The sequence below is a fragment of the Lygodium microphyllum genome, chromosome 6, assembly GCF_053477565.2.
Source record: "Lygodium microphyllum isolate KBCC chromosome 6, Lygodium_microphyllum_v1.1.10, whole genome shotgun sequence".
NCBI lineage: Eukaryota > Viridiplantae > Streptophyta > Polypodiopsida > Schizaeales > Lygodiaceae > Lygodium > Lygodium microphyllum.
Window position 1 is genome coordinate 135,075,638 of NC_141140.1, and position 144,179 is coordinate 135,219,816.

General features: G+C 41.4%; 1 protein-coding gene across 8 annotated transcripts; it reads left to right on the top strand.

The window, feature by feature from the left end:
- The first annotated feature begins 6,221 nt into the window (after positions 1–6,221).
- On the top strand, positions 6,222–90,669 carry LOC148035168 (aspartic proteinase 36-like). 8 transcript variants are annotated; one of them, XM_087680139.1, is made up of 14 exons: positions 6,227–6,584; positions 6,744–7,023; positions 7,140–7,258; positions 7,343–7,430; positions 7,565–7,918; positions 19,159–19,288; positions 19,411–19,658; positions 75,802–76,029; positions 76,139–76,301; positions 76,421–76,494; positions 79,547–79,640; positions 79,793–79,877; positions 80,147–80,218; positions 90,157–90,669. In XM_087680139.1, the coding sequence occupies exons 4-14, from the start codon at positions 7,423–7,425 to the stop codon at positions 90,303–90,305; spliced, it is 1,605 nt and encodes a 534-aa protein (XP_087536265.1). In that variant the 5' UTR covers positions 6,227–6,584; positions 6,744–7,023; positions 7,140–7,258; positions 7,343–7,422; the 3' UTR covers positions 90,306–90,669. The 8 variants fall into 8 exon arrangements, 7 of the variants coding, with proteins under 7 accessions (XP_087536267.1, XP_087536270.1, XP_087536265.1 ...); XM_087680138.1 differs by having other exon boundaries at positions 6,744–6,981; positions 7,086–7,258; XR_015691162.1 differs by having other exon boundaries at positions 6,222–6,584; positions 6,744–7,258; positions 79,793–80,004; positions 90,157–90,222.
- The last annotated feature ends 53,510 nt before the right edge of the window (positions 90,670–144,179 follow it).

Genomic DNA, 144,179 nt, shown 5'->3' on the forward strand with positions numbered 1-144,179 from the left:
AAATGATGTTTTCCAATGTGTTTTTTTTCTTAGTCAATAAAGTTTTGAGCTTGATGTTACTTAAATTATGGCTAATGAATGTGCATGATTGGTAAATGTTGCCTTATATTGACAACTTTGGAGAAAAGTATAGTATGTGGCTTACATTGCAAGATCAATTAAGCTTTAGAATTATCATTCAAACATGTGTATCTAAGAGGCTCCTAACCATGAGTGACCAACACACTGCATGGTTCAAGTGGGCTTTAGAATTATCACTCAAACATGTGCAACTAAGAGGCTCCTAAGCATGAGTGACAAACACACTACATGTGCATGCATACACATGCATGTGTGTGTGTGTGTGTACACACACACACGCACGCATGCACGCACACGCTCGCGTGCGCGTGCACACACACACACACACACACACACACACACACACACACACACACACACACACACACACACACACACACACACACACACACACACACACACACACACACACACACACACACACACACACACACACACACACACACACACACACACACACACACACACACACACACACACACACACACACACACACACACACACACACACACACACACACACACACACACACACACACACACACACACACACATGCAGACATGGGCACACTATCTAGATGTACATGTGACATGCATATATGCAACACTTTATTCCATAAAGCAACTCCACTTGCCATGATCTCACCTAGAAATAAAATAATCAAACACACTAGAATTTTGTATTATGCATCTAGGTGTTACCATCAAGTACTATATTTTATTTCCATCTTATATAAAGTCTTATATAACAACTAGAAGACTTATATGGATTAAGTTGTATGACATTGTTGTAATAGTAGAAACCCTTATTTCTCAAGACTATTACCTTCTTGTTTGGTAACTTAACTTGTATGTGTTGAGACTTTACAATACTAATGGATTTATAGTTATATGATTTGGTCACTTGCAAAGTCAACTATTTTGACTTGTGTGTTTTTTGAGAAACCTTGGAAAGGGAAACATCATCTCATCTTTGAGCATTTCATTAGAAGGTAAAGGAAATAACATCCCATTTTGGTGTTTCTCTCAAAAGAAAGGCAACATCATTATCTTTGTTATTAGTTATGGATCACTTCATTATTTACTTTTTAATGCCTTTTCTATTTTGATTTTATTTGGCTTTTGAAGTGAATGATGAGAGGATAGAGAGGAATAAATGTGGATTTATCACACAAAATTTCTTTAAGGAATTATAGGCAATACCAGTGGAGGACAAGTTCACCAAATGGTTCATTGGCACACGTAATGCAGCTAGTGTTTTAGCAACACATATTTGTTGGGAAGGGATTCTCCTTTGCTTTTGTGGGTTCTCAAAAAGAGAAAGATCGGATCATAATGTTGGTTGTGGGATATAGATCTAACTTTATATATATGTTACCATGGTTGCTTTAGTTCTCTCTTCAAGAAACAATGTCGCGTGAGTTTGTAGTATGGAGCTTGTTCCTTGGACTCTGTTGAAGAAACAATGCTGCATAAGTTTGTAGTATGGATCTTATTCCTTGGACTCTTGGACTAAATGATGGGTAGGTCATAGCTTTGGGTGAAACACCTGGTAAAGTGTTGTACATACTAGTTGCCTCAAATGAGATCAGTGGAGGTTAAGTTTTTTGAGGTGTTTGATGCTCATGGGTTGGAGGTGTTGGTGGTGGAGGTTGAGTTTTCTTACTTTCTTGCTATACATGTCATGAAGCAAGTCAATATGCAAAGGATTGCCCTAGAAGATTTGAGGGTTTGGTGAAGAAAACAAAGCCTTAGATTCCAATAAAAAGGCCAAAGAGGCTCAAATTCAATTAAAGCACCAATGGAGAAGCAATTCCATATGAAGCTATAGGTATAATTTTTCCCCAAGTTATTTTAGCCCAAGGTTGATTTTATTTTAATATATTAATTATGTAAATATTTGAGGATCAATCCCTACATGTATATTTTCAAAGAAATCATTTATGTTACACACTTTGAGAGAGAGATATATATATATGTGTGTGTGTGTAGGAAGCAAGAGATATGTCTAATAAAGAACCTTGAAGAGAGGAGAGAAGGTCTTAACACTTACAGTTCTTAATTAGGGAATGTAAGAAGTGTAAGAAAGCAAACCAAACAACTATTGGTCCTACCATTTCCACTTTATAGCAATGTATTTGAGTGTTTTAACTTGTGTTCTAAAGGAAAACTGTTTCCCCCTAATTATCAAGCTCATCATAAAGGGGTACTCTAGCAGGTTCATTGAGTGCTCGCTAAATGTGAGGGAAGGGACCCATGCTAATGCGTCCGCTAAATGTGAGGGAAGGGACCCATGCTAATGGTTTAGCGAATGTTGGCATCTCCTTCATTCTCACACGCACAATATATTTTCCTATCCTTCAACTTATTTATAGGATCACATTGTCTGATACTCAAAAGATTCAATTTTTGTGTGGCCAATTGCCTTCCAACTCAATGGTCCCTCCACTCCAAGTCATTTGACTTATGTGTTGGCTCTAAGGCCTTGCATGGGGAGGCCAATAAAATGATAGATAACAAAAGTAGCAACGTTTGAGAAAATGATTAATAACAACAAATAGAGTATAAGGAAGCCAAATACAAGTTTAAATGTGAAGAAAGTATTAATAATAAATTTATAAATACATCTTCATCATGTAGATGCATTGGGAAAAAAAGTCCTAGACCAATCACCTACAATGCAAAAACTCCCCATATCACCTTTTAGCCTTCTCTAAAAGCACCTTATTTCTATTTTTCTATAAGTTTGTATTAATGACTACCCTAATTGATTTTCATATCAAAGAGCTCCTATCTACAAATGGAGTAGTCTTGAAACTAATACTAGCATTGGACCCACATCATAGACACACTCATTGATCATTTTCCAAATTTCAAGCTAAGGAGCAAAACCAAAATTACACCTTCATAAACTTTCCCAATATCTTTACTATCCAAATTCTTAGAATAAATCTTCCAAAGCAACAGATTGAGCTTTGCCCATAGGAGTGCTCTTCCATACCCATGTGATTCTAGTAGCCCTCCAAACTTTCTTGTTTAATCTTGGAAAGTGACACGTCTATTCTTCTCACTAGTTGTGATAAACAAAGTATTATTTTTCTTTTCAAAATGTTTCCTTCCTTTAATTGCAAAGGCCAATTTATCTTTAGAATTGACTAAAGATTTGAGTAAGGTGGAGTGGGCGAGGCCCACCTACAAACTTTATGACATAGGCCAATGGTCCACCTTAGCCTATAACATTAAGCATAGCCAACTAAGCTCCTCATAATTCAAGCCTAAATTGCTCACCAAGATGTGTTAGTTCATAAAATTTCTAACTTATTGGAATCCTAGATAACATACATGTTATGATGCCTTTATTAGCCAATTTCTTTAAAACCTTCCAATTCTTTGTTGCAAGCATAATGCCACCATGTTTAGCATAGGGAATTAATCAAATAACTTGTGATAGAGAGGAATCTCCATCTCTACCAATTGGCTTAGCCCAAGAAAAGTCTTTTAATGTTATCTTCCAAGCTTCCAATAAATCCCATGCAATTTTTGAGGTTGTGATTTTAAATTTCAATTCCACTAACAATAATCCATTTCCCCAATGATGCCCAACCCACTTGCCATTAGTTAATTTAGCCTCAACCATCTAATATCTCATTATCAATACCCAAGGAAGTTCAATATGTAATCTTTTCAAATTAATAAATAGAAGCCTATCAGGTTTGCCTTTCATGGATTCCAACCCAAGCCTACTATTAGACTTACTCACATTTAGAACCTCATGTGCAATTGCATGCTACTTGGTGAAGTGCAATAACTCCAAAAAAAAATAAAATCTAATTAGACCTATAGAATGCACACACTAAAACAATAAAGGCTAAAGAGGGAATGGCAATAGTGTTCAAGATTATTATTTTTTGAGCTAGGCTAATCAACAATGTACCAAAATTCTTTATCTTTCCCTCCACTTCAAAAGCATCCATTGGAATCTCTTCTTCACTATTAAGGCAATATCTACTAGAGATCCAAGATTGAGAAAATTTGCCCTAGCTTAATCACTGTTAAGCCATCATCATCAATCCATTGTGCCTCTTCTCCATATGTCAATTGCAAAATTTCATTTTTCCTTTACCAAACTTGGAACTTGAGACCATACCAAATTGCTTACACTTTGATGATATTAGAATTGTCATATTCAAAAATCTAAGAGTAGAAAGGGGTGCCATCTAATAGAGGTAAACCTCTCAAAAAACCTTGATGGACCCTAAAATGATTTTTAGTAGAGAATTAGTGACAATTGTAAATAAGAGAGGGGCCAAAGAACATACTTATCTCACTAACTTCCTCAAGTCAAATTTATTAGAGACCAATCCACTAGCATTGATTGAGGCCAATGCATTTGAACAGAAGGTTGAGGTTATACCACAAATCTCAGACCTAAATCCTATTGCTTTCATAGTAGCAATAATAAAATCCCACCTAATATGACCATAAGTCTTGTCCATATCCATGTTGACAAGCACAAACTCACCTACTCTTCCTAAGGCTAAATCCATTGAAAAATAGTGATTTAGAATAGCATCATGATTATGTCTTCCACATATGAATCCATGTTTATTGCTACGTAAAATCCTAAGCAACCAAAATTTGATTAAAGTGTCAACATCTTAGCCACAATTTTATAATAAGCATTTCGTATAATCAAAGGCCTCCCCTAATTGATTCTAATTATATCAGTGGAACAAGTTTGATGAGCCCATGATTAGCATAATCATGCAAATATCTACTTCCATGAAGATATTAGCACGTGAACATTAATTTGAACCATAAGCTTTCCATATTGGGGTGTAAAATTCAAAAGTTAATCCATTGAGACGACCAAGAGACTTCCTCTTATGCACCTTGCATACCACATTCTCAAGTTCTTTCATAAAGAATAGCCTAGCTAGTTGACAACTAGCATTAGCCAAAAACTTCTCTAGCTAAGAAGAAAGACATTCCTTAAATGTCTTGTGATACCCCTATTCAAATGTTGGAGCTCCCCAACAATGGAGGATTATTGTTAAATAAATACTTCTACAATAAAGCCTTTGCATGCAATCTACGTCTTTTGTTCCACCCATGCTTAATTATACTTTGATAGCTCTGGTCCTTTAAAAAGGATGCATTGATGAGTCTAAACATTTTTAAAAGCTACTTCTAAAGTTCTCTACAATATGATCATCCTCCCTTGCAACATTTCCCTTCTCATTCTCCATTAGGGGAATGATATCTTACTTGTGTTTAAGTCTCAAAAATTTAGAAGTATTTCTTAGGAGTATACCCAACCATTTCCCATTTGTCTCTTCTTTGAACCTTAGTAGTTGCAACTCGATAACTATAGAATAAATTTCAATATTCCACTAGAGGTACAACTAAGTATCATCTCAAGAGTCAAGATAAATAGCAAAAGTTAGCAACCAGTACTCACAGAAAACTGTCATTTAGTGTATTTTTTCCAGGCAAGATTCTCATAAAACCAGTTGAAATTGAAGATCGTCTTGACGAAAACCAACTATTTTTTTAGCATTTTAGTTATAAAACCGACTATTTCCCTCCCAAAATGGACTTGCTCCTTTTTTCGATTGGATGGGAAAAAGCTTTTTCGTGAGCACTGTTGGCAACCTTTTTTGCCTTGATGACCTTGGCACCTCTCGGTCAAATCAAGAGTCTAGATGGGTGGTCTTCCAAAGACAAAGTCTTGACTCTTGAGCTTGGAAGTCGACCCATCCCCTTACCAAAAAAAAAAAAAAAAAAAAAAACCAAACGTGGGTTAACAAAAGGGATTTTCAAAAATTCTATTTCAAACATTTTTCACAAAAGGGTAATGCTTTAATAATGAAAGTTCACACATTAAGAGGCTTTTAAATGATGCCGTGAATGCGTGTGTTACTAAGGGTTTATGTATACTATATACTAAAGCCCCCAACGTTAAACCAAATAGAAAATACTCTAAAATATAAAAAAGATAAATAAAAACATGAAAACCAAATGGCAAACCTTTAATTACTAGACGCTTGAAAGTCTCTGGCCGGGACGTAGGCATGCTAGCACTCTTTGAACGGGCCAGCCTTCTAAAGTTCTACCGTCCTACCGCTAAAATATGTGTGGGATTTGTGGAAACAAGAGCTGTCTAAGAAAGACACACGACACGATCCGGTTATCGATTATTGAATCGTTAGTCTCCTTTCGCTCGTCTGTAGTTGTTGGACGTCGGCATGTCTCTCACAAACCAGGGACCCATCGGTGTGCTTGTGTTTGACCCGGCAGTCTTTCCTTTCTTGCCTTTCTGGCCGCCATCGCTCTTGCTATTCAGCATTTCGTTCTGATCTTTCGTCCCTCCCATTCACAAACGTCCAAACTAGCGGCTTGCCATTTCGTTCCCTTCCATCGCTCCCATTCACAAACCGAACGGCTCGCAAGGATAGTATTTGCAACCAATTTGTGAGCGCAAGCATCAATTCTCGACTTAAGGTATTGTTTTGGCGCAATTGTCAGCATCCACTCTCCCATATGCCGCTCACAAGATGATCTGTGTCCCCTAAATTTTCTAGCACAATGAGTAATTGTCAGCATTTGCTCTTATAAAACAAGATGATACGTGCTGACAGATTTTCTCGTGTGCTTGTGCAGCGAATTTTTTCTTGTCAGGTGACACATTTGGAGAATTGCTGCTAGCAGCTTCTTGTATATAATTGTGTGTTATTCAGATAAGCAGCTCTCAGGCGAAAAAGACAAGCCGTTTCTGCAAAACTTTGTCAACAGTAACGTCTCCAGAGGCTTGCTATATATTCTGTGCATATTGCTTGTTTTTCTCTGAGGGAAGATTGTCGATATAACGCAGCACGTCGGCAACACAAGACACTTGCAAGTAGGACGCTTGTTGCTCGATCCTCAGTAGAAGAATTCTCGGGTAAACTGGTTCTTCATTTTAAGAATTTGTATAGCACTACTACTACGATGCATGGCTTGCAGTTACGTTCTTAGCAACAAAACTTGCGGTCGAGATCTCTAACAATCAAGAAACAGCGTAAAGGCAACTCTTCTCAATCTTACGGACTGCCATTTAAGGAATTGGCCATGATCGAAGGCTTCCGTTCAGAACGGAAGTTGAAGAACTTGGCTACAACTTGCAAGTGAACAATTTTGTAAGGGCTGATTGGAGAATCGTCTTCTGCAAATTTTACGGATCGTTGAAGAGATTCTAATTCGTAACCTTGTTTTGCTCGCAGTCCATATCGGAACGAACCATTGCGTAGTGGATGCGCCTTTTCGACATTAACCCGGAGTATTCTCTGGGATTGAAGAATTCATGACCATGTAAGGAGCAAAACGATGGCTAGGCGAAGTGTTAAAAAAAAAAACAAACCCATGGAGGAGTCAGAAAATTGTACAAATTGTTTCGATTTTTCTGTCTCCGTATGCCATTTTTCTGACTAGAGTATCTTCTAAAGGGCTCCCTTTACAGACTTAAAGGTGATGGCCTTTGCGCCACCAGCGATGAAATCGAGGTCTACTCTGCTTCGCATGACATCAAGCTGGCATAGCAGACGATTCTTTTTTCTTGGAATCTCGTACTTCTTTGTGCTATACTTAGCAAGCGTGTATGCGGACAAACAAATAGGAATGATAAGGCTTGAGCATGCGTATGCAGACCTCGTAGCCTCGTTCAAGAGAAATTCAGGAAAAGGATTGAGCACGGAGCTTGTCGAGCTTTTCAGGAGACACGACAGGGCGAGGCACAGCCGAATTCTTGCAGAGGTTGTGCAGTTTCCGGTGGATGGAAGTGCAAATCCTTATGTGGCAGGGTTCTCTCTCTCTCTCTCTCTCTCTCTCTCTCTCTCTCTCTCGCGACTTCAAAGGAACCTGGTTTTGAGTTTTCATAACGCTGCCTTGCCCTATCCCTTTTCTTGGCTTCAATGGACGGATGAGGCAAATCAAATTTTCTGGTTGTTGTTTTCTGTTGCTGAATCCTCTATTATACTAATGCCATCATATGCCTCGAAGACGACGCACTATGCACATTGACATAAATTAAAGAAACGCACACACTCTTACTGCTGATGTTTGCATTTAATGCAGTCAGTAAAAGTTTTGAAATGAAGCTGACTGCAAAATGACCTGGTAGTGGTTCACCGTCCAACTAATCCTATATGCAACCCCGATTCTCTGTTTCAGAGCCTTAAGTGCTATGCATGGGAAATGATTAAACCGTTGGCATGTTTCCTCCCGCAAGAACGGTCACTCTTTTATCTCACTTTATTGATGATGCACATGGTGTTGTGCAAGGACCCTTCCGCAAACATCTCTTTAGCAGGCAAAATGGATTAGAAGTGAGTTGTATTGGATGCTGTTGTATCAGTGCCTGCAGTCAAAAAGGGTGGGTCCTTGGATAGATTTATCACAAGCTTATCCAAATATGCTACTGAATATCTCCTTTTTGTGAAAGATAATGGGTGGTGCCCAATCAGTCTGGATTTAGGAATATATATGTGAAGTTGATATTGTTTGATTGCTCTTGGGATGCCATCATTGGACCTCTTCATCAAGCTTGGTCTTTTCTGATGCATTTTGGTACTGGCATCTGACGAGATTGGTTGCATCCCAACAAGAAAGGTCACGCTCATTGTGTAGGTCATAATCAGGAGCAAGGTTACACTATGGAGCAAGATAATGCAAAAACTAAGGCATTGGCTTGTAGACAGACATCAATGACAATGTTAACATCATGGAAACGTCTGAAGGCAGCTGATGCTGCATTCCATTGAGCAGGAGCCTGGTGGTTTGATTTTGGTGGAAATTGGATATAGAATACCACTATCAGAATAGTTTGAGAGAGTATTGTAGATGCTGATTGTCTTTGAAGGAGTGAGGGGCTTATTTTTATTAAACAGCTGGAGCCAAGAAACTTATGCGAGGCATCTTGTTATGCTTGTAATGCTTGTGCTGCAGATTATAAAGTTTCTAGGCTCTCTAAGAGAACAGGAACCCACACATTGCACAGAATATCAAGCATTGTGATGAAAGGTGAAACTTGTGTATTTCATAATGTCAAGGCCATAAGCATTTGTTCCATGATAGTATTTTGAGGCAAGGTGTCTCTAATTTTTTAAACAAACATTTCTGTCCTTTCAGCTGATATAATTAACATGGTGGCAAATGCTGGCGGAAGGGTAGTAAGCAAATGTACAATCATTGTTGAATGCTCTTAATTGACTTAAAGCTTAACAAATCATTGCCCTTTCTAGAATTATGAGTCATCACAGATTTCACAGGTTAAAATATAAAGGAGAAAAAAAAGCATTGGGTTAGAACAAAGATAGTGCACATTTTCAGCTATATGATACTATTGGATGCTTGTGATTGAAACTCAAGCATATCAGGGGTCGATTTGTCCAAGAGAGAAGATGATGCCTTCGAGTGTGGGCTCCACCAAACCAAATAATGACAGTCAATATGATGACATGATCATTAAGATCTGTTCAATAGGCTGAAATTTTAGAATGCCCTGTCTTTTTATGGAAATCTCCATTGAGATTGCGAAATATTTTGCATTGTGTCTATATTCTAGAGAGAGCCCTTAAATTTTAGGAGGTCCATGAAGTTTAGATGTGTCAATTCGTCTACAAATGCTAACTTAAACAACATGGATGATGTTTTCAAAATAGTAAGTTTGTGTCCTAATTATTTTTACAATGTTTGTTTATTTCTAGTTTTCAGCCCTTAAATTTGTTTGGTTCTATTCTTGATAGTTTTCTTCCTGTGAAAGATCTCTTTGCCTCACACTCTACATCAAGTTTTTTCTGTAAACTTGTGTACAGCAGTTGAAGATAGCCCCAAAGCAGGTTATAGTCTTGTCCACCATCACCTCTACCCCTTCATCAAGTCTCTTGGTGGCTGTTTTTAAACATATAAGATCATTTTCATGTTCTCCCTTGAAAAATTTCCACACTCTTTTTCTATTAGGCATTGCGAACCCATGCCATGTGCTACTGTTTAACCATGAAGAAAGGCTGAATTTCCTTGTCTCTACTCTTCTAATTGTAAAGATTCTGTCGGTTTCTTTCGCAGTAATCGTATGCATGTGTTCATGTGTATGTTTGTTCATCTTTACATGATTTATAAGAGTGAATACTACTATTTCTCACTTTTAGGTAGATTATAACTGATCTCTGGCCCTTTAGCTCAAAGGGACTTGTATTGAGTAGAAAAACATTCCTTCAAGGAGTGGACCTGGGGGGTTTGTCTCTAACTATTTCATGTATCTATGGCTGTAATCATTTATTCTCTTAAGCCTCAAGATCTTGTTATTTTAACTTGCAACATTTTGTACAAAAATAAGCAAATGCTTTAATTGTTGTTAAGAATTATATGTGACGAGTCACTTGAGTTAGGGTTGTGGCTTGCTCCAAGGTGACTCCTCGTTGTGAAGATGATTTGCCTAGATTGGAAGTGCATCTATTCTCATCCCATGGAGGCTAAGCCAAGCTCACATCTAAGCACACTAGCAGTGGGTATCTCCCATAGTGACAGGGAACGGTCGGAATGGCTCCCTGGGATGCTGAAATGCCATTTCGGACTGAAATCCGTCTGAATCGCATGCTTGTTGGGGCTGGGACGTTCCTTACAGGGAATGCAACAAGGACCGCTTCTTGACAGGGAACACCATGTGGCACAGAACTTACCTATAGAGTGACTAGTTGATTGCCCCAGTTACCACGAAACATGCGCTTGTCTCCCGCCAATGTCGCATGTGGCTTGCTTGTCTTTCTCTCGTGTGCTTGTCTTGGCTCTGCCCATGGCACCACATGAACTGATTGAAATATTAATTTGTCATTGTGGATTATATACCTTGGCTTTGGTACTCCAAATGAAATATTATTATTTTTAAATTAATTTTAAAATTTTAATGCCATTTCCATTCCCACGTCCCCGTTCCCTAGGTTTGGCATCCCCGTTCCCACCCCTCTGTTCCGTGTTTCATGTTTCTATGGTGTCTCCCTCGTTGCTAACCATCTGGAGGACATGAGTGCCATGTGGGTATCTCCATTGTGGGGGATCCCTTTGTCCCTAAAGGTGTGTGACTTGCTTGACAAAGAGCCCCTATAACAATAATCATTGTGCCATCCTGTGTTTTTCTCAAATAGTCTTATAGATAAGACTTGCTTTTGAATTATATGTGCTATCATCATTACTGCTGGTCTCTCCAAGGGCTGCTAGCCGTTATTAAATCCCTATTTGGTCCATCTTGTTGTGCAAGTGTCTTATCTCCTTTTGTATAAGGCTAGGCTCCCAGATCTTGACTTCATAGAGAATTATTGGTATGACCAATCTATCAAAGAGCCATATTTGGTATGTGGCTCTTTTAACTTTGCATTGGTGCACTGTCTCTCAAGTGCACTGAGTGCTGCAAAGCCTCATCCTAGTCTAGCTTTTACAGCCTCCCCCATGGAGAACTATGGCCCTTTGAAGGTCATTCCCACATATATTTATGATATAACAATCTCAATTCGCCAAAGGTAAGTTAAACACCATGATATTTGTCTTCCCAAGATTCATTGGAAGGCCTATATTTGTGCAAAAGGTTTGTAGGGTATCCAACTACCATAAACCCTTAGATAGCTGTTTGAACATAGCAATGTTGGTCACGTTAACAGCCCTCTTGATGTGTATTGTTGTCTTGATACATTGCATATAGAGCTTTGGAAATAGTCTTGCCATGTTTAAGATATCATGATTGGGATTGATGGTCCTTTTTCTTGAAACCTTCTCCAAGCCCTTTTGTTGTGCTATACCAAAAGTAGCGGGTAGATCTCTATCTCAAGCTTTGTCAAATAGTCATACTTCTTCCTCCATGCTACGCATTAAAAGAGTATCTTTACTCATGTGTGCCTACAAGTAACAAGTGAAATATACTATTGTAAATAGGCTTATGTGTCTTGATACTCATTACACTAGCTGTCGCTAGAATGAGAAATGGGCTTAATGATTTGAGTAACGTGAACTCTAATTCCAGTGGCCTAGCTCTCGGCACAGTGATCATTGCACTAGTAACGAAAGATTTGACACTGAGACATGCGGTGGAGAAGTGTGTAGGCTATGTGGTACAAGGCTAGGACAAAAGGAGCAAGGTGCAACGTGAAACTTTCATTAAATTGAAAGTTTGCACCTTAAGAGTTGAGTTACATTAAAAGTTTTCCTCGGGGATTACCTCACTTAGGCCACTTAAGTTATTAAGTAGGCCCTGAGTTAAAGTTTCGTCTAGTGAGTAGCTCACTTATGATTAATGATGAAGTCATTAATTAGCTTTTAATAAAAAAAAGCGATCTGATTAAGAAGTCAATTTCACGATGAACAGCAAGAAGAGTGTTTTGCAGCCATCTTGAGGTGTTGGACGGTTACGTTAATTTGACAATGGATTTGACAATGCATACCAAAGATTAGGCTTAATGGATAGCAGGTCTACAGGTTTGAATTACATCAATTTGATTATGAATTGAAGGTGCATTGGTTAGGGCAAAGATCTAAGATTGTAATCAGGGTTGAGGTCTCATTCGATGAATTGGATTAGTTTGAGATTGAGATTCATGTGAATTCCTCATTGATTGTCATGTGGCAATAGTAAGAGACCATGGATGCATTTCTCAACGGTCATGTTGGTCAACATTGGAGTATTACAGCTTTGTATGCTTGAAGACACACTAGTTTGAGTGTGTAATTGAGACAGATTCAAAGCTTGTTGGTCAAGGTTGTGAGAGCAACTGAGGACATAGTAGTTAGTCCATTGAAGAGCTAGGCACGTAAGTAATCATCAACAAAAAGAGTGCTAGTTTTTGATAGCCATGTTGATCACACGGGTGGGTCACAAGTGGTTTGTGTAAAGGCTCATTTGCAATTAAAGAAATACTATAAGGGACACTCATCTTGAAAGCCAATTTGGTGTTGTCTATTGTGCAAGAGTACTCTAGCTCTGAGGTTTTTTGTGTCATTTATTTTCTTTGGTGAATTGAATAATGTGTGCATTGTAAGTTTATGTTCACTACCTTATAGATCAGATCTATAGGCTAGTTTCACTAGTTACTTGAGCAATTGTACTACATAGAGATAAGCCTTGGGAGGCATTGTAGCGTGGGAATGCATATGCTAGAGAAGGGAGTAATGTATCTCCAAGTCTTTTGTAAGCTCTTCTAGAGAGGTGTGTGGGTCCGTATTGTCAAAAGATGACGTACCAGAGCGAGATAGCAGGGTTTGTGGAGAGGAACATAGAGTGAACTTGAAAAACACTGAGAAGAGAAGAGAAGAGAGAAGAAACTCTGATGAATGGAATGATGAAGATTTGAATCATGGAGTGAATGTGATACAAGGGAACGAGGGTGTTGTAGCACAAGGAAGACAATGAAGATAGCCATGAACCACAAACCGCAATGTCCTCCTAAAGCGGTGTGAGGGCAGTGGAGAGGCTGGAGAGAAGAGGTGACAGACTGAATGAATTAGCCGTGTCAAATGAGTGACAAAGGCATCCTATAAATAGGCAAGAGACTGTCTAGGGTGGCGCCTGGAGGGAGGGCACCGATTGTCTAGGGTGGCGCCCCATTGTGGGCGCCCAGCCTCTTCTTGAGGTTGTTCACTGTGAAACCCTAAACGCAAAATGCAGAATGCAAAACTGCGGGTGAAGGGTTTCTCAACACCCCCTCTCGGGCTCGAAAAGGGGAACAAGAGAAGAGTGAGGTGGAGATGGAATGCTACATGTTGAAGAATGCTCACGCAGCAGGTGGCACTTGGACAATGTCCCTTGTGGGAAAATTATTCACTTGCCTAAGTGCCCTAGTACAAAGATGATGAAAACATGCAATGCATAGGAGGAATGTCGGACTTTGTGTGGTGCCGAGAACCATAAGGATATGCCCGTACTCGATCTTGGGAGTTGACTCCATGCTGACCAAGTGAACAAGGCAAGAAGAAGAGGAGGAAGAAGATGTAGAGGATCCCTAAGATCCAAGATTCCCACTTGAAAGGGAACCTACGCTATAGAATAGTAGACAGAGTGAATTGGAGAACCCAAAACTCAACCTCAGGAGAGAAGCCACTAGCTCCATGCATCCATGCGGAAAGGAATACGAAGGCCTCATCACCAAGTCGTGGATGAACATCCAAGGCCCGATCTAGGTAGATCCTCGAGATCCTGGGAATCAATAGGTGAGATGACAGCTGGAAGGAAGCCACCCCATCCAAGGGTAGAAGAAGAAGGTAAAAGGCCTCCGCCAAGGTGTGCGAAGGACTGAGTGGTGGGTGGGGACCCCCTGTGAAATTGGAGAAATAGGAGCCCCCTCTGAAGTCGCAATAGATGTAGATGCCCCCTCGGAGGGCAAAGAAAGATCAGCCCCCTCTGAATCCCCCTCTAAGGTAGATAGGGAATCCAAAAACTCATGGATCACGGACTTTGAAATGTTTGAGGACAAAGGAAGTGCTGCTGATCGTGCCGAAGAAGGTATTTGGGGTGGTGAAGAACTCCCAAAGGTGGCCTCTCGAACCTGAGTAGGCGAGGGTGGAGAAGGGTGGGGCTCAGACTGAGCAATGAGTGGGCAACAATCGTTGCTTCTCAATGGAGCGGACCGAGAAGCCGAAGAAGAGGAAGGAGTCGAGCAACCACTGTCTCTTAAAGGAGTGGACTAACGAGGAGATAGTATCAAACAATCATTGTCTCTTGATGGAGCGGACTGCAGAACTGCAGGCCGTGGTAGCCAGTGTACCCAAAAATAGGTGGGAGAAGACTGTTGCTGGCATTGCGACGATCTCAAGGAGGTCATAGTGCCAATCAATCCTCCATGTGCTTGAAAGGACTGAGTGTGCGTTGGATGTGTCTTATTGCCTTGAGCATAGTACACTGATAGCCGATGCAGAACGATCTCTATGGCCTAGAAAGGAGAGGTGGCAAAGGTAGTGCCGGGTGGGAGACGCATATACTCCACGGGAGCAGGGAGCAAAGGCCGAAGTTGATAAGCATCGGTGGTGTGTCCGGTGATGCCACAATAGGAGCACCCAGTAGATTGGTCATTTTTTGTTAAAGAAGCTATGGGTATGTGTCCCTTGCTGAAGAAGGAAGAGGTCAGCCACGAACCATGAACTGCTATGTCCGCCTCAAGGGTTGGGAAGGAGGGCAGTGGAAGGGCTGTAAGTGAGCTGCCAATTGCAGGGAGGAGATGCCAGCTGCCAAGGAGGAGCCACCAGTTGCAAACGCAGCTTGCAGTAGTGAGGGAGGAGCCGCCGGCTGCAAAATATCACCTCTAGCAGTCTGGCTGAGCTGCTAGCAGCAGGGAGGAGCCACCAGTAGCAGAGAACAACCGCCAGCAGACTGGTTGAGCTGCTAGCAGCAGGGAGGAGCCGCCAATAGACTGGTTGAGCCGCTAGCAGCAGGGAACAAGCGCCAGCTGACTGGCTGAGTCGCCAGCACAGCAGGGAAGAGCCGCCAACAATCTGGTTGAGCTGTCAGCACAGAGAATAGCCGCTAGTAGTCCGGATGAGCAGAGAATAGCTGCCAACAGACTGGCTAAGCCGCTAGGTTGCAGAGAATAGCCCGCCAGCAGTAGGGAGGAGCCGCCAGCAGTCTGGATGAGCCGCTGGCAGCAGAGAATAGGTACGGGAATACCGCCAGGTGCAGCAGAATAGTTGCCAGCAGTAAACGCAGCAAAGGGGAAGTGGAGGCGGCAGTAACAACCTTGAACAGAGGCTGGAAAACAGCAAACGCAGGAGGGAGTAGCTGCTAGTTAGGGTGTTGATGCAGTGGAAGAAGAAGAGAAGTGGATGCCGAACCCGCCACCGGTCTTTGCCTTCACTGGAGTGGAGAATCTTTGCTACTGTTTGAGCAGATCCAGTTCTGATACCATGTCAAAAGATGACGTATCAGCGAGACAGTAGGGTTTGTGGGGAGGAACACATAGTGAACTTGGAAAACATTGAGAAGAGAAGAGAAGAGAGAAGAAACTATGATGAATGGAATGATGAAGATCTGAATCATGGAGTGAATGTGATATAAGGGAACAAGGGTGCCGTAGCACAAGGAAGAAGATGATGAAGACAGCCACGAACCATGAATTGCAATGTCCTCCTGAAGGGGTGTGAGGGCAGTGGAGAGGTTGGAGAGAAGAGGTGGCGGACTGAATGAATCAGCTGTGTCAAATGAGTGACAGAGGCAGCCTATAAATAGGCAAGAGACTGTCTAGGGTGGCGCCTGGAGGGAGTGCGCCGGATGTCTAGGGTGGCACCCCACTGTGGGTGCCCAACCCCTTCTTGGGGTTGTCCACTATGAAACCCTAAACGCAAAACGCAAAACCCTAGACGCAAAATGCAAAACGCAAAACTGCGGGTGAAGGGTTTCTCAACACATTCCATAGCCCCTCGCAAACTATACAATTGTACTTACTAGTTGTATCTTATGTGAAATGGTTTGTTGGATACTTGTATGCATGTTGTGCCAATGCTAGGTATGCTACTGAGAAAGAGAGCACAGCCCGCTACTACTCCCACCGGTTTGTCAAATATTGTAAAACTCTTGAAACTAGTAATCAAGCTGGGACATCTCGTTGGTAGTCTACAATGCTAGCACTTCCTTGTGTGTTCTAGTGAGGGCAAGTGATCCTAGCCAATGTGAACACTCCCTAGTGTTAAGAAATGTGTCCCATACTATGTTACTTGTCTTTATCTTATGAGGTTCTCTACATATCCACCTTTGTTGTTTAGAACTCTCGATATATAGGCTCTCTTGTCTCATATAAGGTGGTCTGTAGGTTATTAGTGTGTGCATTGAAGCCCCCTACCAGTAAGATTTCTCCCATGCTAGTGATATATATACATAAGATTTTGATGACTCAATTGTAAAGAAATACTCCAGCGCCAAAAACACAAATATATGACAAAACATAGAGAAATAATGGAAGAACACAGAGGTGAAGAGTAATTTAGAGGCAATGAATACCGAAGAATGAATAATCAAGAATATGATGCTCAAATGCAGTAAACACACTATGCAGAGTGAATGCAAAACCTCAAATTGCCGGTGTCTTTAATTAAAAAGGACGGGGGTAGAGATGAGCTAGAGAGTGTTGCACTATGAATGGATCCCGAATTGTAGTAGTCAGCTCTAGAAGATAGACAACAAACAGAAGATGGGCACATGCAAGTGGCAGCAGTAGCTGAAAATGCAGCTTGCTGCACACTCTGTAGATGTTGGTGACTGATGGAGTGAAATTGCCTAGGGATGACCTACACTACAAAACGCAGCCTGTAGAGGTTGGCGACTGATGCAATCTGCTCTTGATGGGCCGAAAATAGGTCACCTGCTGTAAATGCAGCAAACACAAACACAATTGTTTCAGCTGGTAGATAAGAGTTGGGTGATGGCTGACTGCACCATGAACTGAGGTATTTGCTAATGGAGGGTATAGATAGTAGTGGATGATGGCACTAGCTGACGGAGAAGTATGCAAAACAAGGATTGCGACTGAGTGGTGGGCAGCCTTTTGTTTATAGATATGGATCCTCCCAAAATTAGGGTTTTGGCTTATGGGACATAGATACTCTCTAGGAAAGTTTGGTAATTGAATGTAAAGTTTGGTAATTTATTGTTTTGGGGCTGTTTTAAAGAGCTAACTGAATGTTCTAAGTTCATAGTATGTTACTTTGCTCAATACCCCCTCTCAGGTCCAAAACTAGAACCTAAGATGGACTCCAAAGCATAGCTCAACCCATAATACCTTGAGGCATGTAAACAAATACTTGAACATAGAATACAAACACAAGTGTACAGCAAAGCACAAACTAATAATAGAACTCAGAGGATGAGGGTAACTCAGAGACAATGAACATAGACCATGAATGAATAATGAATAGATTCAATGCTCAATGCAGTAAATACACTATGTAGAGTGAATACAAAACCTCGAGCTCTGGTGTTCCTGAAGGACTAGGGTAGAGATTATGCATTGGAGAGATTGTTGTACTATGTATGGATCCCGAAACACAGCAGGCAGCACGAAACAGTGGGCACCAATTTGAGAAGTGCCAGGAAGGTGTAGGTGACAGCTGGAAACTGCAAACATAGGAGTTTGCTGCCCCTGGAGATGATGGCACCAGCTGTATGCTGCAAATGCAGTCAGTAGATGACTTGGAAGAAGACGCAAAGTCCTGGAGTCTCTTTAATAGTAGGTGATCAATGGGAATAGGTGTCTGCAGGCTGGAAACTGCAGCCAACAACGAACACAGGGTCTGAAGGGCTGCAGACCCCGATCACTAGAGGTGCTGATGGAAGGTTGGTCACTACCATGAACAAAAGTATCTATCACAGAGGGGTGTAGATAGTAGTGGTGAAGCGGACACCAACTGATGGAGGACCTGAAAATATGAGTTATATCCTTGGATATTCGTGTGGGCACTAGTAGCATTGGTCATAGTGGTCATGAAATAACTTAGTGCAAATGTACTAAAGGCAATTCGGGTTCAGGATAGTCGAGTCCTATTTATAGGACTCAAGGGACAATTGTGCAATTGATTGTGTGATCACCACTCTTGGCCTCTTGGCCCAATGGTTGACACATTCATACATTGAGATGGTGTGGATTGGTGGTGTGGGACACCAACCCTTGGGATGCAGTCGTTACCTGGAGTGCTACTAGCTCTCAGGCTTGGGGGTCACAACAATGAGAAAGTTGATGATGCACTATGTCTTTGAGACTTAGTTGGGTCTAGACCACCTTGTGAATGTGAAGCTATGCATTGTATGAGATGAATATTATGCCGCAATCAAATTTCGGTTTTCATATGATGCCTTCAAATGCCTTATCCTGTGTTTGCATTTAAGAAAAAATATTCTAAAGAAAATGCAAAGATATAAACAATGTGATGCATTATTTTGTTCCTTGAGTTAGACTTTGAATTGAGTCCCTTGTATGCATGACGAAATCATATAGCAATCTGATTATGTATGCCATGTTTAATGAATTGAAGATTTGGCTGTTTCAAGTGACTTGATGCAGTCTGCTATTCTTCACTTTAGGATCTACTTCACTCGGGTCACTTTGGGTAACCCACCAAGGGAATATTACGTGCAAGTGGATACTGGAAGTGACTTACTGTGGCTAAACTGTAATCCATGTACAGCATGTCCAAGGACAAATGAACTTGGGGTATCTCCTTCTTTGATCTTTGTATAATCTTGTAATATAATTGTTGATTATTTGATTAAAATTTGGTTGTTCTTTGGTTTTGGGAACTTATGATACTAGGTTGTTTTCTTGTACAAGTGCAGATGACATTGGTGCCATATGATCCAGCCACATCATTATCAAGTTCTCCAATAAGTTGCGAGAGTCCCATCTGTAATTACGCACTTAAGGTTGCAAATACTCGATGTGTTTTGGGAGAAAAATGCGGTTACAATTTTCTTTATGGTGATGGGAGTACCACTACTGGGTACTTAGTTTCAGATACATTAGTCTATACTACAGTGCAGCCAAACAATACAGTGGCACATGCAGCAACAAAGATTGTCTTCGGGTTAGTCTTTTGGTTGAGAATTGTATCTCGTATGCTGCCTATGAGATGATGCCCTTACATGTGCAATAGAATCTGGTATTTATTGATGAACCATTCCTAGGTTATGATGCTCTATATTTTCCACCCACTTTCCATAGGGCAAGAGTTGTAAATCCTCCACATCTTTGCATATATCCACATTTTCTCTCAATTTTGAATTTTTACAAGATTTTCAATAGCATACTTCAATAGGTTGGTCAAAGGCCGAGACTATTCCACACTTGGGGATGGCACTGCCATCACCATCTCCTTTCCAGGCCTCGACAAGCACTTCATTCCTACCTGTCTTAGATTGGCAGCGTGTTTGACCATGTCATACAAAGAAATAGGACTTTTGCCTATGTGGTCTCAAAAGGTTCCATCGCTGCTCGTCAGTCAGGTTATTGTCCCTGCAGGATCCATCGATCCCCACAAAGGATTCCTAGTTCATCCAGTTTCATACTCAGGTCTCTATAGCCAGTCTTTCACTTGCAGAATGAAGGGCCATCTAGTAGCACACTATCCTAGGACATGCTAGTGACAGGCTTCCTTTCAAGGGAGGTAGGTGGTATGCCTCAGTTTTGTAGAGGATTGAGCCAGAGAGCCACTAGATAGAGGAGTTATGCCAACGACAGAGAGAGCAGACAAATGCTTATAAAAACAGGGGTAGAGAGGCCGAGAGCAGCAGAGATAGGTTGAGGGAATATGGAGAGTAGTCAGAGACCTTAGACTGGATGCCAGAATAGTGCCATGTCAGTCACTTGTGGCTTTTGCAAACACTGCTCTGGCCTGCCATTAGCCGGAGATGCCACAATTGCATAGTAATAGTAGCCCCTTACAAGCTAGAGATGGCACAACCCATTGTTAGCCTTGGTACTAGTTTATAACAACTCTTACTAATATTCCCAATCCTACCTTGGCAAGTACCATCCAATCCTGTTTGGATGAAGAAAAAAGGAATCACAAAGAAGGAAGCACCAATCAGGCATCTACTTCAACATCTTGTGACCAAGTTTTTGTGCATACAATTGTCAATAAGTCTAATTTTTGTAAGACGAAAGGGCATATCGTAAAAAACTATTGGAAAAAAATACCCAGAAAAGATGAAATGTAATAAATGTAAGAAGACAGGACATATTACTAGTAAATGCCCTAACCATCTTAAAGTACCTAAGGAATTGGAGGCCAAATTTTCTCCCCAATCCACCGATGATCGACTCTTCTGAGTCCTGTATCCTTTCTGCCTATAACCATCCTTGTAGCGTGATCTATAAAGGCATCCCATTTTGGGTTAAGAGGGGGCATTCTCTTATGCTTTGTATTCCAATGCCACTTGACATTGAGGGGGGGTGTTGAGAGTATAGGCATATGAACTCTCCTTATGCAGAAGTGGATAAGGGTAGGCAGGTTTGAATGGTCCTGAGGGGAAGGGGAAACCCTAACCCTAGCCAGTTGGGGCTATATAAACAGTCCATGGATCTACATCAACTGATTGAGTGAGGTGACCCTAGTTGTACTCATAAGCAACATTATAAGCAAGACATGCTCTTGTACTTTGTCCCTCCTCTCCCTCTTGTGCACACACTTCAATGTTGGCTTGCACTCTGATTTTTTCACAAATTTATGGAAATAGAGTTGGAACCTTGGAATCTCTGTTACGGACATGTTACGGACCATACATCCCAAAAAGAAGCAGAGGAAGACCAAGGAAGCCTAAGTCAAAAAGTGAATAGAGAAGCTCATTCTGCCTAGGTGAGAAAAGCAGAAGAGAAGGCAAGCTCAGAAAAAACGTAGGAGAGCACCGAAGATTCTAGCAAGGTGCACCAAATATTCTAGCAAGGGAAGCATAGGGTGCAATGTAATTCATTTTAGAAAAAGAGCGCCAGGCTCCCTCTTGTGCAAATTGTAAATGTAGAAGTGCAAGAGCAAAAGAACCGTGGAAAGAGGAAAGACATGAGGAAACAAGACCTTGGCTAAGACGGCTGGTCATGTAAAAAAGAAGATGGGTTCCCAAAGGGATGAGGGCATGTATAAAAGTCAAAAAGTGAATGGAGAAGCTCATTCTTGGTGTGCGGCTAAAGTGGCTCTCTTCTTCTCTTCTCTTCTCCTTGCTCGTGCTTGTGCTTGAGTCTGAGAGAGGGAGCGTGAGGGAGTGAGTGAGTGAGGGTGAGGGACTGTGGTGGAGAAGCTCTCCATTTTCTCCTCTTCTCTTCTCTTGTCTCGCGTGCGCGGCTATGGAGGATGGAGCTCAAACCTCTGCAACTTGGACCACTTGGAACAAATGTGAAATTAAGCAAAATTGACATCCCTAGATCCTGACAGACTTAGACCCAAGCTCGATGAACTTCCAGAAGCCTTACAGACAAGTTGAATGGCTCTAGACACAAGAAACGGAAGAAATAGTGACCTAATGACCCAGAAGCAACCGCTAGCTAGCCCGTTAGCTGTCTGCCCCTGCTTAGTGCCCCAAATTGACCCGCAGACCCTTATCACACCTTGACCAAGCTGGGAGAGGCAGTAGAGATCCTAATCAGCCCTTGAGAGCGGCCAACAATCGCGCTTAGAGCCATGTTTGGCCGAAACCGGAATGAGGGGAGAGCAAGAGCTACATTGTTTATCTAGCATTCACACCTCACACCGTTTTGACACTTGAAGTGTACTTGAAAGTTGAAAGCTTGATTTTGCATGGCACATGAAAAAGAGCACCACGCACACATAAGTTGAGGGCTGTTTGCAATAAGAAGAAACACACCAAGACGTAATAAGCGAATCGAACCCATTAGTAGGACACGACCCTGAGACTTAGACGGATGACTAAGAACCCTGACCAGTAGGACCAAAGAGAGAGTCAAGTCACTGAAGGCTTAGAAGTATAGGCGGATCAACATCATTGGAGATGCATTGCTGCTGGACTTAATCAGCCTGATCGATAGCCTAGTGGAGCAAGAAGCCGTCGACATGTCAGGATCAAGCTCCAGTTGAGAGAATGATTAGCTCGATTGGGAAGAGTTTTCGGTCGATATCTAGCAACAGATGGTCAATAAATATGACTTGCAAACCAGGATGGAGCACCATGGTAGGCCGGCTGAGGACATCATAGCAGACCTAGAGGAGGAGAGGAGATTCGCACAGCAAGCACTACAGTGTATAGGAGCGTACAACCATGAGCAGTGGGCTAGGAAGTTGCAGCAAGACATAGAGATGCGGGAATTCCAACGGGTGCTAGCTCTAGCAAATAGGAATCAGACTGGACCTAACGCAAAAAGAGAGAGAGCGCTAGAAGCAGAATTGACGCTGAGTGAGCTTCTCACGAAGCAACTCATAGATTATATGGCCTTAGAGCAGAGCATGGCAGCCCTAGCAACCTCGTTGCTCACAGGATTAGGAATCAACCAGGGATTCAAGAGTCAGTTGAAGATCGTTGTAGTCGCAAAGCAGTTAGAAAAATACCAACCGGGTAACGACCCGTACAACTTTGTAGAGCAGTTCGAGCAAGTCTGTCAGGTCAACAGCCTCACGGATCTTGTCCAATGCTCGCAAGCCTTCGGCTTTTGCCTAGGCGACATGGGTAGGAGATGGCACATCAACTTAGACATGGCGGAACGGAATAACTTCAACGACCTTAAGGATCTCTTCATCAAGAGGTTCTCCAAGGTTGGGTATTCTGACAACCTCATAGTACGACTAATGAGCATCAAGCCAAAAGGACAAGGAGGACATTAGGGATTATATTACCCATGTGCGGAGTCTCTTTAAGAGAATCCTATCTAATGAATGACCCAACGAAAGAGCGGTCTCCACAGTGTTTATAAACAGAATTTATAGCAAGGAACTCTACAAGGCCTTAGTAAGCAACTCGAGCTTGCAGAGATTCGTACTAGCTAGGGTCTTCGAAGAGGCCATATGAGTGGATGACCAGCTCAAGGAGAGAAGTTCCAGGAGCTCAACCTGAGATAATACTAATTCTAGATCCTCAAAGAAGGCCATGACACCTAGCAAATGAGCACTCCCAAGTGACCAAGACAAAGGGAAAAGCGTTGACCAGAGCCAAGAGCTAGTAGAGATGAAGTTGGAGCTAGCTAGGCTGCAAGAGATGGTGAGGAGACCTACACGCCCATATATCCAATGCGTGCATTGTGGTGGAAACCACCTTTCAGTAGAATGTCATGACCCTCGGTTCTGACTGTTGAGAAACCCTTCACCCTTCACCCGCAGTTTGCGTTTTTGCGTTTCTATGTTTTGTGTTTAGGGTTCACATCCCCAAAAAGGGGCGCCATCCTAGACTGACTGTGCCTATTTATAGGCCACTCTCTCATTCATTCCTTACGGCTGATTCATTCAGTCCGTCACCTCTTCTCTCCAGCCTCTCCACTACCCTCACACCCCTTCAGGAGGACATTGCGGTTCGTGGTTCGTGGCTGTCTTCATCATCTTCCTTGTGCTACAATACCCTTGTTCCCTTGTATTACATTCACTCCATGATTCAAAACTTCATCATTCCATTCATCAGAGTTTCTTCTCTCTTCTCTTTTCTTCTCCATGTTTGCCGAGTTCACTCCGTGTTCCTCCCCGCAAACCCTACTGTCTCACTGGTACGCCATCTTTTGACATGGTATCAGAGCCGGATCAACTCACCTAGCAGAGAAGATCCTCCACTCCAGTGAAGGCAAAGACCGGTGGCGGGTTCGGCATCCACTTCTCTTCTTCTTCCGCTGCATCAACATCTTGTTTTTGCAGATTTCAGGTGTTTCACCTTGCTGCCCATACCCCGTTCACGGAGAAAATCTCAGTCGAAGCTGTCCATTGTTGTCTCTATCAGTTGGCGCCTTATTTCCAACCCTCTTCACGCAGTTTGGAGCTGATTTCAGTCAGGTGACTGTTGTTCCTGTGCAGATGTGCTGTTGTATAGCTTGCCATGTCATCACACTCTTGCTGCTTGTGTTTTTAGTCTTTCTCTCTCCTATAGGCTATCCTGCCTACATTTTTAGTCTTTCTCTCTCCTCACCTGTGTTTTTCTACTGGTTGCAACCTCTTACTGTTGGTTGCATCCTCCTCCCACTGGCAACTCACTTCTAGCCCTTCCACTACCCTTCCACCGCTTGAGGCGGACATTGCGGTTCGTGCTTCACTCTGCCCTCACACCCCTTGAGTTGGACATTGCGGTTCGTGGTTTATGGTGGCTAACCTCTTCCTTCTTCAGCAAGGCACATTGGTATCCATGGCTTCTTTACCAATAGATGACCAGACTACTGGGTGCTCCTATTGTGGCATCACCGGACACACCACCGATGCTTGCCAACTTCGATCTTTGCTCCCCATCCCTCTAGAATATATGCGTCTTCCACCAGGCACTCCTTGTGCGACCTTTCCTTTCTGGGCCACAAAGATCATTCTGCATCGGTATCAAAGTACTATCCTCAAGGCAATAAGACACATCCGATGCGCACTAAGTCCTTTCGAGCACATGGAGGATCAATTGGCGCTATGACCTCCTGGAGATCGTCGCAATGCCAGCGGCAGTCTTCTCCCACTTATTTTCAGGTATAGTGGTTTCCACGACCTACGGCTTTGCAGTCCGCTCCATCGAGAGACAGTGATTGTTTGATACCATCTCCTCATCAGTCTGCTCCTTCGAGAGAGAGTGGCTGCTCGACTCCATCCTCTTCTTCGGCTACCCAGTCCTCTTCACTGCGAGACAACGATTGTTGCCCACCTTTTGCTCATTCTGAGCCCCACCCTTCCCTACCCTTGACTACTCAGGTTCGAGAGGCCATCTTTGGGAGCTCTTCGGTACCCCAGATACCTTCTTTGGCACGACCGGCGGTACTTCCTTCATCATCAGACATTTCGGAGTCCGTGATCCATGAGTTTTTGGATTCCCTATCTACTTCAGAGGGGGATTCAAAGAGGGATGCTATTTCTTTGCCCTCAGAGGGGGCATCTACTTCTTCTTCGACTTCAGCGGGGGCCCCTCCACCTCCCACCTCAGAGGGGGAACTTACTCCACATGAAGTTCTTCACCCATCCTCTACTTTCTTGGGGTGGTCTTCGACTAGTCATCTCTTCTACTGATACCCAAGATCTTCAGGTACCACCTCGATCGGGACCTCAGAGGTTCAACTGCGACTTGGTGACGAGGCCTTCGTATTCCTTCCAGCATGGATGCATGGAGCTAGTGGCTTCTCTCCCGAGGTTGTGTTTCGAACTCTCTAGTTTACTCTGTCTAGTGGTCTTTACTGCAGGTTCCCTTTCCGGTGGAAATCTTGGATCTTAGGGATCCTTTACATCTTCTTCCTCCTCTTCTCTTCTTGCCTTGGTCACTTGGTTAGCATGGAGCCACCTCCCGAGATCGAGTATGGGCATATCCTTATGATTCTTGGCACCACACAAAGTCTGACATTCCTCCTATGCATTGCATGTGTTCATCATCTTTGTACTAGGGTGCTTGGGGAAGTGAATAATTTTCTCACGAGGGACACTGTCCAAGTGGCACCTGCTGCATGAGCATTCTTCAGCATGTAGCATTGCATCTCCACCTCACTCTTCTCTTGTTTCCCTTTTGGGGCCTGAGAAGGGGTGTTGAGAAACCCTTCACCCTTCACCCGCAGTTTGCGTTTTTGCGTTTTTGCGTTTTGCGTTTAGGGTTTGCATTCAGGGTTTGCAGCCCCAAAAAGGGGCGCTATCCTAGACTGACTGTGCCTATTTATAGGCCACTCTCTCATTCATTCCTTACGGCTGATTCATTCATTCCATCACCTCTTCTCTCTAGTCTCTCCACTACCCTCACACCCCTTCAGGAGGACATTGTGGTTCGTGGTTCATGGTGGCTGTCTTCATTATCTTCCTTGTGCTACGGCACCCTTGTTCCCTTGTATCACATTCACTCCATGATTCATAACTTCATCATTCCATTCATCACAGTTTCTTCTTTCTTCTCTTCTCTTCTCCATGTTTGCTGAGTTCACTCCGTGTTCGTCCCTGCAAACCCTATTGTCTCGCTCGTACGTCATCTTTTGACACTGACCTTGTGCCAGTTGTGGTAGGTTTGGCCATGATGCTATGCAGTGCAAAATACCAAGGAAACTTCCATACAACCAGCCATACTTAGGGAATAGGCCACCAAACTTTTTCGAAAGGTGAGCCTTGTTGGCTTTTCCAACACCTAACGATATGAAACTAGCCATCCCTAGAATGGACATTAATCCCACAAGCACACCTAGGTCACTTAGACCTTTCATAACCCACCCACCAAGCGATGCCCCAGTCCACTACGTGGAGGAGCCAAATGATGAGGAAGCGTACGCAGACCCTTATGTCTTGTATGATGAAGAGGGCAGCCCTATTCTCATGGACTATTGACCAGTGCCAGTGAAGGCGTTAGGCAGAGGTAGGGATAGAGGCCCAGGAGGACAGACCCAAGAGCCGATTGCATGTTCCCTCTCCCTCTCACTCTTGATAGGAAAGTAGCAACAACTGGCACAAGGTAAAAGAACTAATGGTCACTTTTCCGGTCGAAGGAAATGCCGAATAACCTTTTTAATGCCTTATCTAAGGCTTATGCTTAGTATATATGGCCGTCGAGTTGTCTCGCAGTTCATTGTGCGGTGCATGATAGTTCATCGATGTAATTGAGTGCAGTGTAGTGGTGATTACAAGGTTCATTGTGAACAACGTGATTGAGAGGAGGTGGGGACGACAGTCAGTTCGATGGCGTAGAGACCGAGAAGGTGGCAGTATTTGTGGTTCGTCGACCATTCAGAATTTTCTTTTCTTTTTCATTTAAAAAGCTTCCTTAAGGTCATAAAACCTTTGTTAGTCCCCCTTCACACGTAGTTCTCGGTTCATGGGCCTTGGTTCATTACACCAATGTTTGGCATGCTTCTTGAGGTAGCTGCCAAACCCTAATTTCTGTTGTAAATTAGGGTTTTCAGCAAAATTGAAATTCCTTAACCTCCAAGGGTCGAAATGCTGAGATCTTTGCAACAAGGCTGTGAAATGGTTGGGGAATGAGAAAGAATATTTAGAGTTTTGTTGCGAGAAACGACAAAAAAATCAGTCAAATGTACTTGCTGCCTTGTCACAATAGAATAAATGCTGTCGCTTGCACCTGGAGACCCAAAATTTGTTGATACCTTCAGCTAGAGCTTTCACCCAACTGTTGAGGGGCAGTTGTCAGTTGCTTCAAATTTGCAAATGCCTATTGGTAATGGCTGAAACTCAGCTCATGATGGCTGCTCCAGCTCCCCATGATGTGTTTTTAGTAAGAATGAACGATTCTCTCCCTCTCTAAGCCTTCGTTTTTACTCTTCTAGCCTTCCCCACCTTTTTCCCAGTCTCCCTTTGGAAAATTTAACAAGTGGCAACCTTTTCAAATGAATTTCTAGCATTGTCCACATTATTATATTAAATTTCAGTCTTAAATTACTGAAAATTAATATAATAATTATTTTGGTGCCTAGAAAAATAGTTTTACCAGTCAACAATTAAATTGGCTAGGCCACTTCATCTCTCAAGTGTCCCTGTACCATTTTTGATTACTAGATCAACATTAAGTACTATCAAACATCACATTTCTAGTGTCGTCAACTGACACTTATGGGCAAATAAATGACTTAGTCTAACAATTGGTACTAGATATCACCTAGTATCAGTGTGACATAACTAACTGCAACTTTTGCCTTTGACATCCGCTAATTCCCTTGGGTTCCAAGCTTTGCACTAACCTCGGTTGCACCTTACATGTGCAACAGTTACTTAAACATGTGATTAAAAATTAATCCACATGTTAAGTGAGCCTTGCAAAAATACATGTCCTCATGGCAGCTCTCCCCTTTAAAATCCTTGCAATTGTCCATGATTGCACTGCCAAATGCATCAAAAGCAAAGTACTGTATGAAATGTGAGAAGGATCGAAGCTTGCTAAGAAGAGCTATGGTGGGAGAGCAAGAGCAAGAAAGAGAGAGAGACCAAATGGAAACTCCAACAATCACAATGTGTGACCGGGCCTTCCTTTATTCAAATTGTCACTAAAAGAATAAAGAATATAAGTGACAGTGACGGGTGCTTGCCACCTGGAGTATGTAGTAGCGGGTACTGTCAGTGTAGTAATACATGGGCGGCTAGGCAGAGGCGCCTTTATCCCCAACAACCTCCTACTTAAAGAGGAATTTGCCCCAGTGAGGAGTGAAAAGAAAAAAGAAAAGACAGTACAATGTACACATGTACAACAGGATGAGGAAAAATGTTATCTCATCCAATGCCCATCAATCTCTTGAGAAAGGCAAAGCGCTCAGTAGCGAGGCTTTTCGTGAGCAGATCGGCAGGATTTTCGTCAGTAGAGATCTTGACAAGGTCAACAGACTTGTCCTCCATGACCCCACATATGAAGTGATACCTCAGGTACCTCGAAAATGGCATTTGAATTGAGGCAATTGAAGTTGTGGGATTGCCCATCACATGTATTGTGTTGGAGCAAAAGAGTCGTGGTGGCATTGCACCGACAAAACTTGCATGGACATCGAAGATCCATGGTGATGTGGATAGGGGAATGGAACCCGAACAATCCCTGAATGTAATTGGTCATGTTGTCTAGAGGTGGGAGAGACACCATGGAGGAAATTATATGAGAGGACAGGGAATGTGGAGCTGCATAGTCCTCTCCATGGACGTAGTGAGTCGTAAGCAGAGCCTAGCTCCCAAAGGCCCTCCTAAAAGGCCATAGCCTGAGTGTTGAGAGGAGATATTCATAGAGTGTGAAGGTACTGGATGCAGAGTGCTATGTGCCCAGCAAGGGTGTGTGAAGAGGTGTGCCTATCATTCTCCAATTGAGAGGAAGGGATAAAGGAGTCATCCAAGCCGTCCACCTCATCTCACTGTGACCAGTCTTGTGAAGACATCCTCTCTTATTTTGCAACATAATAGTAGAAAACACAAAAATTATAATGAGATATGAAATTGTCACTAAGATCATATACATACTTGAGCATTCCATAATCTATGGAACCCAGTGACAAAACATGGTCAACAGAGGATCCATCAACTACAAGAGGATAGAGGTTGCCAGCCTTGGCACCTCTAGCAAGCACAAGTCTGCCACGTGTGATCTTTCAGGCAGAATCCCAAATGATACATGAAACCCAGCATCATCAAGCTGCCCTACAGACATAAACTGCGTGTAAGTGCAGGTACATGACGTACATCTTGTAATAGAAAAGTACTGCCAGTAGAGAACTACAGCCGTACATCCCCAGTGCGAACAATAGCAAGTGACCTATCATCAGCCAAGTGAACTGAACTAGAGACAGTGCGGTAGGAATGGAACCACTCACGGTATGGTGTAACATGAAATGAAGCACCAGAATCCAAAAGCCAGCACCATGCATACATAGAGTGAACCTTGGTCAACGATGTAGCATCACAAGAACTAGCTGCAAGTATGTACTCCCCATCGGAGTCATCAGTCTACATGATATTTATCTCCTCGATTTTCACACTGGATTTTGCAAGCATAATGTTGCAATCAGAGGACTTTGTTTATACTTTGTCTTTCCCCTTCTCTTTGCGCTTCTTATTGCACAACTCATGACATTGTGGGCGTATATAACCCTTCCTGCCGCAATGATGACACATTAGCATTTCTCCCACGAGACTTGCTACGCGACTTACCACGCAACTTAGACCTAGACTTCTGCGAGTCTCTGTCACGTCCATACCCACAGTCATTCTTTCCATTACCATCTCTGCCTCTAACAATCAAAGCATGTAACACACGAGAGGCATCCAAGTTCTTACGGTTGATCTCTTCCTGTAGAAGAGCACTCTCTACAACAGGCAAGTTCAAAATAGTAGCAGGAGCACATAAGGCAGTGCGGAATACATCCCATGACTCACTCAGAGTCCCAAGCAAAAACAATGGAGTAACCTCATCATTAAAGGTAATGCCCTGCGAAGTCAAGTTCTTGAGAATAGCATGGAATTGGCTCAAATGAGCAGACATTGTCATATTCTCCTTCATGCGCAGGTCCATAAGTTGCTTCAACCAATACATCTGACTTGTTGGACTTTTCTTGTCATAGAGGTTCTTGATCTTATCCCAAAGCTACTAGGAAATCTATGCTTCCTCAACCACATTGTAATGCACCTGCTCAATGAGAGACAAGATGAGGGTGGACTTGCATAACTCATCAAGCTCATCCCATTCGTCATCAGTCATAGTTTCCGGCTGCTCAGCATGCATCCTTAGTGGCTTTATCTGCGATTTCTGCACCAATACCTACCAAACTTGGCTCTTCCAGTAGGCATAATTCGTACCATCATGCTTAGTGATGTTGAAGATAGCACTGCCAGTGGAAGAAGATGCCATACTGCAGTCCAAAACGGTGCAAATAGTGCAAAACTGCTTGCTGTTTTTTGTTGTAAACAGCCAAAAAACCACCAGAACTAAGGCAAAATGACCACGAACTAATAGCTAATGATGTTGCCCACCAAGTACCATAAAAAATACATAAAATCAGGATGATTTAACATGAAAATTCCACATCATTCCATGCATAACTGCTTGGTGTAATAAATTACAGCCAGGTAAACTGTAGGCAAAATGAATGCACCAAGTCAACCACTGACTGTCAAAGTATAACCAGTATCAAGCGGGCATAAATTAGCATGTGTCAGTTATACGGACATCGAGCAAACATCCAAGCATGTCAAATGAATCCATCAATAAGTCGGCACACCCCCTGTGTAATAGGGCAAAGTGTACACAACACTGGCAAGACCTGACACAAAGAGGTGTATGCTCAAGGAGTGCAAAGCCCAAATCAGCCCAAGTATATCTTTGAGGACCACCACATATCAACCATGCAACATCCAAGTGAAGATCCCAGTCTCAAGTATCCGAACGCTCAATTAGCATAAACCGCTTGCTCAATGTCTGTCAAGTGTATCAAGACGCTCCCACTGGCACAAAAGCTGTAAATATCAAGTAGAGAAGCTCAACAAGGACATATGATAGCACCAGTGCCAGAAGATCCAAGATCAAGCATCAATAAGACCTCATGAGCGTATAGGCTGTGTAGCATCCGTACATAGCATCCATAGACATCAAGTACATCCAAACTATAACTATGGCAAGCTGAGAAATAACCAAAGTAAGCTTTGGGCAATCAAATGTCAAGCCAAAGCAAGGTTCAATAGCCATGTAGTAGTGGTATAGGCCAAGCATGTCAAGACTTGTCAGACATAAGCAAAGTATATGCCATAAGTACATCAGAGATGAAGATCCCAATGCTATGCGAAGCGAGCTCAAGCTCAACCAATGATTCGAGAGCAAATCCAAGCTCTATGTTGATCCTTGAGAGTCACTACAACAATGTATACATCCAAGACATAGCTCGAATGCAATAGGCATATCCAAACATAAGCAAAAGAGCTTCAGCCCTGAATATTCCTGTAGCAAATAAACGTCCAAAACTGAGCAAAGAGTGGCTCAATCCAAGATCAAAACCATAGACAAACCATAGGTATACTTCCCTATATGTATATTTACCAATGGGCATAATTGGGCATCAAATGACCATGTAGCATAAGCATAAAATCTAATGACAGGGGGCTGCCCTATTTTGGGCTGCGTGTGGACTATGTAAAACAGTCAATGGCTTAGCAAATTCAGCCCCAAAAGCATCTCATATCATAGGTAGACATTCCCCTAGCATTCGAGGAGCATTCGCGACCAACCGAGCAACCAATGTCAATGTCAACCAAGCATAAACATTAAGTGCTGATATAACAGTGTTTGTGGCTGTCTGTGGATTGTGGAAAACAGTCTTGGACTGAGGTAAATCAGTCCACAAATCAATACCAATGATAACCACTAATGTCGAGCATCAAGGGGGTGTTCCCAAGTGCCAAATGAAGTGTTTTCAAGCTGCCAATGAGTGCCAAGGGAGAGCTGAGGTAAAAAACGAATTTTTTGCAGGTCTTCAAGCTGGCCCAAACTGATCTGGGGCGTGTGGAAGGGCTTGGCAAGGTCAAGGCAAGGTCAAGGCAAGGTTGGGGGAATAATCAAGGACCCCCAGGTGCTCCCTCTTGAAGGGCAAAGTCACCGGTAGAGAGTAAGCATCACAAGAAGCAAGAGGACATGTTTGCCTTGCTTCATAAAACCTATGGACTGAAGTAAAATAACAAAAGAGAGCTCCAATATCTCTGAAGGAATGCCTTGAGGGTGCTGAAATGGGCCGGGTAGGTGCTAGGAAGCCAGGGAGTGATGCGAGCTTAGGATAGTCGGCTATGGCTGCCGAGAAGGAGACCCAATGAGTGTAGGTAATCAATAGGAAGCTGAAGGAGTCACGAACCAAGTCGAAATGCTCGAGCAACCATGCTTTGATACTAGTTGAAAGGTGAGAAGGATCGAAGCTTGCTTGGAAGAGCTATGGCGGGAGAGCAAGAGCAAGAAAGAGAGAGACCAAATGGGAACTCCAACAGTCACAATGTGTGATTGGGCCTTCCTTTATTCAAACTGTCACTAAAAGAATAAATAATAAAGTGATGATGACGGGCGTCCATCACCTGGAGTGTGCAGTGGCGGGTACTGTCAGTGTAGTAATACACGGGCGACTAGGCAGAGGTGCCTTTACCCCCAACATTGCATTGGAATTTCCACAAGGCATCATAGTCAACACAACATTTCGTTTGTTGTCCAACCATTCTATATGCCCAACACGTGCTGCTTACCAGCCAATATAACATAATATAAGACTCATAAAGAATCTCAAAAACATTGCTAGATTATCATGGGACGAATCCATTAATCATGAGGTCAATTAATCTGACAAAATTAAACCATAGTATAGCATAAAATAAGTATAAACCATGGATGAAACATCAATGGCATCTCGTAAGTATGTTGTTGTCCATAAAATCAGCTGAAAACCACTAAAAATTAATGACCATACACTGAAAACCAGCATTCGATAATGAGTCCTTGATGATCATTAACTGATGCAAATGTATAGTTTTAGAGTTGTAGATAATAAATCATACCATATGAATACCACATAGTGTCTAGGACCCTGAATAGTGATCTCCTGGCAAACACAGTGTCAGCTACAGTACCCTGAATGTATGCTGAATATATACAAGATCCACTATATCTAGAGCTGTCTATCATTGAGGAATGGAATTGCTAGCTCCCTCACAAGCATCAGGTAATACTCTAGGCCATGGCTCTGCTAAACCTGACTAAGCCCGATCTAAAGTCAGCTCTAATTGGAAAGCATCAAGGTAAAGCTACAATAATCGAGAATGGTCTGCCAAGTCATCCTCGTCCATCCATTTGGCATCTATTAGCTGAAATTTTACCAAGTACCGTTTGGAAACCTTACCCTTGATCTTGTGCTCTTTTTTTTCCAAGATTCTCTCTGGTACAAGTATCTCATTGAGCTCTTCAAACTCAGACTGAATTTCACTAGATACATCCTCTGGTACATCACCATGAAAAGGCCTATGCAAGCTCACACGAAAAGTATTGCGTGTCCACCAGTGTGGAGGCAATTTCAGCCTATACCATGCATCACTGATCCTCTCCAACACTTGAAATTGCCCATAGTATTGCATACTCAGCTTTGGATATAATCTCTCTTTGCCCTTAATCTTTGTCAGCCATGCTTTTTCAAAATGCGACAACACATAATTGCCCTCTGCAAAGTGCAAAACACACCTATGACGATTAGCTACTCTCTTTTGCTTATCATGTGATCTTTGAAGCGCATACTTAACCTTTTGATAAGCTACGTCCATGCTCTCCACATAGCAATCAGTCTCAAAGATCTTATCTTTTGTGTGCAAAATAGGGGGTACTTTCTTACCACCCTCTACCACCTCAAAAGGAGCCTTAGTAGTGGAACTATGCACCATATTGTTATATGCGAACTCAACCAATGGCAAATATTGTTCCCTCTGTGCTTTGTAGTCTGATACATAGCACTTCAAAAGATCTAAAAATATGGAGTTAGCCTCCTTCAACCGATCATCAGTTTGTGGATGGAAGGATGAAGAGAATTTCAACGTTGTGTCCATATTCTCAAACAACTCTTTCCAAAACAAACTTGCCATTTGTGGGTCATGATTACTAATGATTGACTCTAACATAACATGGTACTTAAAACACATGCTGCATAAAAAGACATGCCATATGATCAGCCTTTATCTTTTTCCTCACTGTGATGAAGTGGGCTTGCTTGCTGAACCAGCTTTTTTTTTTTGCAAGTAAAATGTGGCTGATTATATTACTAAAAAAAAACTGCTTACAATTGAGTGCTCATGCTCAACAGACTAGTTGGAGCTGATGAAAGTCACAAGTATATCATGTATACAAGCCTCTCAAGGCGGTCTGGGGGGGATGGGGGCAAGAAGCCATGGAGGGGGGGGGGGGGAGGGAGGGGATGTATTGCTATCTGGGGCTTCTTGCCTGCATCACGAAAAACAAGTCCTGGCTGCCCCGAGTGCGCATGAAATGACATTGGAGCTCCTGACGAGTCCTAGACTCGCTCTGCACCTGATCCCATCGGCCACGGAAGGAGTGGATGATGGAGGTCTAGAGCTCTGCTAAGGTCGCCTGTACTGAAAGTCTCTCTCTGCTGAAAGCCTCTTGACACCACGCCTTCTAGATATGCCAACCAGTAAGACTCCCTATGATCTCCCATACCTTAGAGCGGTCTGTTGTGGGCTCCTTTACCTGGCAGATGGGTAGAGCCTCTAAACCGACCATTGTGCACGACCTTGCCTCGATAATGAATATTGTGTCCTGCATCCCGGTCTCATACAGAAGGTGTTGCCCTGGATGACCACCTGGCCAGCAGAAAGCTCCCCATGAGATATATCCAAGGTTGGGTGCTATACGGGGAATACTTCTCTCCACACGAGTTTCGCCGCCTCACATGCCCAAGGGCAGTGCTTTGGGGTTTCCAGAAGCTGTTGTGTGCAACACTTACAACCTCCCTCCTTTTGCATTTGGGCAAGCCAACTTCCCACCGCTAAGCCTCCGTGTGCCACTATCCATAGAAAATTTGATACCCTCCTCGGCCTCCAGCTATCCCATAGGCGGCACCAGAAAGTCTGTTGGAAAGGCTTCGTGATGCTGTGCTCTGCCCAGTGTATGCTACGTGACGGCACCCAATTCATATCCTCCTGCATCAGTACGTGTTTGTTAATCTTGGCGGTGTACTCCAGGAACCTCGGTGGCTTCTTGGCGACCGCAGTGGCCGGCCATAGCCACTCTCCCCAGCTCATCAAGTGGCATGTCCTCCCAGATCCAGAGGCGCCACTCCCTGAGCTCCTGCCAAAAGACAAAAGGGTCCAACCGCCATGTCTTCCCCTGAAGGCCAATTACCCGGATCCTCTTCCGTGAAAGGGCAACTATCCCCTCACCCTGCTGCCCTCTGTCAAGAGCCAGACGCCCCTCCTCCTGTACGATGAAGAAGGTCCCAGGTGGAGCACCGCCCACTCTACCTGCTACGTGTAGGGGGATGTCTGCTGGTGAGAACCTAGCGGCCCATACCTCCCCGGGCTCTATTGGCTCTCGTATTGGGGGAGCAAGCCATACCTGAGGTATTGCTGCGTCTATCTTCCTTATCCTCAACTCCACTCCTCTCTGGTAGCCTGATAGTCGCTGCAGTACCTCCTCGTCCACCATCTAGTACAGCTCCCACCATGTCTTGATGATACGAGCTGAGCCAACCTCTCAACCAGCCCACTGGATGTGGGGGTGCTCGCCAATCTTTGCCCCTTCCCTCTGACCTGGGGGTTTCAGATCATCGGCTGACGGTCTATCTCCTCCTGGCAGCCTGGGGGGCTTTGGATTAGGGCCTTATGGAGGCCCTGCCACACGCAGAGCAAGCTGGATAGGAAAGATGATCTGGGGGGGGTGATCTGAGCTGACGTGAAGATTCATCTTAGGGACGGCCTCCACTCACCGCCAAGCCACGGTCTACAATCTTGAAGACCCTCTTGCAATAGGACCTTCCAGGTTTGCCCTCCCGGTATGAGGCTGCGGACAACTAGCTTGCCTAGAAGGGCCATACTCTGATACTCTCGGTCTATGATCCTAAGCCCTCCCTCTGACCAATGCCGTATGATGGTCACCCACGCCACCTTGGCTCTGGAATCCTTGGAGCCATTTGACCCCAACCAAAGGAAGTTCCGCACTAGGGGGCAAAGCTGCACTATGCAGGATGAGAGGCACCAACACGAGGCAATGTACCAGGCCGTCGCTAGGAGAACCTGGTTAACCACCAGGGCTCGGCCGGCTAGTGAGAGGCCAGTTGTGCTCCAGTAGGTCAGCTTCCTCCGAATAGAATCGAGGACTGGAAGAAACTGCTATGGGCGGGAGTGATGTCAAGTTTCACCTGGAACCGCAGGTACCGGACGGTCTCCCCTCTGCTCACCCATCTAAATCCCAGGTGGACGCCCCACTCCGTGCTAGATTTTGGGTTTGTGAGGAAACCAACCGACTTTCACCAGTTGATTTTGGCTCCCGCTGCAGAACAAAACATCTCAAGAGCCAGCCTCACTCTCTCAGCATAAACTCATCATCCTCTATGCAGAGTGCTGTATCATCTACATACTTTGAGTCTAACAACTCAGTTGTAAACGCCCCGAACAACGTAGTATGCTTAACAATTATGATATTCGCTTGTTTTCGAGATTTAATATAAAAGAGAATGAACACTTAAAGCTGAAAATGAAAATTACTCACAAAATTACAGCCATGAAAATATAAAAGTAATGGAGACAAGATTGAGGGTTGAAGATGGGCAATCCCCCCCCCCCCTAAGGAATGTATTTTTGCTCAACCCAAGTCCCTTAGGGAAGAGCTCAGTTACAATCAACTTGAGAGTGAGGAGAAGTAATTCTCACTCTCACAAGATCATGCAAAGATGTACAAACACACATGCATTATCTATTATACTTATGATGAATTTACTGATTTTGCAGCAATTTGGTCAAATTTACAGCAAGGAGGTTCTCATCCAGATTATTCCATCAAAGACGGTTACCTTCTCATGAACAATCGTCTTTCTGTCACTCTTCCTGTTCGAGAAAAGGTGCTTAAAGAAAGTCATGAACCCCCTTATGCAGGGCATAGAGGGAGGGCAGCCACTCTAAGTGCAATTGAGCGCTACTTTTATTGGCCAACATTACGAAGAGATACACATAACTTCATTGAGGTTTGTCTAGTATGCCAAAAATCCAAGTATGATAGGCAGAAGACTCCAGGATTGTTGCAACCTCTTCCAGTGCCCAAAGATCCATGGGAATCTATCACAATGGATTTCATCTCAGATATTCCAAGAACACCTCAAGGTCATGATATGATTTGGATCATAATTGATCGATTCAGCAAGCAATCACATTTTATTCCATGCCATAAAACATTGAAATCCACACAAGCTGTAAGACTTTTCATTCAACATATCTTCAGATTACATGGTATGCCTTCTGAGATCATTTCAGATAGAGACTCCAAATTCACAAGTAACTTTTGGCGTGCTTTATTTGAGAATTTGGGAACCACTTTAAAGTTCTCCTCAGCTTTTCATCCTCAAATTGACGGCCAAACAGAGGTGATGAATCTCACTCTTTTGGATATGTTGAGCTTATGTTAGTGAACATAAGTCACAATGGGAGAAATATCTTCCATTATTGGAGTTTGCTTACAACAATACAGTGCACTCATCCACAAAGAAAGCTCCAAATGAAATAGTACAGGGTAAAGTGATTCCTCCTCCAATTATTCGTACTAAAGATAAGATTTTTGCTGCTGATGAGTTTGCTTCAGATTTAAAAACAGTAATGGATCAAGTTCGAGTCACTATTAAAGTTGCCCAAGAGCGACAAAAGAAGCAACCAGATAAACGAAGAAGACCTTTGGCTTTTGAAAAAGGTCAATATGTCTTGCTAAAGTTTGATAAAAGCAGGCTTAAACAAGGTTCTGTTCAAAATTCATCTTTTCCAAAGCTCTCCAGTAGATACTTTGGACTCTTCAAAGTGATTGAGAAAATAAATGAAGTTTCTTATCGACTTGAGCTTCTTGCTCATTGGAAAATACACAATGCTTTTCATGTAAGTTTGCTAAAACCTTACATAGGACTAGAACCAAAGGAACCCATTACTTGTTGCTAAAATGGAAGAAAGAGCTCGAGAAGGAGGTACTGTAATGAATTTACAGGCTTGCTGTCCTGTAAAATAGCAGTGATAGAAGAGGGAATATGGAGGAATTTGATAATGGAGAAGTGGGGGATGATGATGGGGATGGATGGGGCCAGTTTCTGGCTATCTGTGGGTGCTGTACATGAGTTTACAGCAAAGAAAAATGATGCTGAATGAAGAAAAACGAGCTTTTATTTATAGGAGAGGAAAGAGCTAGTACAAAAGGGGAAAGTGGAGTAGCACAAGACAAGTGTCCAGCCACATGTCATGAGATGTGACAAGTGGTGGGACACTTGGAAACTTGTGTGACAAGTGTCTTGACACTTGTCTCTTCTCTATGGCCTTCCTTATTGGGCTGAATACTGTCAAGAATAGAAACAACCAAATTTAGTAAGCACAGTTAGAGTACAGAATTCACTATTTTTAGAATGACATCCCTATTTTTTAGGACTAGCATTTTTAGGCTAATTCGAGGCTCCTAAAATTTAGGGACCTCCTAAAATTTAGGGACCCCCCAAATATGGGTGTCATATAAAAGCTTTTTCTGTGTATATCGCAAAAACGGTATCAGAATCTTCATGTGACTTTCGTATGCAAAGAAATGTGCATTCAAGCTTTCAGTCCACACATGCACATTGTATAAGCATTTCATGATCATGCCATCTTGTTGATTGTAACTGTTTGTTCTGGCAGATCTAGCCCACACTTCAAGGCATCAATCCTTTCTGTGTGCGAGTCTAACCCTGATATGCGTGAGTTCTGGTCACAGGCGCCCAATCGGGCCATATAGGTGGAAGTGTGAACTATCTTTTCTCTAACCCACCGCGTGGGTCCACCATAACCTGTGACCACTCATCAGTGGCCAGCTCCAATGCACTTTTCTTTATATCTAATTAGTGCAAAGGAAACAAATTTAATAAATCATTATATAGACAAATTAATGAAAAAGGATACAAATTCTATTTCTATAGAGTTGTGACATCAGTCTCCTCTCTCACTGGAAGTCGGAGGCCGCGTAATCGGCTCACACGTGACCTGAGGAAGTGAGACATCGCCTTTGCAAATAGTAGAAACAGGTACGAGGCCAAGGGGCAGCCTTGCTGGACCAATCTCTCCAGCCGAAACTCCTTCCCTTGCCTACCATCTATGAGGACCCTACTGGTGGCCAATCTGTAAAGTGCGGAGACCCCGCGAATCCAAACCTGGGGGAAACCCAACCTCACCATGGTGCCCTCTAGGAAATCCTAGTCCACCCTGTCATAAGCTTTCTCGAAATCCAAGAGTAGTGCGGCTAGTCTCTGCCACTGTGCTGAGCCCACTTTGTCGTCTCAAAGAAGGTGAATACATTGTCTAGGATGCTCCTATCCTGGACAAAGCTTGTCTGTGTGTCGTGGATGATGTCTGGAAGCATGGGGCATAGTCTCCTACCAATCATCTTTGCCAGTGCCTTATAGGCCATTGGCAATAAGGTGATTAGTCTCCACTAAGAAAGCTCCAACCGGTCTCCCGCTTTGTGGAGAAGGCTGATAAGGCCTGTTGAAAGGCTCCCTGGCATCTGTCATGAAGTGAAAATCTTTTGGAAGGCCATCAGTAGGGGGTCCTTCACCACTTCCTAGTAGGTAGTGAAGAAGGCCTTAGAGAGGCCATCCTCTCCCGGGCATTTCTGTTGGTCTTGTTTATGGAAAGCCTCCTCTAGTTCCTTCTCTGTGAAGGGGCTAGGAGAGAGCATCCCATCTCCTCTGTGATGAGGGACATGATGTGATCCCAGACCTGTTGCCTACATCGCTGTCCTCTAGTTGAGGCTGTCTCTTGCTGGAAAAGGTGTTTGTAGTAGTCGGTGGTAATCTCCATCACCTCGTCTGGGCTAGAATGAGTCCTTCCGTACTGATCTCGAAGGCTGCGTATCTGCTCTCGTGAGGTGCAAGGCTGGTGCGCTAAAAACTCCTTGCACATCGTGTCCCCCTTCCGCGCCCAGAAAGCTGCTGAGGTGCGGAAAGAGAACTCTGAGCGCCTGTCCTCTAGGCCAGCAATGGCTGCTCGCACGCGCACCTCCTGTGCATGGAGGGTGGGATCCCCTGGAGCCTCCTGTAATAATCTCGGTGTGGCTGCAAGGTTCCGCCTGAGTACTCTCTCCTTCTCCCAGCTCTGCTGCCTGGCCTGTATAACTGCCTCTTGGTAGATTCTGCTCGACTCAGCTAGGACCTCTACAACCTCCTTTGCGATCCGGTCCGTGTTGCCCCACTCCTTGGTCCAAATCTACTCTATCTGTCTCGTCACCTTCTCCCTCCTATAGATCGAGTCAGGGATCCAACAGGATCGTGTCTAGGGCAGATGCTAGGGGATTTAGTGTCAGGAGAACTGGGCAATGATCGGGACAACGTGGTGCTCTGCCCAATCTGGCCTCCTCGAGAGCCTTCCTACTCTTCCACATAAAACCTGTCCAACCGCTCCAGCAAGACCCACCTAGCCACTTGTATCCCCAAGAGAAGTCCAGCAACCTCTCCCTACTGTGGAAGGCAGGGTCTCTCTGGGCATTGCGTGCTTCTATTGCTAGTAGAAAGACCTTCCATGCCTCTTCTCCTCCTCGGCCATGCCCTGGTAGTTTCAGCCTCTGCCTTGCTGGTCCTCCAAAACCTCCAGGTTGTTGAAGTCTCCTCCAACGATCCAGGAGTCCACCTCTGGGAGTCCATCTGCGATCTCCACCTAGAACGTGCTACGTGCCCTAACCTTCGTAGGGGCATAGACATTGAGGACTCCAAGGCACAAGTCCCCAATATTCAATCAGATCCATAGAATCCTCCATGCCATTATCATCCTGTGGTCTTGTACACAGGTGGTGAGACTCGGGCCAATAGAGGTGCATACGCCTCCACTCCTGCCGTGGGCACCTATGGCGTGCTCCTAGTAAGTGTGCGAGCTGTCCGAGAGTACCTTTCCTACCTGTTGGGCCTGGGTGGGTGTGCTCCTATAGAAGTAAGATGCCGATCCATCCGACAAGGGCAAGTTGCAGCTCCTGGCAAACAATCAATTTTCTGGAATCACGTGCCCCACTGTAGTGGAGACTATTCACATTCTAGGATGCAAGGTGTAAGCTCATGGGACTGACTGAACATGCATTTGTTCGGTGTGGAGGCTACTGATAAAGAGGAAAAACTATGGGGCATGCAAGTACGCTTTTCTGTAGGTTTGGATGGCGAAATCTAGTCCCCCATGGTGATCCTCAGCTGCGGGCCATAGGGATGATAGATGCTCTAGGCGGTACTATCAATGTATCTATCAGCCATGCTGAGAGTTGTGACTTTGTACACTAGTAGAAATGGGCCGCTTGTGCCAGGGGCCACTCAGTCATATCCTTCAGAGCTCTCCACTGTGGAGGGGCTCCGAAGATAATGCTCAAGTGTGGGACCTCGGCACGAGCCCACCAGTTAATGTCCATCATGCAACCAGGCCATTGTTGTGCAAACAGTGCTAGTCCTTCTTCCATCCACTAGGAGATGTGGTCTGCTACTTGACTCTTCAACTCCTTCTCTATATGTGTCGTCGTCCAATCCCTTGAGTGAGAGGACTGAAGAAAAAAAGCGTAGTTTGGTCCATCCAGTGGTGCTAGTAGATGGACCTTGCCCCTCCCTAACTTGTGAACCATGAAGATCCCCACCTCTAGAGGTAGTGGAAATTCTTCGCGCTCCGCAACTCTCAGGTAGGACCACGGGCCACTGTGGAAGAACTCTTGTGGCAACAGCTGTGCCTGTCTCAGGAAAGTGTGACGGGTGGCAGGGGCAGATGAGCTGGTGGCTGTGTGGGAGGGGGAAAATTATTGGTGCAAGGAGAATGTAGGTGTGTGTGGCTCATTACCTCCTGTGGGAGGAGGGGGGGTGGGTTTGGGGGAGATCACTTGAACTAGGTGCGGATCGGGGGGGTGCTCGGCAAGGGAGGTGGTGGGGGGAAAGAGGATCGAGGGATGGTCGGAGGTATGTGGCGGGTGTGGGGGGGGCTGGTGGCCCTTGAAAGGGGGGGTTGTGGGCCAGGGTCAATAGGATGAGCTTGGGAGGTTTGGGATGGGTGGGTGTGGGGACTGTGGGATCTTAGGTGAGGTAGTCTGTGGCGCGGGTGGTGGCTGTGGGGAACTGCGGTCCTGCCGGGTGGGGGGTGCTGCGGAGTGCTTTGCTGAGGGGACGTCGCTCGTTGCCCTCTTGCTTGCTGCTGTCGAGGCTGCGTTTGAGGAGCTGGCTGTGGCCCCCCCTGCCGTCTTTCTCTTTGTCGTCTCTAGACTCGTGTGAAGCCGTCAACATCAACCCGCGGGCCTGTCGACGGAGCCGCCTTAGCTCCGAAATGCGTATAATTTGCTGCATGATGCCCAAAGTTGTGGCAGCACAGACACTGCCCTGGTTGCCCAATCACAATGACCTGCTGCCTAAAGGAGTGACCTCCTATCTCAATCTTCAGGAAATTTGGTATACTCTGTGTCTTTCACGGCCACTCGTATCTGTGGGACTCCTGCAACTGTCACTGCTTCCCGAAGGAGGCAGGAAGAATTGTGTCGAAGAGCTGTCCAAAGTTCTTTACTAACTGGCTGGCGGTACTCTACCGCCACTCCGGGGAATAGTAAGGTGACTGGGTGTCTGAGAAATCTATTGTGGAGTGCAAATGTCTCCACTATGAAGCCGCTATACTAGGGAACCATGTAGATGCCCCCCTTTGTGGAGGCATAGGGCGAGCTCTCCACTAACTCATGAGTTGCATCCGCAGAGGTGAGTCAAACCATGAAGATCCCTTGGCCCATGAAGACTGCCTCCTTGATCTGTGCTGTGCCAATGCGTAGCGTGGAGTGGAGCCAATCCCACAGCTGGGCCCTCGATGGGGAGTGTCCTACAACCTGACCAAAGATCACTGTTTCTTTAAACTCCAGCTCTATGGCACGGATGGCCAAGAGCTGTTCCTCAGAGAGGATGATGCGCAAGGTGTTTGATTGGGGGACACTCACAGAATGCACTGACATTTGACCAGAGGTTTCCATTGCGCGTCCCTGCTAGGAACCTGCCTATCATGCTGTTGTGCTACCGGGGGGGGGGGGGGGGGGAGGGAGTTGCTGTAGGGGGAGGGAGCAATTGGAGATGAGGGGGGGGAGGTGATGGCAAGGGGGGGGGGGGGGGGGGGGATAGGGGAAATTTGTTGTTTTCCAAACGATGGTGTGACTGCTTGGCCGGGCCTCAAGGCGGGGGAGTGTGCGGGGAAGGGGGGACCAGCGGGCAGCCAGGGGAAAAAAGGCGGGCCTAGGGTGGGCGGGTGGGTGGGGGCCCAGGGGGCAGGCACGGTTGGGGGCAGGGCGGGCAGGCAGCCGCAAGGCGGGGGGGAGGGAGGGAGGGTTGTCGAACGGGAGGGAGGAGGATTGGCGCAGGGCGGCGGGGGGGATTGGCATAGGGGGTGGTAGGGGAGGACTGGCGTGGTGGCAGTTTAGTCAGAGACGGGGGGTAGCAACGCGATGTGATGGCAGGAGTTCGTCCGTGATGCGCAAGCACCAGATTTACATATGCTATCTTAAGCGGCATTGGGTCTGACAAAATACCTTTGTTGACTACCACATGTCCTATTGCATGGTCAGCTTCTTAAAGTTGCACTAATAGATGCATTGAGTGTCTCATGCACAGCAATGTATGCAGTTGGTTCTACTCTAACCGCTGAACCTGCATATGATAGTCCATATTCCATCATTCCATGTAGGTATTCATGGAAGCTCAAAGATTAAATCCATAGGAAGCTCAAAGATAAAATCCATAGCAATGCCCTGCCAAGGCCTATCAGGAATAGGCAAGGGCTACAATAAACCCGATATCTTGTGCCTATCATACTTGACTTTTTGGCATACTATGCATATGCTGACAAATTGCTCAACATTATGCCTCAAAGTTGGTGCACCCCCAAGGACTATTGGAGCACAAGGATTTGGTGTTGGTCATGCAAGTGCATCTGATAGTGCTTGTTTTATGTAAATACATCAAATGCACCCTTTTTGCAGCAGTCTATTTATGATAATTTGACACCCATAGGACTGCCAAAGGACTACGATGAAGGTGGCAAAAGTGTGAAGTTTGAGCATTTCAGTGGTGCACAAGTTAGGTTGAAAGCACTTAACTTTTATTAAGTGGTGCACAAGTTAGGTTGAAAACACTTACTTTTATTCAGCAATTTGATGCAGCCTATTCTAGAGGCAACTTCATAGAGGCATCTAAGATACACAAGGCAACCACATTCTTAAATGGAAATGCATTGTAGTGGTGGTATACAGTTCTCATTTAGGGAAAGGCACCTATTGCTTGGATCAAGTTCAAGCAAATGTTTACTTCAAATTGGTTGACAAGTATCTTTGAAGTAGACGTTATGACAACATGGAATCTGTTGGATTCCAAGGATTGCAAGAACTTGGATCAATACAATAATAATTTTTGGGATGCTTTGCTTCCTGTTACTTCTTATTGGTCAATATACCTCCATGAGCAGTGGAGAAGTATGTTTGTGGTTTACCAAAGGGTATATAGGATTTTTTTCATAAAGTCCACTGTTTCTAGCATGTCTCAACTCGTAGAAACTGCAACTACAGTTGATGCATTGCTGCATGGAAATGATGCAAGGCTCTAGGACATTGATGCCAAGTCACATGTCAAAGAGGCTAAGATTGAGAGAAATAAAGGCTGAAAATCAGGGCAGATCTGAAAATAGGGCTGGAAAGAGAAATAGATGGCAGAGAAAGAGGGAAAAATAATGCACGACGTAAGGAATTGATAGCTGCAAATAAATGCTTTATTTTTGAGTAGGAAAGGCACATGGCAACGAGCTGTCCTAATAGGCAGCAAGTTGAGAAAGATGATAATAGGGGAAAGAAAGGCAAAACCACTGCTGGTTTAATGTTTGATATAGTGGCACATTAGCCCAATGATAATGGTACTGAACTTTGTAGGACATGGGGCAAAATTAGAGATCAACATGCATTGATTTTTCTTGATCCAAGGGCACGATCAAATTTCATCTCTCTTGATATGGCAGTGGCTGACACAAAAAGGGTGCATTTGCTGTATTTACATGAAAATCAGCACTATTAGATGCACTTGCATGACCAGCACCAAACCCTTGTGCTCCAACAGTCCCTCAGGGTGCGAATACATGTCCATATGGCCCACTTTGTGCCCCATGTATCATGCCTATGATGCCATACATGGAATTATGCATTCCTCTTGCATTACCTAGATACACTGGGTGTTGTGAGCCATGCATTGGCTGCTGCATACCCCATAGGGATTTGTGCCATACAGTCATGTATGTGGTGCTTGTCCAACCATACCATGAAAAATAGTACCTCCACCAAAGTATCCTTGCTGCCCCATATTTACATTTGCATGACTGCCTTGCTTTCCATACTCCCATGGATTGACGATAGCAAGTTGGCTATACATTTGCACTTTTGTTCCCACAGATACCAACTGTTTGTGCTTATCAAGCTTTTTGGGCTCTTCCAAAGAAAGCTTAGGCATCTCCTTCGGTTCTTCCGACTGTCCTGAAGCTTTAGAAAAGGTCTTCTTCTCTTTGCCATTGTTGTCTTTCCTTCGAGTGTTCAAGAAGCGAGTACACTGCGTATCGTTTGCCAATTCAACAAGGAGTTTTGCTGTTGTTCGCATCCGATCCTTGAAGCTATCATCCAATTCTTCAACCTCTTGATGCATAGAAGTGTCAACCATTTGGGTAATTTCCCACGTTTTCAGCTTACTGTCCATGCTGAGAGCCATGTGCAACATCAGTCATTGCAATTATCCCTCCACCACGTGAATAACCATGGAGTGATGTATCCTCTCCACTTGATCCTGTATCACCATGTGAAGACATGCTTGTTGTAACTCACTGCTGAGAACAATTTCAGCAAGATTGCAATGATTCCAAGTTGCAATCAAGTGCCACGGGGCCACCAATTCAAAGGATTTGATGGTATCCCGTCAATGGAAATGTGAAACTAGCCTTCCTTTGTTAATTCCTTAATTACAACTTAATACATCACTAAGCATTTATTGTAAAACTAAAAATATAAATTTGCTTACTAATCTTTGGAGAATGGACACGCGGTTGCCCAAAAAATGGTGCCCCTTTTGGTATTTCTTTAGCTTTATTGAAGTAGAAGTTGATTTACATGGGATTCTCCCAATCCCCCTTTGCAATCCAAACTCCCCTTGCTGCCCAAAGTGAGTAACAAGTCTTCAATCAGATTTTCCCCTTGATTTGGGCAATCAATTGGCCCGCATCCACTTCGAGAAGTTCGAGAAGAGTGGATATGCCCCAAATTTGATGGCTAGTTGGGTCTCCACTTGATTTCAGCTGAAAAATCACCTTCAGTCCTAATTAAATTAGGTCTTGGATTCTTCAATGGCATGCTTCCCAAGGCAGTTGCTAAACCCTAATTTCTATTTTAAATTAGGGTTTTCAATAGAGAAAACTGAAACTCCTCAGTTTCCAAGGGTCCAAATTCTGAGGTCTTTGCAGCAAGACTGTGAAATGGTTGGGGAATAAGAGAGAATGCTGAGAAGAGAGAAAATTCAAAGTTTTATTGTGAGAAATGATTGAAAAATCAGTCAAATGCGGCTAGTGCCTTATTGCAACAACAATAAATGCTCACTTGCACTTGGAGACCCAAAATCTATTGATGCCTTTAGCCTGGGGCTGTCGCCTAACTACCTAGGATCTTCTGTAGCTATTGGCTGCTCCAGATCTGTAAATGCATGTTGGTAATGGATAAAACTCTAGCTCACCATGGCTGCTCTAGCTCCTCACAAAGTGTTTTCAGTAAGAATGAATGATTCTCTTTTTTTTTTTCATGAAGATAATTGAATTAAGTAGTAAATATTTGCATCAGACCATCAGGTTAACATGGAAAATAACAGACATGAAGGAAAGTCTACACAGCCTCTAATACAGAAATGTCATATTGAAAGTGCAGTTGGTGTGGCGTGAACAGTATCCAGCCACAGAGCAGCAATGTCAGGAAGAACCTGTAGTGACGGGGAGCGCGAGGATTGAGACACTCAGTCCTTGCTAGTAGCAGAGAGTGTGTGAGAGAGAGCAGAGTAGTCAGGAGAGTGAACACGATTTTTGGGTACAATGACGAGTGTACCACTTTAGGTTTTAAGATAGATATAATATGAAAGTATAAGTACTAAGGGTGCGTTGACACCCGAGCACATTTAAAAGGCACGAGGGCCTTTATTCCCAACAACCTCCCACCTAAAGGCAATGTGCTTTAAGAGGAGAAAAGAATCAGCTAAGCCTAGATATGTACAAAGTTGAAATACATATATATCTATCCAACTCCCATCATCTGTCGGCAATGAGCAAACCGCTCTGCTGGAAGATCCTTTGTGAGAAGGTTTGCAGGATTATTATCTGTATGCACTTTGATAAGCTCAATGCTCTTGTTATCAAGTACATCTCTAATGAAGTGGTACTTCACCTGTATGTGCTTCGTCTTCACATGAAAGACGGGATTCTGTGCTAGCATGATAGTACTCTGACTATCACAATGGAGAATAGGTAACTCTGTAATGCCAAGCTCTCCCACCAAACGTGAAAGCCATAGAGCCTCCTTGCATGCCTTAGTGGCAGCCACATACTCTGCCTCTGTAGTAGACAATGCAACACACTTTTGTAGCCTGGAGATCCAAGAGACTGCTCCTCCTGTGAAAGTAAACGCATACCCAGAAGTGGACTTTCTGCAATCCGTATGACCAACATAGTCTGCATCCGTAAAGCCAACGACAGATGCCTTCTGCTTTTCAAAGCAGATGCACAACTCCTTTGTGCCTTTGAGGTATCTCATAATACCTTTCACTGATTCCCAATGCTTTTTACCAGGGTTTGCCATGTATTTGCTAACCACTCCCACTGCAAAGGAAATGTCAGGACGTGTAGCAACCATGGCATATATCAAACTACCAACAGTTGAAGCATATGGTATCTTGGTTATTTCAACCTTCTCATGATCAGATCCTCTGCACTAAGTTTCACATATAGAGGCAATGGAACCCCAATTCTTTTCCCCCCTGAAACGCTACAAAACCTTGGAGATATACTCCTGCTAAGATAGATAGAGCAATCCTTTCGACCTATCTTTGAGTATTTGCATGCCAAGAATGTGGTTCGCATCACCAAGATCTTTCATGTCAAAGCTGCCATGAAGACTTTGCCTCAATGAGTCCAAGGCATGAGTATCCCTATTAGCAATCAGCATGTCATCTACATACAAAACCAAGATAATCAGGCTATCATCTGCTGCCTTCTTGGTGTACAAGTAGTGATCCACTTGACTTCTATGAAAACCTCGAGATTGCATGAATTGTATTAAACTTATGATACCATTCTCTTGGTGCTTGTTTCAGCCTATACAAACTCCTTTTTGAGTTTACATACCATCTTCTCTTTCCCTTTTTTCACAAACCCTTCAAGCTGCTGCATAGATATGTCTTCATGCAGATCACATTAAGAATGCAGTCTTTACATCCATCTGTATGAGCTCCATATCTTCAGCTGCAACCAAGCCCAAAATAGTTCTCAATGTAGTTATCTTGACTATAGGAGAGAAGATCTCATCAAAGTCAATTCCGTGTTCCTGCTTGTACGCCTTCGCAACCAATCTTGCTTTCTACTTTGGTGAGGAACCAGAAGTGACCTTTGTTGGGTATTTCACTCACGTCTCACTTACGCCTATGCTCACATAGGAGTGTTGGTGATCAGTAGGACACTGGGACACTTTTTACTCTTGGTAGGAGAGGTTTTTTTTCCCCAGACTTATGGTATTATTTCGTATGTGCTTATGACACACACTTACCGGCACTTACCGTGTTCGGATGTGAACACCCCCTACAACCCTAAGGTTTAAGGGTTTTACCTTGTACTTTCAGCTTACACTCTTTCAGGCTATTTACATTGGGTGTCGTGCTTCACTCTCACACTGCCTATTGGTTTTATGTGTTGAGCTTCGATCCTGTCCCTACAACCCTAAGGTTTAAGGGTTTTACCTTGTACTTTCAGCTTACACTCTTTCAGGCTATTTACATTGGGTGTCGTGCTTCACTCTCACACTGCCTATTGGTTTTATGTGTTGAGCTTCGATCCTGTCCTCTCTCACATTTGATATCAGAGCAGCTTTGGCTTTGTTCAGCTGAGTTCAGCTCAGCTTAGCTATACTTAGGTACAACTCTACTTAGCAACCGCTAGTCAAGAAGGAGCTACCACTACCAAGCAGGTTCTTCACCTGTGGCGCCAGGAAGCACAACTGCGCTGCCGTCTTGTAGCTCGCCAATCTGCCAGGGAGCTCGCTAGCCAAGCTGCCTCTGCCCTCGTCTCCCTAATTGCGCCCCTGTTCTAACTGAAACGCCTGTGCTACACTCGCCAGCTATCTTGAGCGTCGCGTGCGTTTGACCAACCGTCAGCAGTCGCCACGCCCACCTATGCTCACCCGGGACTAGCGCCCGCCCCTGTGTGCTGCGCCGTTCTTGTTCGAAAACGTTGCTCCAGCCTCCAACGTCTAGCTCGCCCGACAGTCCCCACGTCACCTGCTTGACATGGCCGCTTGTCAGAGTGCCTCGCTACGTCAGTGCAGGCAGCCCATCTGAAGCGCAAGTCAACCTGCCTGACATTTTCCGCCAGACAACACGTGATTTTTGTGGTATACATTTTTTTAAAATTTTTTAATTTCAGTTGCAAATTCTAGAAGTAGGGGTTCCTGCGCCACAAACACAACATTCAGAAACATGTCTGAGACACATTGAATGCGATTTCTCGACACATTCATCAAATTTTTTTAGGGCTTTTATGTTTTTTGGGAACATTGGCATACGCACTACAGTTACAATCACTGAACGATTGTTTTGACAAATCTAAGGCAAGAAAATTTGGGGATTTTGTTGGTACACTGTTGCTGAATACTGATTGCACATTGGACTGCGTGCATAACAGACAATTTTGACAGAGTGCACCTCTGTACACTAATTGCAGAAAGTTATTTCCTGCAATTTCTGGAAATTTTCAGATTTTCATTGTAGTCGTGCTTCGACATTGCTCTTTTGCATCTTTATTTGGTAATTGAAAATCATGGCAAATCAGGGAGGAGATGTTTTCACCTATGTATCCAAGGAGGACATATTGGATGGAAATAACTATTCACTTTGGTTCTTCATGATGAAGAATGTACTTGTGGCAAAAAATCTTTGGGATTATGTCAGTGGAGAAGAAGCTAGACCTGGAGTTGTGGCTCTAGCTACTCCTCCTCCAGGAGGACGTGCATAGTGGGCATCTCAGCTGTTAACCCCAACACAAAGAAAGCAAAAGGAAATAAAAAAGACGCAGGGCAAAGGTGAAAAAAGAGGTAGCCCGACTGAAGAAAAAAGAGGAGAAAAGGCCAAAAGTGCAAGGACAACCTTAAAAAGTCCAAGGCAAATGCAAAAGGGGAAAGGTGCATTTTTAAATACAAAGGCGCACCCTGAAATCGTGTAAAAGAGTGCCAGGTGGTGGAAAATCGGGAAAGCTAAAATAAAAGACAAAGACAAAGGCCAAGACAAAGAGAAACTGAAGACAAAGGCGCACAAGGAAAAGCGCAAGTCAAAACTATTGTAAAAGAGCGCAAACGCATCATGGTTTAATTCAAGGAGCGCCGGGCTCTCACCCGTGCAATTTGTAAATATAGACGGGCGGTGCAAAGGAAGCTAGGAAGATAGAAGGACAATGGGAAAAAGGGCCTAGGCTACGGCCGGCCATGTAAAAAAGGGGAAAAGGGGATGACCGCCCAAAAGGGATTTAGGGTTTTGTATATAAAGTTGAAAAGTGAATGAGAAGCTCATACTTGTGTGTGGCCAAAAGTAGCTCTCCTCTTCTTCTTCTTCTTCTTGTTCTTGCTTGCTTGAGCTTGTGCTTGAGAGAGGGAGTGTGAGAGTGTGAGGGAGTGAGTGTGTGAGGGTGAGGGACCGAGGAGGAGAAGCTCTCCATCTTCTCCTCTCTTCTTCTCTTATCTTATCTTCTCTTGTCTTGCTCGCGGCAATGGAGCTTGGAGCATGGAACTTGAGGATGGAGCTTGCTTGAAGCTGGCACTTGGATCGTGGAGCTACCGAAGTGCGCGGGAGAGGAGGTAACTCGAACGGCATGGAGGTAAGCTCACTACACCCGTAGATATGGATGGCGCGTCGGCTATGTGAGAGGTAGCCATTAGTGCTCGGCTTGGAACGCTTGAAACAATAAGCGGTCCGTGGGTCTTGGCGGTTGAGTGAAAGCTCCCACATTTTGGTTCCGTTGCCGAGACCAACTGATTCAAGCCTTGAGCGCTTGCGCGCTTCGAATCGAGCATCAAAGTAAGGGTTTTCCCGAACTGGTGCTTGAGATAGGTAGGAAGTGAGGGGGTTGAAGATGGTATTCGATCTCCTTGGTAAGTAGATTTTTTGCTTTTTTGAGATTTATGTGTGAGATGGAGTAGTGTAGGTATTTACCTTGTGATTTGGATGTATTAGAGTAGGAGAAAACAAAGAAAAACAAAGAAAACAAGCACCAGGGTTTACTGTTGCAAAACAGGGCAAAAATCGTGCAAAAATTGGTAAAACGCTCGCTAGTGATGCCTAAGATCGACAAGTGAGTGATTGGGGGCACCAACACCATACCCGAGAAGGGGTATAAGAGCCAAGAGGCCAAGGGAGAGCTCATTTGTGACCATTTCAGTTTGAGAGAGTAGACAGATGTCATATGTAGCCATTGAGCATGCACAAAAATCATTAGTGCCCAAAGAGCCTTTGATTTCCCAAGGGGAGAACAAGCATCATAGGCACAACATTGCTCAAGGCAAGGCTGATCGCTCAACAAATCAAATAGCACAATCGTCTAATAGCCTTGAGCAAATCATTCAGCCACAGTGCCAAGTCCACCTAAGAGTCCTAGATCTCCTACATCCTCTTTTTCCAAACGGACACAGAAAGCACAACAGCGGTTGTCAAGGAAAACTGCTCAATTCCAATCTCTATCTCCATCTAAGCTTCCAAATGTCCAAGAGGTGGGACATGACGCCATCTATAGCTCTCGACCCAAGGATATGCATGAGCAACCTAATGTGACTAGATCAACTCATGCTCGATCTACACAAATGAGTGCTCAAAGGGCAACAAAAAACACGGTCACTTCTGATCACCCTAGGGACTTGACACCGCAATCCACCAAGGGTAGCCAGCCCACTAAACTAGCTGCTACTACTTCCAATCAGGGATCACAGCAGTCACAGCCCTTGGCTGTGACAATGCCTCTTGTGGAACGTGTCCTTAGTAGTTTACCTGTGGAGGAGGTGTCGCAACCAAATCCCTCGACAACTCCAGCACTTTCGAAGTGCCTAAAGCCTAGGCTCTCTTGTGGAACGTGTCCTTAGTAGTTTACCTGTGGAGGAGGTGTCGCAACCAAATCCCTCGACAACTCCAGCACTTTCGAAGTGCCTAAAGCCTAGGCTGGAGGAGTTAAACACAAGGGAGTTGGCTGAAGGGCTAGACTCTCTGAAAAGGGAGGTAGTTGTGCTCTCACAACCCAGCGAGGCTATTCAGCAGACCACGGCCATGTCCCATAAGGACACACTAGAGAAAGAGAATGCTGAGGCCCAACCAAGTACATCAACGGTTGACCTAGTCCAGGGTCCTGAGTCGTTGAGTGATGTACCTTCATTGACCAAGAAAAAGAGGAGAAAACATCGAAAACAATAGCAGCTACAAGTGGTTGTGGACCCCAAGAGCATTGAGACTAAGAGCGAGGGAGAGCTGGGGAATAAAGCATCAAGTCCATCCACCAATGAACCCATTGATGTCTCTCCTAATAGCGGTGAAACCTCAGTCACATCTGTGTGCTCTGAAAAATCAAAGCAGCCGTTGCCAGCAACAGTTGCTTTCAACACTCAATCCACCGACAATACAACTCACATCGACCAATCAAGAGTGGATACAACGTCGTCACAATAGGATGACAAATCTATACCAGTCACATCCGAGAAGAACCATGACAAAATAGCAGCAAAACCTCAGGAAAAACGCACAATCCCTGAGAGCATAAGCAATCCTAGCGTTGACCAATCTTGCTCATCTAGGCCTGAGCCCCCAGCTATGCTAAAGCCTAAGGAAACTCTTAGAACTTTGCATGAGATAGCAACCGAGCAAGCCTTCGTTGAACATAGAAGTGTCACAGAATGCTTAACTGAGTTGGATGCTAAGCTCAAAGTGTTCGCACGTGTCTACGTCCTTGCGGACATGGGCGCATTCCCTAAGGAGCAGCTCGAAGAATACTTACCATTCCCCTTATCTTGGGAAGAGCAAGAACATCTTGACGAGTACTATAACAAGCTCTTATATGAACGCATGCGACTCATCTCTGACGAGGAGGCTGACGAACTGCGCTTAACTGTCACGTTCAATGAAGTGCTCTGTCGACCGAATCTTGTAGACATAGAGCAACTAAAGCGATTGTCAGCAGGCCAGAGTCAATTTGAGCAGCGTTGGTGCGAATGCTGCGTTGTAATGGCCAAACTAGGGGCTCAGATCATGATAGTCTCTGAGGAGCGATTGGCCAAATGGCGGTCCCAAAGGGACCCAACCTATGTGGCACCAACTTCCCTTCAAGTGTTGACTGCCATTCGGGGTACAGACTTGGCTGAACCTAGCCAAGAAAACTCTCTGTTGGATAAGGTTCTCACTGAGGAGGAGCTACATGTTGCCAGTAGACTCGGACAAGGGTCCATGCTGCTTGATGTGGCAAAATATCTATCGGTACTAAGTAAGCTGCCACGAGTGCTGGATGCGTGTGCCACGCTCCAGTACAACCCCGAGTTCTACAATTGGTTCTTATCCTCGTGAAGTGACATGGACTCATAAATATGTATATAAATAAACACTGATTTTTGTGTCACCATGTATAAACAATATCAACACACACAAGCAATGATAGTCAAGTGTAGGGAGAAGAGTTGGGTCTGATAGGCTAAGCTTCTCAAGTCCTCCTCTCATCACGCATTTAAAAGACGTGTGACCATCCCCATCTCCAAGTGAAGGGCATGCAACCACATTACCGCCATAGGAAGCCTTGATCAACAACTCTCATGGTGTAGATAGGGTGTAGTTCCTTTCTATACACCTTCTTCCCTTTCCGGTCTATCCTTCCGAGGAGGAGCCTTGCCTAAATCCATGACCGCCAGTTGACGTAACTCGGCGTGAACCAAGATCTGCTAATGGCAGGAGGCTAAATATACATCACGGGGGCCATCCCGCTACAACAAGCACTGCATGCCCTACCCCTCCCCTTCTTGTCCTATGCGCTTGATAACCTGCACTATAATCCCTTACATTTGAATGGTCTTATCATGTGACAAATCCTAATCCTTGATTCGCATCTTCCAGGTCCCCCGCAAGGAAAACATGGACAACCAAGGGCAGCTAGCTTGCAAGGACGCTCTCCGCAGCCGACGGGAACATGCAGCACACGCCCCTCCGCCAGTGCACTACGTGCCCACTCTTAAAAGGTACGCCAAGAAACGTGGCCCCAAGCGATACCGCCCCGGACGAAGGCCAAAGAATCCGCGGGCCAGGGGAGTGGATGCTCAGGGATGTACACAAAATGTGGCAATGCCAATTGCACAGACCCCCAACGCACGCTCGGGCACCAGGTGCTCACGAAGTGAAAAGACGGCTAGGGATAGGGCAGAATTTAATGAATTGTTTAAAGAAATTCTGGAAACGGTAGCGGCCCGGGACTACACCATTCATGTCCTGGCCGACATGTTCCCTGCCCAAACCCACGGGAGCCCCGCACCAGCAGAGCCTCAGTCGCCCCCGACCATCCAGACTCGCCCCGCCTTGTACAAATAGAGTAGCCCCATGTTGTATAAAAGGCTTATCGAATGCTACCTGGCCATGACTTTTTGTCTTTAAATGGTTAAGTGTTGACATGTTCCCCAATTGTACAAACTTTTCATATCTGCGTTTAATATATTTCACGTCTTTAGCAAAAGAAAAACCTAATCAAGCGCAGGTGATAAATATCTAAGTCAACACCATGGAATTCAGATAAGTGATGTTTCCTTGCGTTGCACTGGTTTATTATAGTTGTGGCATATACCATGCATGTACTCTCATGAAGTGACAAGTGGATGCAGGATGATACAAGTCCTCGTGTGAAGGTGTTCAATGCCCGATCACCGTAAGACCATCGACCCCACAAAGAGCCGCGACAAAGCCACGCTGCCGAAAGCAAAAATCACCCTTGCCGACCGCCCACATCACATAGCCCAAAGCATATTCATGGGCTATGCTCTCTTTCTGGGTAAAGCTCTATAGTTGGCTCACGGCAGTCGTTGCCTCAATTGTACCAGCATCGCGTGTGTCGCAATGAGGTTTGCAATGTCTCAAGTGGATCTCTCCATCTCAACAACTGCTTCTCTAACAATGAGGCTAGGGCTCAATCATCACTGTAATATCCATTTCTTGAGCCTTCGAAGCTTGACATTTTCCAACCCACTGAAAGGCTGATAACCTCAACATATTGCGATGGTTGTACTCATGCAAGTTTTTTTTAAAAAAAAGAGGCAAGAAAAAAGTACAAGAAAAAGAAACAAAAAAAAAAGAGACAAAAGAAAACAAAGAAAAGAAATGAACGAAAAGAAACACCCACAATCACAGCACAGCACCTAGGGGTTCTCAAATTAGGTAAGTCCAGTGACCTTGATCGACTGGCTCCGTCTCTAGTCCCCTAGCCCTTTAGCATCACCCACAATTGTTCAGGGCACATCAAGGGCAGGACATACCTAGGGAGCTTGTCTCGTCTATGGGTGGACCTGTCACCCTGACCCACTTGCACAATTCCCTCTTGCACTTTGCCGTAATACCATTGCAATCAATTGTGGTAAACACCGCACGATTGGCCATGAAATGTATGCCGTCCCCATCAAGCAAGTCCAATAGCTTCCAGCTACCGAAAGTGCGGTGTCCCTGTATTCAATTATGCTACGTCGTGCAATCATAATGCAAAAGATGTCTCCTATACCTTCACGTGTACTTCTTCTCAACATGGACAACTTTGCTACATCAACATATTGTTACAAGAAACTAGCCCACGGTCTTCTAACTATGTAATATCTAAGTATGCACGAGCACTCACATAATATCTGCAACGAAGTATATACACAGTTTGGGTCCTCAAGTGCAGGATAATACTCTCATCTTGCTTAGAGTTCGATCTGTCTCCCACACTAATCAAACTATGACTTGTGCACGATAAAAAGACTAGCACTAACCCTTAGGGAGAGACCACATGAGAGGTTTTCAATTGCAGGTATTGAAGACTCCAACGAAGGTGTCGTTCGCTTTCCATCAACACTCAACTCTGAATTCCTATCCTTATCACTCTGTAAGCCTGCCAAGAATCAGCATATCAAAATTCCCAATAAACTGCCACTTGTACTCCATTAGTGCAACTCCCCAAAAGAATAGCCCTACCACCAACTCCAACAACCCTTCCACTAGCCACCTTGGCCACCAATAGACCCCCAGGACCTTCTTTCACACCACCACCAACACTCCTCCACGGAAACCACAGGCGTCCTTATCACCCACGTCTTCGGTGCATGCTACAGCCTGCTACCTTCGACGGTGAGTGCCATGGGACTGGTACTCGTCTAGGAGAGGGGTAATGTTAACCCCAATACGAAGAAAGCAAAAGGAAATAAAAAAGACGCAGGGAAAAGGTGAAAAAAGAGGTAGCCGGACTGAAGAAAAAAGAGGAGAAAAGGCCAATAGTGCAAGGACAACCTTAAAAAGTCCAAGGCAAATGCAAAAGGGGAAATGTGCATTTTTAAATACAAAGGCGCACCCTGAAATCGTGTAAAAGAGTGCCAGACGGTGGAAAATCCGGAAAGCTAAAACAGAAGACAAAGACAAAGGCCAAGGCAAAGAGAAACTGAAGACAAAGGCGCACAAGGAAAAGCGGAAGTCAAAACTATTGTAAAAGAGCGCAAACGCATCATGGTTTAATTCAAGGAGCGTCGGGCTCTCACCCGTGCAATTTGTAAATGTAGACGGGCGGTGGAAAGGAAGCTAGGAAGATAGAAGGACAATGGGAAAAATGGCCTTAGGCTACGGCCGGCCATGTAAAAAAGGGGAAAAGGGGATGACCGCCCAAAAGGGATTTAGGGTTTTGTATATAAAGTTGAAAAGTGAATGAGAAGCTCATACTTGTGTGTGGCCAAAAGTAGCTCTCCTCTTCTTCTTCTTCTTCTTGTTCTTGCTTGCTTGAGCTTGTGCTTGAGAGAGGGAGTGTGAGAGTGTGAGGGAGTGAGTGTGTGAGGGTGAGAGACCGAGGAGGAGAAGCTCTCTATCTTCTCCTCTCTTCTTCTCTTCTCTTCTCTTCTCTTGTCTTGCTCGCAGCAATGGAGCTTGGAGCGTGGAACTTGAGGATGGAGCTTGCTTGAAGCTGGCACTTGGATCGTGGAGCTACCGGAGTGCGCGGGAGAGGAGGTAACTCGAACGGCATGGAGGTAAGCTCACTACACCCGTAGATATGGATGGCGCGTTGGCTATGTGAGAGGTAGCCATTAGTGCTCGGCTTGGAACGCTTGAAACAATAAGCGGTCCGTGGGTCTTGGCGGTTGAGTGAAAGCTTCCACATCAGCCTGCTCCACTTTAGCCACTTCCCAAAAGAACAACAACTCAAAAAGCATGGGATACATGGGATGCACAGGCTTTGTCGCTGATTGCATTGGTAGTTCAACGATCAATCATCCCCCACATTCATTCAGTAGCTTCTTCACGAGAAGCTTGGCTAACTTTGGAGCAGATGTTTGTAGGCAAGAATGAGACTTGCATCTCTTTCTTAAAGAAAGAGCTAGAGACATTGAAAATGGATGAAGATGATTCTATTCAGGATTACTTGAACAAAATTCAAGACTTGCGAGAGCAACTCATGAATGCTGGTGAGTACTATTCGGATGCACAGATGATATCTACCACTTTGAACTCATTACCTCCTTCATACTTGGCTTTTCATACGGCCTTAAACCTCACCATGAGGATTGTCGCGCAGCCATTCACTTTTCTTAAGTTAGTCAGTTTGCTTCTAGAGGAGGAGCAAACACGGAGGAATAGTGGTGTGGATGCTATTGCCTCTGAGCAGGCATTTATGGCTAGACAAAAGGGCAAAGGTAGCCAAGTGAAAAATGCTCCGCAGAGTTCTGGGACTTCTGGCATATCACAGGCAAACAAAAAATTGCAAGAAGCCAAGCCAGTACATCACTGAGTGCAGAAAGCGTATTGCCAAAGATAAGAAAAAGGAGTCAGGAATGTCTGTTTTTTATGCTCCTTCCATTGCTACTGAATCCGCGTCCTTTGTTGCAGACAGGGACTATTGTTTTTACACATGTAGTTATGACACCTCTTGGGCAGATCGAGCATTCAGCTCTACTGAGGATTCAGACACTTGGTTTTTTGACAGTGGTGCTTCTAGGCATATTACATCTCGCAGAGATTTATTTGCTTCTGTTAGTGTTGATCCAGTTGGCAAGTCTGTACAGTGTGCCAACAATACATCATACCCTGTCAGAGGTATTGGGGAGATTGTGCTTACAGCCATTAATGGCTCTATTCTCTACCTACAGGATGCTTTATTTGTGCCAGGCATAAAGAAGAATCTACTCTCTATTTCTTCTTTGGCACGTTGTGGATTGCAGGTCACATTTGATGATGAGAGATGCATGGTGAGAGACAAAGAACACATGACTTTGGTCTTGGCAGACACTTTATGTCATGGGTTATATGAGTTGGATGCTCTTTCAGTTGATCAATCAGCGTATTTGATCTCCACTCTTACTCTGCTATGATACATGCAGAGTTATGACATGCTAGGATGGGGCATGTGAACTTTGGCAGCTTGATGCTCTTACAGCATACGCAGATGCTAGATGGATTACCTCTACTGGAGAGACCTCTTGAGCACTTGTGCGAAGGATGTATTTTGGGAAAATACATCGTTTTTCATTTTCCCGTGATGTTGCTTTTAGAGCAACAACCAGATTGCAGTTAGTGCATTCAGATGTATGTGGGCCTATGCAGACAAAGTCATTGGGAGAATGTTACTATTTTGCGACTTTTATTGATAACTTTACTTAATTTTGTTGGGTCTACTCTTTGGTCAAAAATTCAGAAGTGTATGATACATTCTTGGCTTTTATTGCACTTGTTGAAAACTAGCTTGGTTGTAAAATTAAGACTCTCCGTTCGGATTGAGGGGGGGAATACATGTCCTCTATGCTGAATTCCTTTTTGAAGCAGAAGGGCATTGTCCACAGGTGAACAACCGGGCGGGCAGTCGTGCCGCGCGACACACGCACAAATGGGATGGTGGTGGTGGTGGTGGTGGTGGTGGTGGTGGCGTGTGGTGGTGGTGGGTGGTTGGTGGTGCTGGCATGAGGTGGGTGACCGTCAGAGTTCGACAGCTCACTCGGCCATCACCAGTGTCTGTGTAAAGGCAAGGATTGAGGCTTGGAATAGCCGGAAACCTTCTGTTGGACACTTTCGTATCTTTGGGTGCCTTGCATATACACATATTCCAAAGGTACTTAGGAAAAAGTTGGATAACAAGGCTATTAAATACATTTTTGTGGGATATAGCAGTGAGAGCAAAGGCTACAGACTCTATGATCTTGTTTCTAAAAAGGTGTTTGTCAGTAGTACTGTACTATTTGATGAAAAGTCAGAATTGTTTTTGGTTGTTTTAGACACATATCAGGCTGCCCGTGATGTATTTGAAGGGTTGTTGCCCATTAAATTTGGTGATTCAGCTGGAGTTTCAGCAAGTGAACTTAATGTTCAGCCAGTTGCTCCTTTGGAAAATGCAGAAAATCAGCCATTGGCTGATCTGAATATTCAGCAAAGTGCTGAAACAGAAATTCAGCAAGAGCCTATGTACAGTCAGGAGGCAAGACGAATGCCTAGATGGTATTTACAGACTATGAAAGATAGTCATCTAGATGCACCCATGGTTGGTCGTACTAGAAGGCAAGCTCGTATGCATAATACTACACATACCATGGAGTTTGTTACGGCAGCAAGCATCCTTGATGATGAGGAGCTTGAATGTTTTGAGGATGCACAACAGAGTGTGCATTGGATGGCAGCAATGAAAGCTGAATTGGATTCTATCCTAAGAACCAAACATGGGATTTGGTGTCTTTGCCATTTGGGAAAAAAGCCATTGGAACAAAATGGGTCTACAAGCTAAAACGGAATCCAGATGGATCCATTGACAAATACAAGGCAAGGCTTGTAGCTAAAGGCTATGCACAGAAGAAAGGCATTGACTATGAGGAGACATTTGCTCCTACTTCGTGCATGACGACCATCAGGTCTATGGTTGCTTTGGCTGCTCATTATGGATGGATTGTGTATCAGTTGGATATTAAAACTGCATTTTTACATGGGGAACTTCATGAGGAAGTATATGTACAGCAGTCCATTGGTTTTGCAGTTGAGGGCTTGGAACACTTGGTCTGCAAGCTGAAAAAAACTTTATATGGTTTAAAACAAGCTCCTAGAGCTTGGTATGCCAAGATAGATGCTTTCTTGCTTAGCCAAGGGTTCATAAACAGCTCATCTGAGTCTGCCCTTTACGTATATATAGAGGGGGGATCCATGCTGATCATTTGTCTTTATGTTGATGATCTCTTGCTTACAGGGACACATGCTGATCAGATTTCAGCATTTAAACAAAATTTGCAGCAAACTTTTGACATGTCAGACTTGGGGTCTTTGCATTATTACTTGGGCATTCAGTTCATACATGATGCTAGAGGTATTGGGTTATCACAATCAAGATACATTAGTAAACTTCTTGAGAAGTTTGGCTTACAGGATTGCAAGCCAATTTGTACACCAATGGAACCTGGACTTAAAGTGTCATTACATGATGACAGTGATTTGTTTGATATACTCACATATGCTCCAGAAGTTGGATGTCTTATTTACTTATGCAACTCTAGGCCAGACATACAGTTCGCAGTTTCAGCCCTGAGCAGATATATGCATCAGCTACGCATGTCACATTGGCAAGTTGTTAAGCATGTATTCCGTTACTTGTAGGGTACTAGATCTCTTGGATTGCTTTATGCCAAGGGGGGACCACTGCAGTTACATGCTTACAATGATTCTGATTGGGCTGGTGATTATGATTCACGTCACTCCACTAGTGGCAATTGTTTCTTTATTGGTTCGTCTTGCATATCTTGGCTTAGCAAGAAACAGTCCACTATTGCCATATCGTCATGTGAAGCTGATTACAAGGCATCTTTCACTACCACAGTTGAATGCGTACAGATTAGATGCTTGCTAGCTGATCTGGATGTATCTGTTACGGAGCCTACTTTGTTCACTGACAGTCAAAGTGCCATTGCAGTGGCACAGAACCCAGTGTTTCATGCACGCACAAAACACATTGAGATACAGTGTCACTTTGTTAGAGAGAGGCTACATGCAAGTGATATCAGCCTTGTCTATTGTCCTACCACCAGTAATGTGGCAGACATCTTCACCAAAGCTCTTCCTCGTGAAAAATTTGAAGCATTTCGCCATGCTTTAAATTTGATCTCCTTTGGTGGCGGATGCTCCTTGTACTCTTGATTACTCTTCACTCTAGGGGGGTTTGTTGGGTATTTCACTCATGCCTCACTTACGCCTACGCTCACATAGGAGTGTCGGTGACCAATAGGACACTGGGGCACTTTTTACTCTCGGTAGGAGAGGTTTTTTCCCCCAAACTTATGGTATTATTTCGTATGTGCTTATGACACACACTTACGGGCACTTACCGTGTTCGGATGTGAACACGCCCTACAACCCTAAGGTTTAAGGATTGTACCTTATACTTTCATCTTACACTCTTTCAGTCTATTTGCATTGGGTGTCGTGCTTCACTCTCACACTGTCTATTGGTTTTCTGTGCTGAGCTTCGATCCTGTCCTCTCTCACAACCTTCATCTTGTAAAACCATTTGCATGGAAGTGTTTTCTACCCTTTAGGCAACTGCACCAAGTCCCAAGTGTCATTTTTCTCAAGAGATTCCATTTCTAACAACATGGCTTTATACCATTTCTTGCTGTTCTGTTTGTTCATTGCTTCCTTGAAGCAAGATGGTTTACCACAGTCTGTCAACATGACATAATCAGCCCCATTATTTGCACCAGGAATGAATCTATCAAGTTTTCTAGTAGCCCTAGACGATCTCCTAACCCAATGATCATTGTTTGCTGGCTGTTGATCATTTTCAGCTTGTTGTCCTAGCATTTCAGTCTGCAAATCAGCATTAACAATTTGTTGTCCTAGCTGTTCCTGCACATGTATGGCTCATTATCATGGGCAATAGCTGGCTGATCATTTCTAGCATTGTTTTCTGCATTTACAGATTCATTTACAGCAGGTATTTGCTGTTGTACAGCGGGCACATTTTACTGTCCAAAGGGTATTTCTTCGCGGGATACAAACCTACGGACCTTCTCAGTCCTTTTGGACTGTTTATGCATGCGATCTTCCCGGAAGATAACATCATTGCTGCGTACTACTTTCCTTTTCTCGAGATCCCATAATCTATACCCCATTTCACCCTCGTCACCATATCGTAGGAAATTGCATTTACAGGACTTTGGCTCAAGTTTGCTGCGTTTTTCTTTACGAATGTGCACAAAAGCCTTGCAGCCAAACACTTTCAGGTGAGCATATGAAGGTGGCTTGACCACGCTTCTTAGGGAACTCCGCCTCCCAAAGACTTGTTTGGTGACTGATTAATCAAGTGTACAACTGTCATAACAGCCTCTACCCAAAACCCATGGGCTAATGTAGCATGAGACAGCATTGTATGGACCTTATTGTATGGACCTTATTCTGTATGGTCTGATTCATACGCTCTGCAAAGCCATTTTGGGGTGGATTATGAGGGGCAGTGAGCCTTTGCTGTCACAAAATGCCTGAAAGGCCTTGGACACATATTTCCCACCATTGTCAGAGCAAAGATACTTAAGTGTCTTATCAGCCTAATTTTCAGCCAATGCCAAGAAATTTTTAAACTTGTCAAGCACTTCATCCTTGCTATGAATAGGATAAACCCATACCTTCCGTATAGCATCATCGACAAAGGTGACAATATACTTCTTTCCCCCTAAAGATAACCCTGGCATTTGACATACATCGGAATGTACTAACTCTAGAGGAGAAGATTTCAGCAAAAGAGACTTTTTATGAGATGTCTGTGCATGTTTACCATAAACACAATGATCACAATGCTCAAAATCAGCATAATAAAGACAAGGCAAGTAACCCAAACAAGAGAGCACTTTCATTCCAGTTTGACTCATGTGTCCCAACCAGCCATGCCACAAAGAAACACTTGGCTGCTCGGTCACGGCAACAACATGATCACTCACACTAAATACATGGAGAGGATACAAGGTATCACTTTTACAACCTCTGGCAATCACTCTAGATTTCTTACAGATCTTCCATTTCCCAGCACCAAAGGTGGTATGAAATCTATCATCATCTAGCTGTCCTGTGCTAATCAAGCTTTTCTTGAGCTGAGGTACATGTCGTACATGCTGAAGTGTGAAGACAGAACCATGCTGAAACTGCAACTGCACACTGCCAATATCTGCAATGTCACATGCATAGTTATCCCCAAGATGGACAATACCATGTCAACCTCCTGTATAGGCAGAGAACCACTCATGATGAGGGGTGACATGAAGGGAAGCACCTGAATCGAGAATCCAGGTATGCATGTCATCATCTGTATCTGCAAGTAAAGCATGTGCACCAAAGTGTGAAGAGACAAAGAATACGCCATTCCCACTATCACTGTCATGAGTGACTACACTCACCTCTTCAATTTTAACACTGCTCTTCTTAGGTTGACTCTCTTTCTTCTTTTCCTTGCTATTATCAGTCTTCTTGCCCTTTCCTTTCTCTTTCTTCCATTTGTAGCATTCACGTTTAAAAAGACCCTTAACTTGCCACAATGATGACATTCGACATCTTTGCCACGTGATTTATTACTTCCCTTGGTATCAAATTTGCCTTTCTGTTGTGATGTGCTCCTAGTATGCAAAGCACTGGAAGACTTACTGGATGCATTGTTCTACCGATTCATTTCTTCCATGAGTAGAGCACTCTATACATTAGCATACAAAAGAATCGCATTAGAATTGCTCATAGCAGTCATGAATGTATCCCAACTCTTTGGAAGAGTGCAAAGCAAGAACGTAGCCTTAAATTCTTTATCAATCAAGAACTTCAAGGCAACCAGCTGGCTGAAAATAGAGTTAAGCTCACTCAAGTGAGTAGACATTGCAGTACCCTCTTTCATACGCAAATCCATAAGCTTTTTCAGCCAATAAACTTTGCTTGCAGCACTCTTCTGTGAATACAGTTCTTCGAGTCGAGTCCAAATAGCATTTGCAGAATCCAAACCTTCAATGTTAAACAGCAAGGTATCAGAAATCAATAGCTCAAGGGCTGAGCATGCAAGCTCATTTAACTCATCCCAATCGTGCTATTCCATATCTGCGGGTTTTGCCCCTTTTGTCTTAATCGGCTTTGCCTGCTTCTTTTGCAATAGGATATTGTAGCACTGCTTTTGCCAAACTGCAAAGTTATGTACTCCTTCAAGCTTCTTTATGTGCATGAGATTATTGCTGTCACTGCTGCCAGCCATGATTTTAAGCCCAAATTTGACCAAAAAATTCAGCAAATGCAGGCCCAAATTGTCACACAAGTGACCAAGGTACAAACAAGTACCAACCAACAATAAATGACCACGTAGAAGTAGAAATTTCAGATCTGTAAGTAAATTCTTAGAAGCACCAAACCATGTGCTATAGCATTCCACAATTGATTATAGCTGTTCCAAGGGCAAATACATCACATTACATGAGAAGTCCCAAATTTTAGTTGCAATTTCTGTTGTACATGTACCCATGGGCATAAAATTTGATACGCACAGTCAAAAGGCCCAAAATTTTTGTGCTCAAAGCATTAACCATACATCTGAACTGACTCTAACATGCATAGAATAGACCAATTTTTCCAAAATAGAGAAATTTCAGCAAAACCCCAAAATTTCACTGACCAATCTGTCCCAATTGCATTAATACATGTTCGCGAAAGCATAAACTGGGCAAAATTAGCAAAATTTCACAAAATTTTGCAAAAAGCCCCAAAATTTTTGGATCCAAATGTGCACCAATGTCAGCCAATTTGACTCAGCTGAACAGAATTTCACCAATACAATAAAAGCCCAAATTTTATGGGTCCAATGTTGAGAAATTTTACTCAGATGAGCAAAATTTCAATAATTTTGGCGAAATCCCCAAATCAAATGCGCACAATGTCTACAATTTCTGACGCAGATGCCTCAATTTTGCATGAACAGTACTTAGTCTGGAGAGACCCCAAATTTCTGGGCCAAGATTGCACAAATCTGACCTTTTGTGCTTGCACACACGAACCCGGGTTAGAGGGAGAGGAATTTCAGAAAAATTGGAGGAAAAAAAATTGGATGACGGGTCCGGTGACCCATCAGTCGTGCAACTGTGAGCCCCGTTGGTCCCGTCCTGGCTGCTATTGTCGACATTCGTTATTCGTCAGTCGCCACATTGGTCAACACCCCTTTGCGCGATGTTGCACACCTGCTCCTTGCTCGACTGGTTGTTGCCTGGTTGTCAGGCCGTTGCCTGCTCGCCCAGCCCGTCGCACCACTGCCACACATGCCTGTTGGTCAGGCTGTTGCTTACTCACCCAGCCCGTTGCACCACTGCCAGTCTTTAGCACAACCTATGTTGAACGAGCCTAGTGGCTTGAGCAGCTTGTGCCGTGGTCTCCGGAAGCTCACGAAATATGCGCTCTAATACCGGTTTGTAGTGATGGGGAGTGCGAGGATCAAGACACTCAGTCCTTGCTAGCAGCAAAGAGAGTGAGAGAGCAGAGTAGTCAGGAGAGTGAACACGATTTTTAGGTACAATGATGAGTGTACCACTTTAGGTTTTAAGATAGATATATATATGAAAGTACAAGTGCTAAGGGTGTGTTCACACCTGAGAACATTTAAAAGGCATGAGGGTCTTTATTCCCAACAAAACCAAATCGGTAGACACCATAGAGGTAATCGCCACAACAGTAAATCCCGAATTCGGGCCATATGACCATAAATGCCAGATACTGAATCAAAAAATGAAGCCATTTTGAGTACGCCAAATATGCCATAAGGCTATCCATTTAAGGAAATGGAAAAGGAAAGAATAATCTGAACTCAAAGAGGTCATGGAGATCATCTTCCCCATAATCCATGAACGAGTTGATATCGGGTGCCGAATCAACGAGGACCACACATGGAAAACAAAACTCCAAATCTGTCTTGCAACAGGGCAGGAGAGAAAAAGATGAAGCACTGTCTAATCACATGTGGTACAGAATATACATTGCCCAGCAGAGATCTTATGAGCACGCAACACATTCCTAGTAGAAAGAGCCCCAATAAGTAGCCTCCACATAAACACTTTTCCCTGATATGGAATCTTAGATTTCCAGAGCTGGATGAATCTATCCTGTCACTTCTTTTTGCTATACTTTATTTTCCTTATCCATGACCTATCTCTTGGCCTCTACCATTTGATAATATATCTGATTGGTAGACCTTTTCTTGAGATCATCAGAAATCACAAACATCCAATCACACTAGGGAGACAAAAGTTGTAATGCAAGCAAAGGATAGTAGCTCACAAGTCTATCCTATGTGGCCATCCAAATATCATGATACCCTCTAGGCATCTGAAAGTGCTAACAAATACGCTGAAAGGAATAAAGACAGGCCTACCCAGGAATGACACCATCTTGTACTGTCTGTAACCCCAAACGAGCCATTCGGTTAAACTTGTCTCTTTGCAGATCTTTATCAGGCCAATCCAACAACTTGGAGGAAGCTAGAACCTCACCTACCAGGGAATTCTCCTCCTTATGAAAATCCAGGGGACGCCAAACTGTAAAATGTAACATCGCCTGTCAAGATGTGATCATATGGAAAAGGAGAAAAGATTGGGAGACCTTAATAGATCTTGTGGAGTTAAGCACATGCCACCAAGAAACATGAATAACTGTGCTACCATGAGAAATGCCAGTCTTCTCTGTAAAAGATTTTGTTATATCTGTCCAGAGATGAGTCTGTACACAAAGTTCCTGCAGAAGAGCTAACCTCAAAGTAGCCATATGAAGATTAACATCCAAAAGAGTTGCTCCTCCCATCCTTTTAGGAGTAGTGACACGTTGCAACTTGCCATGAAATCCACACTTGACCCAAGCAATTTCCTTTCTTCTTCCATAACATGAAGCGAATAGATTAAACCAATTCCAAGAGGGGCTTCTTGGTCCAAGGAAGCAATGGCAAGAAAAACGAAATCATGCTGATCATAATGCATTGAGCAATTTTAAGTCTCACATGGAGAGGCCAACCTTGAAATTTTCAATACATAAACTGATCATGAATACAGAATGCCATCCAATCCAACAAGGCACGAGGAGCTACCTCCACGAGCTACCTCCACACCGATAGGATAACCCAAGTGTCTGGTTATATTTTCCTTAGGAATCACAATACCATTCTAGCCCAAAGTCTGCACAAACAAAGGAGTGAGAGGGCAGAAGGCCAACACTAGAGCACACAAAGCTCATAGCCAAACCCCTGACTTGGGATGAGTAACAACATGTTTGCTCCCACTATGTAGTTGTCGCTCACTGAAGAAGTCATAAAGGACATCCCAAAAACCATAGTTAGAGAATTGCGCTTGATACCCTCACTTTATATTGCTCAATGTGAAAAAAATAAGGAGGAGCTCAAAGTAATCAAACAAAAAGGGAAAGGACAAGGTAACTTTGTGTAGAAATGGTACTCCAACCAAAGTTTGGCAACCAAAATTGGCCATCGACTAATGACACTTGTTGAGAAAAGGAAAGCCCTTTGGACATCAATACATGATCCCACGTACGTTAACCCGATCTCATTAAGAGTTCTTACTGGCCTTAAGCTTTTGCAAAGTCAATCCCTAGTTGAACATTCAAAATGTTATGTATTATATTCCACCCCTTAATGAAACCATATTGGCGTGGATGAACCAAATGCGGAAATACTTTCTACAATCTGTTGGCAATGATTTGTGAGAGGGTTTTGTATAAAGAGCCCATAATAAAAATGGGTCTCCATTGTTTCAAAGAAGTTGGAGAGGGAACCTTAGGCAATAACGGAATGACTGCAATCTTCCAGTCTGAAGTCATGACACCAGAATTCCAAACTTGGTGACACAAGCGAGTCAATGGATACTTAAGTTTCTTAACATTAGTTGAAAACAACTCATTAGGAAGCAAATATAAACCAAGGCTTTTCCTTTTAGGCAAATGGGACAGTACCTCTTCCACTTCATCCTCCGAAATATTAGCCTCCATTAAGGCTACCTATTTTAGCTGAATGTGATTACTAACCAGATCACAAATGTATCCGCGAGCGAAGTGTACAGCGTTAGAAAGAATCTCTTGAGGGCTCAACAATGATTTATAAAAATCTAAACACATTTGAATGATGGATGCATGTTCTGTCACCATAGCACCTTGCTCATTCTTCAAACACACAATATTTCCTCGGGCGTATTTCTGATGTAATCAAGCAAAGAATTGATGAGATTGACAGTTATTGTGTGCAAAGCTTCCACTTTGGACAGCAATTTGTATTTAGCATATTCCTCTTCATATAAAGATTGAACTTGGCCTTTCAACCATTTCATGCATGTAAGCAAGTCATCAGTGGTATCCCCCAACTGACACAGAGACAAGGAATGGGCCAACAAAGATTGTGCATACAGCAATTCAGCGCGTAAAATGGAAGCATGCTGAATACCATATTGTCGGGATAACATACGCGCATTATCCCTAAAAACGACCCATGCTTCCTTCCCTTGTGATAGGATCCTAGAACGAGAGGAATCAATTATTTATTGAATATGATTTTGCAGGAGAAAGGATTGATTGAAATGAAGAGGCAAATGAGCCAGGAGAGCCTTATAGGCATGAACAGGTCGGTGTGTCATTTCCAAGATCAAAGGATAATGATCAAACAAGACATGCTGTCGCTCTATCCACATATCAATGACTATAGGGAGAAAATAATCACTTTGACAAATATAGATCCTATCCAGTCTGGCCCATGTGTTTGGATGTTGAAGAGAACGATAAGTATATCCTGAGTGAGAGGGATGCATCCAAGACCACATGTCCTATTTCAAAGACACAGGTGCTAGAGCATCCCAAGCTTGTTGCTCAGGACCATCCATAACCATGTTGTGAAGTTGTCTGATCCAAAGATGTATAAGCATTAAAATCTCCCATTACAAAGCCTTGACGAGCCATGGCAAGGCAATACAAGTCATCCTAGAGCTGACGATGTTTACAAGCAATAGAAGGAGCATACACACCCACCAACCATAAAATCTCTCCCTCATATAGGATTTCCAAAATCATAAATCTGCCTCTATGGTCCTGAGAAATCAAAGATGGTTGCAATGAAGATCTGACGGCCAATATTACTCCAGATTTGTGTGGAACACGACCACTAAAGATGACAGAATAATCCTTATATACATAAGATGATCCTACCAAAGCTTGTTGTTTATGCTCCACAGCACAAAGGACATCCCAATTGTTGGCTAACACAACTTTCCACAACCGATATTGCTTACTGCCGGAAGAGATACCTTTAACGTTCCATAAAGCAATTCTCATGATGGATCACAGAAAAGGAAACTATTGAACCCTTCTTTCCTTTTCCCTTTAGTATCAACTGCTTTGGCTGCTTGAAATCTTTCCATCTCGCTTCAAATCACATCTACCAAATCTGCCCTTTGCAAACTAGCAATCGAAGTACGAGAAGGAAATTGCTGGTACTAGGCACGGAAAACTTCCCGAGTATGCCCCAGTCTCCCTCGCGAATCAAAGTGCACAGCAATATCAGAAACCCTTTTTTCATTTGCACCAATTGCAGGTTGAGGTTTCATATAGAACCCCCTACCTTGACGTTGAAATGTCTGAGTGATAGTCTGGGGAGTTGGGTGAACAGGAGTAGACTGAGGCTCCTCTCTAGCATTACGGCGAACCACTGTAACCCAGGAATTATCATGAGGAGACAAGTTTTGACCCACCAAAAGTGATGCACGCTGAATACGAGCTTGAGAAGCAACCTTCTTTCCATCTACTTGTCCCTGCTGGACAATCTGCTCAGGAACAACTTCAGGCTGCTGAACCATCTGCTAGGGAAGATGGTCATGCATATCCAAATCACGATCCATAGACAGCTGCATTACCTCTTGGCTTCTATCACATTCTGAAATGAAATGTCCCAATTATTCATATCTAAAAGTGTCCAGCAAATGTGCCCCATTTCAGCTCATAAACCAAAGTTTGCAACCCCACTCAAAACGAACTTTGGTTAGGCGAGGTTTCCCTGTATACCAAAGCATACATGCCCTATTCCTGTTACAGGGGGCCAATTGAGGCTCCACCAACACCTCACCAAGAGATCTCAAAACCAAGGGAAGAAGTCGCCAAAGATGGGCAAGAAAGTCAACCACCTCGACCCAAATTGGACATGCCTGCCTAAGTACCTCCTGAAACTGCGCCATAGGCCTCCAAGGAACCATGTGAAACTGATCATCCATGAACAACGGGATACGTTGCATAATATGAGCACACACTTCCGGGGAATGGAAGAGGACCTCAAAAAAGCTCCTCGTGCCATCATAAATCTCTTCCACAAGGGAAGCCTGTCCTTGCCTTGAAGCATCATCCTGACACATCTCCACATTGGCAAGCATAGATAGCAACCATGCACGGATTCTAGTGATCAATAGGATCCTTCCCGTAAAGTAAAAGATGGCTGCCCTCTCATGGAAGGAAGCAATCTGCTGGAGAACCAGATCCACACCCATAACAGCGACCACATGTTCCCCTTGTGGTAAAGAACTCGCTTTACCCTGATTAGCTTGAGCATATTCCGACATCAGATGATTGGCAGTGGCCAGCATAAACTAAAAAGACCCATTAGTCTGAGAACACGAAGCATGAACATTTTGCTGAGGCAAATTCAGGGCACACAAGTCCGGTTCTTCGACCAACATCTTGCGACGTTTACCCATCTCATCCCCTTTTATCCCCTTCCATTAACTGCCCAGAATCTTCAGCTGACGAATCACCATCTGATTCTGCCAAGTCTTTATCGTCCCCATGTTCAATATGCTCGTCTAGAAAGGCCATATCAATACCATTAGATTCCTGCCAATTCGCCATTTCTGAGGTTTATGCTAATTACACAGATTATTCCAACCCTGGCTATCTGTCACAAAATAGAACTAAATCTCTGTCCTTCTGTAGGCCATTGTACCTTAGGACCTCTGTGCCAATCTATACTCTGCTGGTCAGTTTAAACAGACCTTATACAATCTCTGTCACTCACAGTCTGGCTTACCCAGGATTAGAGCTGGTTATCAGACCCTCACTGTTAGACGTAGAGCAGGGTGCCACAAGAATGTCAGATTAGGTCAATGATGATTGACAGTCATATTGGGATAGAGCGCGAGATGGACTTAGCTCAAGCAGGGCAGAAGACGGGGCGTCTGGAAGTCAAGGGCAGGAGATGAAGTGATGGAGGTCAAAACAGGATCCTGCGCTAGACAGAGCTAGGGAAACAAGCGGCGCGCAGTGCAAAAACACGTCGTCGCAGGATAGGGGCGTCACGCCTGTTCGCTGGCAAGAAGGTGCCTCTCTCTCTCTCTCTCTCTCTCTCTCTCTCTCTCTCTCTGAGCCTTCGTTTTTGCTCTCCCAATCTTCCCCACATTTTTCCTAGCCTCCCTTATAGTAATTATTTCGGTGCCAAAAAAAAAAAAAGATTAGCCAGTAATTAAATTGGCTAGGCCACTTATCTCTTGAGTGGCCTCATGCCAGTTTTGATCAGGTTGGCGTTAAGTACCATTAAACGCCATATCTCTAGTGTCACCAACTGACACTTATGGCCAAATAAATGACTTAGGCCAATAAGTGATACTAGATACCACCTAGTATCTATGCAACATAACTAATTGCAACTTTTGCCTTAGAAATCCGTTGCTGATTCCTTGGAGTTCGAGGTTCATTAATTCACACTAACCTCAGTTGGGACCTCACATGTGCAACATTTACTTAAACATGTGATTAAAAAATTAATCTACATGTCAAGTGAGGCTTGCAAAAATATAGGTCCTCATGACATACACCATCACTTTCGAGTGCCTAGAGACTATAGTCAGATCTACTTGACCTTGCAAGACGTGCTTCTGTGGTATAATCCATTGCCTGCTTTTCAACTTGCTTGACTATGGCAGGATTGGATATTTGTGAAACTAGATGATTTTCAGAAAAGATTAGCTAATAAGATCTACCACAAGATGGTAGAGGACAAGCAATGGGTCAGTGAGAAAGCAAATAAAGTTAGGCATGCCTATGATAGCAGAGAGAAGTGGCAGGATGACTTCCAAGATTTCTTATCAGTGGTCTTCCTATTGGATATGTCGTGAGTGCATGTAAGATCTCACGGGGTGATTGTGTCTTTTGCACTACTTATGATGAAACACTGATTCACCTTTTCATCTCTTGCCCGCTGGAGAGATAGATTTGGAGCTTTGTTTCCCGTGTGTGGACTTCAGTGACTCGTCAACAGGAGCAAACGCCCATTTGTTCTTGTTTCTTGGGCAAGATGCCTTCATTGTCTTCTTTGCATTTGGATTATGCCCACCTTTTCTAGTTCCTCAAATGGACAACTCTTTGGCACATTTGGCGTACTTGTAATGCCTCTATTTTAAAATCGGCCTCAGGTATTCGTGGTCATGTGGCCTGTTTTTGAGGATTACTCTTGTGGAAGATCTCTCCCATGATCACAACAGATGTGGTCCTCCCTGATGTGGCTGCTCCTTGATTGGATATTGTTAGCTCTACTCCAATTATTCTGCAACCAGCATGATATTTATGTGTTATCTTGTAGTAGTCTTTTGGCTTTCTTGACTTGTGCTTGATGGGATTTTCTTGGCTGGCCAGAAGGCCTGAGGTAAAACTTGTATCCTTTCTGTTTGGATGTCCTGAAGGCCGGATATAAATATTCCAATATTAGTATACACTTGTTCACAAAAAAGAAGAAGATAGAGAACAGGATGACTTGGATGCATGCTTCGAGGACTTTCCTCTCTTGTTTGAGGCAATAGTACCAGTAGGGAAGATGTTTGATAGGGTGCACTCTAGGAGATAGCAGAGATAAGCTTGGGCTGGAGAGGCATGCCGGTCCCAGAGATTCAAACGCCCCCATCAGGGTCCTCACATGGAATGTACAAGGATTTTGGTGATGATTTTTCAGGAACGGCTGCCTCATGGGATGGTTGCATAGAGCACTAGTGGCAGGATCAGTGGAATAATGATTCCAGGAAGAAATGACCATTAAATTGAAAAGAAATCAAAAATGTAGGAATCAACATTCCCTAGAGCCATATAGATGGGTCCCTAAGCAAAAGGAGAACCACAAGAAGAGATTAAGGAGACTAGCTACCAAGGTTTATCTAAAGAGAGAGTGCAACAATGTTAACCCAAACGAGCTTTCAAAGGAGTTTATTTCGCATTTTTATATTAGGTTTAAGCTTGCAGAAATGGTGAATGTTTTGCATGTACATAAACATCTCAATATGAAGATTAGTCTTTAGATTGCAATGTCTAATTGGCTAGATACTTCTTTTCATTTATGGGTACTATTTTAGTATTACTTGTCTTCTGTTTAGTGTCCCATGTATATGTAGCAGCAGCTTCTTCAGACGCACCTTTAGCACAAAGAGTTTGAATCACAGCAAGTTGTCAATTCTCAAAGGGACTAATTGTGCACTTAAATTCTTGTGGTTGAGTATGTGTTCCTAACAAGGCAGTTTCGTCTTTCAAACTTAAGAAGAGCTTCATAGATTGCCAGTAGAAAGATGGCTAATTGAGGTTTACACTGTAATGTCAACCGATTAGTAAGAATATGTCTAATAATGTCTCGGGTAAGCTACTCATGAATATACGTGTGCATCACGTGGGTTCAAAATAAGGTATTTTAAAAATACAAATTTTATATATATTTTACATATAGAAGGATGTAATATAAAGGGAGTACTTATAGATTGAATAAAAAAGGGTTATGTTTTATTTAGGAAAAAATCACAGATAAGGATATTTATAAATAGGCCTTGAACGCACGTGATGTAAAGAATATACATATAGTAACTTCCCTAAGTCTAATGTTCACTCTAATGAATCCCACTTCCAAGCTGTAGGCCGAATCACTAATTGGAAAAGTTCAGCTGTGTTATAGTCCTTTGCAACATGCAGGATATTCCCAATGCATATTTTTTTAATCTACCAACCCTGTTGCACGTAAGATCTGTTATGTGTCACAATTCCTCAGTTGCTCAGTATTCATATAAAGATATCTCATTCATTTGGAGACAATTGAATACACTCAGATTTCATTTCTTGTCACATTTTTTAATATAAAATGGCTACCAAGTGTTGGCTTTCAGGATGGAAAAGATTCTTATATATGCGATATGTTTAAATGTTAGGTTTATGGCATCGGTTTCGCACCCATTTTATCCAGTCACATTTTCTAGTGGCATGTTATCCATTATTCTTTATAGAACTGCTGTAATTACGTTACAAATTTCTTGAATAATTGCATAATCTAGGTGTTATGGCTGACCCTCTGTTTTTCATATCAGGTGTGGATACAGTCAGTCTGGCAATCTATTGACAGCACAGAATGTAGTGGATGGAATCATGGGTTTTGGTCAAAGTGAGCTTTCTGTTGTTTCGCAACTTCATTCTCAAGAACTGACACCAGGAGCATTTGCACATTGTTTAGAAGGGTCCGAAAAAGGTGGTGGTGTACTTATTTTGGGCCATGTTGCAGAACCAAACATGGTTTTCACTCCATTAATTTCTTCAAAGTAGGTGATCTGGAAGTCCATGTATTAATTCGGTGTTGCAGCAGGTGACTTGCAATTCTTAATGAGCAGTCTTTTCATTAGTGAATTGAGTTCTTCTCATCTTTTGCAGGCCACATTATAATGTTAATCTTAGAGGAATATCTGTGAACGGTGTTGCATTGTCTGTGGATGCGTCAGCTTATGAAACAAATGATGTTCAGGGAACAATATTTGATAGTGGAACAACACTTGCATATCTCATGGAGCCTGCCTATGTTTTGTTTATAGATGCTGTAGGTGAATTCCTGTTGCCTACTTTGCAAACCTGTCACTTCAAATATGTTATTGGAAATGTGCATGCCACTCAATCTGTTCACTTTCTGATTACTGAACGTTTGTTATATTATTATAGATCATCAAAGGAGCTCCTAATGAAGCTCAACTTCTTTCTCAGCAAGGGACCACATGTTTTGTGTTTAGTGGCAGGTAGAGAACCTTTCTTTGAAGTGCATACCCCATTAAGACACAACCACCAGAATGTGAATACTGAAATTTTGGCTGGAACATCTAAATTTCTGTGTTCAAAGATAATTAATTGCACTGCTAGTACATGTGGCAAATATTCAGCTCAAAACCAACAGAATCGTTCAGTTGCACTCAGGACATGGTTAGACAAAGCCAGAGACGAGTTTTTAAATGTGTGTGCTGTCTTCTTTAGTTTTGCTCTCCTAGTAGTGGCATTCTTCTGTTTCCACAGCTTTGCTTAGTAGGTGATTCCATTTCCCTTAGCAAAGTCTTACAATCACAATACTTTACGTGCTAGAATCCAGTTGTGACTCTAGTGACTATTTACATATCTTAAGAGATTATCATTGGATAGAAACTCCATTCTTCAAGGCAAAACTACAAGGAGGTCCAAGCAATGTAAATGCTGATAAGAGAAAAAGTTATAACTAAATGCAACTGAGAATCTGGATTCTGAACAAGAGTAACCCTGTCATTATGGCATATTGTATGAAGCTACCATGGAGACTTGGATCCCTACCTGTATGTGACTATGAGGATAGGGAGTGGAAGATCTAGCTTAACTACTTTTTGCTATTTATGTTCTACTTTCAATGAGTCGTTTTGGTGCATTATTGCAATTGCAACCACTACTCCCACTGCTCCCACCCACTATTTCATTTTCTACACCTACCTTCTCCAACTGCCCACTTCCACCCCTTCTTTCCCTAATTTCTCCTCTATGCACTCTGGAGTGACTATCTCAACTTTGTTGTCAAGTGCATCATGGATCACCCAGATGGGATACCCCTCAATCACCTTGGTTCCCATCCATAGGTAGCCCAAATATATGGAGCCCCCTCTTAGGCATTTGGTTCACCTTCCTTATCCTAGGTGACTGTTCAATTGGCCACATGGCAATGCCAAGTTGGTTATCCCCTTCTCATTTTGCAACACTTTTCAACTGGCCTCATGTTGTTGCACGGATCCACCTCACAAGTACCATGTATGCTTGGTGGGTCTTTTGGGATACTTCCCAAGGGGTATCCTGTTTCCTATCCATTCTTGAGAACACTCTCCTGTGGCAAATTATAAAGAATGCTTTTAGTAGTTAGGTCACGTTTAATTGTTTGAACTTGATGATGTGAGCTAATTTAATCATCATAATATGTGAACATAAGCATATCGCATTAGCATCATCATGCCACGTACATGCATATATGTAAATCATGTGCGTGCCAGTCAGAAGGTGCACTGCCTCTCTTTTATTTGCCATATGGCACATGCACTTGCATCATGGAGGTTCAAAAAATAGAGGAGCATCTATATTTCTATTTTGGTGTTTCTTACTTTGTGCAACATTGTCCTCTTTGGCAAGCCAACATCAATACTAAAAAATAAGAGTGGTACTACATTTAACCGGATTCTTTAGGCTAAATAAATAACAGATACACTTGTAGTACAAATTTAAAGCAATAAAATTCATACCACTTACACATGACAGAAACTCCTTAGATGAATGTATCATGCAACTCAAGTTGTTCCTCAGAGTTAGCTCTAAGGCTGGAGTCATTAGAAATAAATTTCAAAGAAAATCAAGCAAGCATGCACAAAAAAAAAAAGAATCTCACAAATGCATATGAATGTAGAGACAAAGAACACTCCATGGGAATTGTGTTTTGCCATGCCTTTGGTGAGCTTTCTTACTTTGTCACAAGGTTGGCGTAGCCAAATCTTTAGGAACACATCCTATCATAGCTCACATGAGGAAGCTAATAGCACTCATCTCATTGGTTCTTCAATTCCTAGTAAGCTATCATGTGATGCATGTCACACCATTTCACTAACATGTGTTACCTCATTCTACTCCACATCAATTACATGTGAGTCATTATTATGGGCTCCACAAGGTGATCTATTCATATGATACATCATATGTCACATCATAGTGTATGACGTTTTGTACATCGTACCATACTCTCTATCATTACATACTGTTAGATTTTCTAATTCACAGTGAGGTTGGGGTTCTTGAGTAACACGGTATGTACAACAAATCCTAATCTAGATGTAGTAGATCGTAATGCATTCAAAGGGGTCACAAATTATACTTTAATTGCAGTGCAAAATTATTAGGTATAGTTTATTCTTCCAAAGTTTTGGAAGGTTTGTTTTCACCATTGTGGTAAGATATTTCAATGCCAAAGTGCATTCTCATGCTTATCTATGCAAGCTGGAGGCAAAATATGCTTGTAAACCTTCATGGATGTCATTTTTGGTGGGGAAAGAGTATGACACCTTGGAGTGTTACGCTTGATAGTCCAATCCAAAAGACTATCCTGCGTTAACGTCATCCAATGGAGGCACAACATGAATGAGTTCCAGACCGTCCTCTATTTTCCTCCAAATAGGCCCTATGATGCATACTGAATGCATGTGTTGGACATGCATGCAGGAAGGAAAGCACCTGACCATCATCATCTACCATGCCAAAAAGTTTCAAGCTTGTTCTTGAACTGTCAAAAGCTCTTCAAAAACTGCAATCTAATGCATGCTTCCATACAGTTACAAGATTTGACAGGTTCTTGAACTGCTAAACACTCTGAAAAAAGTGCAGTCTAATGCATGTTTTCATAGAAGCATGTGTGCATGCAGCACATTTGCACACATGCACATGAGCATGCGCTTGCACACACGCACGCGCACACATGTATGTGCATGAGCATGTGCGTAAACAAACAAAGAAAACACACACACTGTGAGCATATGCATATGCCTTGCGGAAGCACCAAAAAAGTTCAAGTGCCTTGGGAAAAACAGTCCACCATTGCACCTCCCCCCTTCAGGCAAGGAGTTTTTCCCAAGGCAATTGAACTTTTTTGGTGCTTATGCATACTCGTGCACACATGCGTGTGCTTGCAAGAATACATGCACATATTATTGGAAAAAGTATCTGATCAATTTTTGAAGTAGATGGCTTTAGTTTGTATTGACATCATTATTTCTATTGGCTGTTATTTGTGAATGTGGGCAGCGTGGATGATGCCTTTCCTATTGTGATACTCCATTTTAAGGATGCAGATATGAAGTTGACAGGAACCCATTATCTCATCCAACAAGCGGATAATGTATGCCTACCTGTGACTTTGCAAATATTTTGTACAGCTCTTTTTTCTATTCTACACAGTCTGAGGCACTCTTAACATATAGTCGTTCTTGAAATTTTCACTAGACTGCATCAAGAAAAGTATGCTTTTATCTGAGCTATGAAACTGCATAGGTAAATCTTCCAATCTGGTGTGTTGGCTGGCGTCCCATCAGTTCAAGTGCAGTGGGAAACAGCATACAGTTGACAATACTTGGAGGTAAAAAGCTTATTATGTGCATATTTATTTTATTTTCACCATTTCTCCTTTCCAGATCTAGCCATTTTTATTGAATGGACTCTAAGGCAATACATGTATTTAGCCACCAGTAGGTGCATAATTGATGGTTAGTGCCAACAACCTTTTTCAGATATAGTTATGGAGAAGTAATGCATTAGCCATTTTCTGGATCTAGTCATTTTTCAAATCATAACAGTGATGATTGGTAGGCGCATAATGGATAACAAATTCCAACCACTTTTTTGCAGATATAGTTCTGAAGGATCAGCTTGTTCTTTATGACCTGGAAAATCAGCGCATTGGATGGACTGATTTTGATTGTAAGATATTTGCTGTTGATTCTTTTGTTTGTGCAGGATTGCTTGTTCTGTTTTTAGCCTTCAATTAGTTATTACGAAACCTTATTACAGATATGAAGGCCTGTAATAAAGTTAGACAATGTACAAGGAGAAACAAGAGAGCATGCACTGTGGGTGGCCACTTTTCGGGGAGAGCAATTCACCAGATCATGTGTTGCAATTAATGAAAACAACAATAATATAGTTCCTGTCTGTGAGGTAAAAAACGTACAAGAAGAAACAAGAGAGCAGGCACTGGGTGGCCACTTTGTGGGGAGAGCAATTCACCAGGATCATGTGTTGCAATTCATGAAAATAACAATAATATAGTTCCTGTCTGTGAGGTAGAGTCACCATACAGAACACACAAAACCATGTGAATGCAAAACATATGAGAATAAGAATTTTTACGAGCTTGATGTGACTGCCCGAAGTGACTTTCAGGACCTATCTGTCTGCACTGCCACCCTGTCTGATGTGACTGGACTAGAACTGCTTCCCTGCCTCCTGCATTTGCCACTCTGTCCTGCCTGCACCGCTGCCCTGCCTGACGCAACTGGACTGGAACTGCCACCGTTCCTCCTGCATTCACTACCATCTATCCAGCAGTTCCGCCAGCATTTTCTGCCCCACCTGCCTGTTTTCACTGTTTACTGCCTCCACACTCTGGTCTGCTGCCAGCACTGTCCTGGTCTGATCTGCTGCCAGCTCTGCCATCTCTGATCTGCTGCTATTGCCATCCTGTCTGCTGCCAACTGCCAGCCACACGGCTGCCTGCTGCACTGCCAGACCTCAACAGTGGGAGGTAGGCCACTCGAGGCTAGACTCTCCATGGTGCACCGCATGTTGGGGTAAAGGCTAATGTGGCTAGCCACCCATCTCACTCACTAACCCTACATGTACACATTCATTATGTGTTAAATGTGAATGCAATAAGATGCTGCTCAAAAGAGAGCTATTGAGGCACCACATATGCAGCATCTTCTCTCTTTTTTTTCTGTAATGAGCATCCTCTCTCTCTCTCTCTCTCTCTCTCCATCCATCTTTGTGCATTCTCCACATTCCGTGCAGCTCCATCAATTGGTTTCAGAGCTGGTGAGAGTCTCCAGCCAACTTTGCCAACCAAAATCTTCACGGGTCTCCATTTTGGACAAGATTTAGTGTGCAGAAAGAGGTCGACAAATACTTGGGGACTGCTTGTGAGGGCTTCATTTGCTTTGTTTTTTCATCTGAGGCTGCTTTGGGCTCCTTTTTTCACCTATAAATGCTGCACAAGTTTTTTCATCTTTTTTAAATCTGGTCACAGGTTACAACTCCACTGCACATGTATACTCTTCAAAACTTGTAAATCAGGTCACAGGTTACAGCTCTACGGTATAGATGCTGATACCACTACTCCCGTCCATCCAACTCCCTTCTATCTCCTGCCCACTGTAATCTTCAATGGTAAGATTTAGCAGCCTCTTCTTCCAACATCACAACTTTCTTCCATTTTCTTGCCCAAGCTGCCTGCCACTCCACTTCTTCCATTTTCCCTTCCAGTCAGGTACCAGTACAAGTCCAGCAAATAGGGACGTACACAATGTTCATGATGCTTCAATACAATAGGTAGAAGGAGGGAGTGCGAATGGCGAGATAGTTGCTAATCCATTGCCTATGGAAAATCAGAGTGCAAGCCAACATTGAAGTGTGCACAAGAGGGAGAGAAGAGCTCAAAAGTACAAGAACAAGTCTTGCTTGTTGAGTTGCTCATGAAAGTACAACTTGGGTCACTCTCACTCACCAGTTGATATAGACCCATGGGCTGTTTATATAGCCCCAACTGGCTAGGGTTAGGGTTTCCCCTTCCCCTCAGGACCATTCACATGTGATTGCCCTTATCCACTCCTGCATAAGGAGAGTTCACATGCCTACACTCTCGAGTCTCAACACGCCCCCTCAATGCCAAGTGGCATTGGAATACAAAGCATAAGAGAATGCCACCTCTTAACCCAAACTAGGATGCCTTTATAGATCAGGCTACAAGGATAGTAAAGTGCCCCAATATCCTATTGAGGATCACTGACACTCCTCTGTGAGCGTAGGTGTAAGTCAAACCCAACAAACTCCCCGGGAGTAAAGAGTGATCAATATACAAGGATCATCCACCAAAGAAGATCAAATTTAAAGCATTGCAGAATGCTTCAAATTTGTCACGAGGAAGAGCTTTGGTGAAGATGTCTACCACATTACTAATGGTAGGACAATAGACAATGCTAATATCTCCTGCATGTAGCCTCTCTTTGACAAAGTGATAGTGGATCTCTATGTGTTTCATGTGTGCATGAAACACTAGGTTCCATGCCATTGCAATGGCACTCTGACAATCAATAAACAAAGGAGTAGGCTCCGTGACAAATATATCTAAATTAGCCAACAAACGTCTCAGCCATACACATTCAACTGTGGTAGTGAAAGCTGCTTTGTATTCAGCTTCACATGATGATGTGGCAATAGTGGAAGATGAGCCAAGAAAGAAACAATTACCACTAGTAGAGTAACGAGAATCAAAATCACTAGCCCAATCTAAATCACTATAAGCATGTAGTTGCAGTGGTCCTCCCTTGGCATAAAGCAATCCAAGAGTCCTAGTACCCTGCAAGTAACGAAAAACATGCTTCACAGCTTGCCAATGTGACATGTGTGGATGGTGCATATATCTGCTCAGGGCTAAAACTACAAACTGAATATCTGGCCTTGTGTTGCATAAGTAAATGAGACATCCAATTGCTAGAGCATACGTATGGATATCAAACAAATCACTTTCATCATGCAAGGATAACTTTGAGTCCAGTCTCCATGGGTGTACAAATTGGCTTGTAATTTTGTAAGCCAAACCTCTCAAGAAGTCTACCAATGTATATAGACTGTGACAATCCAATCCCTCTAGCATTATGAATGAACTGAATGCCCAAATAATAGTGCAAAGGTCCCAAATTTGACATCTCAAAAGTTTACTGTAAACTTTGTTTGAATGCTGAAATCTGATCAGCATGTGTCCCGACTCCCTGTGAGCAGAAGATCATCAACATACAAACATATGACCAGCAAGGATCCCCTCTCTTTACATACATTAGACTTTGATGAGCTGTTAATCATTGGTTGAGTAAAAGGAATCAATTTTTGCATACCAAGCTTGGGGAGCTTGCTTCAAACCATACAAAGCCTTTTTCAGCTTGCATACCAAGTGTTTCGATACCTCAACTACAAAACCAATGGGCTGCTGTACATACACTTCTTCTTGAAGTTCCTCATGTAAAAATATAGTCTTAATATCAAGGTGGTGCACAGTCCAACCATAATGGGCAACCAAAGCAACCATAGACCGAATGGTACTCATGCGGGATGTAGGAGCAAATGTCTCTTCATAGTCAATGCCTTTCTTTTGTGCGTAACCTTTGGCCACAAGCTTGGTTTTATACTTGTCAATGGATCCATCTGCATTCCTTTTCAACTTATAGACCCACTTTGTACCAATGGCTTTCTTCCCAACAGGCAAGGTCACTAAATCCCATATTTGATTCTTTATGATAGAATCAAACTCAGCTTGCATTGCTGCTATCCAATACACACTTTGTTGTGTATCCTCAAAATATTTAGGGTCCTCATCATCAAGTGTATGTGCTGCCATAACAACCTCCATTGAATTTGCACCATCATGTAAACGAGCTTGTCTTCTAGTACGACCAGCAATAAGAGCATCCAAATGACCATCTTTCATAGTTTGCAAGTACCATCTAGGCATTTGCCTAGCATCTTGACAGTATACAAGCTCTTGCTGAACTTCAAATTCAGTATCTTGCTAAATATTCAGATCAGCCATAGGCTGATTTTCTGCATTACTCAATGGAGCAATTGGCTAAGCATTAAGTTCACTTGTTGAAGCTCTAGCTATATCACTAAAAGAAATGGACATCCTTCAAATACATCATTGGCAGTTTGATATGTATCAAAACCAGTAAGGGATAATTCTGATTTTGTCATAAAAAACCACATCCCTACTGACAAATATCTTCTTAGAGACAGGATCATATAATCTATATCCTTTGCTCTCACTGGTATATCCCACAAAAATGCATTTAATAGCCTTGTTATTCAACTTATTTCTCAGTACCTTGGGAATGTGAGTATATGCAAGACACCCAAAAGTACGAAAATGTCCAATAGAAGATTTCCGGTTGTTCGAAGCCTCAAAATACATGACGTTTTTTAGTGCCTTGGTAGGGCACCTGTTCAAAACATGGCAAGCACACATAATTGCTTCCATCCAAAAACTGTGGCAAACTCTTTGCTTTCAGTATACATCTGGCCATCTCCATGAGTAATTGATTCTTCCTTTTTGCAATCCCATTCTACTGTGGAGTATAAGCAGTAGTGTACTAATGGACATGCCTTTTTGCTTCAAAAAAGTATTCAGTATGAAGGATATGTATTCCCCCCCTTGGTCCGAACAGAGAGACTTAATCCTGCAGGGAGATTGATTTTCAGCAAGTGCTACAAAAGCCAAAAATGCATCATATACCTCTGACTTTTTCACCAAAGAGTAGACCCAGTAAAAACGAGTAAAGTCATCAATGAAAGTGACAATATAATAACAGCCACCCAATGACTTTGTTTGCATAGGGCCACATACATCTGAATGCACAATTTGTAATTTGGCAATTGCTCTAAAAGCAACATCACGAGGAAATAAAAAATGATGCATTTTTTTCAAAATGCATCCCTCATATATATGCTCAGGAGGTCTTTAAAAGAAATATCATGAGGAAATGAAAAATGATGTATTTTTTCCAAAATGCATCCCTCACTTATATGCTTAGGAGGTCTCTCCAAGAGAGGTAAGCCATCAAGCATCTATGTACGCTGCATAAACATCAAGTTACCATAGTTAACATGCCCCATGCGAGCATGCTATAACTTTGCCTGTCATATAGCAAAAGTAAGAGTAGATGCTAGATAGACCGATTAATCAACCGAATAAGCATCTAACTTATATAGTCCATGACATAAAGTAGTCTAAACCAAAGTCATGAGTTCTTTATCTTTAACCATACATATGTCGTAATTTCAAATTGGGAACTTTAAAGCAGAACGTCTTGCTGAGACAAAAAACCAAATCATTAAAGATTTTCTTTGTTTTTTAAAAAAAAACTAGTTTCTAATTAGTAATAAAAATAGTAATAAAACAATAAAAAATTAACAATGAGTTTCCATCTATCTTTTCTATAGTAAACATTACGATTTTTTAATCATCAAATGTGGATTGCAGATCATATTTTGCCAAAGAAGAAACGGACAATAAATTCTTCTTTATACATGGCATAAATTATGCTATCCGTCAAACGGGGAATAGAGCCATCAATGACTGTCAATACAATCTCTCGAATACCTCTAACAGGATATGATGCATTGTTAGCACACTGCACAGACTTGCCAACAAGAGCTGCAATAACGGAGGAAAACAAATCCCTGCGAGATGTAATATGCCTAGAATCACCAATGTCAAAGAACCAAGTGCTAGCATCCTTAGTAGAGCTAAATGCTCTGTCAGCCCAAGAAGAGTCATAATTGTAAGTGGAGAAACAATAGTCACGCTTTGAAATAAAAGACGTGGACTTAGTAGCAGTAGAAGGTGCATCAAAAACAAGCATCCTTGACGACTCCTTCTTGGCAATGCGCTTTCTACATTCTGTGATGTAGTGACCTAGCTTCTTGCAATAGTGGCAGTTGCCCTTCTTGGCTTGCATGCTCCCCTTATTTCTTACTGCTTTGTGAAGTACTTGAAGTCCTCGAACTCTACAGAGCATTTTTAGCTTGGCTACCCTTGCCTTTTTGCCTTGCCATAAAAGCCTGCTGAGAGGCTATAACATTCACCCAACTGTTTTTTCTTGTTTGCTCTTCCTCTAAGAGTAAGCTAATTAACTAAAGGAAAGTAAGTGGCTGCGGGAAAATCCTCATTGTGAAATTCAAGGCCGTATGAAAGGCCAAATAAGAGGGCGGCAATGAATTCAAAGTAGTAGAGATTAACTGTGGATCTGAATAATACTCATCTATATTCATAAGTTGCTCATGCTAGTCTTGAATTTTATTGAGATGATCCTGTATAGAATCACTTTCATCCATCTTCAGAGGCTCAAGCTCTTTCTTCAAGAAAGAGATGCGTGTCTCATTTTTCTAGCAAACATCTACTCAATGGTCAGCCATGCCTCTCGTGAAGAAGCTATAGATTGTATGTGCGGGATGATGGAAATGCAATCAGCGACAATGCTTGAGCATCCCGTGTGTCTCAAGCCTTTTGTGCTGCTCATCTCTTGGGAAGTGGCTGAGCTAGAGCAAGTTGAGTAGGCATTGTAGATCTTGTTCAAAGGCTATCCATGATGCAAAGATGTATGGAGGTCTAAAAACCCCTCTACCTCCCACATCCACCTGTGAATATGGGGAAGTAGAAAGACGAATGGAAATGCAAACGGAAATGGAAATGGCAAAAATTTGCAGCTATGGGGAGTTTCCAGTATCTATCAGGATGAGAACAGTGAAATCAAAAAGGGGAACAGAAGCAGCAAGCAGCAATGCCAATGTTAAAACTGTAAAAAGTGGAGTTTTTGGGCGTTTCCAGTAGCTATGAAGTCTAGTCTCCATAATACGCAAGTCACAGAAATAATGTAGTTGTACACACAACACTCTTTGTATCCGTAGGAGAAGCCTGTGGACTTGGGCGGTAGTAGCACCGAGACTTGAACCTCCGTGATCTCGACACCTCACGCGGGTATTAGTTACTAGGAATGAGCATCTGCCAGGAAGCCAATGGAGTTTGATGATCCTTGGAACTGATACGATGTTGCCCTTAAAATAGGAACTAGTTTCGCCTCGTGTCCAACTAGTCGGACCAATTAGATTGAGGTAGTCAGCTGCCTGCACGTTGCCCACTAAGTTATTGGTCTCATTGCATATCCCTGATCCCAATTGGATGGATGATCGCTTTGACATGGGTGGTGCCCAGGTCCATTACGAACAGTCAGTGAGTGTTGGAGCTGGTTTAGCTTCTTCAAATTTGAAGTGGTCACGGGTGGGGGTAAAAATTTGCGCTCCATCTAGGGAGATGCACCACACTTGGAAGGGAAAAAACTTTTATAAAATGAACTCACTATTATGGAGAGCTATAAACTTGGGTCTTATTGCATGCATGGTTATTAATATATATTTCATACTTCCATACGTGTATGAGTATGAAAGTATGATTGAAGTATGATTCAAACCCTTGGGCTGAATCATATGTTGCCTTGGTTTTTTTTCAAAAAAACTAGAAAATATGAGTAGTAAGTTGAGCCTTGACAAGAATTATAAACATTTCAACCAAGCTTACACTTTATAAAACAAGCATAAAAGACAATGAAACTTGACAAGAGGCTAGGGTCATGGGATGATAGTTTATAGACTATAGACAATGTGTCATGAATCATGAGTCATAATTTATAATCAACTCGTTAAGATCGCAAATTGTTAGGACTCATAATACATTAGATGACGATGCAATGATGAATCATCAAACTACATAGTACTCTAGACTCTAGATAACTCAACAAGTACTAGACTCTAGACAACTCAACAGACCCAAGAGTCAAGGGCCAAGATTGTAGTGTTGTGCTATTCAAGATAGCTCATTTTCATCTCTGGGTTGAAGCTCATCCTCATCCTCATCCTCCACCTCATCTTGTGGCACACTACAACTACTAGCACTAGAGCACCCATTGTCACATATGATTAAGTCAGGGGCCAAAGCTATTTTCGCCCAAAAAAGGACAAGTATGTAATGCCCATAACACATGTTTGATTTTATATGTTTGCAAATATATGGAATGGGCAATTGTATGAGTATGAATTCAATTATGATTGCATGTGCAAATGTGAGTCCAACCAAATCTAACTAATGGACGTTTAGGGCATGGAACCTTTTATTCAATGGCCCTTTGTGTGCTTGGGTGCTTCTTTTCATACATTTCACTAGTTGTAGCTATATAAGCAGATAATCTTGTACACTCTAATAATGATACATATGTATAATAATCAAAACGACTCTTGTCTTTCTTTAGGATTGGCTCGTGCCTTCAATTTTTATGACATTCTTGTGCTTTAAGTTTCTAACGTAAATGAACACAATAACAATAGCTCTCAACCTCTTAATTGCGAGTCAAAATCCTTATTAATGACCCACCTTTTGGGGGTACATAAAGAGATGCATAGACCCAATTAAAACCCGTGCATTGAATCTTGAAGGATGTGGAGATCCTCAAATCCTATGTTCATATGAGTACTTGACTATATCGACCACATTTATCAAGAAAGATCATAAAAAAGGGGGAATTGTGCGAGTCCTCCTTTCCACATTTGTTTCTAGTTGAATCAACTTTCAAGTAAAACCTCAGGATACGTCAACTAGTAATACCTATTCCTATGTTTGCTACCAGATTTTTCATGTGTAGCCCCTATCACGAACTATGAATTAATCATTCCACAATATTGAACATTGAAAGGAGAATGCAATTCTCCAAACTCTCTTCTAGGATGACCCTTTTGATAGCAAAGTAACAAAGTAATGTATGTGCTTCTCAAGCCATTTTTAAAGGATAACATGTATTGATAGATTGTCTTTCCTTAGTTACAATTTGAAATATACTACTTTCTCTTGCCAATTTAGGCAAACATTAAGCCTGCCTTGAGAGAGATGGAATGGAGTTAGGGTGATACAAGAGCATGTACATGAGACAAAAGGCTTTTCTTAGGGATTTCTTGGCCAATTGAGATGAGACAATTTTGGTTGAGACATAACCCTTCCAAATCTATAAAAATTTATGACTAACTCAATGACTTTTACCCTCTTTTTTTCTAAGATATTTGGTGGTACTAAAGTGATTGGGATTTGGAATTGCACCATTAAGGGTTGTGGGTTAAAGGTCTATAACACCATTGATAGGAACATAGTGTGTTTCATTTAGTATGGTTTGACATGGTGTTTGTGACATTTCTATTATATGAAAGATACAAAGATATGTTAAGGGAGTTGGCCTTGTTCTCGAGTTAGGAGACATCTACATGACTATGTCAAAATCCTAGATTTCCTAGAGATTCACTCAAATGGACCGTTGGCATGAGCTCTCTCCATGATAACCCTATGATGGGTTTTGTAGATGGTACAAGAGCCAACAAGCTATTGTATATATTGATGGCATTAACTTTTCATTCTATTTTTCTTTGTTCATTGTTCATGTTGAGTTAAAACATGGATCTCACAGACCATTTTAGCCTCTAGTAGGTGCTAATATGATCCCCCCCCCCCACTCTAACACCAAAAAAAGGGAGGAAAAGAAAACACACACAGACACAAAGATAGTCATTCAAGTCTCCCTTCTTTTCCGTTTTTCACATTCTCAATGACCAACTAGATATATGGTTGTGATTTGAATTACCATGCGTCCAACTTACCAATTGAGCTACACTTGTTTGGTCCCACAAATGCATGTATCTACATGTGCATGTGCACATTTCATACATCATTAATAATTTTCAATATATGTGAACCTATGATGGAGTATTATGGTACTTGTAGTTTTGATGATGCGTTGTTACTATTTATGAATTATATTTTTGCAATAGCAACATTGTGAAACATTAGATTCGGGTGCTAGCTGAGTTGAACTAAAACAATAACAAGTGCAAAGTATTGTCATTTTGTGTGTGCTTTTATATATGCATACAATAGTGGCAAACTAGAAATATGCCATACTAGTTGTCATGCTTGCATGAATACGTGCATGGAATCTAAAAGTCTACATGATGTTTTGTAAGCATACGATGATTGTTTGACACCTTTTTATCTCTTGAAGGTTCAAAGAGCATTTCTGTCTCCACTACAAGTGGCAATAAAGAGTCGGTGAGTCCAAACTCTCTTGGAAGCAGTGCATTGGCTATGAAAGTACAGATCCTATGGTTGGTTACTTTACTACTATTGGAGATATATACACAACTCATCTAATATTACTAGTCATCGCAAAGCGATGAATACCATGAGTCATTTTTTTTCACACCATTTCTCTATTGGTTCTACTAACGACAATGGGGATGCCATTTTTATCTTGTCATGAGGCATGAATTTTCTTTTATCTCATGATAGTTTTGCAAATTGAAGTGAGGATTGAGGATGATAACCTTGATCATATTTTGCTTACCTTGTATATACATGAAACTCTGAATGTCTAAGGAGTGTGGAGCCATGAAACTTTTGTACACGAGGATTATTGAGCCTTTAAATGTTTATGTGGCTTGATGATACAAGTCGAGAAGAGAGAGGTACGATTATTATATGTTAGATTATATTATGAATATCGATGATTACCAAGATGTGCATATTTAGAAATTTGAATCTCTATGCCAAGATGTTCATGTAATAAGGGTAATATGAGCATGCATCTATAATGTAGCTCAAAGTAATAAACATGCATCTATAATGTAGCTCAATAATAAAACACCTATTGCAAGCTATACTATTTAAAGTAGATTTGTTTCTAGTAGTCTATGTCTTGAGTGGTTTGCATAGATTGTGTCTAATAATTATAAACATGCAAGTCACCTAAAGTGTCGCCTAAAAGCTTCAACTACCATTGTATAAATCATGTTTTAAATAATCAACTTGATAATAATATTAGTAATAATGCTTTGATACGTATTTGATTTGCTCATAATGGTTTGCATATACCATGGTTTGCTTTCTATCTAGTCTCAAAAGTATATACTACTAGTAAAGATTAGAAAATGAGGAGGGTTTTAGTATAAGAGGTAAAAATGGGAGAAAAAAGAGGGGAAGAGTTAGAAAGTATTAACACCTCTATTTTTCTTACAAGGAAGTGGACCCTAAACGTGGCTTGTGTAAGACAATTTGTTGGAATAGGCAAATTTGCACAATATTGTTATGCTAATAGATGCTAGATAAATGAATATCTCAATAAGGTGATTTTTCAAATTTCTCAATATGTTCATGCTTAGTTGCTTGCACACTACAATACACTTGAATGGCTATTAAAGATGGAGACTATAGAGGGTCTCATTTTAGCTTGTAAATGACAAGAGAAGAGCTAAGCTCATGTGTGATTTGGTGTTTAAAAATCTTATGTGAATTTTTAAATCTCCAAGCACAAAAGCAAATATTTAATGCCATAAAAATCCTTATAGGAATTTATCAATCATATAGTATGAAATCATTGCATCATTATGCATGCTGTTGTGATATCAATCTTACTTGAATTTGTTGCAAGTAATGTTGTTATGTACAAAAACTATTTGGATTAGATTACTCATATCAAAGAATGGGGAGAATTCATTGTATGAATATGTTGTACTATACATAACTATCATGATTAGATTACTCATGGCAAAAAATGAATAGTTGTGTATACATACGTAAGTGCAATACAATCCATGCAGTGGAGAGGGGGCACAATTCTCTTTGAATTCATAAAGACAAGGGTTGTGCCCTCCCCCATTCACTAGAGTGCACATTGAACTAATACATATGCATAAAATTTGAGTAATAGCTTACAAAACCTAGTCTTAGTCCTTTCACTTGTTGGCTTCTTCCTCTTTCTTGAAATTCATGTGTAATTGTAATATTGATGTCTCACACCTGATGAGACATTGCTATGAAAAAAAGTATGAATGGTTAGATCATTGGAAAAATTAATGAAACATGAAATCCCACTTGATGTGACAATGCTACGGGTAGATCACTCGAAAAATTAATGAAAAGGTGAAATAGTTATCTATGGAGTGTGTAGCATGCAAAACCATGTGTGTGATGTGCAACATGAATAGTAGTGAGTTGGCTTAGCTCTTTTCAAAAATTATAAAGACAGACCATGTCATCCCCCATTCAATGGGGTGCATGTTTTCCTAATATACACTCCAAATTTAATTATTGGGTCACAACTTTCATTTTGGGCTTGCATTTGGTTCTCCAAAAGCATTTGCAATTGCTACATGATCTTCTCTTGGTCAAAATTGTTGCTCTATCGACTCATCTTCTCAACATAATGTGCTTCATTGTCCTCCTTTCTTCAAGTTAGATCGTAAACAAAAAGAAAGGTTGTCATGTAATGTGGATGCAAGTAATAAAAATAGAACTATCATGTGCCTGCTAAATTTTATATTGTGTGTGGTTGCATGACTCAAAAGTATGCATGCACACACACACACATGTACATGTGTGTGTGTGTGTGTGTGTGTGTGTGTGTGTGTGTGTGTGTGTACATATATACATAGAGAGAGAGAGAGAGAGAGAGAGAGAGAGAGAGAGAGAGAGATGAATTGAAATCATTTATTAATGTATATAAAAGGCAAAAGTGAACTTGTGAGACTATAAGCTACAACCACCTCTCAATCTAGGAAATGGATGGTAAAGACAAAGAAATTTAAATCTAAGTGTTGACAATAGAAAGCCTAGTAGATATTAAGTGATGAAGTTGACCTAGGAGAGCCATGAGGATCCATATCATTTCAAGGAATTCCTCATTGGTGTTTATTCATAGCCTCGATCTCATCTTGTGTAGAGGTGAACATAAGGGGATTACGTTAGCAATGATGTGATGTATCCTCCTATGCATGTGTTGTCAACACATCTATTGAGACATAGAACACATGGATTGGTAAAGATGAATTTCTTGATCAACCAATTTACCTTGGCTAGATGTAAGCTCTCTATATAGGGATTCCTTCAAACTCCTCTTAGATGTTGATTGGTATTGGTTCATGGCTACCTAGGTTCTCCTCATGAAGTATGTGAGTTGCCTCTAGATGGGCTCACGACAAATTGCTACTCTACCTCTAAGGAAAATCTCCTAGTCCTTGTATCTCTAGGAGAAAAGACTTAAGGCATCTCTAATATGTGTAGCTTATGATTGTTGACAACAGCCAAAACCCATCTCTAAATGCACAATGGAAGTGCCCCTTGATTTGATAGTAAGTGGAGCAATTGTAGAGATATTGCTCCTCTACTTATGGCTCTCATCGATAGATCTCATGTATACATTTCTTTGGAGGTGTGGGTATGTATTAGCCAGTCTCAATCTCTAGTTTGTGTGAAGAGGTACATAATTGATCAATAGCACATCTAATTCCATTTGATAAGTGAGTCCCTATGTATCATGTGTATAATAAATCCATCCTTAGATGTGTGGAGAAATAGTCTTGGTAGAAAGCCGTGTTTGTTACCATCTCATGTACTAGTGTCACCCATGTCCTCACAATCTCACGTTGAATAAGTTCCTATCTGATGATCCTGCCAATCTCTAAATGAGTGAGAGATGGTGCATCAAGGGAGTATTGAAAAGGTGGCCACCTATCTATGTTGAGCATGTAACTCAAACCTTGATGTCATCTTAGGATACTAACATGACGGATCACCCTCTATAATGTGTTGTTATGAGGACTCAAGGGCTAGCCATGCACATAATTTTTGGTCAACTCCCATAAGCTCCATACGAATGATACTAATGTGGTAGAACCTCCACCACAATTAGAGGAACCCCCAAATTTGCTTGAACAATCTCATGATGGACCAAAGCCTTACATTTGATCATCATGTAAATCGTAGACACGAATGCCTCTCCATCAACCTTGATCCATCATTGTGAAACGTAATCTACTATTGTGATCATGGCTAGGTCCCCATATCTGTACTTCATATGTTAGTGTGGATGTGACCAAAGCATCAAATAGCCATAGTTGAGTGTGGGACTCTTGAACTATTGTGCATGTGAGTACATCATGTCCAATCCCTCACAATGTTGTATACCCCTATGCCATTCTAGTCTTTATTGCATTTCTCATAGAGAGAGATGGATTTTGTACAATAAGACACATAGATACATATCAAAATCCATATACTCCACCTTGTACTACCCATAGGTAAAGCTCAATTGATATCCTGACCTATAATGGTGTGGTGTTAAACACCATGATCTCGATTTTGCCAAGGTTAATAGAGAATCCATTGTCTTGTGCATAATGTAGCACACCCAAATGTCTCTAAAAACTTTGTGAGGAATCAACTGCTATTAACACAATATCATGTGTACAACAAGAGAGTTATCTAAGCACCTACTAGAAGAGATCCTCTATTTCCTTCCTTAGAGATGTAGTCTGAGATCTCATCAATGTATAGTCTAAAATATGTCAATGAGAGGGATGTTGAGCTAGATACACTACATTACTCCTATTGCTTCAAAATCTTCAACACTCATGGACCCAACCGCCTCTCACATGGTCAATTCACATTCCATTCTTAGCCAGGTCTACTCTCCTCTCACTCTCCCAAGCAAAGGAAGAAAACAATGAGAGTTCGTGGTAGGTTCACCCTCTTACCTCTATATGCTCTTCAAGGCTCAAAGATAGGCTTATGATCAAGGAAGCACTACCCCAATTTGATTCATTCACTCCTTCATTGTTAATCGGCTCCTCCTCAAGTGCTCTAGATAATATAAGAAGATAGAGAATGAGAAGAAAAAAAGACAAAGAAGAGATTCTCTACCTAGTCCCTCACTCTTTCACACTCTCACTTCCTCACACAATTTCTTTTAGGCTCTTGACTAGTCTTCTCTACTTTATGCATGCATTTTAAGTTAGTTGTATCAATCCATTTAGTGCCACAGCCTCTCATGGCTACAGTCTTCCTATCAACTCCACAATCTTTGACAATCTACACGGGAGTGAGTCAACTCTCATACTAATGCAATCATGACTTAATTTGGCCATGCTGCACTTGTGCTCAACTTGCATTATCCCATGGCACTCACCATCATATATAGCACACTTTAGTGGACACCATGTTGGGGTAAAGGTGAATGTGGCCGGCTACCCATCTTACTCACTAACCCTAACTATATATGTATACACTCATGATTTATTCTTAGAGTGATAAGGTAATAAGGTGTTATTGACAAGAGAACCATTAGAGGCAACACAAATGTAGGCCTCTCTCTCTCTCTCTCTCTCTCTCTCTCTCTCTCTCTCTCTCTCTCTCTCTACCCCCATCTCTGTGGAATCTCCATTTTCCTTACAGCTCCATCAATTGGTATTAGAGCGAGTGGGAGTCTCCAACTAGCATTGGCAACAAAAATCTTCACAATCTCCATTTTGGATAAGATTTGACATACGTGAAGAGGTTGAAAATTTCTCAAGAAAAGTTTCTAGGGACTTAATTTGTTTCTCTTTTCAATCTATGACTATCTTGTTTTCCATTTTTGACTTGTAAAAAGTGCAGCACATGCTATTTCATGTTTTTTTGTAATTTTGCACAAGTTGTTTAGAGCGTGCCGAATAGGTCAAGGCTTATAGTGTCCATTGTAGAGATGTTACATATAGGGTATTGGGTAGTAGTAACCAATGACAGACTATTAGAAACAAGTATTTTGGGTTGCATGTTATTTGATATAAATGGCAAATTATAGATTTCACAGTTCTAGAGTTTATTGTTTGTTGCCATTGTATGCAACAAGTGTTACTAGAGTAGAGACTTTGATGTATATGCTATAACAATTTTTAAGCTACGTATATTTTCATACTATATCCATGCATATTTTCTCGTGAATAAGTAAGAATAATATTCTTTGATACACTACAATGATTTCAGGGACATCAATCTTCTGATGCAGTTTTGATAGTTGGATACTATTATATCTATGAGAAAATTTTGATATATTAATACGATGCTTACACTATACATGAGGATTTTCACAATCATGCGATAGTAATATGTGCACTATTGTTGAGAAACGGTTCATTTCCTATCTTCTCTCAATTGTGGTTATACTAAGTAGATACTATAGAAATTTTTCCATTTTCATGGTGCAGCTTGTTTGATTTTCTAGTTGTTGCTACTTGATAGTTAGTTGCCATTTTGCACAAGTGGCTTCATCATCTATAGCGGATAGGGAATTGTATAACATTGATAAGTTTCATGGTACTAACTTCAATTTGTAGGAGTAGATCCAAGTTATCTTTATTCAAACGAAGTAGTTGAGGCCCACATAAGAGACATTTCTAAAGAGGATTGGTTAGAGCTTGGTGCATTAGCCAAATCCACTATTAGGCTACACTTGGAAAAATCTGTGTATTTTACATTTGTGAATGAGATCGCTACACATGGCTTATGGAAGAAGCTATGTGGCACTTATGAAAAGGAAGTTGCCTTGAATAAGGTGTATATTATGAAAACATTGTTTGTGTTGCATATGAAGGAGAGCTCTACTATCACCTCCCACCTGAATATATTCAACATCATATTCAATTAGATGTATGCTCACAAGTTGAAGTTTGAAGATAAAGTTAAGGTGTTATTTTTTTGTGCTCCTTGCTTGCCTCATGGGATACTTTTTAGAATAGCCATGAGTATTTCAACTCCAAATGGTGAGTTCAAGTTTAATGAAATTGTGGGTAGTTTAGTGACTAAAGAGATACCTAGGAAATCCATGGACCAAGACTAAAATGGTTAGGCATTGGTAACTCAGGAAGAAAGGGGCAGAAAAAAGTATGAAGGAAAAAATCAAGACCACGTGCAATCGCACGACAAATCTAGGTCCAAGAAAGTCATTGAATGCTTCCATTGTGATAAAATATGTCATATTAAGGACTATTACAAATGGAAGCAAGAGCAAAAAGATAAGAAGAAGGAGGATAAGGATGTTGATAAGGAAAGAAGGTAAATCAAAGGTAAAGATTGAAGAAAGAAATGAAGTGATGCATTTATATAATAATGATGGTGAAGTGAATCTTACTTCCACCCTTCCTACACATATGTTAGTTATAGTAGATCGACAATTGGCTCAAGATTGGATACTTCATTCTTGTGCATCTATCCATGTGGCTTCTCATAAGGAGTGGTTCTATTCATATCATAGTAGCATGCATGGATCAGTCCATGACTATGTATGTGATATAGTTGGTGCAGGTGATGTGCAATTTCCTTTTTAGAATGGATCTACATGTACTCTTTGAAATGCATGTCATGTACCCAAGCTTACTAAGAACTTGATATCTATTGGTCAGCTGGATGACTTGGGATCTTCTACTTCTTTTAAGCTTCAATCCTAGAAAGTCCGCAAGGGATCTTTTTTTTTTTGCTAAAGAAGTCAAATGTGGTACTTTGTATCCCCTTCATGTATCTTTTGTCAAAAATCATGTAGTTGTAGTATCTAAGTAGCTAAATGTCTCTTTGTGCCATCACTGATGGGGATGTAGGTCTAGAAAAGGAATGGAAATGCTATCTCATTTGGATTACTTGTCTTCTCTTAACTTTTTTTATCTTTTTGTTGGTGAGCATTGTATATATAGAAAGCATGCATATTCAGTCAATAAGAAAAAATTAAGCAGAAAAAGGAGTGAGCTACTTGACTTAGTATACAATTATGTATGTGGGCCTATGCCTCAATTTCTATAGGGAGGGCATCCTATTTTATTACATTCATTAACAATGCAAATATAAAAAATATGGGATTTCACCCTGTGTAGAAAAGATTTAGAAATTTATGGCACTTGCAAAAAGTTATTTTAGCAAGATAGTTACATGTCTCAAAATTGATAGTAGTGGAGAATATCTCTCATGAGTTCAGAATTTTTTGTAAAGCACATGGAAAAAAAAGGGAGCTCACTACACCTGCTAATCCCACCTAAACTAGTGTTGTGGAGCATATGAATAGGAAAATCAAGGAAATGATATTGAGTATGCTAACAGTGGTCTTACTCAAGGATTTTGCATTGAGGCTATGGCAATAGTCATAATTTGATAAAGAAGTTACCTGATACTACTTTGGATGGTGGCAATCTTGAACACATATGGTCAAGCAAGAAGCCCTCTTATGATCACTTTAAGAGTATTTGGCTATAAATATTACATGCATGTACAAATGAAAAGCACAACAACTTAGAGCCAAAATCCACTAAATGCATTTTTTCGGGCTATGGATAGAGTCGAGAGATGAATTATCACATTTGGCATCTCGAAGAAGGTAGAAAGATTATTTGTAGTAATGATGTGACCCTCAATGAAAAGAATATGCATAATCAGTCTTCAAGGAAGTGGAAACAAGAAAGGTTATTTTCCAGGATCTAGTGCCACCTATTACTTTGCCATGTAGGGCAAGTGCTCGTGCACAAAGTAATTAGAAAGAGGGCACAATCTATGCTTTAGCTAGTGAATAGGAAGTAGGGAGGTTTATTGAGCAACAAGTTGAGAGCCCCATGATGCCTTAGAAAGAAAGAGTGGAGGTTGAGATTTTCACTCCAAGTCAACCCATTGTGCTAGGCAAATCTACTATCTTTCATCTCCTTGAGAGATTTCACCCTAGGGTTGACTATGTCATGTCGACAAAGACTTGAGAAAGAGTGGTACAAGAGATATGTGCAGCTTTGGGAGGGGTAGTAGTGGTGTACTTGGGTACATAGATGTAGACTATGCACGGAATGTTGATAAAATCAATCATAGGATATGTTTTTACCCTGTATAGGTGGTGTAATCTCATGGTTGTCTCATTTGTAGAGATCCATGGCATTATTTGTCATTGAAGCCAAGTATTTCTCTTATTCTTTTATCTCCCTTAAAGGCACATTGGCTTTTAAGTAGGAGGTTGTTGGAGTAAAGGCCAATGTGGCCGATAGTCACTAACCTTAACTATATATACACTCAGTTTTTATTCTTAGAGTAATAAGATAATACGACATTGCTCATAAAAGAGCTATTGGAGCCACAAACATAGTGTCCTGTGTCTGTGTGTGTGTGTGTGTGTGTGTGTGTGTGTGTGTGTGTGTGTGTGTGTGTGTGTGTGTGTGTGTGTGTGTGTGTGTGTGTGTGTGTGTGTGTGTGTGTGTGTGTGTGTGTGTGTGTGTGTGTGTGTGTGTGTGTGTGTGTGTGTGTGTGTGTGTGTGTGTGTGTGTGTGTGTGTGTGTGTGTGTGTGTGTGTGTGTGTGTGTGTGTGTGTGTGTGTGTGTGTGTGTGTGTGTGTGTGTGACTTTGTCTCTCTCTCTTTGTGCAATCTCCATTCTTCTTACAGCTCCATTGTTACTAAATATGTGGAATGCTTGGGATGTCAATGTATAGCACTATATATACCATTAAAATATGGTATAGATGCGAGGAAAAACAAATCACTCATGGAGATAACATATTGCATGATTAAGAGTCAAGCTTTTTCACATAGTTTCAATGACTTGAAGCTTTTTAGATGTAGCATATGTACTTAGCATATATCTCATTAAGGCATTGCAATCTATCACTCCATATAAGGCTTGGCATGGTTGAAAACCATTTGTGTCTCACTCTTGTGTTTTTGGTTCCTCAACTTATGCTTTGATCCCAGTGACAATGCAAGAAATTAAATGACAAGGATATAAAATGTGTTTTTGTTGGGTAGAGTAATCGAAGAAGAGGTTATAAGTTATACCATCCAAAAAGTAACTGTATATTGATCAACCATGATGTTATCTTTGTAGAAGATGTTGTTAAAACTTTACTTTCATGTATAAAAGAGATTGATGTACACTCACATGATATCTATGACACTTTTTTGCCTCTTTTCACTGGTATACAATCATATGTAGTGCCAAATGAGATAGTTTTTCAACCTAGGCAGGTTTCTCATGATAATGCACATGAACCTACTTTTGATGCAAGTGTGAATGATGTGCACTTCTTGATGAGAGAGTAGAGATTAAGTAGTCTAGGAGTATGCCAAAATAGTTGGTGCAAATATTACATGACATTAAGTTGGATGCATCGTTGGCTAGTCATACTCACTTGTTAGGGTCTCATACTACATCTTATGCATCATATTGCTATGCATTGGTTGTTTCTAGTTTACGTGATGAGGATGAACCTATGACTTTTAAAGAGGCATAAAATTTAGAAAATTTAATTGTTGCTATGCAATTTGAGTATGATGCTATTATAAAAAATAATGCTTGGTTCTTATATGATTTGCCTTTTGTCAAGAAAGTCGTTGCTACCAAGTGTATTTCTAAGTTAAAGCACAAGCCAAATGGTAATGTTTATCACTACAACAAAGAGTTATGTAGAAGGGCATTGATTTTGATTAGACCCTTGCTTCCACTTGCCCTACGACAATGATTCATAGGATTTGCACACTAGAAACTCATAAGGGTTGGAATGTACATTAATTAGATATCAAAAAGAGATTTTGGAATGGTTGTTTACATGAGAAATTGGATGTTTTTTAGCCATGTGGTTTTGTGGGAAAGGGCCAAGAAAACAAAGTGTGCAAATTGAAAAAGGCATTGTATGATCTAAAGCAAGCACTTTGGGCTTTGTATGAGAAGACATGCATATCTGACTGCACATGGTTTTTAGAATAGTCCTAGTGAGAGCACATTATATGCTAAAGATGAGGGTGATGCGCCTCTAATCAATGTGGTCTACATTGATGACATGTTGCACACTAGTACCAATGAGACATATATTACTAACTTTAAAGCTAAGTTGAATTCAAATTTTGACATGTATCATATTTGACTTATGATAAAAATTTGACTTATGATACAAATAAGTCAAATATGATACAAATATTTGACTTATTATATCATATTTGACTTATGATACAAATTTGACTTATTGTACAAATTTGACTTATTGTATCATATTTGTGCATCCCATTTAAGTAGTGTGATGGGGATATTGCTTTGTGTTTAAAAAAAGTATATTGAGACATTATTGCAATGATTTGGTCTTGAAGACTACAAGCATCTTGTCATTCATATGGAGACAGGTTTGAAGTTGAGCCTTCATGATGCCATGATAGTTTTGATATCTTTTCTATCAATAGGCTGTTGGATGCTCGATTTATGTATGCATTACAAGGCCTAACATTCAGTTTGCAGTCTCACAGATGAAGAGGTTTACGCATAGCCCAAGCACTTGACATTCAATTTGCAATCTACTAGATAAGGAGGTTTAGGCACTACACATTGGGAGGCAATGAAGTGGATCTTTCACTACTTGAGTGACACTTGACACCTTGGGCTACTTTATCCTAAGGTGGTATCATTACCTCCAAATTTAGATGCTTTTTCAAATTCAAACTGGGTTGGTTGTTACAATACTCATGTATCCATAATTGGTTTTTGCTTCATACTTGGTAGCTCATGCATATCATGGTTGAGCAAAAAGTTACCCATTTTGGCCGCTTCTACTTGTCAAGCTGAGTACATGGCCACTTTCACAATTATGATTGAGAGTGTTTAGCTCAAATACCTCTTGGTTGATTTGGGTGTTGGACAACCATCTGCCACCACCACCTTCAATGACAGTTAGAGCACAATGGTAGTTGCATGGAATCTAGTGTTCCATACACATATTGAGCACATTGAGATTCACTATCATTATGTTAAAAAAAGACTCATTCTAGGATAAATCATCTTAGCCTATGTGCCAACACATGACAACCTTGCTAATATTTTCACGACTTTGCCTCATGAGAATTTTGAAGCTTTTTGCAAAGGTTTGGGCTTACTCCCCTTTGTGGATTAATCTAGTCCACTAGGCATGCATAACACTTCCATATTCATGAGTGCTAGCTCTTGTTTGTTGATCACTCCCAAGGGGGATTTATTACTATATTTGGTAGTAATGTGTGCGAATATGCTTTGGACCCGTTGGGGTACTTTTTTCTCTCTTTAGAAGGCTTGCTTCTCCCAAACTTATAAATATGCCTATTTACTTTTAGATATACTAAGCCTTGTAGATTTTCTCTACTAGTACCTCTCAATACACTTTGAGTTGGGCTCTCTCAAGCTTCTTCTTCTCCAAGCTATATGCTTGCATTCCTACAACCCTAAATTCAACAATTTTTGTCACTATAGTTTATACCTCTCAATACACTTTGAGTTGTGCTCTCTCAAGCTTCTTCCTCTCCAAGTTGTATGCTTGCATTCCTACAACCCTAGATTTGACAGTAAGTGGATGAGATGATTGAGCTAGGAATTGCAAAAAAAAAAAAGGATTCAGACTATCTCCTCTCAAAAAACCACGTGTGAGGACCATGAACACATCTTCTACAAAAGTACGACAATTCAGCAATAGATACTAAAAATAGTACTTCAAAAAAAGCACTAGGGTAATACAATCATCCTCGATTGGGCTTTAGTCACAAGGCTACAATATATCTCTAAGGTGGCTAAGCTCTAGTAAAAGTGTTACTCTCATTATTTGTTCTTAAAGACTTGGTATGAGAATTGTCTCAACATTGCCTATATAGTCAAATCATGACAAACATGGAGCAATGGTGTGCTATCAAAACTCTATATCATGACCCCAACCATTGCAATTGCATCATCTCACTTAAGTTTATCCTCACTGTAAGGGACTTGACCTACCCTCTAGAGCTAGAGTACCATCCTCTCTTTGACAAGGCCCTCTTGGGGAAAGGGTTACACATTGCAAGCCGACTTAAAAAACCTCAAAGTTGTTAAGCTACATATCTTTGAAGAATCTAAATTAAACCATACCCTCCACATAGGTGGAGGACAGATTCAACAAAAACATTACATCTATGACCAAGTGATTCAAGTCATTTTGGCTAAGTAGGTTGCTACTTTAGGCTGCTCTCACCACATAATTACCATAAAGAGATTATGTAGACCCTCCTTCCAAGTACAAAACCCTAGATATTATTGTTAAGCCTTCGATTCATACAATTTTTTATTTCTGGTTGTATGTATGTATGCATGCATGCATGCATGCATGGATGTATGTATGTATGTATGTATGTATGTATGTATGTATGTATGTATGTATGTATGTATGTAACGAGTATCTAAGGCATCTTTATAAATACCCTCATCTATAAATTTTCCTTGAATAAAACACATCCCTTTTCTATTGAATCTATTAATAACCCCTTTATGTTACACCCTTCTATATGTAAGAAATATGTTAAAATGGTATTTGAAAAATCCCTTATTTTGAACCTATGTGATACACACATATATTTCTAAGTGACCCCCCTTGCATGCCCCAAGCTATTGATGTATCCAATTTTCGTGGATAAGACTTGTAAACAAATGCTTACTATAAAGTAACGCCTCTTTGGATATTGGAAATATGAGTAAAAGATCTCTTTTTCTTTCACTTGTGCAAACACAAACATTTCTTTAAGTCTTACATGAAAATGTGCAAAGGTTTACATCAAATCTTAATAACTTATATTAAATTGGTTTTGCGTACTATAATTTGAGTTATCACACCCATTGTTAGCCCTACCAAAATACAATAGAAGAAATTTCTCCTTAAGCAAGTCAAGCCAACCCGAGTTTGATGGCAAGGGTAAAGATGTCAAAACTTATGCTAAGGTGTGGATTGAAGCAATAGAGGATTACTTCCTTGTAGCTAGTACTAGAGCTCCAAATCAAGTCACCATAGCCAAGCAAAAGTTAATATGAGAAGCAAAGTTACATTGGAAACAATGGTGTTGAGCTAATATATAGAACCTCAAGATTAGTCACCACTTGGAAACAACTAAAAGGAGTTGTACACGAAAGGTATCTCCCACCACCTACCATATCATGAAAATGAATGAGTTCTTCACCCTACACTAGATGGGCCTTTTTACTTAGAAAGAATGTCTAGATAATCTCTTTACCTCCTGTTAAACCAAGGCACTTTAAAAGGCAATACCAAAAGCTAGATTAACCTCTTTGCCAAGGATAGTTCCATAAGCAAATAGAGTAGCAACAACAAAAGGCAAAGGAGAGGTTGGTGCAGCAAGGGTGGAAGAAAAAGAAGAGGAAGAACCCACAATGGAAGTGGAAATGGAAAGATGGATGGTACATACCACTTTCAACAAGAAAGAATCAAATTGCCAATTTCTAATAGGTTGTTGAAGCACTCATTCCTTTAGTGTGCAAAGAAGTTAGGCTTAGATACCACACTATTATTCAATATTTTAGTAGAACTAGCAAATAGGAAAGAACTTGTATCACCACATCATGCTAGGAATGTGGACAATCTAGGTGGTGAGTCACACTAATAAACGGTTCCATGTCATCAACTTTAGTGCCTATGAGTGCATGTTATTTTTAGTAGAACTACCAAATGGGAAAGAAGTTGTAACATCGCATCATACTAGGAATGTGGACAATCTAGGTGGTGAATCCACTAATAAAAGGTTCCATGTCATCAACTTGGGTGCCTATGAGTGCATCTTAAGAATTGATAGATCAATTCCCAATGACATCCACATCCATTGTGGAAAAGGTCAACTCTCATTTAAAACTTGAAATTCATATAGCTTTGCAAATGAAGTTGCAATGCAAAAAATCCAGTTGGCCAAAGCTTCATGCATCGCATAGGGCTTAAGGAAATAATTATGTATGTATTTGATTAAGCTTAGCAAAACTATTCAGGGAAAAAAGTCAAAAGAAGAATCCTCTTGGATGAAAAAGTATGCATACATCTTTCATGCAGAGTTAACCTAACTTCCTCCCAATGGATGAAAAAGTATGCACAAATCTTTTGTGCAAAGTAAATTGAACTTCCTAGAGAGAAGTTGATCACGAAATCAAACTTGTGCCAAGAGAGGGTCCATTAGTAGCAAAAAAACCCTATCAAATGTCGATCCCTAAGGCTATTGATTTAAAAGAATAGCTCAAGCAATTATTGGATCAAGGTTACATTTGGCCAAGTAACTTGGCACATGGAAAACTTTAGTTGTATTTCAAAAGAAGAAGGATGGAACCCTTTGCCTTTGCATCGACTAAATGAACCAAGTGACAATGAAGAATAAGTAGCCAATTCTTAGGATAGATGAGCTTCTTACCATACCTCAAGGGGAAAATACATTTTTAAAAATGATCTAAAATTAGGATACTATAAAATCAATATTAGGAGAGAGGATATACCAAATACTTTCTTCAATATAAGGTACTAGCACTATGAATTTACTATAATTTCCTTTGGATTAATTAATATTCTAGCTACCTTTAATAGACTAGTACATAACATCTTTAGGCCTTGTCTTGACAAAATTTTCATCATCTTCTTTGAAAATATCCTCACCTACTCCAAGGAAGAAGAAGAGCATGAAGGATAGCTCCAAATTATGCTAGATATATTCACGATGCACAACTCTATGCTAAAATGAGCAAGTGCACATTCTTCAAGAAGTATACAATCATAATATTTGAGAAGGAAATTAAAATAGATCCAAGATCAAAGATGTGTAAGAATGTCCACCTCTGAAGTTGGTTAAGAAAGTGTGAAGTGTTCTAAGTTTGACTAGTTGTACTAAGTAAATCAAGGATTATGCCTTGATCGCTACACCCCTCACTCACTTACTAAAGAAACAAGCCTACATTGTATGGACACAATTGAGCAATCCAACTTTGAAGGGCTACAACAGGGTTTGCTAACAATTCCCATTCTAAAGCTTTCAAAATTGAATTAAGAATTTGAGGTCATGGGATTGATGCAAGCTATCTTGCATTAGGTTAGATGTTTGTGTAAGAGGGACATCTAGTGGCCTATTCCTCAAGAAAGTTGAAAACACATGAAAGAAACTATGCTACTCATCATAACTTAGAGTTATTAGTTATAATCCATTCTCTCAAGTTGTGGAGGCACTACTTTCTTGGAAAGAAAGTCACCTCGATAATAATAGATCACAAGAGCCGCAAATAGATCTTCACTCAACCTAACCTAAAAATGAGAAAATTAAGGTTTCTTAAGAGTACAAATTTGAGATCAAATATAGGCCAAGCAAGGAGAATGTGGTTGTGGATGCAATAAGCCACAAAGTATTTCTTGATGGTTTCACCTTGGAAGGACCCTGAAGGGTAGAGTCATTAGTTTCTATACTACCAATGTCAAGTATTCCCATCTTCCATTTGGCAAAGGAAGAGGAAACAAAGGATCCTAAATATCAATTGTGTATTATGACCCTTGTACTAATACTTTTTTTTATTGAGGAAGGACTTGTGTACTTGAAGAGAAGAATATGCATTCTAACACATCACAAACTAAGGAAGAAGATACTTTAGGAAGCCCATGACTCCCCATTCTCAAGGCACCCTAGCTATACCAAGATGCTCAATGCAATTAGGAAAAGCTTCTAGTAGGAGAATCTAAGAGGTGATGTACACCAATATGTTAATGCCTAAGCTATCAAAGGGTAAAAGTAGAGCATGTCATGATGCCAAGAAAACTTCAAACTCTTGATATTCCTCAAATGAAGTGGGAAAGCATTGGTACAGATTTTATGGTGAGGTTACCTTCAATTTAGGGAGGATACAACTCTATCATGGAGATTGTGGATATGCTAAGAGAGGTTGCTAATTTTCTTCCTATCAAGACAAATTACAAATCTTCAAACATTGTTGTTAGTTAAAGAGATTTTCAAGCTTCATGGGATATAAAAGGGATCATTAATGATCAAGATTTCCTATTTACTTCTCAATTTTAGAAGAGTTTTTTTAATGCTATTAGGAAGTAATTATGGTTTAGTATAGCCAATCACTTTTAAAGTGAGTCAACGAAGTCATAGAAAACATACAAAGAGCATATTGTTGCAGAGTATCTAAGTAGTGGATGCAATATCTACCCTTAGTAGAATTTTCCTACAATGCATCTTATCACCAAAGCATCAAGATGACTTCATTTTAGGCCATGTATGGACAAGATTGCCTCACGATACTCAACCTCTTTGATCCCAATCTAAAAGTGGAAGCTTCCAAAAAGATACTAGAAGAGATGGATAAATAGATTAAGGCAATACGATAGGATATTCAAGCTACTAAGAATCATCAAAAGACCTATGCTAATCTTGGAAGGCAAGAGCAAATGTGGAGGCGATCAACCGCCAAGACCCACGGACCGCTTATTGTTTCAAGTGTTCCAAGCCGAGCACTAATGGCTACCTCTCACATAGCCGATGCGCTATCCATCTCTACAAGTGTAGTGAGCTTACCTCCACACGTGATCGAGTTGCCTCCTCTCCTGAGCACTCCGGTAGCCCCACGATCCAAGTGCAAGCTTCAAGCAAGCTCCATCCTCAAGCTCCATGCTCTAAGCTCCATCGTCACGAGCAAGAGAAGAGAAGAGAAGAGAAGAGAAGAGAAGAGAAGAGAAGAGAAGAGAAGATGGAGAGCTTCTCCACCACGGCCCCTCACCCTCACACACTCACTCCCTCACACTCTCACACTCCCTCTCTCAAGCACAAGCTCAAGCAAGCAAGCAAGAAGAAGAAGAAGAAGAAGAAGAAGAAGAAGAAGAAGAAGAGATACTTTTGGCCACACACAAGAATGAGCTTCTCATTCACTTTTCAACTTTATATACAAAATCCTAAATCCCTTTTGGGTGATCATCCCCTTGTCCCCTTTTTTTACATGGTCAACCGTGGCCTAGGCTCTTTTTCCCATTGTCCTATTATCTTCCTAGCTTCCTTCCTACCGCTACCTTTACAAATTGCACGGGTGAGAGCCTGATGCTCTTAAAATAAATCATGGTGCGACTTGCGCTCTTTTACAAAAGTATTGACTTGCACTTTTTATTGTGCGGATTTCTCCTTGATTTAGGACTTTTTAGCACTTCTTGTGTTTCCATATTTTCTTGGCACGCATTCTTCTTCCATTTTACTTTGCCTTGGCCATGTCTTCCACTTTAGATTTTCTAGATTTTCCACCTTGTTCTCATCTGAGGGTTAACAACAAATCTTCAAGGAAGGGGACATGGTATTTCTCCATATTTACCCAAAGAAGAATTTTCTATCCTTGGGTGAATTCAAGAAACTAAGCCCAAGATATAGTAAACCTTACAAGATCATGAAGTGGCTAGGAACAAATTCTCGCAAGTTGCAACATTTGAGCACTTGAAAATCTATAACATCTTCCATGTTAGATCTTGAGTATGTTCTACATGATCCAACAAAGTGCAATTCCAAGGCAAAAAGTCCTTGAGCTTCAATCTGGTAAAGTATATCATGTAAAAGAAAACATCCCTAGAAATAGAACCCTTAAAGAGTACTAATCTAATGGAAAGACTAGTATATCCAATCTCTTTCAAATCTCTTTACTCTTAAATTTCTCTTAATTTTTTTTTTCCCATCAATATCTCTCTTAACTTTCTCTCATTTTTTGTTTCCTTTCCTTTTTTTTGTAGCCTCCCTTTCCTCTCTCACATCTTTTCTCTCTAGCCTCTACTCTTATATCTTTTCTCTCTCTTTTTGCCCTCTAGATCTCTCTTTCTCTCTCTCTCTCTCTCTCTCTCTCTCTCATATTTTTATATACTTTTTTTTTCTCTTCCTCTCTTATTTTTACCATCTCTTTTCTTTTTCTCTCTCTCCTCTCTCTCTCTCTCTCTCTCTCTCTCTCTCTCTCTCTTTCTCTCTCTCTCTCTCTCATATTCATATACACACTTTTTACTTGTATAGCTAATTAGGGTTTTCCTTTCATCTTTTTTTTGTGGTTTTTTGAAGCATTTTTCATTTTTTAATTTATAAAGTGAATATATAATAATTTTTCTAAACATTATATCTTTTGATGCCTTTTTCTTTACTTTTGTTCTTGATTTACCTTGCCATGGTGTCTTAGTATATTAAGATTTTGGCAAAGTCTTCCAAGGTTACCAAGTTGTTCTACCTCACATGGCTAATGTCGTTATGTGTATGTGACATAGTGATTGGTGCTAATTGACCAATTGTGTGTTAGTGTTAGGTTAGTGAATAATCAGGGATAACTTCAAGTAACCATTATAGTATTAATATTCTTGATTAGAATCATAATTGAGCTTGAGCACATGTAAAGCTTGAGCTTGTGTAATTCATAATTGAGCCTAGGTTAATCCTATAATAATTAGTTGTGCATATACTAGATCAAGCCTAACCCTGTGTCAGATATTCTAGTTTATAAAGTTGGTAGTTGTGTATACTTAATCAAGCTTACACAAATTGTTTACTACATGGGACCCAAGCTATCATGTAGCTAGTCAATATAGATGGATAGGAGTTGTAGAGCTCAAAACAATTGTGATCTTTGACACATTATGTAGCTACCAATACTATTAAAGATCCACACTAACAAAGTGCTACAAAAGCAACAGATGAAATCAAAATTTGATAATTCTACTAAGCAACACCAAGTGTAAAATTAATACCTTCTTCAGTGTCGCTTCTCTTGTTCCACCTCAAGTAATTGGTCAACTGTTCTAGCACTAAAATAAGAGCACTATATTTCCATGCATGTAATTTTAGTGAACATAATATCGCATATGGATCATGCAATGAGAGTGATGACTAGATCCAACTAGAACAAGAAGATGTGCTTCTCTCCAAGTACTAAAGACCCCTTGAGAGAACAAATGAAGTATTGTTGTCATCATGATAAACAAGTCACAACTATAGAGATTTTGGAACATGTAAATTGGGGGGACAAGAAATTCACCCACATGGTTCTCCACGAGCTTGGTAGTTAGCCACTATGCTGAAGGACACAATCACCCCCCAGAACTAGTTGAAGTTGTCCTCTTATGCTATGCCCTACATCACATTGACAAGGCCACATGTTCGTGCATGTTGGCGAGCTACAAGGACCATATGTGAAAGAAATGTAGAGAATAATTGATAAATTGCAATCTAGAGCATGTCCAACTTTTCGGAACTCTTAGTCCTTATGGGGGACACTCATAAGCACTTATAGGGAAGTGCAAAATCCTTGTAACTATTGAAATAGAAAGCTTGCCTATCCTCTTCCATGTTCCTCCAAATGGTGCTAATTGTGGAAAAGAAACCCTCCTAGGAAGACCCTTCAAAAGGGTGAAGTGTGAGGCTGATTATGTGGCACAAAGGATACACTTGACACTATCGGGTGTGAGGATAGTCACAACCTTTAGCAAGGGTGACCTCATCGAACCTCGAGGGAAAGGCAAGAAAGTTGCTGACATAATAGGAAAGCCTAGTAATGAGAGCAAGGACTTGTTGAAAGAGTTGATACAAGCACATGTTGACCAGAGAGAACCAATGAGCAAGGCCATGCTTGAAACAAGAAGGTTAGGAGACAATGCCAAGGATAGGCTTTGGACTTACAAATATTGTAGAAGACCACAAAAGAAGACTAAGCCTTACAGACGAGGTATTGATGGAGAGCCAACACAATGCCGCGATGGATATCCAAAGCGTTGCCATGTGCTCAAGGGTATTATGCAAGTAACCAATGGATTTGGGTACCAAAAATCCCTGCTAAACCACCTCTATCAGTTGAAGGCTAGATTACATCAAAAGCAAGGAAGCAAAGGAGGAAATCTAAGAGAAACTCCAGGTCTTAGGGCAAGAAACCAAACATGAGTATTCAAAGGGAAGAGCCTCAGCCTAGCATGCTTAATAAGCAGATGTTAGATGTAATCATTGAGTTTGCACAAAGATCACTAGTGCTCAAGGAGCTTTTGACTTCATAAGAGGATAATGAGCACAACAGGCCCAACGCTACTCATAAGGAGGCTGGTTGCTCAACAAAGCAAATGGCACAATCATCTAACAGCCATGAGCAAATCTTTTAGCCAGTGCCAAGTCTACCTAAGAGTCCAAGATGTCCTACACTCTCTTTCCCTAAATGGACACAGGAAGCACAACAACAGTCGTCAAGTGCAGCTGCTCAATCCCAATCTCTATCTCCATCTAAGCTTTCCAATGTCCAAGAGGTGGGACATGACACCACCCATAGTTCTCGGCCTAAGGATATACTTATGCAATCCATCGTGACTAGCTCAATTGATGCTCGATCTGCACAAGTGAATTCACAAAGGGCAAAAAAAGACATGGCCACTTCCAATCCACGCAAGGACTTGACATCGCAGTCGACTACTAAACTATCCGCTACTACTTCCAATTAGGAATCATGATAGTCCCAGCCTCGAGCCATGATGACACATGTGAAAGAGGTGTCGCAGCCAACATCTTTGACACCCTTGGCACTGCCAAAGCACCTGAAGCCTAGGCTCGAGGAGAGATCTCTTGAAGAGGTGGCCAAGGAGAGGGCGCAGCTAACCAATCAACCTAGCAAGGCTATTCAGCAGGCCACAGTCATGCCCCATAAGGACATACTAGAGAAAGAGAATGTTGAGGCCCAACCAAACACATCAACGGTTGAATTGGTTCAGGGTCCTGAGTCCTTAAAGGATGCACCGCAATTGCCCAAGAAAAAGACGAGAAAACAACGATAGTTGCTAGTGGTTTTAGACACCAAGAAGATTGAGACCAAGAGCGCTGATGAGCTGAGGAATAAAGCATCAAGTCCATCTACCAATGAGCTCATTGCCATCTCTCCTAATAGCGCTGAAACCTCAGACACATCCATGTGCTCTAAAAAATCAAAGAAACCATTACCATCAATGGTTGCTTGCAACACTCAATCCACCAGCAACAGAACTTGCATTGACCAATCAAGAGTGGATACAACACTGTCACAACAAGGTGACAAGACTATACCGGTCACATCCAAGGAGAACCATGACACAATAGCAGGAAGGCCTCAGAAGAAACATGGAAACCTCGAGAGCATAAGCAATCCTAGCATTGACCAATCTTGATCATCTAGGCCTAAGCCCCGAGCTATGCTAAAGCCTAGGGAAACTCCTAGAGCCTTGCATAAGATAGCAACTGAGCAAGCCCTTATCGAACATATAAGTGTCACAGAATGCTTAACTAAGTTGGATGCTAAGCTCAAACTGTTCGCATGTGTCTATGTCCTTGCAGACATGGGCGCATTCCCTAGGGAGCAGCTTGAAGAATACTTTCCATTTCCCCTATTCTGGGAAGAGCAAGAACATCTTAACGAGCACTATGGTAGGCTCTTGTATGAACGCATGCGACTCATCTCTGACGAGGAAGCGGATGAACTATGCTTAACTGTGACATTCAATGATGCGCTCTGTCAACCAAATCCCTTAGAGATAGAGCAACTAAAGCGACAATCAGAGGGTCAAAGTCAATTTGAAAAATGTTGGTTTGAAAACCGCATTACAATGGTTGAATTGGGAGCCCAGAGTATGACAGTCTCAGAGGAGTGATTGGCCAAATGGAGGTCTCAAAGAGACCCAACCTATGTGGTGCCAACTTTCTTTCGAGTACTGACTACCATTCGGGATATGGACTTAGCCGGAACTAGCGAAGAGAACTCTTTGGCTGATAAATTTCTCACTAAGGAGGAGCTACATGTTGCCAGTAGACTCGGACAAGGTACCATGCTACTCGATGTTGCAAAATATCTATTGCTATTGAGTAAGCTGCCACGAGTAGTGGATGTGTGTGCCACACTCTAGTACAATCCTAAGTTCTACAATTGGTTTTTATCCTCATAAAGTGACATGGATTTGTAAATATATATATAAATAAACAATGAGTTTGTGACTGTGTATAGATAATACCAACACAAACGAGCAATGATAGTCAAGTGCATGGAGAAGAGTTTGGGTTTGACAGGCTAAGCTCCTCACGTCCTCCTCTCACCACACGTCCAGAAGTCGTGTGACCATTCTTGCCTCTAGATGGAGGGCATGCAACCCTCATTACCGCCATAGGAAGCCCTGACCAACACCTCTTAGGGTGTAGATGGGGCGCCGTCCCCTTCTATACACATTTTCCCTTTTTGGTCTATCCTTTCGAGGACGAGACCTGCTCCACTCCATCATAACCAGTCCTCGCAACCTAGCATAAGCCAATATCTACTAATGACTGAAATATGCCCCGTAGTCGAAGCAGGACAAATATCAACATGGGGGCCGTCCCTCTACAACAAACATTGCATGCCTCACCTCACCGCACCCCTCGTCATATGCACTCGATGATCCATTGTTTAATCCCTTTCATGCAAATAATTCTATCCTACCTCAGGGCCTAACCCTTGGTTCACGTTTTGTAGGTTCCCCCACAGTAGCCGTCATGGAGCACCCCTAGTGCAGCTAGCTTGCAAGGAAGCTACCGTCGGAGGGAGCATATGGCACAAGCTCCTCTACCAGAGCGCTATGTGCCTACCCTTAAGAGGTACACACCGAAAAGAGGCCCTAAGAGACACCGCCTTGGACACAGGCCAAAAACTTCCCAGTCCAGGAAAACGAAGGCTCAAGGGAACGACTGGGGGGTGGCAACCCCAGTCGTGTAGGCCCCCACCAGACACTTGGGCACTAGGTGCTTGAAAGAGGAGAAGGCAGCTAGACACAAGAGGGAATTTGATGAATTATTTAAAAGCATTCTTGAAAGAGCTACAGCCAGGGACTACACCATTCAGGTCCCGATAGATATCTTCCCTGCCCAGCCTGATGGGAGCCCCTCACTGGCACAACTCTAGTCGCTCGACCACCCGAACTCACCCCGCCTCATACAAATAGAATAGCCTCTATGTTGTATAAGTTGCTTAACAAAGGCCATCTTGCCATAACTTTTTGTCCTTAAGTGGTTAAAGGGACGGGCTCTCCAATTGTACAAACCTCCCTTACCTACTACTAATACATGTCACGTCTTTAACTAGCACCGATGATATGCATCACAGTCAGTACCATAGGATTTTGATAAAGTAATATCTTTTTGTGTTGCATCTGTTCATTATAATTGATGCATGTGGCTTGCATATACTCTCACGAAGTATCAAGTGGATGCAGGATGACACCTGTCTTTGTACGAAAGTGTTCAATGCCCAAGTCACTGCAAGACCACCAACTTCACAAAGAGCCACGACAAAGCCACACCGCTGAAAGCGAAAATCACCCTTGCAGATCGCCCACATTGCATGGCTCAAAGCATGATCAGTGGCCACTCTCTCTTTCTGGATCAAACTCTACACCTGACACTCACGGCAACTGTTACCTCAATTGCACCAATAGCGCACGTTTCAAAGAGGTTTTGCAAAATCTCTAGTGTATCTCTCCATCTCAACAACTATTCCTCTAGCAACGAGGCTAGGACACAATCATCGCTGTAATATCCAATTTCACAGCCTTTGAATCTTGACATTTCCCAATCCAATTGAGAGGCTGATAGCCTCAAAGTATTACTATGGTTGTACTCATGTTATTCTTTAAAAAAAAGGGAGAAATAAAAGGAAAGAAAAGAAAGAGAAAGAAAAAGAAAAAGAAAAAGAAAAAAATAGAAAAAAGAAAGAAATAAAAAAAAGAAGCACCCATGATCACAGCATAGTACCTAGGGTCCTCAAACTAGGTACGCCGAGTGACCTTGGTCAGCTGGCTCCGTCCCTAGTCCTCTAGCCCTTTAACATCACCCACAATTGTTTAGAGCACATCAAGGGCAGGACATACCTAGGGAGCTTGTCTCGCCTACGGTTAGAACTGTCACCCTGAACCATATTTGCACAATTCTTTTTCACACTCCATCTCAATGCCATTGCAATCAACAGTGGTAAGCAAAGCATGGAAGGCCATGGAAAGTACATTGTACTCTTCAACCACTACAAGTAGCCACCAGCTACCAAAGCTAAGGCCCCAATGAGCTCAATTATACTACATCGTGTTGCCAAAATCACAAATGATGTCTCAAGAAGCCTTCAAGTGTACTTCTCCTCAGCATCGACAATTTTTTCCACCCCATCTAACCCTTACTTCATCCACCCATTGCTACGAGGAACCAAACCAGCGGCCTTCTAATTACGTAATATCTAAACATGCATGAGCACTCACATAGTATCTGCATCTAAATGTATACACAATCTAGGTCCTCAAGTGTCGGACAATACTCTCAGCTTGCTTAGAGTTCGACATATCTCCCAGACTAATCAAACTACGTCTTGTGCACAATAAGAAGACTAGTACTACCCCTAGAGAGAGACCACATATGCGAGGTTTTCAATCACAGGTACTGAAGAATCCATCAAATGCATCGTCATCTCTTCATCATCACTCAATTTTGACCTCTTGACCATTCCTATCATGCAAGCCCACCAAACAATCGACCTGTGCAGAATCCCCACAAACCACCACCAATGCCAGCCCCCATCGCAATTCCCAACAAAACGAACAGACCTACCCCCAACTCCAACCACCCTACCACCAGCCACCCACGCCAACAATGTGGCCCCAATGACCTTCATTTGCCCACCACCAGAAATCCTCCAAGGCAACCACAGACGTCCTTGCCACCCACGTCTTCGGTGCATGCTAAAACCTGCTCCCTATAACAGTGAGTGTCATGGGACTGGCACTCATCTAGGAGGGGGGTAATGTTAACTCTCAAACGAAAAAGTTGGAAAAGTCTGAAAATCTAAAGCAGGAGACAAGGCCAAGGCAAAAGTGAAATAGAAGACAAAGGCGCGCCAAGAAGAATATGGAAATACAAGAAGTGCAGAAAAGTCCTAAATCAAGGAAAAAGGCACAGGAGAAAAAGCACGAGTCTATACTGTTGTAAAAAAGCGCAAAGCGCACCATGATTTATTTTAAGAGTGCTGGGCTCTCACCCATGCAATTTGTAAAGGTAGACGGGCAGTGGAAAGGAAGCTAGAAAGATAGGAGGACAATGGGAAAAAGGGCCTAGGCCATGGCCCGCCATGTAAAATAGGGGATAAGGGGATGACCGCCCAAAAGGGATTTAGGATTTTGTATATAAAGTTGAAAAGTGAATGAGAAGCTCATTCTTGTGTGTGGCCAAAAGTGGCTCTCCTCTTCTTCTTCTTCTTCTTCTTCTTCTTCTTCTTCTTCTTCTTCTTCTTCTTCTTCTTCTTCTTCTTCTTCTTCTTACTTTCTTGAGCTTGTGCTCAGAATAGGACATATGTCATTTTGAAAGTGACAAGTATCCCTAGTCATTTTTAGTAGTCAGTTGTCTTTTTTAACCTCCACTTTTCACTTTTCAGCACCCAAGCCTCACATCACTATATTGGTGATCTCTCTCTTCACTTCCAAAAGCTCTAACATTGAATTTCATCCACATGCTTTGTAAACTTCTATTTGTACTCATCCAAGGAGCACTTTTGACTTAGCTTGATAAAATAAAAGCAAGAAAGAGCGCAATTAGCTTGTTGCTTATTGTATGCAAAAATTAGGGCTTCAAAGGCTTATTGTTTAATCTACCGTAAATCGACCCCATTGTATATGGTTTAAGAACCTTGTGCATGTGGTTTGTTCATGAAATACTATAAAGGAGGAGGGTTTGGTTTACCTCTCATCATGGTGTCATCTTTCTTACTCTCTCAATTCCCCTCTTGTTCTCTCTCTCTCTCTCTCTCTCTCTCTCTCTCTCTCTCTCTCTCTCTCTCTCTCTCTCTCTCTCTCTCTCTCTCTCTCTCTCTATGTTTGCAACTTTAAAATTCATGGTAATAATGTCATCAAGTTGGATGGTTCAAAGCATCGTCTGGATGTTCTCCCTAGCATTACATTGGAATCAGAGCAAGTAATTCTTCTTAATAGGAACTATTTTGGGTGACAAGGTCTTGATGACAAAGCAACAATTGACTACTTCTTACTATTCTAGCTGATCATACTACTAACCACTGGTTGACCTTCTGTCATACGCACAACTAGCCCAATCAACATCCGTTAACCTATCAAGTCATGACTTTCCATGCCCATTAAAAAAACACATAATCAATAGTACCCTTCATGTACGGAATAATCCTCCTGATTACATCTAGATGTGGTTTTCGAGGCTTCTGCATAAATTGGCTAATCAGCTCCATTGCATAATTGAGGCCAGGATGGGTGATACTGAGATAAATCAAGCTACCCACCGTTTGTTGATACATAGTGACATTTTGTATTTCACTCCCAACATCAATTGCAAGTTTGAAATTCTGATCCAATGGTGTTTCAGCCCATACAAGGCCTTTTTTGGTGTTGCTATAAATAAGTACTGATACAAGCATTCCATGCTCTTGGTGCCCGTTTTAGCCCATACAAGGGCTTTTTCAGCCTACATACATGTGTCGGATAATGAAGGTGTACATAGCCCTTAGGCTGTTCCATATACATCTCCTCAATCAAGTCACCATTTAAGAATGCATTTTTGACATCCATCTCCCATAACTTCCATTCCTTAGAAGGTGCTAATGCAATGATTGTTCTTATGATTTCCATCTTTGCAATCGGGATGAAAGTCTCCTCATAGTCAAAGCCATACTGCTCTGTATATCCCTGTGCAACTAGCCGATTTTATACCTTTCCAATGAACCATCTACCTTGCATTTCACTTTATAAACCCATTTACAAACAATGGGCATTTTTCCTTCAGGAAAACTAACCAAATCCCATGCTTCATTTTCAGCCAGTGTTGTGTATTCTTCATCCATGGCAGCACATCAATTTTTAGGGCCGGCTGGTCCATCAGAAAAAACCACTACATTCGGACCACCATACCATGATGCCAGCTCATCAAATACTACATTCCTACTAATCAAGCTCTCCCGATAGACAGATTATAACACTTGTAGGCCTTTCTATACTGTGCATAGCCAAGAAAAACACTTTTTATAGCTTTCGGATCTAATTTCCTCCTCTTTTCATTAGGTACATGTACGTAAGCAATGCAACCAAACACTTTAAAGTGAGTAATATTGGGCTTGTGACCACATAACTTCTCATACGGTGTCAAATCATGAATTCCAAGTGTAGGTGTTTTGTTCAGTAGATAAACATCATTGACAACTTCTTCAGCCCAATAAGCATTTGGCAAGTTCTTTTCATTAGGCATTGCCCTGGTAGCTTCCATAACTACACGATTCTTTCTCTCTGGCCACACCATTCTGCTGTGATGTGTAACTACATGTGAGCTACCTTTCTATGCCATATTTTGCCGAGAACCTGTCAAACTCTCTAGAGACATATTCTCCACCTCCATTAGATCTCAGACATGAGATATAACATCCAAACTCATTTTCAACATGTGTCTTAAAATCCTTGAATATGTCAAGTATCTCATCCTTGTTCTTCACGATATACAACCATGTATACCTACTGAAATCATCAATAAATGACACATAATACCTAGCACCATCAAAAGATGCATTATGGGCAAGACCCCATACATCCAAATGTATCAATTGCAAAGGTCTCAAACTGTTTCTAACATGTCTCATGAATGGAAACCTTGCTTGTTTCCCAAACAGACAAGCAGAGGAGACATGTCCAAGATCAATATACTTGAACTTTGGCAAGAAAAGCACAACCTCTTTTTGCTACGTGGTTTTTAGCCTTTGAATATTTACATGACCAATGCATTTCAAGAAGAAGATGACTTTGATTTTGACATAATGGATTATGACACTGATGGTGGCTGCACCATTGAGAAAATCTATATGGATCCCATGCTCTCTTAGATCGAGAGTCTACTCATTGATGCAAGCATTGTGAAACTAAATTTAGAATTAGATTAGCTTGAATACCTCAAGGTACTCAACTACAAACAAATAAGACATTAGCTCAATGTTATGTATCCAGATCTTGAGGTACTTATGGTTGAAAATGACATAGATAAAGTCTAGGAGAGCATCATAATAAGTTCTAACTCTAATATAGAAGAAATCCTGATTTTGACCTAGAAATTTTCCAATCAACCCAATCTACTAAGTCTATGGCCAACTCCTACTCCATATAAGGAGAAAGCACTTAAAGCACAATATCCACAACAATGATTTAGAAATTGGAAGTAAAAAAAAACCACACGACCTTCCCCCATGATTCACAAAGTTCAAAAAGCATGATCAAGTGGTTGTGCTACTTGGGGTGAACTGCAAAGGTACATCTAATGAACCCATTGAAGGACCATCAAAATCAAAGAACTGAGCATCGTAGCACCTAGGAAACCCCCTAAGGTTGTGTACTTTACTGAGGACCTTAGTTAAGAGGATGAGGCATGACTTATCAACTTGCTAAAAGAATATCAAGATGTGTTTTCTCGAAACTACTTTGACTTTGAGGGTATACCACCACAAGTTCCCACACACAAAATTGCTCTTAAGAGTGATGCCTAGCTTGTCAACTAGAGACCTTATTTATGAATCCTCATATGCCCCTCATGTCAAAGAGAATATTAAAAAATTACAAAAGGTAAGATTCATTTATGAAATTTTGAGTATACAATTATAAGAAGCTAAGTGTTGCGACCAAGAGAGATCACCATCCTCTACCATATAGTAATCATATGATTGAGCATGTAGCAGAAAAGTAAGCCTACAACCTTTGCCACCAAATGGGAGATATTCTTTTATATTATCATGCCATTTAGATTGACTAATTCTCTAGCAACCTTCCAGAGTCTCATGTGCATAATCTTCAAAGACATGCTATGGAAGTAGCTCAAGGTATTTGTTGATAACCTATGTATCCATTCTAGTTGGGAGGAAGACCCTAAGAAGCTCCAACTAGTCTTTGAGAGTGTTAGTAGTATAACATATCCTTGAATCCAAAAAAGTGTTGGTTTTGGGTGAAACATGGCACCATCTTATGTGATGTTGTGTCCAAAAATGATATTGAAAAACTAAGATTGCTAAAATTAAGGTCATTATGAATTTCTCTCCACCCACCAATCCAAAATGGATGCACTACTTTCTTGGTCATATCGGGTATTATCCTCACCTTATGCTAAACTATGATGCCATTTCTTGACCACTCTACAACCTATTGATTACCTAGTCTTGGATAAAATAATTCCAAGCCTTCGACGAAGCATTGAAAAATGCTCTCATGACTCCTCCCATCTTAAGAGCCTTGAATTGGACGATAACATTTCGTGTATATATCGATGCCTCCAAGACTGTAATTGAAGCAATGTTATGCTATTGGTGAACATAATATGGATTTGCCAGTGAGCTTCACCCCAAGAAACAACTCAATGACACCAAGATGAATTATTTTACTAGTGAAAGAGAGGTATTGATGATGGTTTACGCTGTGAAAAAGTTTTAACATTATCTCCTTGTTATACCTTTCACATTTTTCATTGACCCACTAGGCACTACTATATCTTCTAAACAAGCCCTATGCTATTGGATGCCTCACTTTTGATGGCTTCTACTTTTGAAGAAAATTTGATTTCTTTTTTGTTGCATGTAGAGGTAAATAGCACTTCATTGTTTATCACTTGTCACTAGTGGTGAGAAGGCCATAAGAGTTTACAATCAACTCCCTGATACTCATTTGCTTCATGTTAAACAAGAATCTCATATCTTTAAGGGAAATCTTACACCTCATTATAGGAAGATGACATTGTCCATGTTCTTGAGCAAGGCATACTAGAATGGCCAATCAAGAAATCTTGACTCACAAACCTCCTAATTAAGACCCAACCTTACTAATTAATTGTTGGTCAATTGTATCATCTATGGCAAGTTGATCTCCTTAGGAGATGTATCTATGAGTATGAAATTGAGGATCTGTTACAAGAAGCTCAAAGTGGCATTGTTGGAGGAAACTTTGATGCAACTAGCACAACGTGTAAAGTGCTTTTATCCCAATTGTGGTGGCCTATCCTCTTTAAAGATGTGGCAAGATTTTTCAAACATTGTATGAGTACGAGAGAACACTTTGCATAAGTAATCACATGCCAACTATTTGAGAAGCACGATATTGAATTCATGGGAACCATTAGCTCAGTTGCATAATACTCACAAGCTCAATACATCATCATAACCATGGACTAAAGACTAAGTGGGCCAAGGCTAGAAAAACCCATAAGAATGATGCACAATCAGTTTATTTTTGGAAGCAAGTCATTTCACACTTTGGTTGATCCATCGAGATTGTCAGTGATGATCAAGGGACATATTTTGTTAATGAAGTGATTGAGCATCTTGTATCCACATTCCTTGTCATCTATAGGAAGTCTAACCCTTACTATCGCCAAGTGAATGGCAAGGTAGGAGCCATAAAGAAGGTTCTTGCTAGCATCTTGACTAAGACTGTCTCTGCATCATTCTTATACTGGGGATCATAAGTTCATGGTAGCACTTTTGCCCTATTGTACAACCTACAAAACTAGCACAAGCAAATTCAAGCCTATGAAGAGTATGGATAATTATTCGGGTAGGCAAGAGTATAGGTAAAAAAATAGGTCACCTAATTAGATCTAATGGCATTCAAAAAAGCATACCGATTTGAGGAAGGTAAAAATCAATACTTGGACTTGAATCCAAGTGGCCAAGACAACCAAAGTAGAGGTATCCCATTCTTGAAAATGATAAGAAGGCATGGAAACCCTCATCTATTCAAGTGACGTTGAAAAATCAAACTTGCTCTTTTGTTCCTACCCCCAATGGTATGAAAAGAGTTTAAGGAAGGTAGGTATAAAGTTCCTAGGATCCCAAATATTAGAACCACAAATGTAAATAAATCCTACTTATACTACCCAATGTATTTAGTATCTTCCTTTGATCACTTTGTACAAAAATTTGCCAATTGCCTAGACCCCTCCTTTGTTATTACCTATAATTACATTAGACTCCTTATATTGTTTATGCAGTAGCCTATCATGCCATATGAAGACATAATCCTTCATTTTTATAAGATGTAAATATAGGGATTGATTGAGTGCTAATGGTTTGACTCCACTTCTAGGACATATTATTATGCACATATTCTCTAAAGTTGCCAGAAGACATGGTAGATAGCAAGTTTGCCATGTGCACACATCCATTCTACCTAAAGTCACAATTATATATGCGAAACTCTATCAAAGAGTACCTACTTATTAAGGGGAGTACATAACCACTACATGTAAGGGTTAACCCCCTAGTCCACATCTCCACATGAGAACCTTAGGGCACATCAGGGGCAAGGCAATTTGAGAAAGCTTGTTATAGACCTATCAGCTTGAGATTAGCACATCACTTTAACTGCTCACCAATTGGGCCCTCAAGTGTGGGACAATGTTCCAAGTATACTTGGAACTCAATCCACCTCCCAATTACATATCAGACATATCACTCACTCTACTAAATAGGTAGACACACCCCTTAGGGAGAGCAAAACAGTATGACACTTAGATTGGACTCGTGAAGTCCCATCAACATCGATGGCCCATGACTACCATGGCTTCATAAATCAACATCAACCATTATGCTGCTTTTCATTTCAACTTGCAAGTGCTACCCTCTTCATCTTGACCTTCACCACAAACCAATGTCCCTCCTTCACCAAGGCCTCCTCATCGACAGTCCTAGCACCTCTTGCTAGCCACAAATCATTATTTGTGGTGTGAGTGCCATGGGACTGACACTCTTCTAGAAGGGGAAAAATGTTAATAGCATATAGATAGAAGACCCATGAAAGAACCATTTAAGTTGTAAAATTTGAGAAGAAATCATTGTACAAAACATTGTAATGAGAGCGAAGCTCCCTTCCATGCAAATTGCATTGGTATTGAGTAGCACTTAAGGCTAGAAATATGCAAATGAATAAATATTAGAACAAGTCTAAGTGCATAAAGGAAGGGGAGACTAGCCATTGGTCCAAAAAGAGGGTTGGTGGGGGACAGGGAAACCCTAACCCTAGATTTCTTGCATAAAAAGGACAAAAGTGAATGGAAAATTCTATTTACGTGTGTGCGAACCTTGTGCATTTGCCTTTTTGGTTTCTATTATGAGAGTGGGAGAGAGTGAGAGTGTGTAAGTGTGAGGAACCATGTGGGAGAAGCCTCTATCTTTATCTTGAGCACTTCCCATACCTATACTCATGTCCTTTCTTTCATTCTAAGGTTGTAGAGGGTTGAGAATGAGAGGATCGCACTCTTGGATCACGGAGCATTATAAAGTGTCATGCTTGAGAAAACTCCATGCAAACTCATTACAAATGAATCTTCATATTTGTAAGGTCTATGAGAGGCTGGGTAAGAGATAGCTATCACCCTTCATGGTTGAACCTCTTGGATGAATAAACTGGTTTCCAATGTCCTATTGTTGACCTTGTGCAACACAAGATTGATCCCTCTAAGAGGGAGAGGATGTAGGTCTTGACCTCTACGTGTGAATGGGGGCCTAAAACTCTAAGATTAAAAGTAATAATACAAAGAAAACTTCTTCAAAATCTAAAACATTGAAAAGAAAACTTCTTCAAAAATTAAAACATTGATCAAAAGATCATTGTTATCATGAGCCATTCTTTTCAGATTGTCACTATCATCTTGATCATCGACAAATCAAATGTGAGCTGGATAAGGAGAAGGAAGTGATACTACACCCATAAGTTGCACCAAAATCATTCGTTGTTACGAGAGAGAGAGAGAGAGAGAGAGAGAGAGAGAGAGAGAGAGAGAGAGAGAGAGAGAGAGAGAGAGAGAGAGAGAGAGAGAGAGAGAGAGAGAGAGAGAGAGAGAGAGAGAGAGAGAGAGAGAGAGAGAGAGAGAGAGAGAGAGAGAGATAGGTATCAAAAGAGACAAGAAAAATGAGCTCGTGTATTCAAAGGGATAACTTCACCACCCTCGTTGATCTTCCTTCCTTCCCACTTGCCTCCACTTGATATATTGTCTTTTTACTCCCATACTGCCATCTAGTCTTCATTGATACAAATCCCACACTCATTTTATTTTCTACCCTTACCCACCTAAGCTATATCAAGATTTTGTCTTCCAATATCTAGGAGTATCATAGTATTCTCTTCCCTATCATTCTATCAGGATCTCTAAGAATTACTCTCCTTCCATAGCCAAGCTAATCTCTTGTCATGCCCAAACTCTACATAACCCATTTTCCAAGCCAAATTCTAAATCTCCTTTTTGCATTACCAAGCTTTGGATTCAATGATGCATATGTTTTACAAGACCAATAAATACCCAAGAAGAATTAGGACAAGGGATGCACTAGAAGAGATTGCCTACCTATGATGGCTCTAAATAGGGGCAAGACAAGAAATACCATGTAGAAACAAAGTTCTCGTTGCACCAACTCAAGTCCAGGTGCCTATCTTATACTTAGAAAGTATATTTCACATTCAATAATAGTTAGAAAATTAGTTGAAAAACTAAATTAATATATTGCACAACTACTTGAGTTTCAAGCATTCTTATGGTGTTCCAGGGCTTTAATGAATGGACAATAAGTTGATCCCTAGGAGGGAAGTTTTGAAAGGAGCATCCCCTCCCATGATGGAACTAGTCCTTGTATAATATGCTATCTTGTGATAGTTAAAGTAACTTCTTTTATTTGCAATGATAGAATGATTATTGAGTAGAGAAAGGAACCTATCCTCGAAGTTGCATTCATGAACAATAGATTGAATACTAAATTTTTCTTCTCTAAGTTATGCTCAGTAAAATGTCAGGGCAATTTAAATACTTGGCCCTTCTATAAGACAGTTATGTTCAAGGCATCGTTAGTCTAAATACTTGGACCTTGATGTTACCCTAAAAACCCAAATTCTACAAGTCCTTAAGCCTAAAAAAGAAAATTGGTTAATAAAGTATCACATCCCTAGTTAAGTTTCTCATTTAAAAGTTATATCCTTGCCACTATGAAGTTTAAAAACAAAGATAGCTAGAGATAATTCGATGTAAAAGGCATCTAGGGTCTTTATACTTTGAGGGTTTCTTTCTAAGATGCTGAGATAGCAAGCTCAACACATGTGAACATTGATGATGGATCACCTTGTTAGATGGGTCTACACGTCTACACTTAGCACGTCAATGGTCATTAAGATTCTCACATGGCCAATAACTTATTATATTTGGTTTGTTGCACCTACATATAGTTGGCATAGTTATAGTGCCAGTCGATTAGTATAGTCAATTATGTATTGTTTGACTTAGTAGGCCAATTTTCTTTGTGTCATATCTTATCTATACTTTATGTACATTGTATTGTGTGAAAGAAGAAGAAGAAACCAACAATAAACCTTTTTGGCCTCTATCTCTCTTCTTGTGTTCTTGAATGAGCTTCCTCTTGTGTATATGGTGTGTGTTTAGTACAATAACTCGAGAAAATTAATCATTTCGAGGTATTTTGTTTTAATAATTTATTTTTATTTTGATATTTCATATTTGAAATTATGACTTTTGATCAATAGTTGCAAGGGGATGGACATGTGGAGGAATTCCGTGTCATTTGGTAAGCAGTATGAATGGCCAAGCAAAACAAACGTGGCAATTCTTGTGTGAGCGAAAGGAGACCTCCTTCTTTCCACCAATACATTACTCAATGGAATTGTAGCCACTTGGTATGCCCAGTAGCCTACACATGTCGAGGAAGACTAGTCACTAGACTCTTACTATTCCAAACTTTTCTCATCAAAATATTATTCACATATAAGGAAGAATATTTCTCATATCAAGGAAGATTGGCCACTTTTCATTTTGCAAACTTTGATAATCATCACAATCTTATACATTGCTTAGTTCATAATCTATACATTGCCGGTATAGTAGATTGTTGGTTGGTTACAATATATGCAAGGTCTTTTCTTCATACTACTTGATGTATATGCAATCAATGATCCTCGCTTAGATATGAATCAACCCTCAAATGTTGTGGCAAGTATTTGAGATACATTGAGGTGTTGTTGGGCTGAGACTACTCCAGTTACTATAGATTTTTTTATTGCTAGTTATGATAGGCTTCTTGCATTTCATAAACTATGAAAGAGTTTCAATGTATGTTAGCATGAGATTGATGCATCCACCACTAATGCCTATATGAACATATTTTGATGCTAAAATGTTGTGGTGATGTTAAGTGATATTTATGAGCGAATTTGAGTGTGGTTTATGGTCAATTTGATTGTGTTTTCATTGCTATAATATAGTTTATAGCCAAGAGACATTTGGAAAGGGTTTCCATAAAGTAGTTTGCTACCAACTAAGTACTTCAACTGGATCTATTGACTCTATAGATGTCAATTACTTGTATGAGGATGTTTGTTGGATTTTTTGGACTACAGATCTGAACTGCAACTATTATTTTTTGGAGCTTCACTATATTACTATTGACTCTGGTAAATACACTTGGTTATGCCTTGAGGAGTTGATGATATTTGCAGTTGCAACTTGTAAACTATGAAGTTTTTGAAGATTTTCTGATGGCATTGTTGTTGCCTAACTGAAAAGATATTGCATTGTCATGAATTGATGAGTATTGCATTATGGCTAATGCAACAGAAACTTATAATATCACTCAAATTGTGGGGGAGAAGCTTGACAACAATAAATTTGCTCTATGGAAGTTCAGAATGCAAAACTTCTTGATTGGAAGAGGCTAGTGGGATCTTTGTATAAGAGATGAAGCTAAATCAGGACTCCCAAAAAGGAATCTGATTGCAAAGCAATTGATAGCTCATAGGCAATGGTTAGAAAGAGCTAGTAAAGTTTTGCATTGGTTCTTGTTATGCATCTCAAATGCAATGGCTATGCAAATTACTAGTTGTCAAACTCCAAGGGATACTTGGGATATTCTTATGAAAAAATATGGTAATGTTACTCATGCATGAAGGATTCAATTGAAATAGCAATTCAATAATATGAGAAGGAATGGCAGAAGCATTTAGTCTTATAGTATGGAGATTAAAACAATTGTAGATCATCTTGCATCTATTGGTTCCAAAGTTGAGGATGATGACATGATTGCAGTCACCTTGAATGGTTTGGAAAAGGAATATAAGGCCTTTGATACATTGATCTCTGTAAGAGAAAACTCCCTTGATTAAGATGAGTTACTTGCTTTGTTGTTGCATGAGGAAGTCAAGCTTGGCCTTGAATACATATTTGAGCACTTCTCAAAGTAGAGATACTATATTCCACTCTAGTTAGCGAGCTAGGGGAAGTCAAGCTTGGCCTTGAATACATGTTCGAGCACTTCTCAAAGTAGAGATACTATATTCCACTCTAGTTAGCGAGCTAGGGGTGGCAGAACTTGTGGAGCTTTTCAAGGTTGTGGTGACACTCAGAATTCCTATGGATAGTAGCAATGGAATACATGGAAAAATAAAAATGCACAAGGCCAGAGAGGGTCTGGATCCTTTAGAGGTAGGGGAGATCACCTAGAGGAAGAGGTGGTTCTTGGTAGTCTCGTGATCCATCTTACAAAACAAAGATTGTCATTACTATGAAAAATATGGACACATAGCAAAGGACTATCATAACATGTTGACATGAAGGCAAAAGGCAAACAACATGGAAACTATGCATCTTCTAGTAATACTCATGAAGATGAGATAGATAGCTTGTTTGCTACAGAACATGTATCAAAGAACATGCCCAAGTCAGGTAAGGCTAATGAAAAGTGGTATATAGACTCAGGTACACCAAATCACATGACTCCGATGGTGAGTGCTTCGATGAAATGACTACAAGCTCTCATGGATATGTATGCACTACTAATAATGACACATAGTATGGCATCAAGCATATAGGTGTTGTACCGTTAGTCATGCATGATGGCAAGAAAAAGAGTTTATATGATGTATTGCATGTACCTTCTATTACTAAGAATTGATTGTTTGTTGGATAAAATGGAGAATTTGCAAGTCAAATTCAATAGAGATGGCTATTTTATTGAAGAGTATAGAAATGGTTGCAAGCTTATTGCAAAAGGAAAAAGAGATGGCAGGATGTTTACTCTAGATGCTTCTATCCTTAAGTTAAAGGCAGCCATATTTGTCACGATACTGGAGTAGTTAGAGATGTGGAAATTTGGCATTGCATTGGACATATAAATTGTGATATCCTGACTTTGATTTAAAATCTTCCCGAATTCTTGCAAAATGGACTTGAAGAACTCTAAAATCATTGAATAGAGAAGATCTCAAGCAAAAAGACCCGAGGATTGTAACCCAACATTTTTCAGGATTGACAAGGGCTGTAGCCACCTAACCTACGGTCCACGTACTTAGTTGGTAGGTGATTTCCTCTGCAGTGCATACATTGCACGTGAGGTCATGTGGGAATTCTCATCATCTCTTGAAGCTTAGCCAACTCTAGCTTCATATTGGCCAATTCTTGGCTCTTGTAATGATGCCCTTTCCCTTGCCTTGTGTGTAGTTGGATCTCTCATTGATGGTCGTAACTCTCTCCTCTGAGAATCTAGTGGCAGTGCCATCTCGGGTTGTGGTTCTAGAGCTTCTCTCCATGAGAAAGTCATCCACATGTATGGCTTCTTCAAAGACCCTAGCTAGCCTATCCCTTTGCAGGTTAAAAGACCCTAGCTAGCATGTCCCTTTGCAGGTTAAAGTTGCTCACCAAGGCCTTGTTTTATAAATACGGTGGAGACCACTTGCTCATTAGGTTGTTCCACTACTAGGATTCTCTTAATAAAGAGACTCTGCACGTGGGTGACATAGTCTCGGATATCCTCCTTATCCTTTTGATTGACATTCATCAACCTAATGATGAGATTGTCAGAGTATCGTGCTTTTGAGAACCTTTTGATGAAGAGACTCTTGAGATTATTAAAATCATTCCATTCAGCATTGTCTAAGCTAGTGAACCATGTCTATCCTTTATCTCCTAGGCAAAGTCCGAAGTTTGCACTCCTTGAGCAAGGTCCCTGAGGCCTTTTGCCTTGTATACTTGCTCAAAATTTGCTCCACGAAGCTGTACGGGTCATTGTCGGGGCTAATACTTATTGAGTTGCTTAGCAACTGTAGATATTTCGGTCTAGCTCTTAGAGTTTGGCATGATTCCTAGTTGCTGGGACCTAAAATGGGTCTGACACTGGCTCTATGGCACTAAACTCAAGCCTCTACTACACACCCAAACCAGCCCTCAGCCTCATGGCTAAGAGTGCCTAAAGGGGTATACTACCCTAATCTCTAATGTAGAACTTCATGTTTGTATGGGTTGTAATCCAATGGATAACCCTACTCACACTCCTTAGAGGGAGTCCCTACACATATCGGTGTAATACACCACATAAGCATAGACAAATAAAGCACCCCTTGATTGATTGCGGTGGCCCCACTACAACTCTTCTACACCTTAGGAATTAGCCCCAAGATGCGCCATGAATGCATAAAGCACGCATGACACATGCTCCACTCTTTTAATCGATCGATTTAGGAGATAACAAATGGTCCTCACTAAATATTCCCCAAAGAATGAACTACTAACCCTATAGCTTAGGGTACCTCACCTCCTCCATGTAGGTCATTGTTTTCATGAAAACATTTGTTGTGCGTCCAGGATGATACCAAGTTTTGCGTGCAATGCAATTATGTATGATTTATAATGCTCAAACATTTTCCTTATTGACAATTAGCATTGTGAAGGTACAAAAACATTTCTTTTTATGCCTTTACTCTAAACGAGATTGCTACGTTGCTTAGGGCCAGCACAACGAGCATGCTCATGCTATTGGACCCTCTTAATTTTCAAAACCATGTATCCTATATGCCATTGCTTTAGAAAAAAACATCAGAATTCAATGCATTATCAGCCCTGAGCAACCCCCTTCTTCCTACCGCTTAAGGTTGTGCATTTGGTGGTAGGTTTAGGGAGCATTTTTAATGTATTTTTTCTTCATAAAAATAATAAATACCCACTTTAACATAGAGGTAGGAGTGAACTGAGGCTAAAGGGCTAAAGCTCATGCCTCAGACTTATCATACATTGACAAACATAAATATGAAATTTCCCTTATTTTTGGATGTAAAAACCTATTTTTCTCTTTTTTTAAACTATTTATTTAATTATAAATAAAACCATTTTTTGTTTACTGATTTAGACTAATCAAGCTTATTGAAAAATATTTTCTTATCGTATTTCATCCCATAGGAATACCATATACGCAACAAAATCCTAACACTGCATGATTTCCTTAAAACCGTAATGTTGCGGGTTTTGTGTGTTTATAAAGAAATTATTAAATGACTGATTTTTCTTGATTTCTTTAACATTTCTGATAGATTAGAGCATTGACAAACAAATGAAATCATTTTCAACAATTTCCAAGTAAAATTTATCATAAAACAATAAAATCTACCACTTATAGAACCACGTCTTATATTATACTTATCTCGTGATTGGAGGCCCATTGAGGCTTCCCAATAGCTGCTAACGATCCTTCCAACCTCTATCTATGTTCCTTCACGCTCTAGCCTCATCCTATGATTAAAATATCTCATTTGAGTCCACCCCCTTCTCTCATAGAATCAAGCATGGGAACACACAACAAGAGGAGAGAGGAAGACTGAAAATTAGCAATTTGATTCCTTGCACCATATTTTTCATGTCTAGAGTCAAAACGAAGTGTCCTTTGCCTAGATTAGAGATTGGCCATCATCTCTCTCTCATTCCTATTGAAGGGCCATAAAATCAGCAAATTTTGGGGAGCAAAAGAATTTGTGCCCCCTCCTCCTTATCTGATATAAATTTGCATGTTTTTTCAAAGTTTCATTTATAAAATGCCTAGTTCACACTTTGGGTTTCACATTGCAAACAAAGTGGACTTTTGCATTTTGGAGGGGCAAACGATCTTGGATTCGCGATCCAATTGGATGACTGGCTCTGCGACATCAAAATCTATAAACCTAGCCTCCATCACACTCTTTCTGGTCCCGAATCACATAGTTACTTCAGAATGTCAAACCTTGCGGAGATTAAATGGGGAGTTAAACGAACTCCGATATCAATGAACTGAGACTTGCATTACATTCTTGGCATCGAACTCTATCTAGAAAAACTCTAGCTCATCGATCCGCAACTGTTTTATTTTTCATGAAAATTTTTCCTTTTTCGTCTCTTGGGCACTTTTGTGCTTCAAAAATGGCCTCAAAAAATCTGCTCTCATTGGCCACCACGGGATAGGGCAACTTAGCCCATCGAACCCACGAACTGATCTACACAATCAACAACCATAGAAAGCATCAAGCAACCACAAAACACAATAAACAACAAAGTAGAAGAACAACTCTCATTCTACCCCTTAATATAATCAAGGCATGAAAATTTTTAAGGGATAGGCCCATCATAATTTGATAGAAATCCAAAGTGAGTGGCTAAATAACTACTACAATACAAACTGGCTAAAAATAACCATCAAAGAAGTCATCTTAGGTGGTGGCATGAACTATAGACCCAACTTATGACAATTGGACCATGGACTCCTACTAGGTGAGGACTCCTATAACTGGTCATCATATATTCCCTATTGATAATATTTTTCCTTCAAAGTTTCCATACTTGGGTGTGTAAATAGGAGGGAGCTGAGTGTAATGACCCAAAAGAGAACAGGGTATTAGCCTCAAGTCCTAACTCGACACCTAAGAACCTACCAAGCTCTCACAAGGTGACACTCCAAGATTTTTCTTGCACTTACTTTTATTTTCGCTCCAACCTTCCTTAGCATTTCTTTTCTAGCTAGATGACACCCTAGAAAGACAATGCATTGGCCCCGATCATCTCTAGGAACCTACCAAGCCTTTGCAAGAAGGCAATAATCAATTACTCTTAAGATTTTTCTTTCTTTTGTTTTCTATTTTAGGGGTTAGAACCCCTTTTTATACACCTTTGTATTTTTATATTTCAAGTATATTCATACTTGTCTCTTCTTTTTATTTCAAGTGACTTCTCTGATTGCCTCATACTAGCAAGGACTCCTAGAACAGATGCCTAGCAAGCTAGTAGAACAGAGTCACTAGGACTGCCTTCTAAAAATAGGTCTTACAATACTTGACAATGTCTTGACAGGAGGCAGACAACTATTTGAATCTCCCCCAAAATATATCCAATCTAACCCTGAGACTTCATGCCTTGATTTTCCATCCTTAACAAAAGGAAAAATTTTCCGCAAGTACATAAACACATATAACACAGAGAGAAAGTACTCGTAAAGGAAAAATATCACCTAGACTTGGCCACAAGAAGATTCTGCGCAGCAAAGGCTCCCTCTAGGTTCTATTGAATCTATATAGCACAGCACTAAAATAAAACTTGTTAACCGCACCCGCCCTAAACAAACACATGGACCTCTTGGACTAATGAAATGTGACATTTCATTACGGAATGACTAGGCCTCTTGGCCTAACAAAATATTTCACAAAACAACCATTTAGCAACATATTGTTGAAACAAAACCTTGGTTACGATATAACTCCACTGAAGCATAAGATTAACCAAGAATAAGGGCTCCTCAAGCCCTACACTAAATGCATCAGGTTATTAGCTAACCCCCTTGTATAAATAGCAAGGGAAGTCTGCAAATATGACGATAAATGATCCTATACGTCCATGACAAAATATGAAGGTGCTCAATTGCTACCTGACTCATAATCCAAACTAGCCATTGGCGGCTAAAATAGGATGTGTCAACAAGAAGACCCCAAATTAGTCTTGGGCTAATGTTAGAAGGTAATTGTAAGAGCTCTCTCGGATCACAATTGAAAAACACATCTTCAACAAAAGTATAATTAGCTAGGGAATCGGCAAATCAATTCCACTGTCAAGGAATTAGCTAACAAGTCACCGTCTAAAAAATATGCAACATATCCAAGGCTGCACGATGGTACATTCATAGGATGGGATCCCACACACACTATAGGCCCCATTCAATTGGTTGATCACTAACTGCGAGTAACCTTTCACCACGGATACCACCACATTGGGCTACATTTAGCCCCATAATCAAGGCCTTGTATTGTGCCATATTATTAGGGAAAGAGTGTCTTAAATATACTCTCATTTTCATAACAACCCTACATTAGGATCTTTAATGACCACACCAACACTCGCATGTTTAGCGAGCCCTCTAGAAGCTCCATCAAAATACAAAGTATAGACCCAATCTTCACTAATAGGCCATGCCATATTGATAAGCTCACTCGTACTTATTATAATCAAAGTTGAGCCAAGAGAGAGAATGTATAACAAGTACAATCCCTCCTTCCTTGCTAAACTTGATAGGAATACTTGTCATAATCCTTTGACAATGGTGGCACTAAACCTTAATATCCCATGTAAAAGATCCATCTTACCACTCAGTCATCTGATAACTTTAACTCCACCAAATTACTCGACCTTGGTGGTGACATTGCTCTAAATACAGATGCTCAAGATAAGGGATGATTCTTCCCATCCGGTTTTCTTAGTACCTAGTGTAAGTTAAACCTAAACCATGAAGGACCCTCACAGGCACCAAGTCTTGATGTCAGTCCTTACACGTAGTAAGGATTCAAATTATTAAAGTTAAATTTATTTTTAAACTCTACCTCTTGCAAATATACTAAAAGGGCCGTAGAGCCATTTTTCCCTATATGTACAATTTTATATGGCCCATCCCATTTGGGTTCTAGTTTACCAACAAATAGCTCGCGATGAGCATCATAGTACAACACCAATTGACCCTTCACAAATTTATATTTCTTAGCCTGAAGGTCATGAAGCGCATTCATTCTCTTCTTTCTTACCTCTTGATGTAATAAAGCCCACAATCAATTTCATCAAGATGCACAAGAGAAACAAATATTTCCTTGCTTCTGCCTCTCCCAACGAATGATTGAGAGAAAATCGCATAGTGGGTAGCTCTATTTCCAATTGTAAGACACACTCTTCCCCATATACCAACTTGAACAAGGTGTGGCTTGTAGTTCTCTTGGCCTGTAGCTCTCTTGAATGTCATATTGTAAGCACAAATCACCATATACAGTTTCTTATCCCAATCTCACTTACTTTCAGACACTATCTTGGATAAGATCCCTACAAGCTATTTATTTGTACTCTCAATTGACCATTTGCTTGCGGATTATATGGGGTGGTTTTATTGTGTTTAATCTTCAAAGCTTTCGTCAAGGCTATTATAACCTTATTCAGGAAGAGTGTCCCTCGATCAAACACTATCTCCTTAGGTGGATCAAACTAGCAAAAAATTTGCTTCATAATAAAATTGGCCATCTTCTTAGTGTTATCCTTCATCGTTGCTCGAGCTTCAGACCACTTTGTAAAATAGTCTATTGCTACAATAATATAATGCTTTTGCATAGTCGATGAAGGGTATATTGGTCCAACAAAATTGATACTCCATTTTTCAAAGGGTAATATAACTAAAATAGGATTTAGCAACCATTACGAATCTCCCTTGCATCATGTCTTTGGCAAAATTCACAACGCTTAACATAATTGAAAGCATCCTGGAAAATCAATGGCCACCAATATCTAGCACACAAAGCTTTCTAGGCGGTAAGTTGTCCATCATAATATCCCCTACATGCTGAATCATGACATTCCTCAAGAAGGAATGGTACCTCAACATGTACTATGCATCGGCGATAAATCTTGTCCACGCCTTTTCGGTATAAGACACCAACTATAATTGAAAAGTGTAGTACTTGCTGCTTAATCTTTCTCTTCTCAGACTTTGATAAAGCAATCCCAAATCCCCCTGTAGATAGATAATGCATTATAGCTGCATACCATGAAGGGATGGAAGCTCTATTGATTTTGAATAGATCTTTGATGTCACTTTCTTTAGCTAGAATTTCCTTTGGCTCCTCGAAACCCACAAGAAATTCCACAATGCCCTATAACTTCAATGGCTTATTCATAATCTCATGATCAAACTCTTGCAAAGTAATTAATCACTTTGCTAAATGGTCAGGTGGCTACAACTTGTTCATCAACAATAAAAGTCCCTCAGCCTTCGTGAAAAATACCACATTCTCATAGAGAATATTGTGCCTGAATTTCTTTGTTGCAAAAACCATTACAAGGCACAATTTCTCCATATAGGTATAGTTGACTTCAAATATCTCCAATTTATAACTAGCAAAGGCTATTAGATGATACCATTTCTCTTCTCAAATTTGGGCTAAACAATAGCTAATACTATGCATTGTTGTTGTTGAAAATATATAAAAGACCTCACCTCTTCTGGGTGCTTTTAGGATTGGTGCTTTTGCTAGTTCCTACTTCACATCCTCAAAAGATACCTGACAAACTTGCTCCAATTAAACAAACAGTTAAAAGATAACAAGTTTGTCAATGGAAACATTATGTCTACCAATGCATTGATAAATCTCCGATAGTATCCCACTGATGGTGGACAGAAAGTTGTGTACCTTTTTTGGAGTGTGTGGCAAACTCATAGTGACTATAACCTTTATCTTTTCAAGGTCAGTTTTGCCATCGCAATACCAGTTGAGCTAACCACATGGCCCAATAACAACCCATAGGGTACCCCAAAGATGCACTTTCATGGATTAAGAGCAATGAAGAAGTGTCTACAGTACTCAAAAATTTTCCTTAAAATAATTAGTCGCTTTTTCTGCGAATACTCATAGTTTGTAGCAAGAAGGATGTGCACAAGGGAGATGAGAGCTTAAAGTACAATAAAAAAATCTTGTTTACTAAGTTGCTTAGAGTACAACTTCGGTAAACTCTCTCACTCTGATAGTGACCCATAGGATGTTTATATAGCCTCTGCCAAGCTAGGATTAGGGTTTCCACTGCCCCTTAAGGCCATTCACATACATCTACCCTTATAGACCCTTGCCTAGGGTGGATTCCCATGCCTACGTTCTAACACCCCCCTCAATGTCAGGGTGGCATTGCATCACAAGACATGTTAAAGTTCCCCCCCTCGATTAAATGGGATGCCTTTATAAATCAGGCTATAAGGATATTCATAGGTAGAGGATGTTACAAGACTCAAAAGAGTCGGTCATATGTGGATTGGGAGAGGCAAAGTTGGCCTCCAATTCCTTAGTTACTTCTGGAACACTGTGACACTTACTGGTGATATGCCCGGTCTTTTTGCATTTATTGCACTTCATTTTGTCAGGGTATTTCTTCCAGCAATTGCTTACAATATGCCCTTTTTTGTGACAGAAGGAGCACTTAGTAGAAGTGGTATGGACTAACACTTGCTCACGGGAAGCGAATGCTGAAGTTCCTTCAGCATGGTTTCTCTTCTCTTCATCCAAGCAAGATTGGATGATACTTGCCAAGGTTGGGTTTGGAATGTTAGTTAGGGTAGTCACAAGGGTTGGAAAAACCTTCTTCACAGACTTCACAAGGATGGCAATGGCATCTTCATCATGAATGGGTGCTTGAATGGAGGCAAGTTGTGCCATAAGCCCCTTCATATGTGAAACAAACTTGCTTAGATCTTCTCCCTATTTGTATTCCAAGCTGAAAAACTCAATCTTTAGAAAGATTTTGGAGTTCTTTCCTGTAGCACCGTAGAGCCTTTCAAGTTCATCCCACTTCTCCTTGGTAGTGGAGAGTTGGTCAATATGATGAATTAAAGATTCATCTAAATGAAGCATGATGATGGCTTGAGCTATTTCATCATCTTCTACATCAAGGGGATTGGATGGGTCAATAACTTTGGTTCCTTTTATGAAGGGCCAGTAGCCTCTTTCCATCATTTTGTATTTTACCAGGACTTGCCAAGGATGGAAATCTTTTCCATTGAGCTTGTGAATAAACTAGTCCCTATTGACCGAGATTTGGAGACCGCCACTTATTAGTAGCTCTCGGCAAACACACCACCTGTCAGGACCTAAAACAAACCTGATGCTTGCTCTATGGTACTAGCCAGGCCTCTACTGCACACCCAAATGAGAAACTGATGATTTCTCAATGTAAAGAAGCTCGGTTCCAGTGCTCCTTCAAATGCAAACTCAAGATACCCTCGCTTGTACAAGGGCCTTTCACTGGCAGCAACAAGTGAGCCTATCCATGTTGATCTGTGCTTTGATCTTTGCTGTTCACCAAAGATTTGAAAGACTGTTAAGGAGCCGCCTCCTGCAACTCTGAAACTTCAAGGCTTGATAGAGAGGCTTTGGATGACCGTTCAAGGAAGTTAGAAGCCCCGGCCCTCCCCTCTGAATTTTGACTTGCAAAATGGTGCTCCCTTTGCTTGTTGAGATGCAAGGAATGATGCTTTGTAGGTCATAGAGAGAGATTAGGTCATGAAGAAAAGATTAGGTCAAAGAACCTCCATGGAAGCTTCAACAATGAGGAGAAAGGAAAGTGAGAAACCCTAGATCTAAAAAAAGAAGCTAATGTAGTTGTCTCGAACTCCAATCCCCTTCTCTTTTGACAAGAAAGGCTCCAAACATGGTTTTAATTAGATGTTGACTTGTTTAAAATAGAAATAATACTACCATTCTTTTGCCAAGAACCTCCATAATGTCTTCAACTAGAGCCATGGCTAATTGTGGAAGTCTTGCAGTTAGACCTGACACAGCAACCAAGATCTGTAACCAGATCTTCCATGAAAATGACCTCCCCAGCAAGATCATAATCATGAAAATGATGGAATTAAAGCCTGCCTTGGATCAAAGCAAGGCTATGATACCAATGTAATAAAGATAAATTCCACAACAAGCTTTTAAACTAAAAATACAAGAAATAGTCATAAAATGCCAAGAAGCCATAGCCAAGGTGGCTTGGCAAGAAATGGTATTACCAATGTTGGTTGAGAATCAAATGATGAGAGGCTGCAGCAAGGTATGCACCCCAAGCTATGGCGGCCAAGAGTATTCACCCTCTTAAATGGTGGCAGGTTGAGACCTCAAACAAGTAATGTTTGTAAAATGGCAAAAAGATACCTCACATGTTACATCACCTTTTATACTTAACCCTAGCCTACTCTAGACTAAAGTGACTTATGCTTTATTACAGGTTCGAATCTAAGCAATGCCACCCGGCACTCACATGAAATGTTATGGGGTTTGTCGCCGCCTAGGGTTTCTCGAGTCCACCTTGGAACGTTTGTAGTTGAACCCACTAGGATCGACCTGAAATCTGGGTTCCTAGGGATCAAGGTCTCCTAACAGAATTCTAGCCTCGGGTCCTGGACATCCCACTTTGCGCAGAGATACCCAATCCGAAGCAGATCCATGCCACACTTGGTTCAAAGAGAATGGGAAACCAGAGGGATGCGATGCTTAACCTCTCTGTCTGTAGGGCATAGTCCCATTCCGGTCCCCTAAAACGACATGAATCGGGTTCTAACCTAACAATACCTAAAGGTCGAATGACGTAAATCTTTGTGAGAAGCCTCCTAGTTTTCTGGGACCACCCCTGCTATAGGATAGACCCGTCCAGGGTTCCACCCACTCGCTTCCCTTGATAGCTTTAGTTTTCTAATTAGGTCCTACCACAATTACGTGTGACATTTAAAACCAGCTTCCTTAATTAAGCCTTTATGGAATAGGGTTTGTTCACGTAATTTACATCACAGACACAAAAACAGAGCAAGCAGTCCTTTTGACAAATAAGTTCCTTAACTTATCTTCAAGTTAATCTTTGTCTCCTGGCCATACAAGAGAAATTATGTATTTCTTTTGTCCAACAAAAGTACTCGGTCCAAATCACATGGCCCCATAATTTCCATCCTTTACCTAAAATAGCATCTTCCAACGCCCTAGATGTTGGGGGCTCATGACAATCTTTAACTCCATTCCGGACTAAGAAAGGGGGCGTCCAGAGCTCCATCTAACCCCAAGCGACCTAGGAGTGAGACATAACTTTCGTGGTTAGCCTTTTCACCACTCCACCTTTGGCCCGTGAATCGAGCAGTGCCCTCTCGGGTTGAAGCACGGCCTTGGAGATGATTCACCCACGCAAAATATCCTTCCTTAATTAATCCAATTAAGAATCAAGCACAATCAAGGCAATCAGCCTAATATCATCTTCCAAGAAAACATTCCTTTATTCCCCATGGCAATTTGTCATCACAGACCCTTGCCGTGAATTTACCATAAATCACAAGCACTTGGAGTAATCATCCAAACCACAATCCAACAATCAGTTGAATGTACAAGCATTTAGGGTGTTGTTTGATCAACCAAAAAAAACCAAATGTATTTTTCCCAAACAATACAAGAATAGACGCGATAATAATTCCATCACATATTCTCACTCCCCCTTGGGATCAAAGAGCGATTCTATGCAAAATTTACTTAACACTTGTATGCAAAATTTTTAATGTCATTTTTTTTACGATTATGCCATTCATAACCCCTAACCGATTCTTCCTTGTAATTTCTCTATCAATGAATAAGCCATATGCATCTAGGTGCAATTAACTCCCCTTGATACATGCACTTCACAAAATCCATCTTTTGAATATTTGCAATGAATTTATCCTTTCTAATAACCCATTCTTGTGTAGCATAGTACGAGACCTAATGTATCTCATGCGGGAATCAAAGCAAGCATCTAACAATTCAGAAATGCATTACTTATATCCGGTACCATAGTTGTATTGATGGTGATACCCTCGCCCAAAGATTTGTTGTTGGTTGTGGGATTATCATCTGCATGCAACATTCTTCGCTTGGGGGCCATCGTCCGCAAATAGATTCGAGAGATAAGAATGATGAATGGATTTTGAGATGGAAAAGTGTAACAGGTGGCTCAGTCAAAGACCGAGATAGAGGGAATTGAGCTAACTCTCTCCCTTGCAGTCTCGAGTAACCTCTCTCTCTCTCTCTCTCTCTCTCTCTCTCTCTCTCTCTCTCTCTCTCTCTCTCTCTCTCTCTCTCTCTCTCTCTCTCTCTCTCTCTCTCTCTCTCTCTCTTTGTGTGGTAGCCTCTCGGGGTCTCCTTGTGCTTCCTTGTTCTTCCATGCCTCATATTTATAGCTAAACAAGATAAGAAGGGTTGTGGTTGAGAGGAAGAGCTCTTTGTAGAGGGGATCTTGGAAAAATCAGTGATTTGATGCTCAAATCATAAATTTCATGGTTCCATTGGCTCCGAAAGGGGAGTAAAACCCTAAGACGCTTGGTTAGAAATATTTCAAATCACTCCTTTTTCTCCCTGTTCGAAGTGTTGTCTACTACCTACAAACTGCAATCGTCGTGGCATGTGCGATTTTGCCAATCTCTCTCTTTTTTTTATTTTTATATAATCTCCAAAACTAGCTAAAATATCATTTTTCTTTTTTTAAATATGACATCAGTTCTAGAAATCTCCATATATTTTTAGGATAATATCTAAAATATTCTAGTTTTTGCTTAAAAATCTAATATTTTTGGACCATCCATACTATACACATTAACACGTGATTAATATGGCTCATAACTCTTGTTCACATTAACTTCCTTAAAGGGTGGCTACGGTCCTTGTCAATCCGAGAAAAATGTTGAATTACAACTGTCGATTTTTTAAAAGTTATATTTTTAATTAAATAAAACTGACTAACTAACTTTTAGACTAACCAACAACTAACTTTTAATTGTGTGGAAATATTACATCCTTCTCCCCTTAGAGAAATCGAGATGTCCTCATGTCGAGAGAAACTAGGGGTTTCATTCTGGAACCTATGGGGCAAGACCCATCACACATTCGTTGCGACACTCTGACCACTCATAAGCATGCTATATTTTAAAACAACAACTTATTGTATTTGATATATCCGAGTCTGGATTACAAGATAAAAGTTTATTGTAGTTACATCTCATGAATATCTTCTAGGTTTTTCCTAAGTATCTGGTATATTCTAGATCATTGGAGCTTGTATAATTTCATTCCTTGTAAGTTCAAGTTCTCTTTGAGTCCTATTGGGACAATTGACATGGATATGTCCAATGTTGTGGCACTCGCAGCATCGGTGTTTAGGGTGCTTTGGACATTCCCTTTTGAAATGACCTAGCTTCTTGCAAAAGAAATAGCATGAAGCTTTATCACTTGGAGTCACAAGATTCCTGGTTGTCCTTGGCATGATTTTTTTTCTTTAAACAAAATTGTCCTAGGATCCTTTCAGCAGACTTAAGTGGTCCTTTATAGAGAAAACTTTGTTTCTGAATTGTCCTCTTTTTAGATCTGGACTAAGGTCCATGGTCAATCGACTTTGATTGTAATATTAAAGAATACTCCCAAGCTTTGACATTCTGGTAAGACCCAATCTATATTCGTTGAGAAGAACACTTAAGAGAAATTCATTGCAAGCTATAACTATCATTCTTGCTAAAGTATCTTTGGTCACTTGTATGTTCTAGGCTCAAAATTGATGCAACTCATATTACTCGGGTTAACTGTAGTTACAAGAGTAAAGTTGATCCCAATACAGCTTGTATTTCATGTTGATAAAATTTCCACGATTTCTAATAATCTTGAAGAGGTATAGTGGGTTCTAAGTCTTCGTCTTCATTTGATTCCTCTATATATCCGAAGACTGCACTTGTGTAGCTTTGTTTCCTTGGAGGCTCAATATCTTTTGGGCTTAAAGTCAGGGCAGTATGCTTGGATGTGTCCTAGCTCATTGCAATGGAAGCATTGACAGTAGGGACATCTCCTACGAATGTGCCCTATCTCTCCACACGTGTGGCATCTCTTGCCCTAATCTCGGGAATCATCTTTGTCACAATTGCCTGGTTTAAGTTGTTGGATGATTGGCTTTGCTCGAAGTAATGCATCTTGCAAGTCTGTTGGATGCATTGCTTCAAGATAGTGGTTTAGAGGAGTGTTCAGGCCATGTCAAAACTTGGATACTTTCTACGCAATATCCAGAGGTGGTGCATATTTCAGTAGGGTTACAAACTTTGAGTAGTATGCTTCCAAGGTTAATTCTAGGTGCTTTAGCTTGAAAAATTCATTCATGTCAGCATGTCTTCGTGGGTGTAGCTTGAAAAATTCATTAATTTCTTCTCTTGCATGTCAGCATTCGTGGGTGTAGAAGGTGCCTGGCAGTCAAGCCATGCCACTTAGGTTGTTCTGTTTAGGATATGCCTATGAACCATACATTAATCAATCATATATCATTACGAAGTTTGGCTCTGATACCAACTGTAATGTGCCCGCCCCTGTCGAAGCACGTTTTTAGCGGTCCATCGAGAGATGAACCTAAGCGACATCGCTCAGCACTCCCATGGAATGTTACGGGGTTTGTTGCCTAGGGATTATCAAGTTTGTCTCACAACGGAATGTTCGCGGATGAGAACCCACTAGGATTGACTTGAAATCTGGGTTCCTAGGGGTCACGGTCTCCTGACAACATTCTAGCTTCAAGTCCTGGACATCCTACTTTGCAGAGAGATACCCAATCCAAAGCAGATCCATGCCACACTTGGTTCAAAGAGAATGGAAAACGAGAGGGATGCGTTGCTTAACCTCTCTCCTCGTAGGGCATAGTCTCATTCTGGTCCTCTAAAATGGCACGAATCAAGTTCTAACCTAACAATACCTAAAGGTTGAATGACGATAAAACTTTGTGAAAAGCCTCCAAGTTCTCTGAGACCACCCTGTCGTAGGACAATACTATAAAATCCGAGATACACGCTCGACTTTCTTATATAGTTGGCACAGAGGGAGAATAGATGAGAGAAAAGAAAGATGTAGAGAGAGAGGTAGAGAAATTGGCAACACACTAGGGGCTGGAAGATAGGCCAGTCCCCCCTCCCCTTGTGGAGTTATATTATTGACAAGGAGCAAGCTCCTCCATTACACATAAGCCAGTTCTTACTTGTAGATCTTGGAAACAAGATCACGGTTCTTTGCACGGTATACAACCGGCTAACACTTTAGTGGTTGGCCTTTTCACTACTCGACCTTTGGCACATGAATCGAGCAACGTCATCTCGGATTGAAGTGCGGTGTGACCTTGGAGATGATCCACCTGCACAAAATATCTTTCCTTAATTAATCCAATTAAGAATGAAGTGCAATCAAGGCAATCAGCCTAATATCATCTTCTAAGAAAACATTCCTTTATTCCCCATGGAAAATTGTCATCATAGACTCCTACCATGAATTTACCATCAATCACAAGCACTTGGAGTAATTATCCAAAGCACAATCCAACAATCAATTGAATGTACAAGCATTTAGGGTGCTTTTTGATCAACCAACAAAAAACCAAAGGTATTTTTTCCAAACAATACAAGAATAGATGCGATAAAAATTCCATCACATATTCGCTCGCCCCCCCTTGGGATCAAAGAGCAATTCTATACAAAATTTACTTAACACTTGCATGAATAATTTTTAATGTCATTCTTTTTACGATTATGCCATTCATAACCCCTGACTGATTCTTCCTTGTAATTGCTCTATCAACAAATAAGCCATATGCATCTAGGTACAATTAACTCCCCTTGATACATGCACTTCGCAAACTCCATCTTTCAAATATTTGGGATGAATTTATTCTTTCTAATAACCCATTCTCATGCAACATAGTACAGGACCTAATGTATCTCATGTGGGAATCAAAGAAAGCATCTAACAATTTGGAAATGTATTAGTTGTATTGGCGGTGATACCCTTGCCGAAGCTTTGTTGTTGATTGTGGGATTGCCATCTGCACGTGACATTCTTTACTTGGGGGCCATCGTCTACAAATAGATTCAAGAGATAAGAATGAGGAATGGATTTTGAGATGGAAGAGTATAAGAGAAGGTGGCTCACTTGAAGACTGAGATAGGGGGAATTGAGCTAACTCTCTCCCTTGCAGTATCTCGAGGTAACTCCTCTCTCTCTCTCTCTCTCTCTCTCTCTCTCTCTCTCTCTCTCTCTCTCTCTCTCTCTCTCTCTCTCTCTCTCTCTCTCTCTCTCTCTCTCTCTCTCTCTCTCTCTCTTTTTGAGAGTCTATCGGGGTCTCCTTGTGCTTCCTTGTTGAGTGCTGAAATGATATGTTTTTTTGGGTTGATTTTTTGTTGTTTTTTTTACTGAATGGTTGTTTTTTGTGATGGATTGTTTGAATTTGAAGATGTTTTGAAGTGTTTGGAATGGCTTGAGTATGTTTGAAGGGTTTATGTTGGTTTTTGATGAGGATATGATGTTCTGAAGGGTTCTCTAATTTTTTCTGTTTGATTCTGTAAGGTCTGATTTTCTTCTGTTTTGTTTTTTTTTGTTTCTGTTTCGGCAGTTGAGATGGTTGACTGGATGTTTTGAGAGATGGTTAAGGTTGTATTAAAAGGTTTATGAAAGATTGAATTGGTTTTGGTTTGGTTTTTATGGTTTTTATGGTCTTTGTTGATCTTCTGTAAGGTTCTGTAGCTTCTATAGTCCTCCTCTTTT

Coding starts and splice junctions, on each gene's coding strand:
- LOC148035168 (XM_087680137.1), top strand. Junction 76,302..76,420: donor ATGTTTTGTTTATAGATGCT/GTAGGTGAATTC, acceptor ATATTATTATAG/ATCATCAAAGGAGCTCCTAA. Junction 80,219..90,156: donor TGGATGGACTGATTTTGATT/GTAAGATATTTG, acceptor TATCTCTTGAAG/GTTCAAAGAGCATTTCTGTC.